The sequence below is a fragment of the Dendrobates tinctorius genome, unplaced genomic scaffold (genome assembly GCF_039654945.1).
Source record: "Dendrobates tinctorius isolate UK_male_01 unplaced genomic scaffold, ASM3965494v1 ptg000231l, whole genome shotgun sequence".
NCBI lineage: Eukaryota > Metazoa > Chordata > Amphibia > Anura > Dendrobatidae > Dendrobates > Dendrobates tinctorius.
In genome coordinates, this window is record NW_027361898.1 from 280,453 (window position 1) to 424,631 (window position 144,179).

A 144,179-nucleotide genomic window follows, 5' to 3' on the forward strand; every position below is an offset into this window, starting at 1 on the left:
CACATTTGTCATCAGTATTCTACAGCGGGATAGGACAGCAATCAGAGTTGCGAGGTTCATCCTAAGAACAGAGCTTCCATATTACACACAGTTGTATCTGATTGAAACAAACTGGACAAGGACATGAGAGGCCGCTTTTCTGTCGCTCCCCTTTTATTTCACTTGCATAGAAGGTAAAAGATGAAGACCCTCATTTCACAATCCTCCCACAGACATCACCAGCCGGGTGCTCGGCTACACGGACAACAGCAGGGCAAGGGTTAGTAAAGCAGAACTTTAGAATTTATTCACCAAAAATAAGAATGAAATGCATCAATTAAAACACTCAGCATTCGGCGGCGGCCTCAGACCTGCGGCTTTAACCCTTCCACCTCTGCAAAGAAAGGAAAATAAACCAACAAAACTCATTACAACCCACACCTAAATCCCACCCGATTTACACCCTCATACCAAAGAACCCCACCGGCCTAAAATGCTTTTAACCCTTTGGTCCATTCATGTCACCACTTAATTTCAATTATTTTTATAAAGTTTAATTTTTGATTAACGAAAAGTTTTGTGATTTTCTAGCCGTCTGGGTCTTAATTCTTCAACATATTCAAATCTCTGCTTGCTGTCAGCGGATGGAGTCTCGCAGCTTTTCAATGTAATCAGTAATGTTTCAATTTCCTGACAGCAAGCAGAGATCCTGAAAATGTACAGTAATTGAATTTATAAAGTTTATTAGAAAGTTGTACAACTTTATCAGCTTAATTTACAGCAAACAGGTAACCCGAGATAAAGAGTAAACTGAAGTTCTGCAGCATCTGAACCCCTCCTATATACAGAGTCAATGTCTAACCTTTGCACCCCCTGGACTACTACATGATAAGTGATTCCTTCAGAAATCAATACTTGCCATATCACAGCATGGAAAAGGTCAAATTGACACTGTATCTATCTGCGCCCTCACCAAACGCCCCAGGCCGTGAAACAAACTCATGAATATTTATGAGTGCCAAGGCTGTGCAGCCCCAGAACAGGTGGAAAATGGAAATCTACATATTCCGCCATGGAAAAAAGTGCTACAGGCGGTGGCAGAGCGAGGGAGAGGCTGAGGCACATCAGACCTGTGGGTGAGGTTGCAGTGCCAGTGTTAACCACCAGACACACAGCTCTTGCTCCGCTACAGCTGTTACTGATCACCCAGCTTTCCCAGGCACAGAAAAGTCTTTTCCAAGTATCACAACAGGCAACATCGGAGGGGATCTCCCGGATCTCACCCCAGTACTGAAAGAGGCCGCAGGGCCCTGGAAGCACGATATACAGCCCTGCCTGCACCCTGGGGACACAGAGCATCACTCCCTCTAGAAACCATAGAGATCTGCTAAAAAAATGAAAATTATATTTACAGGCGCGATTCTGCCACTGCTGCAGGGGAGGAGGGGCAAAACCTGGAAAGGAAGATTCTCTCACAGCAGCCGGGCTCCTATGTACCGTAACTTGCTGGCCCACAGCGTCCTGGACCGCCAGGGGCAAAACTCGGCAGATTTATTGGTTTTTTTTTTTACACTTGTAAATTAATAAATCCTGGATTTGTTGACTTGCTCATCACTAGGCAGTCTGGTACGGGGGTCTCCAAACACCAGGGCTGATTTTTGAAGTGGAAGCTGAATGAGTGGTGCTGATCCTGTATTGGGGAATGATAGGTGTATTTGGTGCAGCGTTTTTCAGTGAACCGCATATCATAGGAGTAAATAAATTAAATTCCAGGTGCTCAGCTGTCCATTCAGGCAGCGTTCTCCCACTCCGAGCGCAGGTCCGACGACCCATTCACGATTTTTTTCACTTTCTTGATGCCCTCTGTGGATCCCGTGGTCGTAACTCTGAAAGAGGCACAAAAGCAGACGCTCATTATTCCGGGCAGAGCAATTACAACCCACAAATCATTTATTGTCTCCAAGATCTCTGCTTGCGTCTATTAAAAAGAAACCAGTTTACTGATCTGCAGTTTCTGTTCGAGCTCTTGGATGGATTTCTCTCTTTATTAGGTCGCATCGTCTGCTTAACTCTGTGCTCACTGATCTAATGACAGAGGAGCTCTGTCTAGTATTATGAGCTGGATAGTATGTGGCTCCCCCCGTTAGATCAGAGGCACCCACTATATCATCACTCTGCAGCAGCAGATGCACCTGCGAGAAGCACACAGTCATCTGCTCATCTGGTGCTACCATTACTTATAAGGGAGACGGTCACCTTAAACGTTTTGACATGTTCTCATGTGGCGATCCCCACCGTTCACTAAAACAAAGGGGTAGAAGCGCAGACTCCTTATTTTTGTTAAAAAAGCCTCCATAGCATATCTACGAATCCACACTCCACACCAACGAGCGAGTTGGTGACGTCTGGGGCTCTGACAGTAAAGGTGGCGATGCACAGTGCTCCGAGAGAAGAGGCCTACCATTCAATTGAACAAAGTCTGTTCCTTTTTTTTGCTATTGATTAGACCCAACTGATAAAAACTTAACACGTCCTTAAGAGATAATGATAGTTTCATAAAAGTTATAAGTGCCCCTTAAAAGCTTTTGAACAGATTTAGGAGTAAGATTAAAAAATAATTTGTGACCTTTTTCACCAGATAATTGGTACAAAGCCACGAAAACAGTTATGTGCAAAATAATAGCAGCGTGTTTAAAACAACTGAGAAAAATCTCAATCCTCATAATAGCTTTCATTTATTTCCATATACACAAAGGCGCTGAGAACTGCACATTCAATTCCAAATTAAAACGAACAAAATATCAATTATTAAACTGAAAATAAAGAAAAAGTAATAATAGGCTGCTGGAAACAATATCAGTGTCTGCATTTTCATTTATAAACTGGAATATTTAGGCTGTGTGCACACGTTGCGTTATTTTAGCGTTTTCGCAGTGGTTTTCCGCTGCGGAATCGCCGCAAAAACGCGTCCCATGCAATCCTATGGGATATGCATGCTGTGCTAATGCTGCAGATTTTTTCGCTGCGGAATCGCATAGTGGAAAAATCAGCAGCATGCCCATTCTTTTTGTAGAATCGCGGCGATTCCGCTCCCATAGGAGTGTATTGATCCGCTTACTTTCGGCATGTGGCTATGCCCACCATGCACAAAGTAAGCGGATCAAGTGCGGATGGTACCTACGGTCTGGAGGAGAGGAGACTCTCCTCCAGGCCCTGGGTACCATAATCCTGTAAAAAATAGAATAAAAACAAAAAATAGAGATATAATCACCCTCCGGCGGCCACCGGAGTCCTTCCCGCCTCTCACCACGCTCCTGGCATCTTCCGGTCCCAGTAATGCTTTGCTCGAATGACCGTGATGACGTCACGCTCAGCATTATTGGGATGCCGGGATCGCCGCAGAGCAGATCGGGGGCCGTTGGAAGGCGAGAATTACAATTTTTAATTTTTTTTTATTATTTTAACATCCGACCTATCACATTCCAAGCGATGCAAAACGCTTGTTCTCCGCGGGAAAAACGCATGCGAATTCGCATGCGTTTTACCCGCGGCGGGAGTGCGGAAATGTTGCGGAAATTTCAGCAGCATTTCTGCAACGTGGGTATATAGCCTTAAGGCCCTTTTACATTTAGCGATGCACCAGCGATCCAACCAGCGATCCGACCCGGTCAGGATCGCTGGTGCATCGCTAAATGATCGCTAGTGAGCTTTCATACAGAAAGATCTCACAGCGATGCAGCAGCGACGCAGCGCACGATACTTACCATTCACACACAGCGATCCTGCGTCCTCCCGCCCGCCTCCACGCGTCGCTGGACGTCACAGCAGGAAGTCTCAGCAGGAAGCAGACGACGAGAAATGGAGCCGGACATTCTCGCGCGATCAGCGATGGACAGCGGGGGAGCCGGTCGCTGGTAAGTATCACACATAGCGATATCGCTAGCAATATCGCTATAACGTCACAAAACCAGTGACGTTTTAGCGATATTGCTAGCGATATCGCTTAGTGTAAAACCCCCTTTACAGTATAAACTTAGATATGCTTCCAGACTTGGCTTTTCTGTTGATCACTGAATATTTACACTTGTGGAAAAAAGTATTTACTCAGCCACCAATTGTGCAAGTTCTCCCACTTGAAAAGATTAGAGAGGCCTGTAATTGACATCATAGGTAGACCACAACTATGTGAGTCAAACTGAGAATGCAAATCCAGAAAATCACCCTGTCTGATTTGGCAATATTCATTTTGCAAATTATGGTGGAAAGTAAGTATTTGGTCACCTAAAAACATGCAGGATTTCTGGCTCTCACAGACCTGTAACAACTTCTTTAACCCCTTAACGACCAATGACAGATCTATCCGTCTTTGGACGCCTCTCCTGTTTGGTGCGGGCTCCAGCGATGAGCCCGCACCTTTCCCGGCACAGGTCAGCTGTTTTGAACAGCTGACATGTTCCGCTAACAGCTGCGGGAGGAATCGCGATCCTCCCGATGTCAAAAGCAGACGGGGACAATTAACATGCATTTCCGGCCATCGCGCCGGAAATCCGCCCACCGGTGACCACCGTGACGTGATCATAGGTCACCGATGGGTTGACATGACAACCAGAGGTCTCCTGGAGACCTCTATGGTTGTCACTGCCGGATTGCTATGAGCGCCACCCGGTGGTCGGTGCTCATAGCAAGTAAGCAATTCTGCTACACGCAGGCGATCTAATCATTGCCTGTATGCAGCAGAGCCGATCGGGTAGTGGCAGCTTCTAGTCTCCCATGGAGACTATTAAAGCATACAAAAGTGAAAAAAATTGTTTTTAAAAATATATAAAAACAAAAAATATAAAAAGTTCAAATTCCCCCCCCCTTTTGCCCCATTCAAAATAAAATAAAAAAAAATCAAACATACACATATTTGGTATCGCCGAGTTCAGAATCGTCCGATCTATCAATAAAAAAAAGGATTAACCTGATCGCCAAACGTCGTAGTGACAAAAAAAAAGTCAAAAACACCAGACGGGCGATCAAAAGATCGTATCTGCACCAAAATGGTATCACTAAAAACGTTAGCTCGGTGCGCAAATTATTAGTCTTCACCCAACCCGAGATCATGAAAAATGGAGATCCTACGGGTATCGTAAAATGGTGCAATTTTTTTTTTTTTTACAAAGTTTGGATTTTTTTTTCACCCACTTAGATAAAAAAGAACCTAGACATGTTTGGTGTCTAAGAACTCGTAATGACCTGGAGAATTGTAATGGTAGTTCAGTTTTAGCATTTAGTGAACCTAGTAAAAAAGCAAAACAAAAATTAACTGTGGGGTTGCACTTTTTTTTGCAATTTCACTGTACTTGGATTTTTTTTTCCTGTTTTTGAGTACCCAATATGGTAAAACCAATGGTGTCTTTCAAAAGTACAACTCGTCCCGCAATAACAAGCCCCCACATGGCCATATTGACGGAAAAATTAAAAAATGATGGCTCTGGAAAGAAGGGTAGCGAAAAACGCAAAACCAAAAATACCTCCGTAAAAATACCTCCGTCATGAAGGGGTTAAAAGACTCCTCTGTCCTCCACTCATTACCTATAGTAATGGCACCTGTTTGAACTTATTATCAGTATAAAAGACACCAGTCCACAACCTCAAACAGTCACACTCCCAAACTCCACTATGGTGAAGACCAAAGAGCTGTCGAAGGACACCAGAAACAAAATTGTAGCCCTGCACCAGGCTGGGAAGGCTGAATGTGCAATAGGCAAGCAACTTGATGTCATGAAATCAACTTTCTTAAGCCAGTACATGTCCGGCCTGTCTGAAGTTTGCTAAAGAGCATTTGGATTATCCAGTATTGGGAGAATGTCATATGGTCTGACGAAACCAAAGTAGAACTGTTAGGTACAAACAAAAGTTGCATCCAAAGAACACCATACCTACTGTGAAGCATGGGGGTGGCAACATCATGCTTTGGGGCTGTTTCTCTACAAAGGGACCAGGATGACTGATCTGTGTACATGAAAGAATGAATGGGGCCATGTATCTTGAGATTTTGAGTGCAAACCTCCTTCCATCAGCAAGGGCACTGAAGATGAAACGTGGATGAGCCTCTCAGCAGGATAATGATCCCAAGCACACTGCCAGGGCAACAAAGGAGTGGCTTCATAAGAAGCAAATGAAGGTCCTGGAGTGGCCTAGCCAGTCTCTAGATCTCAACCCCATAGAAACCTTTGGAGGGATTTGAAAGTCCGTGTTGCCCAGCGACAGGCCCAAAACATCACTGCTCTAGAGGAATTGGCCAACAGTGTGTGCCAACCTTGTGAAGACTTACTGAAAAAGTTTGATTTCTTTAGTTAATGACCAAATGTTCATTTTCCACCATAATTTGCAAAATAAATCTTGCCAAATAAGACAGGGTGATTTTCTGGATTTGCTTTCTCCTGTTGACTCTCATAGTTGTGGTCTACCTATGATGCCAAGTACAGGCCTCTCATCATTTTAAGTGGGAGAACTTGCACAATTGGTGGCTGACTAAATACTTTTTTCCCCACTGTAGCTGTACAGCCTTTATTTCTGATAACTGCTTTACATCGGTGTGGCATGGAGTCACCTACCATCTGACACCTAAGAACAGATACAGGTGCATTTCACAAAATTAGAATATCATCAAAAATTAATTTATTTCAGTTCTTCATTACAAAAACATGGATTTTTGTGATAACTCACCGTAAAATCCTTTTCTCCGAGACGCTCATTGGGGGACACAGGTACTGCGGGTGTATGCTACTGCCGCCTGGAGGCTGACACTAAGTGAAAAAAAGAGGTTAGCTCCTCCTCCGCCGTATACACCCTCGCCCCGAATGGGACGGAAACCAGTTTGGTGCAAAATTAACCACCCTAATATCATACAGAAAGCATATTAATTAAACAAACAGAAGCCAACTTGGCTATCAGGGTGGGTGCTGTGTCCCCCAATGAGAGTCTCTGAGAAAAGGATTTCACGGTGAGTTATCACAAAAATCCATGTTTCTCTTTCGCCTCATTGGGGGACAGAGATGCTGTGGGACGTCCTAAAGCAGTCCATGGGTGGGACGTTGACTCACCGATCCAAGCAACATGCACCTCCTATCTAAAGGTGCACCACCGCTGCTTGGAGAATCCTTCTACCCAGGCTCGCATCCGCTGAAGCCTGAGTATGGATATTGTAATGTTTAGTAAACGTGTGCAGGCTGGACCAGGTTGCTGCCTTGCAAACCTGTTCCGTCAAAGCCTGGTGCTGAAGCGCCCAAGAGGCGCGCCCACTGCCCGAGTAGAGTGTGCTCTGATCCCTGCTGGAATCAGCGCGCCTCTGATGCGGTAGGACTCCTGAATAGCCAAACTAATCCATCTGGCTATGGTCGATTTTGAGGCAGCGAGTCCCTTCCTGCGACCTTCAGGGAGCACGAACAGCGCGTCTGACTTACGAAAGGGTCACGACACGTAGCTCCTGAGTGCTCTCACCAGATCTAACGTATGCAGGGCCTTTTCCACACGGTGTACCGATGCTGGATAAAAAGAGGACAAGACAATATCCTCATTAATGTAAAACGAGGAAACGACTTTTGGCAAAAAGGGAGGCGCTGGTCTTAGAACCACCTTGTTTTTGTGAAAAGCCGGAAACGGGTCTCGACAAGATAGGGCTGCCAGCTCAGAGACCCGCCTGACTGATGTTATAGCAACAAGGAACACCACCTTCCAGGAAAGATATGACAGAGCGACATCTTGAAGCGGCTCAAATAGAGCTTCCTGCAGAACGCTTAGGACCAGGTTAAGGTCCCAGGTGTCCATAGGCGCCCTATAGGGAGGTACCAAGTGGGAGACCCCCTGAATGAAAGACTTTACCTGCAAGTTAGTAGCAATCCTGCGCTGAAAAAGGAAGGATAAAGCCGGTATCTGTCTCCTGAGAGAACTGGGGGCCAAGCCTTAGTCTAGGCCAGACTGGAGAAAAGCCAAGATGTTAGGGACAGAGAATCTCAGTGGAGAACAACCGCGGCCTCGACATCATGCAAAGAAAACCTTCCAGGTGTGGTGGTAAATTCGTGCCGAGGCAGGCTTCCGGGCGCTAACCATTGTAGCAACCACTTTACGCCCAAACCCCGCCTGAGTCAGAGTCCAAGATTCAATGGCCAAGCTGTCAAACACAGGGCCCCTGAGTTCGGGTGGCAGTTCGGCCCCTGAGAAAGTAGATCTGGGCGCTCTGGTAGTCGCCATGGCACGTCGGTGAGCAGCCCGATGAGGCCAGTCTGGGGCCGGCAGAATCGCTAGCGCCCCTTCTGCCTTGATCTTCTTGATGACCCTCGGGAGTAGTGGCAGTGGGGGAAATAGGTATGGGAGGCGAAACTGGTTCCATGGCAGAACCAGCAAATTCACGGCGATTGCCTGCAGGTCCCGGGACCGGGCGACAAATACGGACACCTTGGCGTTCACCCTGGAAGCCATAAGATCCACATCCGGTGTTCCCCACCGTTGGCAAATCTGCTGAAAGACCTCGGGGTGTAACGACCATTCCCCGGACGCAAGCCCCTGTCGGCTGAGGAACTCTGCCGCCCAGTTTTCTGCACCCAGGATGTGGACCGCCGATATCACTGTGCAGTTCCTCTCGGCCCAGTGAAGAACGTGCCCTACCTCACACACGGTTGCCCTGCTGCGGGTGCCCCCTTGGTGATTTATGTAAGTCAACGCCGTGGCCTTGTCTGACTGGATCCGGACTGGGCGGCCTGCTAGAAGGCGATGAAAACGTTGCAGAGTAAGCCGGATCGCCCGTATCTCCCAACAAGTTGATCGTGAGGCGTGCCTCCTGCGGCGACCACCGTCCCTGGGTTGTGTGGTGGCGAAAAACCGCTCCCCAGCCGAGGAGGCTGGCGTCGGTTGTGACCACCAGCCACTGATCTGGGGGAACTGACTGTCCACCACTCTAGTGACTGTCTGACCTGAGAGGACAACTGGCATCGGTGATCGAGCGTGAACGGGTTCTTGTCCCAGGATGCCAAGAAAGCGTGCTGCAGGGAGCGAAGATGGAACTGGGCAAGCGGGATCGCTTCCATCGCCGCCACCATTTTTCCTAGAATCCTCATGCAGAAGCGGATGGTGTGAGGGACTGGTTGGCGCAGTACCGCACTCCCTGCCGGAGGGCTAGAGCCTTGTCTCGAGGGAGAATTACCAACCCTCGGAAAGTGTCGAAGATCATACCTAAAAAGGAAATCCACTGAGCTGGAACCAGGGATGACTTCTTTACATTGACAAACCAACCTAAGCGGGCAAGAGTATCTAGCGTGGTGCTGACACTTTCCTTGCATGCCCGCCTTGAAGGGCCCTTGACCAAGAGGTCGTCTAAGTAGGGAAATACGGCTATGCCCCGGGAGTGCAGGATGGTTATGGGGACTGCTATGACCTTTGTGAACACTCTGGGGGCAGTGGCTAGCCCGAAGGGCAGCGCTGCAAACTGAAAATGTAGACCGTTGATGGCGATGCGTAGAAACCTTTGATGCGAAGGGAAAATGGGGATATGTAGATAGGCGTCCTGGATATCGATAGAGGCCAAGCACTCTCCCTGCCCTATTGCCGATATGACTGAACGGAGAGACTCCATCCGGAAATGTCTGATTCTGATAAATTTGTTCAGGAGCTTTAGGTCCAACGGGCCTGACAGTCCCGTCCTTTTTGAGGACTGCAGACAGGTTGGAATAGAAGCCCTGAGTCTTCACGTTTTCCCGTTGTGGCTGAGCGAATTGATGGCTCCTAGTAGAGCCTTTGCCCGGGTATCCACTTTGGGAAGACGGGAAAGAAAAAATAGTCTTGGGGGGTACCTGACAAATTCGATCTTGTACCCTGTGGACACCAGCTCTCTCACCCAAGTGTTGTATGCGACTGAGCCAGACGTGGTGAAACCAGAGTAGGCGGCCGCCTACCTTGTTGGTGTTGCCTGGCAGATGCCCCGAGTCATTTGGCTGCAGATCTTTGGGACCTGGATTCTTTCGACTTGGACTGGTTAGCCCGCATCCTGCCCAATGGGTTGGCTCTATATGAGACCTGTCGGTCCCTATTCTGGGTGGGGTGCCCTGAAGCGGCGGAATTAGCCGCTGTCATCCACACGGGGTTGCGAATGGCCCGAAAACGCGCCTGAAACTGGTGACAAAACGGCGGTTTGACCTTTTGTTGAGGAAGAAAACCGCTCTTACCTCCTGTGGAGTCGGAGATGAGCTGATCTAACTTCTCCCCGAACAGGCGGCCACACTGGTAAGGTAGTGCTGTCAAGGACTTTTTTGAGGCTGAATCGGCCTGCATGTCCTTAACCATAGAGCTCTCCTAATGGAGATTGCATTTGCAGCCTCAAGTGCTGCGCAGTTGGCCGCATCTAAAGATGCATTGATCAAGTAGTCCCCCGCCATAGCTATCTGATTTGCGATTTCTGATACTTCAGCTGGTAGGTCTATGTCTTGCAAGGCTCTATTCAATGATTCTGACCAAGAAATCATGGCCTTGCCTACCCATGTTGCTGCGAACGAGGGAGAGAGTGCTGATCCCGATGCCTCAAACACTGAGCGAGCCAAGTTCTCTATGAGACTATCAGTGGGATCCTTAATAGAAGACCCACTAGGGACAGATAGTAGCATTTTTGTAGCCAAGCGCGATACAGGTGGTTCCACCATTGGGGATTCCGTCCACTTTTTACGGAGATCCGGGGCAAAAGGATACCTCGCCTCGAGTGCCTTCTGGCCCGAGAAACGCCTGTCCGGCCGTTCTCTGTGTCGTTGCACTATATCCTCAAATTAAGGGTGAGTGCAAAATACTCTATGGGGACGCTCGATTCGCTTAAATGACACCTTATGGCCCAAAGCCAGGGTGGAATCATCCTCAATCCCCAGAGTCTGGTTGACGGCTTCTATGAGACTGTCAACCGTTTCCTGACCACCCGGCGTATCTAGGTCAAGGGGTTCGTCCGAGTCGTAGTCCGAGCCTTGCTCGCTATCAACTGCTGGTGACGGGGAGCGAGAAGCAGAGCTCACGGATGCCTAGGCACCGGATGGACCAGGAGACGCCGTGTGGGTTCGTTTTCCCCGGGTCTGCCTGGAGTTAGAGCGGCCCATGCAGGCCGGAGGCTCCTGTGGGGTAGAGGACCCCTCTAAGACAGGCGAACCACTGTCCCTGCCCCTATCTGGGGCACGAAGGGACTCGATTGCTCTTGTAAGTGACGCCATGGATTGCGATAGCGATAACGCCTATTCCGGGGGACTTTGTACACTGGGCTCGGTCGCAGGGGATGGTTCCTGGGCGCGTTCGGACTTGCAGGCTTTGCATACTCGCTTGGTCTGCACGGACTGCACTTTTGCCTCTGCAGCCTAGGGTTTCAATACCTTAGGGTGATCAGGGCCAAGTCTGGCATCATTCCCACGTTGCGGGAGAGGATACGTGGAGGCGACACTCGCACGTGCTTGCCCGTTGTTGGTTTGGGGAGATCGGACCCTTTCAATAGGATCCGTCGCCCCTATCTCATCTTCATGTAAAAAAGGAAAAAACATCCCCGTTGCGGGAGAAGAAACATGGAGGCGACACTCACACGTGCTCGCCCGTTGTTGGTTTTTGGAGATCGGACCCTTTCAATAGGGGCGACAGATCCTATCTCATCTTCATGTAAAAAAGGAACGTCCGGAAAAAAAAATCCCCGTTGCGGGAGAGGAAACATGGAGGCGACACTCACACGTGCTCGCCCGTTGTTGGTTTGGGGAGATCGGACCCTTTCAATAGGGTCCGTCGCCCCTGTCTTATCTTCATGGGGAAAAAAGAAAAAGGGGAAAAAAAAAATCAGTCTGGAAACAGACAGACGTGTGCCTCCAACAGACGCTATGCAAAAAACTGTTTTCCGCCCGCGATCGGGGCGAGGGTGTATACGGCGGAGGAGGAGCTAACCTCTTTTTTCCACTTAGTGTCAGCCTCCAGGAGGCAGTAGCATATACCCACAATACCCGTGTCCCCCAATGAGGCGAAGGAGAAAGTGAAATTCATACATTACCATATTTTTCGGATTGTAAGACGTACCCCACATTTTGAGGAGAAAAATAGGGAAAAAAAAACTTTTTTTTTTTTTTTTTTTTTTAAATAAAATGGTAGTGCTTCTTATAATCCATGCGTCTTATTGCTTACTGTGGGTGGTGGCTGCGGTGAAGTATGGTCCCAGGGTTGCTGCTGGAGGAGGCAAGAGTGGAGCGTTGCTGCAGGTCGAAGGATGGGATGAGGGGGTGTTCTGATGTGCGGCACACCGCTGCAGGTGTCCCGTGCAACCGCTGCCCTGCGTCCAACGGTCCTGCGGAGGGCTCTGCCGACATTTTGTGATAGGCCAGAGCCCCCAGCAGTTCCATGGTTTCCTCCTGTGCAGTGGACTCGAGGAAAATGGCCGCCGGGGGGCAGCGCAAGCACATATGGAGATCTCGGCACCAAGATTTCGGGAGATGAGATTTCAGCACTACTGTTATTGTCTGCCATGGTATGTTTGACTTACTATTAAAAGGTTGTATTCTCATTTTGAATACTAGATATTTTCTATAATTCTATAATATAGAATAATATATTTTTTGTTTGTAAAATGTTTGGTAAAATAGATTGAACATAAAAACAACAGTATCACTATGCTTGATTGGCCAGCAAACTCGCCTGACCTAAACCACATAGAGAATCTATGGGGTATTGTCAAGAGAAAGATGAGAGACACCAGACCCAACAATGCAGACGAGCTGAAGGCTGCTATCAAAGCAACCTGGGCTTCCATAACATCTCAGCAGTGCCACAGGCTGATCGCCTCCATGCCGCACTGATGCAGTAATTGATGCAAAAGGAGCCCCGACCAAGTATTGAGTGCATTTACTGAACATACATTTCAGTAGGCCAACATTTCGGATTTTAGAATCATTTTTCAAGCTGGTGTTATAAAGTATTCTAATTTACTGAAATACTGAGTTTTGGGTTTCCATTGGCTGTAAGCCATAATCTTCAACATTAACAGAAATAAACACTTGAAATACATCACTCTGTTTGTAATGACTATATGAGTTTCACTTTTTGTATTGAAGAACTGATACAAAGTAACTTTTTGATGATATTCTAATTTTGTGAGATGCACCAGTATTCCAGCCCATGCTGACCGCTCTACATTCTAGACTTCTTTTGCATTCTTAGGTTTTGTATCAAAAACAGCATTTTTGATGCCACTCCACAAATTCTCCATCGGACTGAGGTCTGGGGATTGGGATGGCCACTTCATAACATCAATCTTGTTGGTCTGGAACTACGATCTCGTCCACTTGCTGATGTATTTGGGGTCGTTGTCAGGTGATACACCAGTTTAAAGGGTATTTCTTCTTCAGCATAAGGCAATATATCCTTTTGCAGTATTTTGATGTATTCAAACTGGTCCATGGTGCCCAATATGTGATAAATGGGCTGAAGATCCTTAGTATGAGAAACATTTCCAAACCATTATGCTTGCACCTCCAATCTTTACAGTCTGTACAGAGTGGACACCGCGTCGCAGCACCCATGCATCACAGCGAGACAAGGCATCTCCTCTTTTGGTCACATACACAGGCCATGTTAAACAGGCTGAAATAGCCTTTATGGATAGTGGACAACATTGGCTATCACATATACCAATATTCCACTTTGCAGTCGGTACACTGAGGAAGGTCTGATTGACCAAAACGTTTGTATGTACAGTTAGGTCCATAAATATTTGGACAGAGACAATATTTTTCTAATTTTGGTTCTAGACATTACCACAATGAATTTTAAACAACACAATTCAGATGCAGTTGAAGTTCAGACTTTCAGCTTTCATTTGAGGGTATCCACATTAAAATTGGATGAAGGGTTTAGGAGTTTCAGCTCCTTAACTTGTGCCACCCTGTTTTTAAAGGGACCAAAAGTAATTGGACAATTGACTCCAAGGCTATTTCATGGACAGGTGTGGGCAATCCCTTCATTATGTCATTCTCAATTAAGCAGATAAAAGGCCTGGAGTTGATTTGAGGTGTGGTGCTTGCATTTGGAAGGTTTTGCTGTGAAGGAAACATGCGGTCAAAGGAGCTCTCCATGCAGGTGAAACAAGCCATCCTTAAGCAGCAAAAACAGAAAAAACCCATCCGAGAAATTGCTACAACATTAGGAGTGGAAAAATCTACAGTTTGGTACATCCTGAGAAAGAAAGAAAGCACTGGTGAACTCATCAATGCAAAAAGACCTGGGCGCCCACGGAAGACAACAGTGGTGGATGATCGCAGAATAGTCTCCATGGTGAAGAGAAACCCCTTCACAACAGCCAACCACGTGAACAACAATCTCCAGGTGGTAGGCGTATCAATATCCAAATCTACCAAAAAGAAAAGACTGCATGAAAGTAAATACAGAGGGTTCACTGCACGGTGCAAGCCACTCATAAGCATCAAGAATCAAAAGGCTAGACTGGACTTTGCTAAAAAACATCTAAAAAAGCCAGCACAGTTCTGGAAGAACATTCTTTGAACAGATGAAACCAAGATCAACCTCTACCAGAATGATGGAAAGAGAAAAGTATGGCGAAGGCGTGGTACAGCTTATGATCCAAAGCATACCACATCATCTGTAAAACACGGCGGAGGCAGTGTGATGGCTTGGGCATGCATGGCTGCCAGTGGCAGTGGGTCACTAGTGTTTATTGATGATGTGACACAGGACAGAAGCAGCTGAATGAATTCTGAGGTATTCAGAGCCATACTGTGTGCTCAGATCCAGCCAAATGCAGCCAAACTGATTGGTCGTCGTTTCATACTACAGATGGACAATGATCCAAAACATAAAGCCAAAGCAACCCAGGAGTTTATTAAAGCAAAGAAGTGGAATATTCTTGAATGGCCAAGTCAGTCACCTGATCTCAACCCAATTGAGCAGGCATTTCACTTGTTAAAGACTAAACTTCAGACAGAAAGGCCCACAATCAAACAGCAACTGAAAACCACCGCAGTGAAGGCCTGGCTGGCAGAGCATCAAAAAGGAGGAAACACAGCGTCTGGTGATGTCCATGAGTTCAAGACTTCAGGCAGTCATTGCCAACAAAGGGTTTTCAACCAAGTACTAGAAATGAACATTTTATTTACAATTATTTAATCTGTCCAATTACTTTTGGTCCCTTTAAAAACAGGGTGGCACATGTTAAAGGGAATCTGTCACCCTTTTTTTGGCTTGCAGCTGCTGGCATAGACATCGGGGGCTTATCTACAGCATTCTGTAATGCTGTAGATAAGCCTCCGATGTAACCTGAAAGATAAGAAAAACACGTTATATTATACTCACCGGGGTGGGCGGTCCGGTCCAGTGGGTGTTGCGGTTCGGTCCGACGCCTCCCTTCTTCATGTGATGACGTCCTCTTCTCCCGTCCTGTAATAGCTGCGGCGCAAGCGCACTGCTCTGCCCTCTTGAGAGCAGAGCAGAGTCCTGCAGTGCGCAGGCGTTGCGAGAGGTCCGGCGCTTGCGCACTGCAGAATTCTGCTCTGCCCTCAACAGGGCAGAGCAGTGCGCTTGCGTCGCAGCCATTACAGGACGGGAGAAGAGGACATCATCGCATGAAGAAGGGAGGCGTCAGACCGGACCGCCACACCCACTGGACCGACCACCCCGGTGAGTATAATCTAACGTGTTTTTCTTATCTTTCAGGTTACATCGGAGGCTTATCTACAGCAGGGTTTCCCAACTCCAGTCCTCAAGGTACACCAACAGATCATGTTTTCAGGATTTCCTTTGTATTGCACAGGTGAAGCAATTATCACCTGAGCAATACTAAGGAAATCCTGAAAACATGATCTGTTGGTGTGCCTTGAGGACTGGAGTTGGGAAACCCTGATCTACAGCATTACAGAATGCTGTAGTTAAGCCCCCGATGTCTATGCCAGCAGCTGCAAGCCAAAAAAAAGGGTGACAGATTCCCTTTAAGGAGCTGAAACTCCTAAACCCTTCATCCAATTTTAATGTGGATACCCTCAAATGAAAGCTGAAAGTCTGAACTTCAACTGCATCTGAATTGTTTCATTTCATTCATTGTGGTAATGCCTAGAACCAAAATAAGAAAAATGTTGTCTCTGTCCAAATATATATGGACCTGACTGCATATCTTTTACTACAACACGTGGATTGCATTCAATTTTCACCTGGGCAATTTCTTGTGTGCCACGTTTATTCTACGTTCAAAATATTTATTTGCACAGAGTTCTGAGGCCTGAATTCAGTGTTTATGGGTCTTCTCACAAACAGTCTGCAGCCTTTAGACCCAAGAACAACCATCTTGCTCTCATCTATCCATAGAATGATGCACCACTTCTCTTTAGGCCAGTCGCTGTGTTTTTTTTTTTTCAGCAATGGTACTTCACAAGGGTTTCTGACAAATACTTTGGCTTCATGTAGGCATCTTCTGATGGCTACAGGACTCACAGGTAACTGAAGATCTTCTTTGATCTCCCTGGATCTGATCACTGGATCTTCTTTGCCATTCTTGTGAATTTATGATCCATACAGATGGTAGTATATATTTTACTACCACGTGTTTAGTTCGCCATTTTAAAGCATTGGAGATCTTTTTAGCTGAGCAGAAAATTGTTTTCTGAACGCCTTTATGTTTTCCCTCTCCAATAAAACAGGATTTTTGGGTTGCTTACCGTAAAATCCGTTTCTTGGAGCCTTCATTGGGGGACACAGAGACCATGGGTGTATGCTGCTGCCACTAGGAGGCTGACACTATGCACAAAAAAAGGTTAGCTCCTCCTCCGCAGTGTACACCCCACCGACCGGCAGGGAATTCCTTAGTTAGTGAGAAAGCAGTAGGAGAAGTAACAGAATAGATTGAAAACAGAACAAACAACTCAACTGTAACCAAATCAACCAAAGTAAGAACAGGAGTTGTAGAACATGGGAGGGTGCTGTGTCCCCCAATGAAGGCTCCGAAAAACAGATTTTACGGTAAGCAACCCAAAAATCCTGTTTTCTCGTTCGCCTTATTGGGCGACACAGAGACCATGGGACGTCCCAAAGCAGTCCCTGGGGTGGGAAACAAACTTCCATCAGGCCAGTGGACTCACCACCGCTGCCTGCAGAATCCTTCTACCTAGGCTGGCGTCCGCCGAAGCGCAGGTGTGGACCCTGTAGAATTTCACAAACGTGTGAACCGAAGACCAGGTTGCAGCTTTGCAAAGCTGCAGCGCGGAGGCTCTGTGGCGTACCGCCCAGGAAGCACCCACTGCCCAGGTAGAGTGCGCTCTGATCCCCGGAGGGGCCACTCGATGCTTAACCCGGTAGGCCTCCAAAATTGCCGATCTGATCCAGCGAGCAATAGTGGCTTTGGAAGCCGGGTGGCCTTTCCGCGCCCCATCTGGAATGACGAAAAGAGAGTCTGTCTTTCGCAAGGAAGACGTCCTAGACAGACTCTCATCGCCCTGACCAGATCCACCGAGGGTGAGTTGGACTCGGACAGAAGGACGGCAGAACAATATCCTCATTGAGGTGAAAGGAGGACACCACCTTCGGAAGAAAAGAGGGCGGAGGCCGCAGAACTACCTTGTCCTGGTGAAGTACCAGGAAAGGAGAGCGGCAAGAAAGAGCCGCCAATTCCGACACGCGCCTGATGGAGGTGATGGCCACCAGAAAGGCTACCTTCCAGGAGAGAAGGGAAAGGGAGACTTCTCTGAGAGGTTCAAAGGGAGAACCTTGCAGAACGTCAAGAACCAGATTAAGATCCCATGGATCCACGGGCGCTCGATACAGAGGAGCTGTGTGAGCCACGCCCTGAAGAAAGGTTTTGACCTGAGGGCGGGAGGCCAAAGTCTTCTGAAATAAAATGGACAGCGCCGAAACTTGACCCTTCAAGGAACTGAGAGCAAGCCCCGCATCCAGCCCTGCCTGAAGAAACGCCAGAACGGAAGGGAGCGAAAAGCACATAGGCGCGATATTATTGGCCTCACACCAAGTGAAATAGGCCTTCCAAGTACGGTAGTAAATTTTGGAAGATGATGGCTTCCTGGCTCGGATCATGGTATGAATTACTCGACCGGAGAATCCTGCTCGTTTCAAAACCTCGGTCTCAACAGCCACGCTGTTAAATTGAGCGGCCGAGAATTGGGGTGGCAAATCGGACCTTGAGACAGCAGATCTGTCCTGTCTGGAAGCTTCCAGGGGGCGTCCGCGAGAAGGTTGACAATGTCCGCGAACCAAGACCTTCTGGGCCAATTCGGGGCGATGAGAATGACTGGAATTCCTTCTGCTTTGATCTTCAACAGCTTGGGAAGAAGAGGCAGGGGAGGAAACAGGTAGGGGAGCTCGAACTGTGACCAAGGAATGTCCAGAGCGTCGGCGCCCACTGCGAGAGGATCTCGAGCTCTGGATCCAAACTGTGGGACCTTCCTGTTGAGGCGAGAAGCTAGCAGATCTACGTCCGGGGTTCCCCAACGACTGCAGAGCTGAAGAAAAACCTCCGGATGTAGGGACCACTCTCCTGCCGCGAGACCCTCGCGGCTGAGAAAGTCAGAGGCCCAGTTGTCTATGCCGGGAATGTGTACCGCGGAGATTGTCGGTACCGAAATCTCTGCCCACTGAAGGATCTTGGACACTTCTGCCAGGGCTGAGACACTCCGTGTCCCTCCTTGGCGGTTGACATATGCCACCGCTGTGGCATTGTCTGTCTGAATCCGGACCGGCAGGCCCCTGAGGAGCCTTTCCCAGTGGACGAGAGCCAGATGGATCGCTCGTATCTCTAGGACGTTGATCGGCAGATGCTGATTCCTGAGTCGACCAACGACCCTGAACAGTGTGATGGCGGAACACTGCACCCCAGCCGAGGAGGCTGGCATCCGTTGTTACAATCTGCCAGTGAATGGGAAGAAAAGACCGACCCAAGTGGATAAGAGGTGACGTCAACCACCAGTTGAGTGACCGCTTGACCCGGCATGAAAGACGTACAGGGCGATCCAGGGACAGAGCCGACCTATTCCACCTCGACAGAATGGCGTGCTGGAGAGGTCTGGCGTGAAATTGGGCAAAGGGAACTGCCTCTATCGCCGCCACCATCTTTCCCAGGACCCTCATAGCTGTTCGGAGGGACGGAAATCGTGTGGTCTGCAGCAATCGTACATCCTGCTGCAGGGAAAGAATCTTCTCTCGTGGGAGAAAGACCCTTGACCGACGAGTGTCGAACAGTAGGCCCAGAAACACAAGATGTTGAGAAGGAATCAGACAAGACTATTTCCTGTTGACGTTCCACCCGAAATTGGAAAGGGTGTCAAGGACGATTGTCAAACTTAGGCGAGCCTGTTGAAAAGAGGAAGCTTTGATCAGAATATCGTCGAGGTATGGAAAAAGAACGAGACCTCTGATCCTCAACAAGGCCATCAGCGCAACCATGATCTTCATGAAGACTCTGGGAGCGGTGGCGAGACCGAAGGGGAGCGCGACGAACTGGTAATGTTCCTGGCGTATCGCAAAACGCAGGAACTTCTGATGTCTGGAGAATATGGGCACGTGTAGATAGGCATCTTGGATGTCTATTGAACACATGAATTCCTGCTCCTCCATGGAAGCGATTACCGAACGAACCGACTCCATCAGGAAGTGGCGAAGGCGTACTCTCTTGTTGAGAAGCTTGAGATCCAAGACGGGTCGGACCGCCCCGCCATTTTTCGGCACCACAAAAAGGTTCGAATAAAATCCTGTGAACCGCTCCGAGACGGGAACGGGCACAATCACTCCGGAACTGAGGAGAGAGGTGATGGCCGTAAAGAACCCCGGGATCAAGGCTGGATCCTTTGGAGGACGGGATTCGAAGAAACGATTCGGTGGAAGAGAAACGAACTCTATCTTGTATCCTGACGATACAACCTCCCTGACCCAAGCGTCCTCTACTGAGGCCAGCCAAACGTCCCTGAAGAAGAGAAGTCGACCTCCCAATCGGAAGGGACCCTCGGGTGTCCGACGATAGTCATGCAGATGTAGACCGTCCAGACCTGGATCTGGATGGTCTGCTCTGGGAAGAGTGGGATCGCCAGGAAGGAGTGGGTCTGAAGGAAACTTTCTATCTTGGCGCGCCTGCGGTCTTTGTTGGTTGGATGGGTTCTTCGCCGTATTGAAACGGCGGAAAACCCGAAAGGGTCGAAACTGACGTCTTAGTGGAGGTCTGCGAGGCTTAGACTGAGGGAGAAGGGAACTCGTGCCTCCGGTGGCGTCCTTAATAATCTGGTCCAATTGGAATCCAAAGAGGCGTACTCCCTGAAAAGGCAGATTAGTAAGAGACTTCTTAGAAGACAAGTCCGCCTGCCAGGCCTTGAGCCAAATTGTACGTCGGATTGCCACAACGTTGCTTGACGCCTGAACCGCGCAGGATGCGGCATCCAAAGAAGCAGAAAGCAGATAATCCCCCGCATGGGAAATCTGATTGGCGAGATCGGCCAATCGCTCTGGTTGTGCTTTATCTAGGATGCCCTGACGAAGATCCTCTGCCCAAGTAGCTATGGCTTTTGCTGCCCAAGATGAAGCAAAGCTTGGACATACCGCCGCTGAAGCCGCTTCGAAGGCGGACTTAGCTAGGGATTCTATAATCCTATCATTAGAATCCTTTAGAGCCGCCACGCCTGAAAGCGGGAGAACCGTGTTATTAGAATGTCTGGACACGGGCGGGTCCACCGAGGGAGAAGCAGCCCAGTTGTCCGTGAGCTCTTTAGCAAACGGGTACAGTACGCCGAGACGCTTTCCTCTTTGAAAGCGTCTGGTCGGATCTTCTCTTTCCCTGGTAAAAATCTTTCCAAACTCGGAATGGAAAGGAAATACCCTGGAGGGTGTTTCCGCCCGTCTGAACGAAACCTCCTGATCTGAGGATTTCGCAGGGGGGTCAGCAATCTCGAAGGTCTGGTGAATCGCTGCAATGAGGTTCTGCACCGTAACCTTCATGTTCGCATCCTGGTCCGAATCCAGCTCTAAAATCCCTTCAGAAGACCTGTCCGAGAACGCTTCACCTGACTCGGGAGAGGAGGCCCGGGAAGGAGGTTGCTGAGACGGACTATGCGGTGAGATGGGACGAGGAGAGGATTCCGGCTGGAGATCCTGCCTGGGTCTTTTGCGACTAACGCTGGCTGACTCAGAAGGAATCTCTTGAAACCTTCTGGACCCTGCAGAAGTGTCCAGGGGCAACTTATCCAGAGCAGCTACTAGGGACTGAGAGACCCTGGTGAGTTCTGCCACTGATTGAGAAAGAGATGAAGCCCAGCCAGGCATGGGGGGTTCACTCTCACCTGGGGCCATAGATGGCTCATGGGCGGCGTCAGGCTGAATTGGATTGCTACAGTCCAGGCAGAGGGGAGTGGACTGACCTGAGGGAAGTTTGCGATTGCAAGAAGAGCACGCAAAGTACTTAACTAGAGTGCAGGGGGGAGCCGTAGAGCGGGTACGATCAGATTTAGAGTTAGACATAGTGATAACTGAGGTAGTGCAGGAAGGTTGGGGGACAGAAGGCAGAGGAGGGTGTCAGTCTGCAGATGCAGCGCTACTCACAGTCCGGTGTCCCCAGAGACAATGCTATCCGGCTTGTCTGCAGCTGCAGGTCAGAGCGAAATCCGGCTGACAGGCCCAGAGAGCGATATCCGGCTGACAGAACGGCGTCCAGCTGACAGGCTGGGAAGATGGCGACCCCCTGAGGGGAATGGGAAAAACGCGCGCTTCCAGGGGAAGAAGAAGAAGGGCGGCGCTAACTGCCAGGCTGAAAGAGGCACCGCCCGCTGGCCAAGAATAGGCTGGGGTGCGAGAAGGAGGCGGTGGGAGGACCTGGAACGGGCGGGAGAGAAGCCCGCTTAGAAGAAAGGGGCGGGGGGCGTGGCCGCGACGCAGAGGAAGGCCCGAAATGAAGCCGGGGCCTAAATTAATAGCGGCGGCCGCCTGTCAGCGGGGGCGGCGCGGAGGTCCCTCAGCGTTACCGCGGCAACCGCTCTGCAGAACGGGGGGAGGGAGGGAAATGCCGGGCAAGGGATGAGGAGGACGTGACTCGGCCCCCATACTTACCTCCGTCTGGCATTCAATAAAGGTACCTCAATATCCCACGCTGTCTGTCTTCTGTAGTGTCCGCGTCTCATCCAGACCGACAGGCTCTGGTGGGCGAGTGGGTGGGAGACGGGGAGCGAGGATCATCTGGATCGCTGGCACGCATCTGTGCTGAGCTCTTGGTCCTGCTGTAGAGACCTATGAGGATACGGGGTGGCAGTACACGCCGTACTCATAGTCTCTTTGAGGGAGTACAGCTGTGACTCTTCACACTGTATCCCTCCGGAACCTGAAAAGGAACGACGCACCTTGAGGTAGATAAGGGTCTAATGAAAGACCTGTGTCCACCTCCTACTGACACTAAGCTAAACTGAGGAATTCCCTGCCGGTCGGTGGGGTGTACACTGCGGAGGAGGAGCTAACCTTTTTTTGTGCATAGTGTCAGCCTCCTAGTGGCAGCAGCATACACCCATGGTCTCTGTGTCCCCCAATAAGGCGAACGAAAAATTTCTTTATCAAAGTTCTTTCTCATTCCGTACAATGTCAGAAACCACCCATTTTACTCACTGAGCAAGAGCTAAAACCAGGGGGTACAACATTTGCTGCCCTCCTGCTTTAAATAAGGGCCATAATTGACACCTGCTTCTTCACAGAATGAATGACCTCACTGACTGAACTTTGCACTACTATTAATCAGAACATCCCGCTTTCATTAAATGAGTCAATTATATACCCAATTAGCAGCGTGCATGTCATGACTGTTGATTCTGCCCATTACTCGCCTACATCTAGTCATGAATTTTTTTCCCATGTTGTATGATCTTCTCTGTCAAAAACAGTCATTAAAACACATTATTGATGTTAGACTGCTATTATTTTGCACACATCTGTGAATCTCAATTCAAGATCTCTGCTTGCTGTGGGAATCGGAACTGAAAAGCTAACCAAACTAAACAGAGTTAATTGCACCACGTTTTTAAACCTGGAATTGCTTGCTGTCAACGAATTGGAACATCCCTCTATACAATCTCCTCAGAGATGAACACACTGACTGTGCAAATCAGGCTGAAAACTGCACCCAACCTCACAGCTGAGGGTTTGTGTCAATGGTATCCAGTCTGGCCTATCTTGTGTACGGTAAACTTTGCATGTCCACATTGAACTTTTCTTGCAGAGGAATGTGAAGACCAGACACAACAGTAACAGACCCTCAGCTATGAGCAGCATAAGGTCAGGATGGGTCTTTAGCCTCTGGATACAAGAAATAAAGCTCATATTCATAGACAGCATGTAGAGATGCTGGAAACTGTGCAGCACGTTCGTTGTTTGACCCCGGCTCATGACTGCAGGAAGACGGAAAGAACTATGCAGAGCGTCACCTCAGGAGGAACTTGGTCTGCAGCCACAGTGTGTGTATATATGTATACAGAGCGGCTGCAGACATCCAGGCACATATGACGCTTTGATGTTAGGAGGAACAGGACCAAGCTGCCTAAACTAGGACATCTGACCAGGGGGGACACTAAACAGACACGAGCAAAGGGGTGGGGAGACCACGAGGAGAAAATCTCCATCCATAGACATGAGAGAGGCCACACCCTGAAGATAAGGGTCATCTAATGTCCTCATCACTGGCCTGCTCTGAAGGAATGCTGAAATACTCTGCACTGTTGAGACTCTGCTATACTACTTAACTTCCTGATCTCCAGCAAGAGGGGTACAATAGTTTACTGAAACACTCAGTGCTGCTGGGGACCCTGCTCCAACAACAGTATAACTGTGACCCCCCTGGGAGATCAGCACAATAGTTTCCTGAAATACTCTGTGCTGCTAGTAATTCCTGCTCCTGTTTTTTTTTTCCATCATGATGTTGCTGCTCCTGCCTTACCCTCTTCATCGCAATCCTTAAACCCTCAGTGCTGTTGGGGACTCTGCTCCACTACAACTGTGATCACCACAATCTTTGCCTGAAATACTCTGTGCAGCTGGAGATTCCGGATCCTCTCATTTACGCTCATCCCATCCCTTCACATCATGTCCCCGCACAAGATGCATGCAATGGTTTACTCACTGAAAGCACACCCTCCCCTGTAATACCCTGTGCTGCTAGGACTCCTGTTCTAAGCTTGTGACCCCCACCCAACGACTTCAGGGGGCTGCTAAGTCAATGATTAATAGATGTAAAAATTTCAAAAACAGACCGTCACATCCAAGCATAAACTAAGTGTGAACAGGTGATTAACCTAGAGTCACCAACTCAAATACATGCAAGCAAAAAAGGAAGCACACTGTAGCGCCATAGCATGCAAACATGAAATATGAATTGCATTACTGCATCAGAAATATGAAAAATTGAGGAAGCTTAGCGCATAAAATGGCCAATTTATGTGTACCTGGAAGCCACGTTAAGGCGTTTCTCGTTTTCCAGGACCCTAACCTAATGCCAATCCTCACTTAGACTAAAGTCTTCATCTGTAAGGGAACCTATGTAAATCCTCTCCTTAGACAGAAATCTATACCTCTGTGGAGGGGTGGTGGCTCTGCTGTGATTAAAAATGCACATAAAAATGGCCATTTTATGAGCTAAGCTCTCTCAGTTTTTTATATTTCTAATGCAGTAATGCAATTCATATTTCATGTTTGCATGCTATGGCGCTACAGTGTGCTTACTTTTTTGTTTGAATGTATATGAGTTGGTGACTCTAGGTTAAGCACCTGTTCACAGTTTAAGCTTGGGTCAGTTTTTTGAAATTTGTATTCATTAACCTTCTGACTGAGCACTCCACCTGTTAGCCGCAGGCGGTTTTAATCACAGCAGGGCCACCACCCCTCCACAAAGATGTAGATTATAGTCTAAGGAGAGGATTTACATAGGTTCCCATACAGATGAAGACTTTAGTCTAAGTGAGGATTGGCATTAGGTTAGAGTCCTGTAAAACGGGAAATGCCTTAACGTGGCTTCCCGGTACACATAAATTGGCTATTTTATGCACAAAGCTTTCTCAATTTGTCATATTTCTAATGCAGTAATGCAATTCATTTTTCATATTTCATGTTTGCATGCTATGGCGCTACAGTGTTCCTCCTTTTTTGTTTGAATGACTAATAGATGGTCTGTAGAAGATGCATTTGTCTCCCACAGGAATAATTGTCACAGCGAGTCTGGCAGCTGCATATCCCTCCTGTACTCACACTGCCTCCATCTCTAGATCATCCGTGTCCTCGTCCTGGGGAAGCTGCAGGTACGGGTTGTCCGATGCCGGCCGGAACTTGTACCCGGTCAACACGAAGAAGACGAAGGTGGCGAGTTCATCCAGAAGCTGTGGAAAGTCAGAAGATATCTAGAACGGACCATCAGGGTGGAAATTAAATAGTCACCATTTTTAAATATTTCTGCTTGCTATCACTAAATAGGAACATTTTTGCTTACAGTCGGAATCTAAAAACCTGTCCTAAAACTTCACAGCTGAGGGTTTATTACAGTGTATCAGTGCAGGTAACAATTAGTCCAGATTAGATACAAATGTAACCAACCCTCAGCTGTGAGAACGTCCCAACATCTGGATGAAGAGAAGATGGTTTATTTTAACTCACAGATAGAGATCTTAAAAAAGGCGATGAATTTCACTACGTCATAAACTAGGAAGATGCAGAATGCATGCTTAAGGATTTTTGGAGTGTAGATATAAACCCGGGTACTCGTGTTCGGATTCGCAGTGTGGATCGGGCACCAGTGGGGGGCACCTACCTACCTGGTACATCCACTTCCACTGGAAAGGCACTGCCAGCTTGATGAGAAAGGCGATAATCCGGGTGAAGTATATGAAACAGACGATCTACGGAAAAACAAAGAGTTAAAATTAAGACATGTAAAAGGCTTCGTCTGCGGTGAGGATCCCACCATCCCCGCAAAGTCGAGCCTGTGCCCCCCCCAGCCACCAGTCTACGCTGCCATTGCTGAGAAGCACATGTCAGGCTACAGAGCTGGGATTAATCTCGCTAAGAGGAATTTATGCCACACACTTAATAGATTGCCCCTGGTGCTGCAAGTTTTTATGTCTGTATCTCAGGCACCGCGGAGAGATCACCTAATGCAATTACTGCAGGAGCCGACTATCAGCCCATCCAGTAACCTCAATGTCAGCGGCGCAAAGGGCAACAGTATGGAGACGGAAAATGGGGAGAGCCGGGTATGAGAGAACACACTAATAATATGAACAGCATTATAATTCTTTTACATAGGGTACAGTATTATAGTAGTTATATTCTTGTACATAGGAGAAGTACTATAGTAGTTATATTCTTGTACATAGGGGGCAGTATTATAGTAGTTATATTCTTGTACATAGGGGGTAGTATTATAGTAGTTATATTCGTACATAGGGGCAGTATTATAGTAGTTATATTCTTGTATATAGGGGGGCAGTATTATAGCAGTTATATTCTTGCAAATAGGAGCAGCATTATAGTAGTTATATTCTTGTACATAGGGGCAGTATTATAGTAAAAGAAACTAGAAAATCCAGTGCATAACCTTCAAGGAAATACCTCTATTGGATCACGGTGAGTAGAGCAGAATAAAAAAAACATCTAGATAGTCGCAGCTATCCGAGAAAAATCATTAAAAACGTCTACAGACGCATTTCAGTTAACAAGTAGCCTTAGTCAATACTAAGGCTACTTGTTAGCTGAAACGCGTCTGAAGACGTTTTTAATGATTTTTCTCGGATAGATGCGACTATCTAGATGTTTTTTATTCTGCTCTACTCACCGTGATCCAATAAAGGTATTTCCTTGAAGCTTATGCGCTGGATTTTCTAGTTTCTTTCACTTGGATTTCTCCAGTGCACCTGAAGTTCCCGTGCACTGCTTCATCCAGGTGAGCTGAATTTATTTGCTTTATTGTCAGTATTATAGTAGTTATATTCTTGTACATAGGAGGCTGTATTATAGTAGTTGTATTCTTGTACATAGGGGCAGTATTATAGTAGTTATATTCTTGTACATGTGGATAATATTATAGTATAGTATAGTCTTGTACGTAGGGGAAGTATTATAGTAGTTATATTCTTGTACATAGGCGGCTGTATTATAGTAGTTATATTCTTGTACATAGTGAGGAGTATTATAGTAGTTATATTCTTGTACATAGGAGGCAGTATTATAGTAGTTATATTCTTGTACATGGGGGCAGTATTATAGTAGTTATATTCTTGTACATAGGGGGCTGTATTATAGTAGTTATATTCTTGTACATAGGGGGCTGTATTATAGTAGTTATATTCTTGTACATAGGGGCAGTATTATAGTGGTTATATTCTTGTACATAGGAGCAGTATTAGAGTAGTTATATTCTTGTACATAGGAGCAGTATTATAGTAGTTATATTCTTGGACATAGTGGCAGTATTATAGTAGTTATATTCTTGTACATAGTGAGCAGTATTATAGTAGTTATATTCTTGTACATAGGGAGAAGTATTATAGTAGCTATACTCTTGTACATAGGTGTGGATAAGACATTGCTGTACGTCTCATCCTTGCTTCCCGACTCACCATGACGTAGTAATGTCTGAAAAGCTTCAGTTTCGCTAAGTTGATTGCAGCTGACAAAAAAGAATAAATAAGATTAATAATGAGTGTGAGGTAATGTCAGGGCTGGGTCACTCCTTGCAATCCACTGGATAAAATTACAGACTTTCTTGAGCAGTCTCTTGTCCTGTGGTATGGTGGATCTGTGCATCGCACCGCTCCTTATTTCTTAGCATCTTTAATGTTATACGAGTCTGACATGACCGAGATATGAGGGCTGCATATGGAGCTATGATATGGAGGTTCACCCTAATATGGATGAAGGGTCACTGATGAGGGTACATGTCACTCGTTAGTAGGGACTGTGATCTTCTCAGTACAGCAGATTACTATCTGGGTCTGGATGAGACTGGAGCACATAGATCCCAAAATTTAAATGTGTGAACACAGGACTGGTGATGCTGCTCCTTGTAAGGTGGAGATCTCCTTTAAGGATTCTGTCTATGAGCAGAAATTATGTGAATTCTCCATGGAGCTGATCATCCATACCTGGCACATTTTGCTCCGCTAATTGAATGGCTCATAGTGAACGTGGCCAAGAATTGGTTTAGGAAAACAGTGAGCTGAGAAGGGGCAGCTGTGAGATCTCCGGCCTCGGGGCCATGTGGAGATTGTCTCCTGGTGATGTCCCAGTGCTCCATGCCTCTCGTACAGAGTATTGCACTTTAGAGCAGAACAGCCAGAGACAAATGATTTATTGTGCGGGTCCTCGTTAGCAGCCACCACCAGGAATTCCGGATTTTAGGGGAGGATTGTCAGTGTTCTTATGTGCTCATAAGAGGTCAAATGAAATGAGAAGGAGAAAAATGAAGTATATGAATGCCATGGGATCACCATATAGAAGTGAGAGACTATGATAAGACTAACACCCATCAGATGCTAATCAGATAATAACAGCAGCCAAGGTATCCAACAACAGTAAGGAAAATAAAACACAGTAATAAATGCACAAGATGCAGAGATGAACAACGCTCATAAAGAGGAATATATACATACACAAAAAAGGACAAAATTGTAAGGAATGTCCATTGTTTGGCCATATGGGATCAGTATAATAAATGGAGAAATAAGCATACCAGTCAAACATGATAAGCGAGCAACGCTCATGATATAGAATATAGAAGTATAACCCTCAGGAAAAGCAATGTATGAGAGAGGAATGTCCAATATTAAGCTGAAGTAGGATCATTAAAATAAGAGTAAAAAAAGGCAGACTTAATATTGGACTTTCCTCTCTCATACATTGCTTTTCCTGAAGGGTTATAAAAAATATATTATTTATTATCATGAGTATTGCTCACTTACTTTCTTATCAGGTTAGTCTGCTATGCTTCAGTTCTACATTTGTTATAATAATATCAAGATTTGAGAGTCCTCAGTGGTTGATACATTTATTATACATTACGTTCCTTATACTGATCCCATATGGCCAAACATTGGTCATTCCTTCCAATTCTATCTTTTTTGTGTATGTATACAGTGCCTTGCGAAAGTCTTCAGCCCCTTGGAACTTTTCAACCTTTTCCCACATATCATGCTTCAAACATAAAGATACCAATTGTAAATTTTTGGTGAAGAATCAACAAGTGGGACACAATTGTGAAGTTGAACGAAATTTATTGGTTATTTTAAATTTTTGTGGAAATTCAAAATCCGAAAAGTGGGGCATGCAATATTATTTGGCCCCTTTACTTTCAGTGCAGCAAACTCACTCCAGAAGTTCATTGTGGATCTCTGAATGATCAAATGTTGTCCTAGATGACTAATGATGATAAATATAATCCACCTGTGTGTAATCAAGTCTCCATATAAATGCACCTGCTCTGTGATAGTCTCAGGATTCTGTTTGAAGCCCAGAGAGCATCATGAAGACCAAGGAACCCAACAGGCAGGTCAGTGATACTGTTGTGGAGAAGTTTAAAGCCGGATTTGGATACAAAATGATTTCCAAAACTTTAAACATCCCAAGGAGCACTGTGCAAGCGATCATATTGAAATGGAAGGAGTATCATACCACTGCAAATCTACCAAGACTCGGTCGTCCTGCTAAACTTTCATCTCAAACAAGGAGAAGACTGATCACAGATGCAGCCAAGAGGCCCATGATCACTCTGGATGAACTGCAGAGATCTACAGCTGAGGTGGGACAGTCTGTCCATAGGACAACAATCAGTCGTACAGTGCACAAATCTGGCCTTTATGGAAGAGTGGCAAGAAGAAAGTCATTTCTCAAAGATATCCATAAAAAGTGTCGCTTAAAGTTTGCAACAAGCCACTTGGGACACATACCAAACATGTGGAAGAAGGTGCTCTGGTCAGAGGAAACCAAAATCGAACTTTTTGGCAACAATGCGAAACGATATGTTTGGTGTAAAGGCAACACAGCTCATCACCCTGAACACACTCATCCCCACTGACAAACATGGTGGTGGCCGCATCATGGTTTGGGCCTGCTTTTCTTCAGCAGGGACAGGGAAGATGGTTAAAATTGATGGGAAGATGGATGGAGCCAAATACAGGACCATTCTTGAAGAAAACCTGTTGGAGTCTGCAAAAGACCTGAGACTGGGATGGAGATTTGTTTTCCAACAAGACAATGATCCCAAACATAAAGCAAAATCTACAATGGAATGGTTCACAAATAAACGTATCCAGGTGTTAGAATGGCCAAGTCAAAGTCAAGACCTGAATCCAATTGAGAATCTGTGGAAAGAGCTGAAAACTGCTGTTCACAAACGATCTCCATCAAACCTCACTGAGCTCGAGCTGTTTGCCAAGGAAGAATGGGCGAGAAAAACACGCCACATATACGTCCTACTCTAGGGGTGTAGTAATCATGATTCATAAATCCTTGCGATGGTCGGCACAAGTAGTGAAAAGAGATCCGGAAGGTAGATCTTCATTCATGCATTCATAGATATGGTGCCTTATGTACTGCTTAATATTTATAATCTGCCACCAGCTAAGATGGATATACTCCCAACAGGCTGCGATTTTTGTTGCACAATACCCTGAGGCTAAAATGGTATGCACGGGAGATTTTAATATTATTCTTAAAGCCCATTTAGATAGACTAAGTCCTACAGGGTCTAGGTCTTGTAACCAAAATACTACTATACTGGAGGCCTTTATAACAGAGATGAGGTGGGTGGATTTGTGGCGGCAACCACATCCCTTTAAGAAAGAATTTTCCTGCTTCACGCCGGCTGCCCGCTGTTTGTCCAGAATTGATCACGCATTTGGAAACAATGCTATATTATTGGATTTAAGTGAAATGGAGTACCTCCCCAAGGTTATATCTGATCATGCTCCACTAGTGATCTGCTTCTGTTTGGGTAGCCCTGATAGACCCAAGAGATTCTGCATACACCCATTTTGGCTTTCCCTCATAGAACAGGACATAATAGCAGACCAGCTGGAGGTGCTTATAACGGACCACGATGACTTCCCTGATAGATTGGTGGTATGGGATACACTCAAGGCATATCTGAGGGGGTGTGTTAGATCCACGATCTCATATTTTAAAAGAGAATCCTGTATCAGGGAGCAGAGACTTGCTGGGGAGTGTAGACTTTTGGAGGGTGAATATATCACTAACCCCTCTGACGATTCTTTACATAGATGGCTTGGGAAAGGAAGGGAATCTCTGTTGCATCTGCAGGAAAAAGCCCAGAGAAAACTTTTTTCTCTAAACAGACTTACTTCAAATTGGGTAACCAGTCGAGTAAATTCTTAGCATATATAATCCAGCAAAATCAATTGTCCCCACCTGTACTAGTCATTAATACTAAGGAAGGAACCCCGCTACTTAAATCTGACCAAATTGCAAATAGATTTGAAGAATATTTTAAAGATCTGTATGATTCGCAATTGAATCATATTATAGAAGAAATTGATGAATATTTAGACCATATAATATTCCCCACACTGTCGGATGAGGATCGGACGTTTTTGGATAAAGATGACATGCTGGAGGAGATCCGGGAGGCTGCTATGTCCCTCTCTAATGGGAAAACCTCAGGCCCTGATGGAATGCCCACAGAACTCTATAAAAGATATATTGATCAGATAGGTCCGGTTTTGTTGCAGACTCTTTCCGAGGCATTGGCTGGGCACTCGCTCCCCCAATCTTTTTATGATGCCACTATAGTGGTAATTCCAAAACCAGATAAACCTGATGAGGAGTGTGACTACTACCATGCCATATCTCTACTTAATACTGACTATAAAATACTCACCAAGCTTATCGCCAATAGACTTAAAGCAGTAATTCTTAACATAATACATGAAGATCAATCCGGCTTTATGCCAGGAAGATCCACCTCCTCTAATATCCGAAGGGTGCAGGTTTTAACACAAATAGGAAATAAATATGAGAAACCTTGGGCGATAGCCTCTTTGGACACTGCAAAGGCTTTTGATTCAATGGAGTGGGATTTCCTACAGCGAGTGCTTCGGAAATTTGGCCTCTCGGATAAGTTTCGTGGGTGGATTAAATTACTCTACCATAGACCTAGAGCTAATATCCTTGTTAATGGCCTATTATCGGATTATTTTGAGTTGAGCAGGGGAACTAGACAGGCCTGACCACTGTCCTCAATGCTCTTTGCTCTTGCAATTGAGCCGATTGCATTGAGGATCAGACAGGATTCTGGGGTGGAAGGAATTAATATAAACTCCAGGATGGATAAGGTGGGATTATATGCTGATGATCTAGTACTTTTTCTGGATAAAATAGACCAATCCTTGCCAAGGGCAATTGACCTCAATCGATTTGGGGAACTATCCGGTCTTAAAATTAACTGGAGCAATTCGGTGATTATGCCGCTGGTGGATAACATAACTAGCCTATGCTATGTGGCTTACAAGTAGTACAAAAATTTAAATACTTAGGTATCATAATAAATCAAAACACAATCAACGACCTTAAAGATAATATCTACCCCCTGGAAGATATGATGAGGAAAAAATTTGAGACATGGTCGCGACTTCCCATATCTGTTCCATGTAGAATTGGATTGATTAAAATGATAATCCTTCCCAAATGTCTATATATGCTGGAGCCTCATTTAAGAGTCTCAAACACTTGCATATTTGCATATTCGTATTTCCCAGGGAGCAATGCACCTAAGATTTCACTGTGATTGAGCGCCTTTGCCGGCTGCCGCAGTGTTTTCTTTGACTGGTCTCCCTGAGGTCAGTGATTGTTTCGTGATGTTGGTCTACTAGGCATTGCTCCCACCTAGCCAGAATCCTACTCCACACTGATAAGGGGCAACACCCCGAAACAGCTGTCTGTGGATGGATACCTGGCCTTGGTATTTCCCTTGTCATATCTGTAAACTCGTAAAGAGCTGGATATTGACTTAAAGGGCCACTTAATATGGTGGTAATGGTGGTTTCCGAAAGGAGCCACTCCTTGGCCTTTAAATGAGGCTCCACGGACTTTATTTGCATATTCGTATTTCCCTGGGAGCAATGCACCTATGACTTCACTGTGATTGAGCGCCCTTGCCGGCTGCCGCAGTCTTTTTCTTGACTGGTCTCCCTGAGGTCAGTGATTGTTTCGAGATATATATGCTGGAGCACATATCAATAAGGGTCTCTAAGGGTTTCTTTAAAAAAATAAATAATATGATGGCAACGTTTGTCGGGGATCGTCTAGATCTAGATTGAGCATTGGATCCCTACAGAGGCCAAAAAATCAGGGTGGTTATGCTCTCCCGGACCTGTATTTATACTATTTAGCTGGTCAATTGCGTCATTTAAAACACTGGTTAATTGGAGTGGGACTCAGTAATGCAAAGGCACATCTAATGCACTGTCTAGATGGACATACACCATGGGCAATATTGGAAGGGTCATATAGACCCCCCCCAGGGATTGTTATTTGCAGATAAATTAGCGATACAAATCTGGCAAGAAAGTAAGCATATTGTGAAATTCACTGATCAGATTGGGGATGTTCAGATATGGGATAATCCTGAGTACCCACACCTTCAGAACTTACAAGATCCTATTTTTTGGAAACAGAATGGAATAATAACACTTAGATATTTGAAAATGAAATTTTATTATTGTTTGAACAAATTCATGTAAGATTTGGAGTTTCCTATAGAGAATTTTATAGCTATCTGCAGCTGAGGCATGCCCTAATATATCAATTCTCATTTCCTAGAATGAGAATATCTAAATACCCATTGATAGGAATATTATCAACTCAGGGACCTACGGGGATGATTTCCTCTCTCTACACCTTTTTATTGAACTCTAAGTTTGCATCAGCTCAGCTCGTTGTAGAGAGTAAAAGGCGCCGCTTGATACCTTCTATCACTGATGAACAGTGGAATGACGCCCTGGAGACACATACGATGGTGTCACCAGCTGCAAACAATAACTTGATCCAATCGTATATCCTTCACCAGTCGTACTTGACCCCAAGTAAATTTCATAAATTCGGTATAAGGGCAATGGATGAATGCCATAGATGTGGGGAATCAGGGGTGGATTTTTGGCATCTTATCTAGAGCTGTGGTAGTATAAGAGGGTATTGGAGTGAAGTCATATATACGTTGGAACGAATATCGGGAATATCGATTGAATGCACTCCTGAATTATGTCTCCTGGGTGTTGTGGATGAAGAGATGTGGGTTCATTATGATAGAATATTTCTTCGAGAGGTTTTATTTATGGCTAGGAAGGCAGTGGTTTTGAGATGGATGGGAGGGAGATCCCCTTCAATTAATCAATGGAAGAAATTGTTGAATGACATACTTCCTTATGAGAACATATTATATAAAAACAGAAAATGTCCCCAAAAGTTCCATAGGATTTGGGAAAGGTGGTGTGACTCCCCTTTGACACACTTGGCTCCTAATGATATGGGTCTCTTCGATTTCGAGATATGGTCTGTGATGTGTGTCACTTCTAGACCATGCAAGCTTTAATTTGTGAATTTTAGAATGTGTATCTTCTATAATCTGACCTGATCCTAAATAGACCCTGTAAGCTAAAAGATGCAACGAATGGTATAATGTGCTGTGTAAGAATATTGCGTTGTAATTGTTTTGTTTGTTTCTTATTATTGGACATATGATATCATGGTTATGTCACTATGAATAACTCTGACTCTATAATGTAATGTTTTATGCTTGATATACTATGTTGTGGAACCCTTCAATAAAAAGTTTAGAAAAAAAAAAAACACAGGCAAGAATTTCAGTCTCTCAATGTACAAAACTGATAGCGACATACCCCAAGCGACTTGCAGCTGTAATCGCAGCAAAAGGTGGAGCAACAAAGTATTAAGTTAAAGGGGCTGAATAATATTGCACGCCCCACTTTTCAGTTTTTGAATTTCCAAAAAAATTTAAAATAACCAATAAAATTTGTTCAACTTCACAACTGTGTCCCACTTGTTGTTGATTCTTCACCAAAAATTTACATTTGGTATCTTTATGTTTGAAGCATGATATGTGGGAAAAGGTTGAAAAGTTCCAGGGGGCCGAATACTTTCGCAAGGCACTGTATATTCCTCTTTATGAGTGTTGTTCATCTCTGCATCTTGTGCATTTATTACTGTGATTTATATTCCTTACTGTTCTTGAAATACCTTGGCTGTTATTATCGGATTGGCATCTGATAGCTATTAGCTGTATCACAGTCTCTCACCTCTGTATATATGTATGGCACTTTGGCTTTTTAATGTTTTTAGCCTTCTGTGTTTTGTATCACTAGTTTAATCATTTCAAATTCAAATGATGATGTTTATATGGTGATCCCATGGCATTTGCATACTTGTTTTTTCTCCTTTTCGTGTCATTTGCCCTGTACGTGCTAGGCAGATCCCTATAATTTTTGGCACCATAAAAATTTCTCTTTAATGTGCACATAAGAGGTCATCACATTCCCTCTGTAGCCATGCAATGCACGGTGCCCCTATTAACAGCTAGACGTGTTATCCATCACAGACCCCTGATCGCCTTTTCCATCACATGACCCAATTGGAACCAGCCATTTGGATCCCACATAATACCCACTGCCGTAATCACCCGCCCCTCAGAGCTCTCCCAAAAAAAAACCCAAAGGTTAATCTACACCTCTACATGTCACTACGTCTATACATAAAACTTCAATATCTCCAGACAATCATGGCAGACGCGGCAGCATAATAAATGGCACTGAGGAAGGGGCAGCAGTATTTTTAGGGAGGAGGGAATGCTAGAAATAGTGCTAATCTTTAACTTTGGGGGTGGACCCCACCATCACCCGTCTCCAGAAGAGAAACATGAGGCAGAGGGATATCTGGTCACTACTGATAAACCCAGATTGCATCCTCCTTCATGTGTAGTTACCGGCTCCTCCCCCATAATCCATGTACACTGGAAAATAGACGAGGACCTCTATCTCCATAGCCAAAAAGGAAAAGGGCAAATGATGCTGCAGCGACAGGTGAAGGCAGGTATCCTGCCTCTATTCATTACCTGCAGGCCATACATGAGACCCATCATCAGCTGTGGCAGAAGTGGAAAGCGCCCGGCTCATTCCCACCTAAAAGGCTCAGACACCAGACCCTCGTTCTGCATCAGACTGGGCCAATACAGTGACCCCAGGAAAGATCATCACGCCCATCACTGCTAAAACCCGGCTGTAAGTGTCTTAACCCGAGTTGAGGCAGGCGGACATCCAGCCACTGCGTCCTTCTTAACTAACTCGCACTATTGGAAAACTTTGTGGTATGATGCGCTGCCAGATGACAGCAAATAAAACGCAGCAGCTGATAACTGCGGGCCAATGTCAGTAATGGAGGTTTTGTTTACATGTGTAAACATGCTGTGTTCCTGGGGTCACAGCATCAGGCGGGGTCACAGCAAGCAGCCATATATGGACAGGTCAGGGGAGAGGTATGTGACGGAGGAGATCTGCTACCTAAACCAAGATGATTACTAACACAGCCTGAACGTGGTGAAAGAGGGCAACGGGGAGGACAGGGACCCACACACATTGCTCATCCACACCATACCCAATGCTACAGCTGCTGGACTGTCCAACCATTCATGGGGCCGCAGGGAAATGGGACAATTGCAAAATATAAACTGCACCCACCCCGGCTAAATCTATCATTTTTACCCAAATTCTACATCTCTGCTTGCTGCCTGTGAATAATAAAATTATTATGTATTAAACTAAGACATCTAACAAATCAGGGTTTTCTACAAGTCGTATTCAGCCTGATACACTGTACCTAACTAGCAGAGGTTCTGAGCAGTGTGGACTACATACAATGTAAGACATGCTAGGCCAGCGAGTCTGTACTGTTCCCATTCACTGAAAGTAAGAAGAGAGCTTGAATTTTGGGTTCCTGACCAAAGAGCAAGTGTACATGCTTCCCCTACAGGAGACATGAAGTGTTACAGAGCTATGGAAGCTGCAGGATCCTCCATCGAGAAGCACTTTATAGCTGCGTTGTGGATGAGGGTCATAGATGGGACCCATCCACTAACACTTAATACTCAAATACGTTATTTAGGCTTTATAAGGCTTCATAAACTCCAAAATAAACCTTCATGGTCAAGGTCAATGTCACATTTTCATATTCATTTTTTTACTGCCCTTCCTCCGAAAACTATAACATTTTTATCCGTCCCCATCGCTGTATGACAGCTTTTATTTTTATTTTTTTTGTGTGACAAGTTGCAGTTTTGAATGATGACATTCACTTTACAGTAGAAGGTACTGAAAAAAAACAATCAAAAAAAAAAAAAAAGTCTATGTGCCATGAAATTAAAAAAGAAACTCAAAGCAATTCCTATATTGCTTTTTGGGTTTTATTTTTATAGCACTCATCAATAGCATGAATCTCCAGGTCAGTATGATTTTGGCGATACCAAATTTGTTATTTTTTTCTTATACTTTAGTAGGTTAAAAATTTTGTGAAATAAACTAGAAATCAATATTCTTTGCGTCAGCATTTTCTGATACATTATTCAGTTGTTGGAGCAGTTTGTTCTTTGTGCTCAGAGCAAGAGTTCATATTGATTCCATTTTGGGAAACACAACATTTTTATTGATTTTTATTGTCGTTTTCTGGGGAAGTGCGGCAACCAAAGTAAGAAAAATTAAATATACTGTATATAGTTTTACGGACAGATTTTTCTTTCTTCACGGCGTTTACCCTACAGGTTTCATATTTCTGCTTTGGAATAAGGTCCTCTATTCCCATCAGGCCCCTTATCTTTCACTCTACATAATTTATCTCTTCAATCTTTGGCTTCCCAGCTATTGCAAAACTACAACAGCCTGAATGGCTGTTGTAGAACTACAACTCCCAGCAGTGCTTAAGGTTGGAGTGTACTCATTTTTAGCAGAAGCCTACCTTCCTGCAAGCTATGATGCATGCTATGATGCTGCTGTGATAGGTCTCCGCTATTTCCTCCCTTCAACACGTTCCTGGCATGTCATCAAACCCATCACTTTGCGAAGAGTAAACATGTCTGACTTCACCCCCCCCCTTTCGGGAGTCGCCTACACTCCCACCCACGCCCTCCACAATTATCTGGGGTGCCATTAACTACCGGCAAAGACCATTAAATTGGGGATCGATAGCTGGCAGCCGGCAGGGGAAGGGTGGGGTAGATAATGCAGGATGTTGGATGCGGGTGATGGGTGTTTGGGCACAAGAAGGGTCATGTCTGTACAGGAGAGACTTAGGAGCAGAAGAGACATACGGTCATATGGAAGGTGGACTGGCGCCTTGTAAAAAGCAATGGAAACACTTAATATGCATGGCTATATACTGGGCACAGCTGGGAATGGATACAGACCACCCATCATGGCGAAGTATCAGAGAACGATCTGCAGCGAAGAGTAGGAACATTGCCTCCTAAACTCCACGAGATGCCATCGGGTGGTGCAGACTACAGGGGGAACTACAGTATGTGCAGATGACTATGTTAGTGCATGTGATCACCGACGGAAACTTTCTATTACTATAATGCAGGTAAAATAAAAATAACTATGCAAATAATCCAGAGTACAAATATCCTACCGTTACGTGTACACAGCTTCTATGCAGATGTACGTGTGCCCATGGTTGCAGAGCTACTAATAGATCTGCCTAAGTGCTACATACAAGATAAAGGTGACTTTATTCTTAGAGCTGGGCTGAGATGGGCACCTGAACTGTTAGGGGGCTTCAGAAGGCTCAACAGCGGATGATCCTGAACGATGCAATGATTGCAGACATTTCTATGCATATTTGAAGACTGTGAGCCTTCGCGGGCAGGGTCCCCTCTCCTGTACCTGTCCGTGACTTGGATTGTTCAGCATTTTTCTACTAATTATTATGTAAGCCCTTTTCACATGTAAAGCTCCATGGAATAAATGGCGCTATAATAATAAGTGCTGTGGTAACAATCACACATGCTGGGAGATTTACTATCAACAATGATGCCTGGTGATGAAGGCGATTCCTCTGACTCCCATCATTTCTAATCAAAGCCAAACATTGTGCAGATTAGGTGCCATCGTGTTTGCCTTGTCCTGACACGGATCCTGCAGGGGTGACGTATTCTGCTAGCGCTTACTACACTTGCTATACACTATGATGTATACAAGCTGGGGCGCACAGAGACTGTCCTTGTGTGTGACGAGCTGCGATAAAGTGGCAGCGTGAAGATTTATATCGCCACCTGCTGGAGAACAACGGCTTTACATTTGCAATGCAGCAGCCCAGCGAGGTGCCTCTGAGATTGAAGGCAGCTGTGATTTATGGGCCCCAGCTCCGACTACAATAACTGAGCATAGTACTCAACACTAAGAATATGCAAAAAAAAAAAAAAAAAAAAAAAATTTACCTTTTCCATCCGTTGCTGAAGCTTCCTGAAGATGTCGGATGGACCTGGGTGGAGATAGAGAATATAAGAGCTCATGGGGATGGTCAGCACACAAGGCGTGTAACGGGACAGGATGAGGAGAAATCACAAACTCTACTCTACAACCGGAATGGTATAACCATAGTTTAGAGTATGAGGAAGAAGATGGATGGCTCCAAAATCTGCCTTATTACCTGCAAAAATGCAAAAAGATCAACCACACAGAGGAAGATTAACCCTTGTAGTTCACAGACGGATGCAGGATAATATATACAGAGGGCGAAAAAAGTATTTAACACGTCAACAATTTTCTAAGTAAACATATTTCTAAAGGTGCTATCGCCATGAAATTCTCACCAGATGTCAGGAACAACCCATCCAATCCACACAGGCAAAGAAATCAAACCATAGATGTCCATAGATTAAGTTATATATAATAATGAGAAATGACACAGGAAAAAAAGTACTGAACACAAGAAGAAAGGTGCAAATTGCCATGGAAAGTCCTGACACCAGCTGAAATCCATCAAAAATTAGAAAGCAATCCTGCCACTTAGGGAAAAATAATATCAGCTGGTTCAACTGATGCCTATAAAAGGTGTCTCATTACCAAGGTGTCAAAGAAGAAACATCTAATGATGGGTAAAACCAGTGAGCTGTCTCAAGACCTGCACAACCTTATATTTACAAAACATAATGATGGTATTGGTTACAATAGAATTTCAAAATTACTGGATGTTCCAGTGAGCACTGCTGGGGCCATAATCCGGAAGGCAAAAGAACATAATTTCACCATAAACCGGCTACGACCAGGTGGTCCCTACAGGATTTCAGACTGATGAGTGCACAGAATTATCACAAGAGTTTTCCCAAGAGCCAATGACCCCCCCGTGGAGATCCACAGAAAGACCTTGAATCAGCAGGTACAATTTTCAAAGAAAGCTATAAGTAATACACTCAGCCTCCACGGCCTGTATGCGCACTCACCAGTCACGACTCCATTGCTTGAAAAAAGAAAAAGCATGCTCAAATCGAGTTTATAGTTTGCTCAACAACAATTAGACAAGCCTGTGAAATACTGGGAGAATATAGTCTGGTCAGAGGAGATTATAATTGAATTCTTTGGATGCTATAATACACACCATGTTTGGAGGCCAAAGGTCACTGCATATCACCCCAAAGACAGCATACCAACAGTGAAAACTGGAAGTGGGAACATTAAAGTGTGGGGCTGTTTTTCAGTATACAGCACTGGCAAACTTCATGTATTTAAAGGACGTATGGACAAATGTACCAAGACATTCTGATAAAAATCGGCTACTATTTACCAGGAGGAAGAAGATGAAACAAGACAATTTTCCCAGACACCCAGCCAAGCAAACTCAATTCGTTTCATAGAGGGAAAATAAAGCTGCTAGAATGGCCGAGCAATCACCGGACCTTAATACAATAGGTAATGTATGGAAGGAACTAAAGCTCGGAGTCCACAGAAGGAGCCTAAGGGACCTTCAGTATGTGAAGAGCTTTTGTGTGGAAGAATGGGCCAAATTCACACCTGAGCAATGAATGCGACTAGTTTCTCCATACAGGAGGTGTCTTGAAGCTTCATCGCCAACAAAGGCTTGCGCACGAAGTATTACCAGATATACTCGATTATAAGCAGACCCGAGTATAAGCCAACCCCCCTAATTTTGCCAAAAAAACTGGGAAAACTTATTGACTCGAGTATAAGCCTAGGGTGGGAAATGCAGCAGCTACTGGTAAATTTCAAAAATAAAAATAGATACCAATAAAAGTAAAATTAATTGAGACATCAGTAGGTTAAATGTTTTTGAATATCCATATTGAATCAGGAGCCCCATATAATGCTCCATACAGTTCATGATGGGCCCATAGATTATGCCCTCATATGCTGCCCCATAAGATGCTCCATAGATTATGCCCCCATATGCTGCCCCATAAGATGCTCCATAGATTATGCCCCTATATGCTGGAAAAAAAAAAAAAAAGACACACCTCTCGTCACTGGGGGTCAGGTGCCGGTGTCCTGAGCAGGCAGGGACACTAGAGCACTATGGGGGCCAGGTGCCAGGTGCCGGTGTCGCCGCTGGCTCAGGACCTGGGGCACCTGTCCCCGTTCCACCGCTGCACGCCGCTCTGTCTGCCGGGTCCTCTGACAGTGACGTTCAGGCAGCAGAGGGTGCGGCGCGCAGTAGTCAGGTCATCGCGCCCACTGTTGCCTGAATGTCACTGACAGAGGACGCGGAGGACAGAACGTCGCGCAGTGGTGGAACAGGGACAGGTGAATATTGCATATACTTACCCCCTCCTGGCGCGGTCTCTGCAGCCCCCTGCTTCTCCCACGGTCTCCGGCAGCTATTCCTTCCTTCAGTGGTCACGTGGTACCGCTCATTAAAGTCATGAATATGCGCATATTCAGGACTTTACTGAGTGGTACCACGTGACCGCTGAAGGAAGGCATGGGAGATCGTGGGAGAAGCGGGGGGCTGCAGAGACAAGTCAGGGAGGGGGTAAGTATGATCTGACACCCCCGCTCCCCCTCCGACCCCCTGGCGTATATGACTCGAGTATAAGCCGAGAGGGGGACTTTCAGCCAAAAAAATGGGCTCAAAATCTCGGCTTATACACGAGTATATACGGTAATATTTTTCAGCAAGCATGTATAAGACCTTTTCCCTGTGTCATTTCTCATTATTGCATATAACAATTTATGGACGTCTATGGTTTTATTTTTTTACCTCTGTGGATTGGATGTGTTGTTACCAACATCTGGTGAGAAATTTCATGTAAATAGCACCGTTAGAAATATATTTAGTGTGTGTTTGTATATATAATATATGACAGAGAAACATTTACCGTATATACTCGAGTATAAGTCGATCCGAGTATAAGTCGACCCCCCTAATTTTGCCACAAAAAACTGGGAGAACTTATTGACTCGAGTATAAGTCTAGGGTGGGAAATGCTCCATAGATTATTCCCCCATACGGTGTCCCCAGAAGAAGCTCCATAGATTATTCCCCCATATGCTGCCCCCATAAGAAGCTCCTTAGATTATGCCCCCCATAAGAAGCTCCTTAGATTATGCCCCCCATATGCTGCCCCCATAAGAAGCTCCATAGATGATTCCCCCATATGCTGCCCCCATGCTGCTGCTGCATGTAAAAATAAAAAAATGACATACTCACCTCTCCGTCGCTGGGTGTCAGATTCTCACCTGTCCTGCGTCCATGGCTGCTCACCGCTATCTGCCACGTCATCAGTCAGTGACGTTCAGACTGCAGGGGGCGCGGCGCGCACTAATCACGTCACCGCGCCCTCTGCTGTCTGAAGTCCCTGACCGATGACAGACACAGACAGCAGCAAGCAGCCATGGACGCAGGACAGGTGAGTATCGCTATACTTACCCGTCCTGACGCTGTGTCTTGAGCCCCCAGCTTCTCCTCGCTCTCTCTTCCTGCCTTCAGCGGTCATGTGGTACCGCTCATTAAAACTCATGAATATGCGCATATTCATGAGTTTTAATGAGCGGCACCACGTGACCGCTGAAGGCAGGAAGAGAGAGCACGGGGAGAAGCTGGGGGCTCAAGACACAGCGTCAGGACGGGTAAGTATGACCTGACACCCCCGCTCCCCCTCCCCCTCCGGTGTATATGACTCGAATATAAGACGAGAGGTGGACTTTCAGCCCAATTTTTTGGGCTGAAAATCTCGACTTATATTCGAGTATATACGGTAAATACATTGAACATCTGGAATTAATTATAACTGGGAAAGTGAAAAAGCGCTGACACTTCAAATAAGTACATCAGCAGTGACCAGGTAATTACAACAGGAGAGCTACTCAGAGCCAGACACTAGGCTACTTTCACACTTCAGTTTTTTGACACCAGTCACAATCCCTCGGCTCAAAGGATCAATGGATCCGTCGCAGATTGTGAAAAACTGATGCGACGGATCCGTTTTTTCAACAGATCCGACTACCCTACCTGGCAGGTTTATATACATTTGGGACTGTGGATATTGGAGCATGCTCAGTTAAAAAAAACAGAATCAGTCGCTGGATTCCATAATTTGATGGACACGATTCTCGTGCGACTCTCTCGCATGAAAACCTGGCACTGCTGCCGTCACTGGGACAGGAGCGTGTGGCTGCATAGAAATACATGAAGCCACACGCTCCAGTCAGAGTGTCGGTGGCAGTGCCAGGTTTTCATGTGAGAGACGCACACGAGAATTGTGGGAGTCTCTCGCAAGCGAGTATGAGCCCTAAGCCTGAGATTCGTGTATTCAGAGGAGGAGAAGTACACTTCAAAGGCAAGAGTGTCCTCTGTTCAAATAACAGGTTCCCGACTTTTTGGAGCCAGTGGTGAGTGATAAATATTGGGGTTTGCCTTGTTCTGATAATTATGGGAGATATACCGTATATACTCGAGTATAAGCTGACCCGAGTCGAGTATAAGACGAAGTACCTAATTTTACCACAAAAAAATGGGAACACTTATTGACGCGAGTATAAGCCAGATATGCATTGTCCCCTCATCCCTATCCTGGTATGCATGGCCCCCTCATTCCTATCCTGGTATGCACGACTCCTCATCCCCATCCTGGTCTACATGGCTCCTTATCCCTATCCTGTTATGCATGGCTCCTCATCCCCATCCTGGTCTGCATGGCTCCTCATCCCCATCCTGGTCTGCATGGCTCCTCATCCCCACCCTGGTCTGCATGGCTCCTCATCCCCACCCTGGTCTGCATGGCTCCTCATCCCCATCCTGGTCTGCATGGCCCCCATCAAAAAACATAAAAAAAAAAAAAAAAAAAAAATTAAACCATCCCTCGCATCGTCTTGTTCCGGTGCAAGCAGACGATTTATGCTTGTAAACAGCGCATGGCAAAGACGGCATGCTCTGCTTACAGCTGCCGGAATACTCACTGCTCGCCACGTTGGGATTATGCGTGGAGAGCAGTGAGTAATCATTGCTATTAAGTAGCGCGCACAGCGTCAGTCACTGTGTGGTCATGTGTGCCTGCCACTTAAGAGAAATGAATATTCACTTCTCTTCACTCCCATGGTGGTTACGACTACTGTGACCGCTATTACAGAGAAATGAATATTCACTGCCAGCGCTGTGAATATTCATTTCTCTTTAGCTGCTGGCACAGGTTTAGCCGCAGCAACCGGCTCCTGCGACCCGCTGCTCCGCCACTGCAGCTCCCCCTCTATCTACTGAGACCCTCACTTGAGCATAAGGCGAGGGGGGGGGTGTCTTCAGCACAAATAAATGCACTGAAAAACTCTGCTTATACTCGAGTATATACGGTACTTTTGGCGTCGTAGCGAAGGGACGAACATAACGCATTCACTCATATCACAGTAAGACCATTCTAAACCTTCCAACTTCATATCGTTCCGATGAATGATGCTATCTATGCCATGTTTCATCTCTATAGATAGGCAACATTGCGGTAGGAGCCATGGCAATAATATCCATCACCCGGGACCTCCAAGGTCAAAGATATCCTGAAAGTTGGGGTTCACAAACCTCTAAAAGACCTAGCACATCCCACAACCAGCCCCAATGAGCTCACCAATGGGAGGCATGTGGGAGTAATACTGATCTAATAAAAAGCAGAGTTTTGGTCATTTGTCAGTACAGTACAGTTGCTTGTCCATTTTCCTGAGGAGTACCTCCCTCTGCTAAGCTCTGAACCATTTCTGTGACAGAGGTTTAGTACTTTTCTTTTGTTTTCCCATTTATGCTGTTGCATATACCATATTGTTTTTTCTCATTTTGTATCATCTTTTCATGTTTATTATAAACACTGCCTACCTTTCCAGATTAGTTATATATATTTAATAAAAATATAATATCAAATTTAATAGCTCCATTCCTCCTGCTCTCTGAGCCAAACCCCTGAATCAATATGCTACCTGTAATGGTGTCCAATCGGCACACTAATCACATAGTTAGGGATACTTGGCTTTTGGGTGAAATTTCGGGATGAAACTAAGCTGAACTTAATGTAACGTCTCAAAACCTTTTGCTGCACATGTCCGAATGTTTAATGTTCCAGGACTTTTTGCACAACTTGCTGTTCTCTAATAAGGAGTTTAATGGTAAAATTCACTAGGGTACTTCAAATGGAGCTACCTGCACTTTCTCCAGATCTGAATCCCATACAAAACCTATGGGATCAGCTGAGTCGCCATGTAGAGGCTCGTAACTCTGTACCACAGAACCTCAATGACTTGAGGGCCGCCCTTCAAGAGTGGGATGCCTCAGCACACAATAACTGCACTTGTGAGGAGCAGGAGACGTCGTTGTCAAGATGCAATTGATGCTCAGGGCCACACGACAAGTTATTGAGAGACATTGACATTTTGAGGGGTATACCACCCCTGTTATTGGCTTTTGTTTCAATAAATAGTTTGAGATGAGGAAATCACTTCCATTAATCTACTTAAATGCCTATCATGATGAAATATCAACGTAGCATGAAATTTTTACGTTTTCCATAAATTTCACCCGAAAGCCAAATATCCCTAACATTTTGTGAGTAATGTACAGTATATACAGTGGGTCTAGAAAGTATTCAGACCCCTTTAAATTTTTCACACTGTTTCATTGCAGCCATTTGGTAAATTAAAAAAAATATATATTTTCTCATTAATGTACACTAACACTGCACCCCATCTTGATTGAAAAAAAAAAAAAAACAAATGTAGAAATTTTTGCAAATTTATTAAAAAAAAGAAAATAGGGATTTTTGTGTACTCACCGTAAAATCCTTTTCTCCGAGCCAATCATTGGGGGACACAGAGACAGTGGGTGTTATGCTGGTGGCCATTTGGAGGACACTAAGTAAACTAGGAAAAAAGTTAGCTCCTCCCCTGTAGTATACACCCTCTCGCTGGCTGGGATTTCTCCAGTTCGGTGAAAAAAGCAGTAGGAGCATAAACAGTCAACTATAACCATAACTATGTCAAAACCTAAGAATGCTACAGTGAGCCAATAGGCTAAACAGGGTGGGTGCTGTGTCCCCCCAATGATTGGCTTGGAGAAAAGGATTTTACGGTGAGTACACAAAAATCCCTATTTCTCCTCCGCATCATTGGGGGACACAGAGACAGTGGGACGTCCTAAAGCAGTCCCTGGGTGGGGAGCATACATCTGCTAATACCCCATGTACCAGTGAGTCAACACTGAGGTACTGCCGATTGCAGGCTGCGTCTGCTGAGAGCTGCATCCGCAGAGACCTGAGAATGAATTAGGCAATGTTTGTAAAGGTATGCAGGCTGGACCAAGTCGCAGCCTTGCGGACAGGCCTGAGAATGAATTTGATAATGTTTTGTAAAAGTATGCAGACTGGACCAAGTTGCAGCCTTGCAGACCTGTTCTGCCGAGGCCTGGTGCCGAATGGCCCAAGAGGTGCCCGCTGAACGGGTAGCGTGCACCTTAATCCCCGCTGGGACAGGCGCATTCCTGACATGGTAGGATTCCTGAATCGCTATGCGAATCCACCTGGCTAGCATTGCTTTTGACGCGGCTAGACCCTTCCTATGCCCCTCTGGAAGCATGAACAGGGCATCTAACTTGTGGAAGGGAGCCGTCCACGAGATGTATCGTCTCAGCGCCCTAACCACATCCAGGGTGTGGAGGGCCTTCTCAATGCGATGGACTGGCGCCAGACAAAAGGAAGGCAAAACAATTTCCTCGCTGAGATGGAAAGAGGAGACGACCTTGGGCAGGAAGGACGGGGACGTCCTGAGAACTACCTTGTCCTGATGAAAATTCAGGAACGGAGAACAGCAGGACAGGGCTGCCAATTCCGAAACTCGTCTGATTAACGTAATTGCCACTAGAAAGACCACCTTCCAAGAGAGGACGGTCAGTGACACGTCCTGCAGCAGTTCGAAAGGAGCCTCCTGTAAGGCCCCGAGAACCAGGTTAAGGTCCCATGATTCCAATGGCCTTCTATAAGGAGGCGCCACATGGGAAACTCCCTGAATGAACGTCTTGACCTGAAGTTTGGTGACAATTTAGCGTTGGAAAAGCACTGACAAGGCCGAAATTTGGCCCTTGAGCGAGCTAAGCGCGAGGCCTGATTTTAATCCGGATTGAAGGAATTCCAACATGGCTAGAATGGAAAACACCAGAGGTGATCGACCATGATCCTTGCACCATGAAAAGAAGGTTTTCCAGGTGCGGTGACTGATGGGCATGGACACAGGCTTCCTAGCACTAATCATGGTGGAAATCAGGTCGTGAGAGAACCCAGCCTGTGCTAAAATCGAGGATTCAACTGCCACGCTGTCAAAGACAGGGCCCCGAAGTTCTGGTCGTATATCGGGCCCTGCAAGAGTAGCTCCATGCGATCTGGAAGTAGCCAGGGGATGTCGGCGACTAGTTGTATTAGTTCTGCATACCATGCTCGGCGCGGCCAATCTGGCGCAACTAGGATCACTGGTACTCCCTCCGCTCTGATCTTCTTTATGACCCTTGGAAGCAAGGGAAGAGGAGGAAGATGTACGGGAGCCGGAACCGGTGCTGTGGCAGAACTAGGGTGTCCGCTCCGATGGCGCATGGATTGCGCGATCGGGCAATGAACCAAGGAACCTTGTTGTTTAGTCTTGAGGCCATGAGATTCGCATCCAGAGTCCCCCAACGATGACAAATCTGCTGAAAGACTTCCGGAAGAAGAGACCACTCTCCCGAGGCAATGCCTTGGCGACTGAGAAAATCTGCTGCCCAATTTTCTACGCCAGGGATGTGGATTGCTGAGATGGGCGAATGGTTGGTCTCGGCCCAATGGAGGATGTGACTCACTTCGTGCATGGCCATCCTGCTCCGGGGGTACCTCCCTGGCAGTTGATATACGCTACAGCCTTGTCGTTGTCGGATTGGATCCTGATGGGGTGACCTGCGAGGAGATGGTGGAAACTCCGTAGAGCTAATCTGACGTGACTCTCGGGTTGACCAATGACCCTGTGCCGTGTGGTGACAAAAGACCGCACCCCAGCCGAGAAGACTTGCGTTGGTGGTTACTACCAACCATCTAGCTGGGAGAAAAGACCTCCCTTGATTCAGGGAGGACCTCAGTGTCCACCACCTGAGGGCTTGCCTGACCCGCAGGAACAGAAGGATCCGACAGTCCAGGGAGAACGGGTTCTTGTCCCAAGCTAACAGCAACGCATGTTGTAAGGGACGGAGGTGGAACTGTGAAAATGGAACTGCTTCCATCGCTCCCACCATCTTTCCGAGAACTCTCATGCTGAAACCAATGGAGTGAGAAACCGGTCAGGGTATAGTCTGCGCTGCCTGTTTTAAGGCTTGGGTCTTTTCTGGAGGGAGAATGACCAACCCGCGGGAAGTGTCCAAGATCATTCCTAACAAGGAAAACTTCTGAGCCGGTTTTGGGAAAGACTTTTCGAAGATTATCTTCCACCCCAGGCGAGAAAGTGTATTTACTGTTATATCCACGGATTCCTCGCAGGCTGGAAGGGATGGACCCTTGATGAGCAGGTCGTCCAGATACGGCAACACCACCACTCCCCGATAGTGGAGAATGGCCATGACAGCCGCCATGACCTTGGTAAAGACCCTGGGGGGCGGTGGCGAGTCCGAAGGGCAAGGCAACGAACTGGAAGTGTTCCTCGTGAATTGCAAAACGCAGGAACTGCTGGTGGGACGGGCAGATCAGAATGTGAAGGTAAGCGTCCTTGATGTCGACGGATGCTAGGAACTCTCCTTTTTCCATGGAAGCGACAACTGATCGGAGAGATTCCATTCGGAATCGCCGTTCCTTGACAAACTGATTTATCAGTTTGAGATCCAGAATGGGTCACATCGTCCCGTCCTTTTTTGGAACCACAAAAAGGTTTGAATAAAATCCCCTGAACCTCTCGTGATGAGGGACCGGAATGATGACTCCGTCCCTCAGCAGAGCCTGTACAGCCCGAAGGAAGGCTCATCTTTTTCTTGGCGGGAGAGGAAAGGAGAAACCGAGTTGTATCCGGAGGACACCAGCTCCCTGACCCACTTGTCGTGGACGATCGCGAGCCAGGTGTGGCTGAAGGAAAGTAGGCAACCGCCAACTTTGTCGGTGTCCGCCGGATACCGCAACAAGTCATTGGGTAGATCTATGAGATCTGGCTCCCCTAGATCCAGAAACCCTAGGCCTGGGTTTCCAAGAGCGGTTAGGTCTGTATGAGACCTGGGAGTCTCTGTCTCCGCACGGGGACTGACCTGATCCGGAAAAGAAGGTAGAGGAGGACCAACCGAAATGGTTGTGAAAAGATCGAAAACGCGTCGGCTGTTGGTAGAATCAGAAATGAGCTGGTCCAGTTTCTCTCCAAAAAGACGACCCATTTGAAAGGGGAGAGAAGTCAACGATCTTTTAGATGTGGCATCCGCCCGCCAGCCGCAGAGCCATAGGGCTCTTCTAATGGAGATTTGCGCCGCGCAATTGGCGGCATCAAAAGAAGCGCCTACTACAAAGTCCGCTGCGTGAATTATCTGCCTGGTGACAGTGGTTGCCTCCGGAGGAAGATTGGTGCCCTGGAGAAAGTAATCAAGACTTCTGCCCAAGCGGCAATTGCCTTAGTGACCCAAATTGCCACGAAAGATGGAAAAGGCGCTGCTCCTGAAGCTTCAAAAAACTGAACGGGCAAGGTAGTCAATTTGATGATCGGAGGGGTTTCTGACTGAGGAACCCTCAGAAACAGATAGGAGCATTTTAGAAGCAAGACGCGATACAGGAGGGTCCACCGAAGGGGACTGTAACCAATCCTTCATTAGGTCTGGAGCAAAAGGGTATTTAGCCTCAGAAGACTTTTGCCCTGTGAATCGCTTATGTGGCCGATCCCTATGTTTCTGGACAATTTCCTGAAACACCGGATGGCTGGTAAATAACCTGTGCACACGCTTGGTCTTCTTAAATGAGATAAGGTGTGCTGGAGCGGGAATATTTTCCTCATCCACCTTCAGAATCCTGTTGACTGATTCTATAAGAGAATCAAGCAACTCTTTCTTGATCAGTTGGGGGATTCTGAGGGGCTGACGTGTCAGATTCGAATTCAGAGTCGTGCTCGCTGTGAACCTCAGGAGAGGGAGAGCGAGAGATAGGAGTCGCCGATGCTGAGGCGCGAACGTGACTAGGGAACGCGTCATGAGTCCGCTTTCTAGAGACCTGAACATCCCTTGAACGAGTACGGCCCCCGCTGGTGGACAGTTCCCGGCCGACGCCAGAGCCCTCCTCGGGAGGGAAGGGCGCATAGAGTCCTCCCGGAGGGAGAATATAGCCTGGGTCAGAAACTCCACTGACCGTGACAGGGACGCAGCCCACTCAGGGGTACTAAATGCAGGAGGCCCGCAATCAGCGGCGGCGAGGGGCATTGGAGCGCAGGCCGGGTCGCAGTCCGTGCATAACGGATTAGTGTGTGCACTGGGTAAGGCAGACTTGCAAGTGGCACACACGGTAAAAAATGCAGTGTGCTTCTTAGCAGCCCGTTTAGCCTCCTTAGATTGAGACATAGCGTTCCTGAAAAGGGTTAACGGCAGAGTCTGTCTGCAGCTGCAGGGAATGTGCCAGGAAGGGGTTAAGCTTTAAACTGAGGGTAGATGCAGCTTACCCACGATCCTGTGCTATGTCCCCCCGGGAGGAAAGCGGTGGCCCTGTGTTGTCACCCGGTATCTGGCTGTCCAGAGCAGGCATAGCGCTCCTGAAAGGGTTAACGGCAGCTGAGGCAAAAGACATGGCCCCCGAGATTAGAATTGCGCGTCTTGTAAGGAATGAGAGGCGCCAAGAGGGGGCGACGACGTTAGCGCAGGTGTCGCCAGTCAAATTGCGGCCTAGTAGGCCGTAGAAGACGGGGCCTAAATTTCTGGCCTCCCTGCGGTAAGCGCCGGGCGGGGGGGTCCTCGACCGGGCGCCAGTGTACCGCCTCTGACGCTAAGTCAGCGCTTCTCCCGGGGACAAGGACCCGACCCCATACCTCCACTCCTGTGCTCAGGCAAGTCGCACTGTCCGGGGTTTTCCAGCTGCAGGTGTCTCATCCTCTGGGCGATGTAGCAGAGCTAGAGGAGGTCTTAAAGGGGTATTGCTCAATCGATCCACCCTGTGGCATGGGGATGTAGAGCTCTGGGGCTGATTCAGGGCATCCGAAAAGCGCTGCTCAAGTCCTCTCCATGCACTCCTGTTTTTCGTCCTGTTGCGCTTGCCCTTGTATCTGTGGAATACCGACCGTAAGGGAACCATCGTCAGAGGAATCGGCCCCATTCATCGTAGGAAAGTGTACGGGGAGGTAATACTCCGCGTGCTTGCCTGTTGATGGTTCGGGGGAGAGCGGGCCGTAGAAAGGAACCGTCGCCCCCTTCACTCCGTTAATTAAAAAAAAAAAAAAAACAGACCCAATTGCCTCCTATAGACACTAAGCAAGAACTGGAGAAATCTCAGCCAGTGAGAGGGTGTATACTGCAGGGGAGGAGCTAACTTTTTTCTGGTTTACTTAGTGTCCTTCCTCCTAGTGGCCAGCAGCATAATACCCACTGTCTCTGTGTCACCCAATGAGGCGTAGGAGAAAACTGAAATATCACATGGTTATAAGTATTCAGACCCTTTGCTCAGTATTGAGTAGAAACACCCTTTTGAGCTAGTACAGCCATGAGTCTTCTTGGGAATGATGCAACAAGTTTTTCACACCTGGATTTGGGGATCCTCTGCCATGCCTCCTTGCTGATCCTCTCCAGTTCCATCAGGTTGGATAGTGAACGTTGGTGGACAGCCATTTTCAGGTCTCTCCAGAGATGCTCAGTTTGGTTTATGTCAGGACTCTGGCTGGGCCAGTCAAGAATGGTCACAGAGTTGTTCTGAAGCCACTCCTTTGTTATTTTAGCTGTGTACTCAGGGTTATTGTCTTGATGGAAGGTGAACCTTTGGCCAAGTCTGAGGTCCAGAGCACTCTGGAAGAGGTTTTCATTCACGATATCTCTGAACTTGCCTGAATTCATTTTTCCTTCAATGGCCACCAGTAGTCCTGTCCCTGCAGCTGAAAAACACTCCCATAGCATGATGCTGACACCACCATGTTTCACCATTAGAATTATCAACAAAAAGTTCCATCATCGTCTCATTAGACCAAAGAATCTTATTTCTCAGTCTGGAAGTCTTTCATGTGTTTTTTTAGCAAACTTTATGCAGGGTTTCATAAGTCTTGCAGTGAGGAGAGGCTTCAGTCGGGCCACTTTTCCATAACGGCCTGACTGGTGGAGGGCTGCAGTGATAGTTGAACTTTCTCCCATCTCCCTACTGCATCTGTGGAGCTCAGCCACAGTGATCTTGGGGATCTTCTTTACCTCTCTTACCAAGACTCTTCTCCCACGATTGCTCAGTTTGGCTGGACAGCCAGATCTAGGAAGACTTCTGGTGGTCCAAAACTTCTTTCATTTAAGGATTATGGAGGCCACTGCGCTCTTAGGAACCTTGAGCTCTGCAGAAATTCTTTTGTAACCTTGGCCAGATCCGTGCCTTGCCACAATTCGCCAGTTCCTTTGACCTCATGATTCTCATTTGGTCTGACATGCACTGTGAGGTGTGTGTGTGTAATAGATAGATAGATAGATATATCTATATATATATATATATATATATATATATATATTTTGTGAGGTAGCGCTGTTATTCAAGTAGGGGGATACTCGCTTGCAGCCACAAAAAAACAGATCCGGCACGGGTTTTCCACAAAACAATCATAGTCCCAACGGTTTATTCAGCATCCATAAACCCTCACAGCAACAGAAAACAGCATATAATCAGCATACCGTCCATTACAGAGTTTCCCTCTGTTATCCTGTAGTCATATAAGTTATGCACTGTTCAATGCGCAGGCTTCCTAGCCCCAAGTTATCTCACCCTGTCAGGGTTTCCTCATGTTGCTTCACCAAGCTGCACACGTCGCCATTACTCACAGCCACTTCACAGGCTGTTAGCCAGGAAGCTCCATCTCAGCGGGACCTTCCACACTGGACCAACCGGGTCCCAGCATTCACCACGTGACCTACCCTGGCCACGATATATGGTCCGTAGCCACGCCCACCGGGTCACATGGCTATAACCTCATCACAGGTCCTTGACCCATTCACACACTCTTTGCAATAGCGTCCTTAAACACACTAGGCTAGGGCCGGCCCGATACATTACCACCCTTGACCTCACAAAAGGGTATGGGCAAATTCCCATGTCCCAAGACGCCAAGGACAAGACTGCCTTCTCAACGCCAGACACATGCTTCCAGTACACAAGGATGCCATTCGGGTTACAAGGATCTCCAGCTACCTTCCAGAGAGCCAAGGACCGGATCCTAACTCCCCTCAAGAGGTACAAAGCGGCCTACCTGGATGACATTGTGATCTTCAGCCAGGATTGGGGAAGCCATCGGAGCAAAGTCCAGGCGATACTTGATGCTCTACGGAAGGTGGAGTTTTCCATAAAACCGGAGCAGTGTGCCATGGGAATGGAGGAAGCTAGATATTTGGGCTACGTTGTAGGCAAGGGCGAAATAAAGCCCAAAATAAATAAAGTTGAGGCGATTCAGAATTGGCCACAACCCCTATCAAAGAAGCAGGTCAGAGCGTTCCTGGGCATTATGGGCTATTACCACGGGTTTATCCCTACCTTAGCCATGATAGCTGCCTCTCTGACAGACTTCCTTAAATGGACAGTCTACTATGGCTAAGTGGTCTCCAAAAGCTGATACGGCCTTTCAAGAACTGAAGCAGGCTCTGTGCAAACAGCCGGTGGCTGGTAGCACCCGAATTTCTCCAAGTAGTTTGTGACCCAAATGGGCGCGTCATGTCGGGCTGGGGGCTGCCTTATCACAAGAGATGAACGGGGAACAGCATCCACGGATGTATCGGAGTCGGAAGATGTCATTCTGCAAGAAGAATTATTCCATAGTGGAGAAGGAATGTTTGGCCATCAAGTGGGAGTTGGACACGCTATGATACTACCTCTTATGCAAGATATTCAGGCTAGTGTCAAGACATGCCCCACTGAAATAGATGTTGGAGAACAAGGGCAACAATGCCTGAGTGACCAGGTGGTTCCTAGCATTTCAGGGTTTTAACTTCCATGTAAAGCATAGGCCAGGGAAACTGCATGGCAATGCTGACGCTCTGTCGAGAGTCCACTGTTTGATGGCAGTTCTTTTAAGGTGCCAAGCCCCCCGGCTTTGGGCAGAGGAAGGGGGGGGGGGGGGTATGCCAGATGGCCACCACCGGACAGGTCCTTGAGGGGAGATATGTATCATCGCAATTGGTAGCTTCGGTGACGTGAGCCCTTAAATCATGCTCCAGCACATATAGTGCTGAGTTATTAGGCCATTCCAAGGCCGGGTTTTACAAGCAGTCAAAAGAGATGGGTGGGAATGACTACTCACTAGGGTTGATCAAATAACTTTGGATAAGTGTTTATCCAAATAGCTATAGCGCTTACCCAATAGCTGCCTCGGGAACCCGGATACCTGGAGCGCTCCCGATAATCAGCTGTTTGGCGCCGCAGCTGTGTGTGTCACGGCTATGTGACAGTCACAACACATACATGGAGAGCCAGGGGTGTGGTTTGGCAGATAAAATGGAGACTGTCTCATTCAGTGCCTGACTATGGAGATGTATGGATCTCCTGTGTGTTGGTCTGTCCTAAAGTCTAAAGAACCGGACACTATCCTTAGCAGGTGAACCCGCAATAGGGTATGGACATTTTCATTTTGTGCCGGAAAAGGCCATATTGTGTTTGCTTATACTTATTATGCAAATTGTCTCTTCAGAGAGGAAGAGGACTAGAACTCTAGTGCCACCTACTGGAAGTAGCAATCCTAAAAGTCAATGACGACCCTTTAACGAGCCTTGTTACATGACTTAGGATAAAAGCCAAGCCAGAATCTCAATTTGCAGACACTGTGTTTCAGGGTACTGCCCCTCGTCAGTGCGTATTTCCTAGAGGAGCATAGCGGCTTTAAGTCTCCTCATCTCGACATGCTTAGCATGTCATTCTCGACAAGGAGAAATGATACTTCTTGGATATTGCTTATACTTAAGCACGTTTATGGAGTTCGTTTATGGAGTTTTAATAAACCTGCCGGGACATTTTAAGGAAACCGCTTCCTATGCCTACCTCAACCACAGCTGAGTGAATACGAACCTCTACAATTTCTATCTATTACACACACTGCGCAAAAAATAAAAGGGAACAATTAAACAACACAATGCAACTCCAAGTGAATCACACTTCTGTGAAATCAACCTGTCCATTTATAAAGTAACACTGATTGTAAATCAATTTCTCCTGCTGTTGTGCAAATGAACAGACAACAAGTAATTAGCAACCCCTATAAAGGAGTGATTCTGCAGGAGGTGACAACAGAGGAGTTCTCTGTTCTCATCCTTTTTGGCTGTTGTTTTGGTCACTTTTGCATTTTGTCATTGCTCTCACCCCTGAGGCGTTGTCTACAAAGCACAGAAGTTCCTCAGTTATTGCAGCTCATCCAGGATGGCACATCAATGCGACATATGGCAACAAGGGTAGTTGTGTGTCAGCACAGTGTAAATAGCGTGGAGCAGATACCAGGAGACCGACTAGGAGACATGGAGGAGGCCGTAGGAGGGCAACAACCCAACAGCAGGACCGCTACCTCCTCCTTTGTGCAAGGAAGAACAGGAGGAGCACTGCCGGAGCCCTGCAAAAAGGACTTCAGCAGGCCACGAACATTCATGTGTCTGCACAAACTGTCAGAAACAGACTCCGCGATGGTGGTTTGATTGCCTGACATCCACAAATGGGTGTTGAGATACACAAATAGGTGCTGTGCTTACAGCACCAACACCGTGCAGGGCGATTGGCATTTGTCAGAGAACACCAAGATTGGCAGATTTGTCATTGGCGCCCTGTGCTCTTCACGGATGAGAGCAGGTTCACACTGAGCACATGTGACAGATATGAAAGTGTCTGGAGACACCGTGGAGAACGTTCTGCTGCCTGCAACATCCTCCAGCATGACCAGTTTGGCAGTGGGTCAACAATGACATGGGGAGGCATTTCTTTGCAAGGCCGCACAGCCCTCAATGTGCTCGCCAGAGGTGCCCTGACTGCCATTAGGTACCTGGATGAGATCCTGAGACCCTTGTGAGACCATATGATGGTGCAGTGGACCCTGGGTTCCTTTTGATGCTACCTCATGTGGCTGAAGTGTGTCAGCAGTTCTTACATGATGAAGGCATTGATGTTATAGACTTACCTGCCTGTTCCCCAAACCTAAGTCCAATCGAGCACATCTGGGACATCATGTCTTGTTCCATCCACCAACGCCACGTTGCACCACAGATCATCCAGGATTGACTGATGCTTTAATACATGTCTGGGAGGAGATCATCCGCCACCCCAGGTGTTGTAGGGAGGTCATACAGGCACATGGAGGCCACACACACTACTGAGCAGGGCTGTGGAGTCGGAGTCGGAGTCGTGGAGTCGGAGTCGGTGCTCATTTTGGTAGAGTCGGAGTTGGAGTCGGTATAAAATGGACCGACTCCGACTCCTAAAATATATAATAAATTGGGTACAGTAATTCAATGCAGAATGTGCTGAATATTTTTTCATAGGAATTTGGGAAAGTTATGAAATGTCCTATAAATGGCTGTTCTATTCCTGATCTAAGGCTACATTCACACACAGCGTTTTTCCTGTGTTTTTTGAGGATACTTTTTTCAGCTGCAAAAGCTGATCATCTTTTTAAAAAACCACATCACCTGAAAGGTTTTTGAGCTCATAGATAATGTTTTCAATAGCAAAAGCAGATTAGAAATCTGCTCTATCTATCCATTTATCCATATCTGTCTATCCATATCGTATCTGTACCAAAAAGAATGAAAACCGGGTAGTACACCAATATATATTCTGTTCTATCTAAATATCTTGATTATGGGATCATAAAAATGATTAAATGTCTGAGGTTCACATTGTACTACAATAAATTTTTCACTTAAATATAAGCAATATGTGTGGGAGTCGGAGTCGTGGAGTCGGAGTTGGAGTCGGTGTAAGGGAAATTGAGGAGTCGGAGTCGCAGGTTTGGCTTACCGACTACACAGCCCTGCTACTGAACATCATTTCCTTGTCTTGAGGCATTTACCCTGATGTTGGATCAGTCTTTAATTTGATTTTCCACTTTGATTTTGAGTATCATTCAAAATCAAGACCTCCGTGGGATATTTATTTTTGTTTATATTGATCATTTTTATGTTTTACTGTTCATAACACATCCCACTATGTAAGGAATAAAGATTTGCAACTGGAATATTTCAATGATATCTAGGCTGTGGAATTTTAGTGCTCCCCTTATTTTTTGAGCAGTAGGCATATGAGTATATGTGTGTATATAAATTATAAATGATCTCTAACAATCCTTTCAATCCACTACGAATCCATACATTACTGGCTGCGGGACACAGAGGCACCGTCCATTGCGGTCATGGCAGGGAAAAGGATACCTTCTATAGCTGCAGGCGATATGACCACCACTGACTTCCAGTATATATTGCTCTTGTACAAAGCCAGATATAACGGCAAAGTGCATCTTCCTCAAAACATCCCCCCCATAGAGCAGATAAGCAATGCTGCAAATGTTCGGTTAGGTGTCGGCCCAAAACGTGAAGTAAATAGGAGGAGACCCCCAGATTAATATTAACTGTGGCTTGGTAAATAAAATAATATGGAGACTGTTCACATATATTACCATATAACAGGGAACAAGATGGCACCACAACACATGAGGTCCACAAGGAACAGGATCTCTTTCCACAGCCCAGAATCCGTGGTGCCCTCCTCTGTCGACTCGATGATGATATAAGCCACATTGGCCAAAACCTAAGAGTAAAAGCAAGACGTTAACCCTGAAATCACACAAAAGACACAATATATGTAGAAAGGTATGTGCCCCCACATCCACCTCCAGGAGCTTCTCTTTCTTCCATATACAGCCAAATACACAAGTATAGAGTCATCCCCTCTTCAAATAAAACAGCTTCCGCTCTTCTGGGAAGGATTTCTTCAATTTGTGTGGTCAGACCCTGGTGTTGGGGAGAGACTGAGCTCACAATCTCAGTTCTAGGATGGGGCCGAGATCCAAGCTCTGTGCGGCCTGTCATGTTCATCCCCCTCCATGTCTGAATGGACTGGGCTTGTGCATTAGGGAACTGAGAAAGAGCTGAAACTTCAGTCTCCATTGAAGTAGGGACCTCCTGCAATGACCAGGTGCACTGTGCTTGGTGATTTACCGCTGTATGCAGCTGCTCGGCCATGAAGCTCCCGGAGGGGGAGCAGTGTTTATGCTGCACCACCAGCCCTTCTGTTACATGTGTGTAAAGGCAGATGACATGGCAGGGGGCTGGATGTTACACCAGGGTTGAGGGGACTAAATGAGAAAGTGGAATTCAATGAGTAAAATGTGTGGCCCAGGACTTCTCTATAGAGCATGTGATCAACACCTGTCACTAATATGAAGTCATGGCACTATTACTAGGATAGATTACTGCTGCACCGTTATAAATTCTGGATGTAATGTCGGGGCACAGTTAATCCTCTACTTCCTGCAGCCATTTTTTTCATTCCGTTTTTTCAGCACAATACCTATTCCCCTTTTCCATTGATATTGATTTATGAGCCATTGTCTAACCACTTAGATGCCGCAGCCCATCCCAACTAGGTATGTAGAGAGTGACTCATATGGTTATGTTGCTGAATACTTGAAAAACAACAACTAGAGCGAGCTGCAATCACTACGGCTACAGGCGTTATGTATGGACATCCTCCCTATAAAGACACAGGATGTGCATGACACAAGGGTGAAGGCGGCAGAAATGTGCACAACATCTCATCCCTACCTGCAGGGGAATCACAATCATGAAGATCTTCTTATCCTTATCGGACAGAATGTGCTTGACGAAGGCCCAGCCGGTTCCAATAAGAGCGATGGTAATGAAGAGTAGCGCGCCTTTCAGCCTGTCAGGTAACAATCCCAGTGTTAGTACCAGAGCGGGTAGGAAATTTTACCACACACTATCCAGCAGCAAGCTATCTGCTTCACATCATTCAGCTGCAAATCACTGAAGGACACAAACAATGGGAAGAAAGGTCCTGTGTGAATGCTTGGGATATTAGAGGATGTGCACATGATCAGTAAACACATACGTGTGCAGCGTCCAACCTGCAGTAGCCATATGTTACAGCATACTGGATGAGATTTCAAAAAAATTCCATGTCCACTATTCATCAAGAGACGCCCGTGACTCACCTGCAGAGACGGACATGCGGCGGCATCGCTCCAGACCGCAGCATGTGAAATTCTTTTGCTGAGACGCGAGTCTCCACATGAGAAATTTCATCCACAGAATGTACTGGACGTGGTGAATCCACACGGTTCAGTGAACACATACAGATTCACCTGCGTTCAATAAAATGCAACACTTTGGACGCAGGGAACAATTGCTGCATCCAAAGAGCTGGTACTTCTGGATCGTCTGCACATACCCTTAAAGGGAACCCGTTACCTGTTTTGGCCGCTATAAGATGCGGTCAAAGCCTTTCAGGGCTTATCTAAAGCATTCTATAATGCTGTAGATAAGCCCCTGATCCGGCCAGAAAGATAAGAAAAATAAAGTATATTATACTCAACCGGGTAGGCGGTCAGGTCCGATGGGTGTCGCAGGTCCGGGTCTGGTGCCTCCGATCTTCTTACGCGGCCGCTCTGCTGCTTGCTTCATCACTCCCCGGCATCGCGCTCCTGCGGAGGCGTACTTCTTTGCTTTGTTGAGGGCAGAGCAAAGTACTGCAGTGCACAAGTACTGGGTCTCTCTGACTTTTCCCAGCGCCTGCACACTGCAGTACTTTGCTTTGCCCTCAACAGAGCAGAGAAGTACGCCTCCGCAGGAGATGGGATGCGTCGAACCCGGACCTGCAATACCCAACAGACCGGACCGGACCGCCTTCCCGCTGTAGATAAGCCTTGAAAAGCAGTGGCCGCATCTTATAGCGGCCAAAACAGGTGACAGGTTCGCTTTAATGTATAATCACTGTCTGGATCAGCCAGAAGAATGGTGAATGCAGCTCTGGAAACTGTAAAAATACACTATATCTGCACATTGAAGGGAACAATGTCTGTTACTCGCCTGTCCTGGCTCCAGTGCTGGGCCACGTTTCCTTCGCCTATGGCTGGCTCCTTCTGTACTAGGCTGTCCCAGGTAACTCTGGTAACCCAGAAAGCATCTCAGATGTCATCACCCAAAACCTTTTAAGGCTGGCTCAGGCAGCTATGAGTTATCTCAGTATTCAGGAAGTATAGCAAGCTCCAAGCTAACATGTTTTTGTAGGCTTTAGTTTCATTTTCCTCAGAACTCTGCTCCAACCAGATGGATAATTATCCTCCTTACATCTCCTGTCTGCTCCTTCTACCTCAAATTCCCCGACTCATAAATCCCCTTTCAGCTTTGCGGAGTTAAACGACAAGTAACAAGCTGATCTCTGCCATCATGGTACTGACTGCATATATGTCTCTGCTATTAACCTCATCCCTGCTGAAAGTTCTTGATTACATTAACATCTCTAATAGAATTAATGCAAATCAATTCACTGGGCAGTAATCTCTGGCTGCTGTACTGAAGCTCTGAGAGCCGCCCCTACCTCCTGGCATCTAAGGCTCTTTTGAGCTGCCACCCTAGAACAACATCACCTGTGCGTCACGTCATGCCAGACTAATAAAAAAAAAAGCTGTGGAGGCCGGGGAGATAGGAGGCGCTTCTCCCACTCCTGTCTAGGGGCTTCAGATTATCGACGTGGTCGCTGGTAATAGAAATCAATTCAGACCAACTTCTGTCTCTGCTATTAACCTAACCTCTGCTGTAAGTTCTTGATTGCATATATAGAATTGCGCAAAAGCTCTAGGCAGGTGTGGAAAAAATACTGCAGAGTAAGCTTTCATATATAGAAGTGTTAATAGATAACTGCATCACTTCTTGTCATCACTTGCACACAGGTTATGAAGGAACTCGGCAGGAAGTTGTGCTAACATCTTGGAGGACTGACCCCAGATCTTCTGTGTATGAGGCTTGTGCAGATCCTTCGGTCTCTTCCTGTGATCCCAGACTGACTGGATCATGTGAGATCAGGAATCTGTGGGGCCCGATCATCACTTCCAGAACTCTTATTTCTTTATGATGAAAGAAGCCATGGAAGTGAGTCTGGTATCACATAAAAGACAGAAGGATCTGCACAAGCCTAAGGCTAGTTTCACATTAGCGTTTACGGCCGCAGCGTCGGGCTGCGCACGGCGCCGCTAAGCCCCCACCCCTGCCGCGCCGGTAGCTCCGCCTACGGACTCAAGACGCTGCATGCGTCCCCTATCTTTAGCACTGGGGACGCAGGCCGTGCGCATTATGCGTTTGGCAGGGCATGCGTCCTTTTGACGCTGCGCCGAGTGCACCAAATTGCAACCTGTTGCAATTGGCGCTGGTCGGCGCAGAGTCAAAAGGACGCATGCGCCGCCAAACGCATACTGCGCACGGCCTGCGTCCCCAGTGCTAAAGATAGGGGACGCAGGTTGCATGCAGCGTCATGCGTCCGTAGGCGGAGCTACCGGTGGAGGCGCGGCAGGGGGCGGGGCTTAGCGGCGTCCGTAAACGCTAATGTGAAACTAGCCTTACACACAGAAGAAATCTGTTTTTCTCAAAAATAGACAAATCTTTATTACACACAAACATCATTTAAAAACAGAAGGGTTATGAGGTAGTACAAGATAAAACAACACGTGGTGCAGCCATACAATATAAGCAGTGGGGGTACAAATGTGATTTATTTATGCAGATAAAGTTTTATTATATCACACAAAATGTTTTGAAGACTGTATCTAGTTGCCCAGAGAATAAATGTACATATACCGTATATACTCGCGTATAAGCCGAGATTTTCAGCCCATTTTTTTGGGCTGAAAGTCCGTCCCCCACCCCTCTCGGCTTATACTCGAGTCATATACTCCAGGGGGTCAGCGGGGGAGGTGGAGCAGGGGTGTCCGATAATACTTGCCCCCCCCCCCCGGCGCGTCTCTGCAGCCCCCCTGCTTCTCCCGGTCTCAGGCGCCTTCCTTCAGCGGTCACGTGGTACCACTCATTAAAGTCAAGAATATGTGCATATTCATGACTTGAATGAGTGATACCACGTGACCGCTGAAGGAAGGAAGAGCTGCCGGAGACGCAGGGGCTGCAGAGACCGTGCAAGGAGGGGGTAAGTATATGCGATATTCACCTGTCCCCAGGCCATCGCTGCGCGCCGCTCTGTCCTCCGCGTCCTCTGTCAGTGACGTTCAGGTCAGAGGGTGCGATGACGTGGTTAGTACGCGCCCTCTGCCTGAACGTCACTGACAGAGGACCCGGAAGACAGAGCGGCACACAGCTGGACCGGGGACAGGTGAATATCTCAGGTGCCAGGTCCTGAGCCAGCGGTGATACCGGCACCTTTCCCCCCATAGCGTGCCGGTGTCCCCGCCTGCTTAGAACACCGGCACCTGGCCCCCAGCGACGAGAGGTGAGTATGTCATTTTTTTTTTTTATTTGCGGCAGCATATGGGCCTATTCTATGGAACATCTTATGGGGCATAATCTATGGAGCATCTTATGGGGGCATAATCTATGGAACATTTATGGGGCATAATCTATGGAGCATCTTATGGGGCAGCATAATTTATGGAGCATTTAATGGGGCAGCATATGGGGACATGATCTATGGAGCATAATCTATGGAGCATTTTATGGGGCTATAACCTTTATGGAGCAGCATATGGGGCATAATCTATGGAGCACCTTATGGGGCCATTATTAACCTTGGTGCAGCATTATATGGGGCATATTTTGTATGGAGCATCTTATGGGGCAATCATGAACTGTATGGAGCATTACATGGGGCTCCTGATTCAATCTGGATATTCAAAAACATTCAACCTACTGATGTCTCAATTAATTTTACTTTTATTGGTATCTATTTTTATTTTAGAAATTTACCAGTAGCTGCTGCATTTCCCACCCTAGGCTTATACGCAAGTCAATAAGTTTTCTCAGTTTTTTGCGTCAAAATTAGAGGGGTCGGCTTATACTCGGGTCGGCTTATGCACAAGTATATACGGTACATAGGCAGATAAAAGTAACTTGATATAGAAAAAGGGAAAAAATAACCAGCAAATAAATTTACTATGAACTAATTAAGACATAGTTGTCATCAAAATAATGATGGATATTACCATAAACACTTTTATATGGTTTCTTCCTTTAGCAGCCCAAAAGTAAATACTGGGCTGTCACATACATCAAGCAATACAAATGGCTAATAGCTATGGACTGAAAAACAATTTTTTCCCCTCTAAATTTCTGACTTCCCAAGGAGCTGGCTATAGGCACTTGGCTAAATACCAATGCATATAGGGGGAATTTGCACCAATATATGCTTAGCACTCACACAAACACTGTATCGCCATCTAGTGACGTGTGCCAAGAAGTGCAGATTTAAGTGCAAATATTTAACTCCCCTTAAATATTTAAAGTAATTTCTAGATATGCAAGATATGGGAGGTGACAAACACTTTTACAATATTGGATCAAATTGTTTTACCACAATGTGTTTATGGTAATATCATTATTTTGATGACAACTATGTCTGTCTAAATTAGCTCATAGTAAATTTATTTGCTGGATATTTTTTCCCTTTTTCTATATCAAGTTCATTTTATCTGTCTATGTATATTGCCATTTATTCTCTGGGCACTAGATGCAGTCTGTATAAATAAAACCCACATTTGTACCCCACTGCTTATATTGTATATTTGGACCACGTGTTTTATCTTGTACCTCAATAACCTTTATGTTTTTAAATGATGTTTGTGTAATAAAAAGATTTTTTGTCTAATAGTTCTCTTATTTTTATTGGTAGGAAAATTCAGTAATAATTTAGGAGATACTGGATGAATTAAATTGGCACAACTATCAGATATTTTGTCTCATACACAGAAGATCTGAGGTCAGTGCTCCAAGACGTTTCGAACAACCTCCTGCAGAGTTCCTTATAACCTGTGGATGAATACCTGATGCAGTTATCTATTAAAGCTTATATTTCTGGCAGCCTCTTACACTGCAGCATTCTTTCCACACCTGCCTAAAACTTTTACACAGTTCCGTACGCTCTGCTACTAACCATATTTCTGCTGCAAATTCTGGACTGCACATCCTTCACTGCTGTTCTTGTATGTGACTTCTCTTCAGCTGCATTTAGTTCTTCCAGCTTCGCATCCCATCTCTTGTTCTGCATAACTTTTGTACTGGTCCTCACTAATCCACTTGCGGTGCTTTTCTGCCATGTTGCCCTCTCTGCTCCGAGCTTCTCAACCTGTCCTACAGCTTAAAGGGAATGTGCCTCCATTTTTCGTTTTGTATTGATAAATATTAATCATATAATCAATTATTTTTAATACAAAAATGAAAATGTCATGCTTTCAATGATTTTTAATCATTAATCATTTTCAATCTGCCATTGATCATTTTCAATCTGCTGGGGGCTGCCATTTTTATTTGCTGGTGTGTAAGTGTCTGATCACCAGACTTACACACCTGAAACATGGCAGCCCCTGAGCATAAGAGATTGCAGTTGCTGTCCGATCACATCTCCTACACTGTGGCTGAACTGGGCACACCCCTTGGGTTGTCAGGGGAGCGAGGCGCCATTTTGTTGTAGTCCACAGCAGAGCTCTTAACTATGATTTCCCCATGTCATTGCTCCCAATGTTCAGCGCGATGGGTGACACGAGCTTCAGGAATGTGGCAAACACTGAGCGGAAGGGTCTTGGGTTGTGGTGAGGATCAGGGCGGTGATTGACAGCCTTGACATTGTACTACTAATCCCAGTCTACCGAGCTGTTCTCACCCCTGGAGAAGTCCCCACCGCAGAGCTGCTCTGAGCAGCGAGAAGAGTATTGCAGAGGTGACTTCTTCCAGCGTTGAGAACAGCTCGGTAGACTGGGATTAGTAGTACAATGTCAGGCTGCCAACCATGTGTGATACAGACTGCAGTGCCACATATCTAATGCCATCATGTGTGACACATCCTGCAGTACCACGTATCTAATGTCATGTGTGAAAGAGCCTGCAGCACCATGTATCTAATGCCATCATGTGTGATACAACCCGCAGTACCATGTATCTAATGCCATCATGTGTGATACACCCTGCAGTACCATGTATCTAATCCCATTATGTGTAACAGAGCCTGCAGTGCCACATATCTAATGCTATCATGTGTGATACAGTCTGCAGTACCATGCATCTAATCCCATTATGTGTGATACAGCCTGAAGTACCATGTACACACGTGGTCAAAATTGTTGGTACCCCTCATTTAATGACAGAAAAACCCACAATGGTGACAGAAATAACTTGAATCTGACAGAAGTAATAATAAATCAAAAATCTATGAAAATGAACTAATGGAGAGTCAGATACATGGATTTTTGTGATAAACTCACCGTAAAATCCTTTTCTCCGAGAAGCTCATTGTGGGACACAGGTACTGTGGGTGTATGCTACTGCCACCTGGAGGCTGACACTAAGTGAAAAAAAGAGGTTAGCTCCTCCTCCGCCGTATACACCCTTGCCCCGGTTGCGGGCGGAATCAGTTTGGTGTAAAAGCAGTAGGTGGATCAAACGAAAATCAGACTATCAACCTTAATGAAAACAACATGTCTAGAAAAGACACCACCCTAATATCAAAAAAGGTACAGTGCCTTGCAAAAGTATTCCGCCCCCTGGAACTTTTCAACCTTTTCCCACAGATCATGCTTCAAACAAAGATACCAAAAGTAAATTTTTGGTGAAGAATCAACAACAAGTGGAACACAATTGTGAAGTTGAAAGAAATTTATTGGTTATTTTAAATTTTTGTGGAAAGTCAAAAACTGAAAAGTGGGGCGTGCAATATTATTCGGCCCCTTTAACTTAATACTTTGTTGCGCCAACTTTTGCTGCGATTACAGCTGGAAGTCGCTTGGGGTATGTCTCTAACAGTTTTGTACATCGAGAGACTGAAATTCTTGCCCATTCTTCCTTGGCAAACAGCTCGAACTCAGTGAGGTTTGATGGAGATCGTTTGTTAACACAAGTTTTCAGCTCTTTCCAGAGATTCTCGATTGGATTCAGGTCTGGACTTTGACTTGGCCATTCTAACACCTGGATACGTTTATTTGTGAACCATTCCATTGTAGATTTTGCTTTATGTTTGGGATCAATGTCTTGTTGGAAGACAAATCTCTGTCCCAGTCTCAGGTCTTTTGCACACTCCAACAGGTTTTCTTTAGGAATGGTCCTGTATTTGGCTCAATCCATCTTCCCATCAATTTTAACCATCTTTCCTGTCCCTGCTGAAGAAAAGCAGCCCCAAACCATGATACTGCCACCACCATGTTTGACAGTGGGGATGGTGTGTTCAGGGTGACGAGCTGTGTTGCCTTTACGCCAAACATATCGTTTTGCATTGTTGCCAAAAAGTTCGATTTTGGTTTCATCTGACCAGAGAACCTTCTTCCACATGTTTGGTGTGTCTCTCAGGTGGCTTGTGGCAAACTTTAAACACTTTTTATGGATATCTTTGAGAAAGGGCTTTCTTCTTGCCACTCTTCCATAAAGGCCAGATTTGTGCAGTGTACGACTGATTGTTGTCCACCTCAGCTGTAGATCTCTGCAGTTCATCCAGAGTGATAATGGGCCTCTTGGCTGCATCTCTGATCAGTCTTCTCCTTGTTTGAGATGAAAGTTTAGAGGGATGGCCGGGTCTTGGTAGATTTGCATTGGTATGATACTCCATCCATTTCAATATAATCACCTGCACAGTGTTCCTTGGGAAGTTTAAAGTTTTGGAAATCATTTTGTATCCAAATCCAGTTTAAGCTTCTCTACAACAGTATCAAGGACCTGCCTGTTGTGTTCCTTGGTCTTCATGATGCTCTCTGTGCTTCAAACAGAACCCTGATTACACACAGGTGGATTATATTTATCATCATTAGTCATTTAGGACAACATTGGATCATTCAGAGATCCACAATGAACTTCTGTAGTGAGTTTGCTGCACTGAAAGTAAAGGGGCCGAATAATATTGCACGCCCCACTTTTCAGTTTTTGACTTTCCACAAAAATTTAAAATAACCAATAAATTTCGTTCAACTTCACAATTGTTTTCCACTTGTTCTTCACCAAAAATTTACATTTGGTATCTTTATGTTTGAAGCATGATATATGGGAAAAGGTTGAAAAGTTCCACGGGGCCGAATACTTTCGCAAGGCACTGTAGTTTAAACAAAACAGAAGCCAACTTGGCCAACAGGGTGGGTGCTGTGTCCCCCAATGAGCGTCTCAGAGAAAAGGATTTTACGGTGAGTTTATCATAAAAATCCATGTTTCTCCTTTGCCTCATTGGGTGACACAGGTACTGTGGGACGTCCTAAAGCAGTCCCTGGGTGGGAAGTTGACTCACCGATCCAAGCTACCTGCACCTCCTGTCTAAAGGTGCGCCACTGCTGCTTGGAGAATCCTTCTACCCAGACTCGCATCTGATGAAGCCGGAGTATGGATATTGTAGTGCTTTGCGAATGTACGCAAGCTGGACCAGGTTACAGCCTTGCAAACCTGTTCCGCCAATGCCTGGTGCCGAAGTGCCCAAGAGGCGCCCACTGCCCGAGTAGAGTGCGCTCTGATCCCTGCTGGAACTGATGTGCCTCTGATACGGTAAGACTCCTGAATAGTCAAACGAATCCATCTGGATATGGTCGATTTTGAGGCAGCAAGTCCCTTCCTGCGCCCCTTGGGAAGCACGAACAGCGTGTCCGTCTGATGAAAGGGTGCCGTCAGCGACACGTACCTCCTGAGAGCTCTCACCAGGTCCAACGTATGAAGAGCCTTTTCCACACAGTGTACCGGTGCTGGACAAAAAGAGGGCAGGACAATATCCTCATTAATGTGAAACGAAGAAACGACCTTCGGCAGAAAAGGAGGGGCTGGTCTGAGAACCACCTTATCTTTGTGGAAGACCAGAAACGGAGCTCAGCAGGATAGAGCTGCCAGCTATGAGACCCGCCTGATTGACGTTATCGCCACAAGAAATACTACCTTCCAAGAAAGGTAGGTTAAAAGAGACCTCATGTAACGGTTCAAATGGAGCCTCCTGTAGAACACTTAGGACCAGGTTAAGGTCCCAAGCGTCCAGGGGTGCCCTATAAGGAGGTACCAAGTGGGAGACTCCCTGAATGAAAGTCTTCACCTGCAGATTGGTAGCAATCCTGCGCTGGAACAGAACGGATAAGGCCGATATTTGTCTCCTGAGGGAACTTGGGGCCAAGCCTGAGTCTAGGCCAGACTGGAGAAAAGCCAAGATGTTGGGAATAAAAAAATCTCAGTGGAGAACAACCATGGCTCCGACACCATGTGAAGAAATCCTTCCAGGTGTGGTGATTAATACGTGCTGAAGCCAGCTTCCGGGCGCTAACCATTGTAGCGACCACATTGCGGCCGAACCCAGCCTGGGTTAGATTCCAGGATTCAACAGCCAAGCCATCAAACACAGGGCCCCTGAGTTCGGGTGCTAGATCGGGCCCTGGGACAGTAGGTCTGGGCGCTCTGGCAGGCGCCAAGGAACATCGGCGAGTAGTTGTACTAGGTCTGCGTACCATGCCCGACGAGGCCAATCTGGGGCCAGCAGAATCACTGGCAACCCTTCCGCCTTGATCTTCTTGATGACCCTTGGAAGTAGTGGCAACTGGGGAAATAGATATGGGAGGCGAAACTGGTTCCATGGCAGAACCAGCTTATCCACGGCAATTGTCTGCGGATCCCGGGATCGAGCGACAAACGCTGATACCTTGGTGTTCACTCTGGAGGCCATTAGGTCAACATCCGACGTCCCCGATCGTTGACAAATCTGCTGGAAGATCTCGGGGTGAAGTGACCGTTCCCCGGAAGCGAGACCCTGCTGGCTGAGGAAGTCTGCCGCCCAGTTCTCCACGCCCGGGATGTGGACTCCCGATACCGCCAAGTTTTTTCTCTCGGCCCAATGAAGCACATGCCCTACCTCGCGCATGGCTGCACCGCTGCAGGTGCCCCCCTGATGATTTATGTAAGCCACAGCCGTGGCGTTGTCTGACTGAATCCGGACGGGCCGGCCTGCTAGAAGGGATGAAACTGTCACAGAGCTAGCTGGATTGCCCGTATTTCCAACAAGTTGATTGGGAGGCGTGCCTCCTGCGGCGACCACTGTCCCTTGGTCGTGTGGTGGCGAAAAACCGCTCCCCAGTCGACTAGGCTGGCGTGGGTTGTCACCACCAACCAATGGTCTAGGTGATAAGGCATGCCCTGGAGAAGTGAGGGACTGGCTGTCCACCACCCGAGTGCCTGTGTGACCTGCGTGGGCAACCGGCTCCGGCGATCGAGAAAAAAATAGTTTTTTTTTCCCAGGCTGACAAGAGGGCGTGCTGCAGGGGGCGAAGATGGAGCTGGGCAAACGGAATTGCCTCCATTGCTGGCACCAGCTTTCCTAGAATCCTCATGCAGAAGCGGATGGTATGAGGGATCAGTTGGCGCAGCTTCCAGACTCCCTGCCAGAGAGCTAAGGCCATGTCCCGAGGGAGAATTACCAACCCTCGGGAAGAGTCGAAGATCATCCCTAAGAAGGAGATCCTCTGAGCTGGCACAGGAGATGACTTTTTCAGATTGACCAACCATCCTAAGCGGGAAAGAGTATCTAGTGTGACCAAGAGGTAGTCTAAAAAAGGAAAGACAACTATGCCCCGGGAGTGCAGCGTGGCCATGACGACTGCCGTGACTTTTGTGAATATCCTGGGAGCGGAGGCCAACCTGAAGGGTAGTGCTGCGAACTGAAAGTGTAGGCCGCTGATGGCGAAGTGCAGGAACCTTTGGTGCGGGGGAAAAATGGGGATGTTTAAGTAGGCGTCTTGGATATAGATAGAGGCCAAGTATTCTCCCCACCCCGTGGCAGATATGACTGAACGGAGAGACTCCATCCGGAAATGTCTGATACTGATAAAGCTCCTGAACAAGTTTAGGTCCAGAATGGGCCTGACCGCCCCATCCTTTTTGGACACCGTGAACAGGTTGGAGTAGATATTTTTCGTTCTCCGGTATGGGAACAATGACTCCGTTGTGCTGGAGTAATTTTATGGCCTTGAGTAAAGCCCTTGCTCGGGCGATTACTTTTGGAGGACAGGAAAGAAAAAACCGTCTTGGGAGGGTATTTGATGAATTCAATCTTGTACCCCGAGGACACCAGCTCTGTTACCCACGTGATGTGTGAGACGGAGAGCCAGGCGTGACGAAACCAAAGCAGGCGGCCGCCTACCTTGCTGAAGTCGCCTTGAGATTGCCTCGAGTCATTTGGCTGCAGATCTCTGGGACCAAGGACCTCTTCATCTGGGCTGGTGGGTACGCATTCTCCCCAACGGGTTGACTCTATATGAGACCCGCCGATCCCTGTCCTGGCTGGGACGACCTGAAGCGGCGGAAATGGTCGCTGCAGCCCACCAGGGGTTGCGAAATGACCGAAACCGTGTCTGAGGTTGGTGGCGAAACGGCTGTTTAACCCCTTGTTGAGGGTGGAAACTGCTCTTTCCACCTGTGGAATCAAAGATGAGCTGATCCAACTTCTCCCCAAATAGGTGACCGCTCTGATAAGGCAAGGAAGTCAGGGATTTCTTGGAAGTTGTGTCTGCCCGCCATGTCCTCAACTATAAAGCCCTCCTAATGGAGATCGCATTTGCCGCAGCGAGAGCCACGCAGTTGGCCGCATCCAAAGACGCATTAATTAGATAGTCCCCGGCCAAAGTGATCCGATTTGCGATCTCTGATACCTCTGCTGGTAGGTCCATACCCTGCAGGGCTCTGTTCAATGATTCTGACCAAGCCATCATGGCCTTTGCTACCCAGGTTGCCGCAAGTGAGGGGGAGAGTGCTGAAACTGATGCCTCAAATACTGAGCGAGCTAGGCTATGAGGCGTTCAGTGGGATCCTTGATAGAGGACCCACTAGGTATTGATAACAGGGTCCTAGAGGCCAAGCGTGACATGGCTGGATCTACCTTTGGGGACTCTGCCCACTTCTTACGGAGATCAGGGGCGAACGGATACATCGCCTCGAGCGCCTTTTGCCCTGAGAACCGTTTGTCGGGCCGCTCCCTGTGTTGTTGTACTATGTCCTCAAACTCTGGGTGAGAACTAAACACTATGCGGCCACTTTGCTCGCTTAAATGAGACCTTGTGACCTGAGGCCAAGGTGGAATCATCTTCAATCCCAAGCGTCTGGTTGACGGCCTCAATGAGACAATTGATTCCCGGTATTCTGGAGTACCCAATCAAGCGGCTCATCCGAGTCGTAATCTGAGCTGCCGTTAACGACCCTTGGTGAAGGTAAGCGAGAGGCCGAACTTATGGATGCCGAAGCACCAGACGGACTGGGAGACACTGTTTGGGTTTGTTTCCCCCGCGTCTGCCTGGAGTGAGAGCGGCCCCTGCAGGCCAGAGGCTCCTGTGAGGTGGAGGACCCCTCTAACACAGGCGTGCCGCTATCCCTGCCCCTATCTGAGGCCCGAAGGGACTCGATTGCTCTCGTAAGTGATGCCATGGACTGCGACAGGGACAGAGCCCATTCCGGGGGGCTCAGTACTCTGGTCTCGGTCGCAGGGGAGGGCTCCTGGGCACGTTCGGAATCGCAGGCTTCGCAAATCTGCTTGGCTTGCCCCGTGGGAAGGCGGACTGACAGGAGGTGCACGCAACATATAAGAATGTGTGTGCCTTTACTTTCCTGAACATCATGGTTGCTAAGTGATATGCCAAGGCCCAAAAAGCTGCTTAGCCTCTGGAAAACACAGAGGGTAGCCTTCCTCCAGGGGTAGCACTTACCCCAGTCCTGTGTCCCCCGTCCTGGACCTGTCAGATGTCCAGTCCGCCGCCCAGCTGTTCCTTCTTTTAAAAAACAGCGCTCTCCGGCGTGTGGGCAGGCCTCTGGTCGAAGAGGCGGCCCCGGGGACATAATGGAGCGGAACTTCCATCCGCGGCCTGGTCCCTGGCAGAAGCCGGGGACTAAATTTTGCCATCCGCCCGAGGCCCTGATGGGCGGATCTGCTGGAAGTGGCCACGTCACGGGGGGGCGGGTCTTCCGCCCGCAGCCTAGCTCCGGGAAAAGCCGGGGCACTAAATTTCCGGTGTGCGCCCGGAGTTGGGGCGGCACCGCCAGACACCGGGCCAGGAGCCTGGGCCACCGGCTGCCACGCTATGTGGTGCACCCAGGGAGCCCGGGGATGCATAAGAATGGCGCTAGGAGCGCCGACCACGGAGGTCAGCAGGAGCCCTCCCAGCAAACCTCCTTCCATACCTCACCCCTCGACGTCCATCTTCATCCTCAGGTTAGGGGGGGAAAGGGGGCCGAAAAAAAAGTTTAAGGACGGTGCAGGCACCCTAGCTCCATCTTCCCTTATAGGGGGATGAGGAGAGGGACCGTCCGCCACCTTCCATCACCGCTGTCTGGCATTGGTGATGCAGTGGGGGCCGCACGGACTGTTCGCAGGCCTCTGTACAGCCTAGGGTTTCTCTACCTTAGGGTGGTCAGGGCTCAGTCCGGCATCATGTCCCACGTAGCGGGAAAGGATACGTGGAGGCGACACTCACACGTGCTCGCCCATTGTTGGTTTGGGGAAATTGGACCCTTTCAGTAGGATCCGTTGCCACTGTCTTATCTTCATGGAAAAAATGACAGAGTCTGGAAAAAAAGACCAGACGTGTGCCTCCAATGGACACTAAGCAAAAACTGATTCCGCCCGCAACCGGGGAGAGGGAGGCGCTAACCTCTTTTTTTCACTTAGTGTCAGCCTGCAGGCGGCAGTAGCATACACCCACAGTACCTGTGTCCCCCAATGAGGCGAAGGAGAAATTGCTTTTCAACCATGCTTCCACAGCATTTAAAAAAAAATAAAAGTCATGAAATAGACCTGGACAGAAATGATGGTACCCCTGAAAATAATGTGACAAAAGGGACATGTTAAATCAAGGTATGCCCACTAATTAGCATCACAGGTGTCTACAATCTTGGAATCAGTGAGTGGGCCTGTACAGAGGGCTACAGATACTCACTGTTCTGTTTGGTGACATGGTGTGTATCACACTCAACATGGACCTGAGGAAGCGAAGGAAAAAGTTGTCTCAGGAGATTAGAAAGAAAATTATAGACAAACGTGTTAAAGATAAAAGTTATAAGACCATCTCCAAGCAGCTTGATGTTCCTGTGACTACAGTTACACATATTATTCAGAAATTTAAGCTCCATGGGACTGTAGCCAACCTCCCTGGACGTGGCTGTAGGAGGAAAAATCAAAGAGATGGATAATACGAATGGTAACAAAAGAGCCCAGAAAAACCTCTTAACAGATTAAAGGTGAACCTCAAGCTCAAGGAACATCAGTGTCAGATCGCACCATCTGTTGTTGCATGAGCCAAAGTGGACTTCATGGGAGACGACCAAGAAGGACACCATTGTTGAAATAAAATCATATAAAAGCGAGACTGGAATTTGCCAAACTACATGTTGACAAGCCACAAAGCTTCTGGGAGAATGTCCTATGGACAGATGAGACAAAAATGGAACTTTTTGGCAAAGCACATAAGCTGTATGTTCACAGATGGAAAAATGAAGCATATCAAGAAAAGAACACTGTCCCTACTATGAAACATGGAGGAGGCTCTGTTATGTTCTGGGGCTGCTTTGCTGCATCTGGCACAGGGAGTCTAGAATCTGTGCAGGGTACAATGAAATCTCAAGACTATCAAGGGATTCTAGAGAAAAATGTGCTGCCCAGTGTCAGAAAGCTTGGTGTCAGTCGCAGGTCATGGGTCTTGCAATGACCCAAAACACACAGCTAAAAACACCCACGAATGGCTAAGAGGAAAACATCTGACTATTCTGAAGAGGCCTTCTATGAGCCCTGACCTAAATCCTATTGAGCATCTTTGGAAAGAGCTGAAACATGCCATCTGTAAAAGACAACCTTCAAACACGAGACAACTGGAGCAGTTTGCTCTTGAGGAGTGGGCCAAAATACCTGTCGAGAGGAGCAGAAGTCTCCTTGACAGTTACAGGAGTTGTTTGATTGCAGTGATTGCCTCAAAAGGTTGTGCAACAAAATTTTAAGTTAAGGGTACCATTACTTCTGTCCAGTCCTATTTCATGAGTTTTATTTATTTTTTTTTAATTTTGTGGAAGCATGGTTGAAAAGCAATGTCTGACTTTCATTTGTTCATTTTCATAGATTTTTGATTTATTATTACATTTGTAAGATTCAAGTTATTTCTGTGACCATTGTGGGTTTTTCTGTCCTTAAACGAGTGGTTCCAACAATTTTGACCACGTGTGTATCTAATACCATCAAATGTGATAGAGCCTGAAGTACCATGTACCTAATACGATAATGAGTGATACACCCTGCAGTGTCATGTATCTAATCCATTATGTGTGATGAACTAGAATGAGCCCTGTATCTAATCCCAGCAAGTAGCACAAACTAATCAGAGCTGCCTGCCGTCCTCAGTGAAACCTTCCATGTCAATTATCTCTCCGCACTATGAGCCTAAACTTCGTCCTTACTTACCCTTTAGCAAATGCCCAGAAGGGGAGGAGAAAAGTGACAACATACAAACACGCGAGCAAACTCTGCCCAACTTTACTACAGTCATAATATGAGCTAGCATTACACTAGGTTTTCATGGCAAATATCAGAAGCTGCTCCCCACTAGCGTTTAAAAGTGGAAAATATCAAACCTTTATATATTAACGGTGACTGTTTTTCCAAAAATAAACATTAATACTTAACATTTTTTCAATTGTTTAATTTTGTTTGTTTTGTTTTTTTTTGGGGAGGGGGGATGACATTCCCTTTAAAAGAAACCACCTCCCCAGCAGCTTGTGCCTAGAAAGCTCCCGGCTTGTACATCTATATGATTGGACCCACATTCACAGTACAAAGGCCAATAGTGTCTTTTAAGCCCAACCGTCGGTCTCTTGTATAACAACATTCCTTTATCCTGCACAATGTGCTGCCTTATTCCATAGCGAGGTCTGCGGACCTGTAGAGAGCAAACATCACATCTCCATGTGCCATCGGAGACATATATCACCCGCTATTTAGATATGTGATGGAAACTTATATGTGTGCTACCCAGTTACTTACAGGTGGGTGATATAGTACACCACGGCCCAGCCCTCGATCGGATAGCCCTGAGTTGCGATATAGTGATAATCGATCTGGAGGTACAAGAAGCAGAATTAGTGAGTGTCCTAATATTCTTCTATATAGCCGCCCAGCACCGGGCCCTGGTATACCAGGGTGTCAGGTACCTACCGTGTGGAACACCAATGAAAGCGACTTGGTGAAGGGCAGCGCGGCCATCAACCAGTGGATCTTGAATACGTCACTTCTAGAATAGAGGGGCAGCATTATTAAACCTTTCCACACTGGAGCCATCGCTGTGCATTTATCAACACCCACAAATACAGCAAGGGGCAAGTAAAGCCGAACCCTGAAGTCAGATCCTCACCACAGAGACTGCAGGACCCGATGTTAAGGGAGTTGGACATTATGTGCCTCTTCTGATATACACAGCTCCTTACACTGTCATTATCGTGGGCCTCATGCAGCAGCAGCCATATTTGCTGTGCACGGACGGCTGAATGTCCCATATCTGGTAAATGACACAGTGCAGTAATCAGATGGAACCTGAGAAGTCTCAGTGGATTACTGGACATGTCAGTCATTTCACTACACGTTTATGTGAACAGAAAATAATCAGAGAAGTGTCCGGCACACAGTCAGATGGACGCAAGCACAGAAGATGTTGTAAGATGATCAAAGCGAGGAAGAGGCAATGCTGCACCTGCGCTTCCGGAGGACGTGAACCCAGACGAGGCCGGAGATAAAGAAGAACAGAGCCATGGAGATGTAGAGTTTTGGCAGAGGGATCTCATCTGCAGACAAGAAGCTCTCAGGATTTCTCTCTGTGATGGAGATCTGGAAGACAAGCAAACAGAAGTAACGGGAAGACAATTAACCCCTTCCAGTGCAGACTATCATTCTTTATTTTTGTTCTTGTCTTTATATTTCCCCCCTCCTTCTTGCAAGAGCTGTAACCATTTTTTTCCCCATCTGTAGGAAGGCTTGTTATTTTTTGCGGGACCAGTTCACTGTTCAATTTACCATATAATGTGCTGAAAAATGGGGAAATAAATTCCAAAGTGCAGTGAAATAAAAATTAAAATTGCATTACTACTATCTTTTTGGGTTTTTGGTGTTCATTGCATGGTCAAAGTGACCCGGCACAATCTTGATTCATCCAATCAGCGCGATTACGGCGTTATTAACTTTTTTTTTCTTTTTCATATTAATGGTAAAAAAAAAAAGAAAAGAGAAATCACAACTTTGTAAAAAAAAAAAAAAGTGGTTTGTTTTTTTCATTTTCTGAAAGCCGTATTTTTTTAAATGTTGTGTAGACAGTTGTGTGAGGGCTTGGTTTTAGTGTGGTAAGATATAGTCTTTATTCATACCATTTTGGGGACCGTCCTTCATTCTGGGCTGTTTATTTCATGTTTTGGGGATGTGAGATGTGCAAAATATGACATTCAAGACCGTTCTATTATTTTTTTTTTTCTTTCTTTACCGCATTCGCACTATGGCTTTATTAATGTTATCATTTTAGCGGACTTTTACATAATAAAGTTTGTTTTTTTTTACTTATTTTTAAAATGGAAACAGTGGTGAATCAACTCTCTTTTTCCATTTCTATATTATTTCTTGTTATTTTCATTTTACTGACTTTATTATTTTAGTTCTGAGGGGACTGGAACCTGCGATCATTTGTTCTCTTGGACTGTATACTGTAATACCCAAGCATTGCAAAATATAGCAAAAATGACAATATCCTATTATTGGGCTTTGTGGGAGCAAGAAGATAGCGTTGATTGGGTCCTTCAGTAAGCCTGGATTCACACCAGTGTATTTCATGGTTCCCACATGGACTCCAATGCCCAATGGGTCTCCTGACTCAAACTTGCAGGACATACATGAGGCTGCAATTTCGGCTTGGGAGATACATGGACAAATTGGGTATTGCAGTCCCTATGTGGACCATGAAATATGCTGGTGTGAACCGGCCAGACCGATTGGCACCCCACATTCTTGTTACAGGTTGATCGCAACAGTTTACTTGACAGTAACATCTAAGTAGTCAATAGGCCGTAATCGGAGCTGCTGATAGCGGCAGGTGCTGGCTGTATAACACATGTTGGTGAAAGACCGGATGTAAGATTATGGCACATCCTTACGTCTGACCACAGGGGCCCAGAGACGACACGAGGGTGCACTTACATCCAGACTGAAGGGGTTCTGCTGCCGGTTGTCTTTGCTGCAGCTGTGGAAATAAAGGCTGTACTGCCCCTCCATCTCCGGCTTGGTCACATTAAATGAGAACTAAGGAAGGAAGAGACGGATGAATAGAAGATGCTGAGATTGAATTGGTGTCGGGTAATTATAGCAGTGAGCGCACATCACATTCATAACTTACCTGAAATGAGGCCACCCCATCCTTCACCAGCATCGGATAACACTGCAATGACAGGTGACATTAGTAAAGGGAATGGCCCTATACCCCCATCATACAACACAGTCTAAATCAGAGACTACTTCCTTCCTCACTGACATCTCCCCTGACTACAGCCCCATCATGCCTTGTATTTCTAATTGTTAGAACAGTTTCCAGACAATGTGAAGGAGCTGCAGTACCTGACAGGGCCATAACTCAACATGCAGCGCTGTGCCTCGTGGATAAGAAGCAAATCCTATAGAAATGGATCATGTATCAATGATGTAACAGTCTCACCCAGCCACTATATAGCATGTAACCTTCAGGATTGTAATTCTGGTCTGAACGACACATTTCAAAACGAAAATACACATTGGGCCGCTGACAGATCAGATTTTACAAGGAGAGATTCAGTCTGGCGTCACTACACCATGTGAGGATAGGCAGACAAATGACTGACTGCCAGGCAGAACTGAAGTGGGGGGACAAGGAAATTACCAACATAAAGACCAATATGGCTGTGAGGGATCAGGAGGGAATGTAAATCTCTCAATAGCACCACTTCATGCACTGGACCTGTAAATTCAAGTATTCCTTAAAAGGCAAAATTTAGAAATATCCTCACAGCCACTATAGTTTTCTATCACAAGAAACTTACTGGGGGTTTTTTCTGCTCTTTGTTGTCATTTTTCACAACCTTGGGGTCCACTTCAGAGACGGCTTTGAAGTTCACCTTGCCTTTGGCCTTGCCGTCCGTCTTAGTGTCCCCCTGATCTCCCGGGTTGCTCTCTTCCTTTGTTTTGGGATTAGTCTTTTCCTCCGTATTTTTCTTTTGTTCTTTTTCTTCTGTATCAAAAGAAATTGATGTAATCGGATTAGGGGGATTTTCCAGAACCTTCCAATATCTGGATGAGCGTTACAATATTCAGAAAAAACAGGAGGTTACCACTTAAAGGGGTTTACAAAAAAAACCAAACTGTTTTTCCTCCTCAGTCCCCAGAAGCACAAAAACAACAGAAGGAGCCCCTGCTCTCATGTCACAGTGGTTAACACTTGCTCACTATCTCCATGGTGAAAAAATAGGAACTTTTGTGTACTCACCGTAAAATCCTTTTCTCCAAGCCAATCATTGGGGGACACAGAGACAGTGGGTGTTATGCTGCTGGCCACTAGGAGGACACTAAGTAAACTAGAAAAAAGTTAGTTCCTCCCCTGCAGTATACACCCTCTCGCTGGCTGAGATTTATCCAGTTCGGTGAAAAAAGCAGTAGGCGCATAAACAGTCAACAATAACCATACCTATGTCAAAACCTAAGAATGCTATAGTGAGCCAATAGGCTAAACAGGGTGGGTGCTGTGTCCCCCAATGATTGGCTCAGAGAAAAGGGTTTTATGGTGAGTACACAAAAATCCCTATTTCTCCTACGCCTCATTGGAGGACAAAGAGACAGTGGGACGTCCTAAAGCAGTCCCTGGGTGGGAGCATACATCTGCTAATACCCCAACACTGAGGTACTGGCGATTGCAGGCTGCGTCTGCCGAGAGCTGCATACGCAGAGGCCTGAGAATGAATTTGGTAACGTCTTGCAAAAGTATGCAGACTGGACAAAGTCGCAGCCTTGCAGACCTGTTCTGCCGAGGCCTGGGGCCGAATGGCCCACGAGGCGCCCACTGAGCGGGTAGAGTGCGCCTTAATCCCTGCTGGGACAGGCACGCTCCTGACACGGTAGGATTCCTGAATCGCCCAGCGAATCCACCTGGCAAGCATTGCTTTGAAGCGGCTAGACCCTTCTTCTCCACCTCTGGAAGCATGAACAGGGCATCTGACTTGCGGAATAGAGCCGTCCGTGAGATGTACCGATTCAGAGCCCTAACCACTTTCAGGGTGTGGAGGGCCTTCTCAATGCGATGGATTGGTGCCGGACAAAAAGGATGCAAAACAATTTCCTCATTGAGATGGAACAAGGAGACGACTTTGGACAGGAAGGACGGGGACGTCCTGAGAACTGCCTTGTCCCGATGAAGATTCAGGAACGGAGGACGGTAGGACAGGACCGCCAATTCCAAAACTCGTCTAATTGACGTACCGTATTTTTCGGACCATAAGACACACTTTTTTTCCCCAAAAATGTGGGGGGGTGCGTCTTATGGTCGCAATGTACTAACCTGTGAGGCTGGTGCAGGTGCCGCGGGGGCTCTGTAGTGCGCTGGTGGCAGCGGGCTGTGCTCCGGTGCACGGGTAGCGGCTCTCTGTGCTCCGGTGCAGGGGCGGCGGCTCCGCCGGCATTTCCTCCAAGCCCGGAGGCCCCCGCACATCCCTTGCTGGCCGCCGCTATGTTGCGGTGGCCTCCGGGAACATGGCCGCCGGGAACATGGCGCATTCGCAGGTTCAGATCTCGTCCAGAGATCTCGGGGGATGAGATTCAAACCTCGGCAACGAGTTCTCGTCCCCTGCTGCCCCAGCACAGCCCAGCTGCCCCAGCCCAGCTGCCCCAGCACAGCACAGCTGGCCCAGCCCAGCTGCCCCAGCACAGCACAGCTGGCCCAGCCCAGCTGCCCCAGCACAGCACAGCTGGCCCAGCCCAGCTGCCCCAGCACAGCACAGCTGGCCCAGCCCAGCTGCCCCAGCACAGCACAGCTGGCCCAGCCCAGCTGCCCCAGCACAGCACAGCTGGCCCAGCCCAGCTGCCCCAGCACAGCACAGCTGGCCCAGCCCAGCTGCCCCAGCACAGCACAGCTGGCCCAGCCCAGCTGGCCGAGCCCAGCTGCGCCCCAGTACAGCCCAGCTGCTCCAGCACAACCAACCTGCCGCCACCGCACGAGCCTGGACCACTGAATGACCCCTGTGACCACTCCTCCACCTGTGCCGGATCCCTTCCCAGGTAAGCTGAATTCGGACTGTAAGTCGGACCCCCATTTGACACATTATCTTTTTCCCCATTTTCCTTCTGAAAATTGGGGTGCGTCTTATTGGTCCGGTGCGTCTTATAGTCCGAAAAATAAGGTAATTGCCACTAGAGAGACCACCTTCAAAGAGAGACCGGTCAGTGGCATGTCCTGCAGCGGTTCAAAAGGAGCCTCCTGTAAGGCCCCAAGAACCAGGTTAAGGACCCATGATTCCAATGGCCTTCAATAAGGAGGCGCCACATAGGAGACTCCCTGAATGAACGCCTTGACCTGAATTTTGGTGGCAATTTTGCGTTGGAATAGCACTGACAAGGCCGAAATTTGGCCCTTGAGAGAGCTAAGTGCGAGGCCTGACTTTAATCCGGATTGAAGGAATTCCAATATGGTCGGAAAGGAAATATACCAGAGGGGATCGATCATGATCCTTGCACCACGAAAAGAAAGTCTTCCAGGCGTGGTGATAGATGCGCATGGACACAGGCTTCCTAGCACTAATCATGGTCCAGGATTCAATGGCCACACCGTCAGAGACAAGGCCCCAGATTTCTGGTGTTAAATCGGGCCCTGAGAGAGTAGATATCATGCGATCTGGAAGTTGCCAGGGGACGTCGGCGACTAGTTGTATTAGTTCTGCGTACCATGCTTGGTGCGGCTAATCCGGCGCGACTAGGATCACTGGTACTCCCTCCACTCTGATCATCGTGATGACCCTCGGAAGCAAGGGAAGAGGGGGAAAGATGTACGGGAGCCGGACCCGGTGCCATGGCAGAAACTAGGGCGTCCGCTCTGATGGCGCATGGATCGCGCGATCGGCAATGAACAGAGGAACCTTGTTGTTTAGTCTTGAGGCCATGAGATCCACATCCGGAGTCCCACAACGATGACAAATCTGCTGAAAGACTTCCGGATGAAGAAACCACTCTCCCGAGGCAAGGCCTTGGCGACTGAGAAAATCTGCCGCCCAATTTTCTACGCCCGGGATGTGGATTGCTGAGATGGGCGAATGGTTGATCTTGGCCCAATGGAGGACGTGACTCACTTCGTGCATGGCCATCCTGCTCCGAGTACCTCCCTGGAGGTTGATATACGCTACAGCCGTGGCGTTGTCGGATTGGATCCTGATGGGGTGACCTGCGAGGAGATGGGAAACTCCGTAGAGCTAATCTGATCGCTCGTATCCAAAACGTTGATGGGGAGACGTGACTCTCGAGATGACCAACGACCCTGTGTCGTGTGGTGACGAAAGACCGCACCCAAGCCCAGAAGACTTGCGTCGGTGGTTACAACCAACCATCTTACTGGGAGGAAAAGACCTCCCTTGATTCAGGGAGGACCTCAGTGTCCACCACTTGAGGACTTGTCTGACCCACAGGGACAGAAGGAACTGACGGTCCAGGGAGAACGGGCTCTTGTCCCAAGCTAATAGCAACGCATATCGTAAGGGACGGGGATGGAACAGTGCGAATGGGACTGCTGCCATTGCTGCCACCATCTTTCCAAAAATTCACATGCTGAAACGAATGGAGTGAGAAACTGGTCGGGAAGAGTCCGCGCTGCCTGTTGTAAGGCTTGGGTCTTTTCTGGAGGGAGAATGACCAACCTGCGGGAAGTGTCCAAGATCATTCCTAACAAGGAAAACTTCTGAGCCGGTTTTGGGAAAGACTTTTCGAAGATTATCTTCCACCCCAGACGAGAAAGTGTATTAACTGTTATATCCACGGATTCCTCGCAGGCTGGAAGGGATGGACCCTTGATGAGCAGGTCGTCCAGATACGGTAACACCGCTACTCCCCGATAGTGGAGAATGGCCATGACAGCCGCCAAGACCTTGGTAAAGACCCTGGGGGCGGTGGCGAGTCCAAAGGGCAAGGCAACGAACTAGAAAATTCCCTCTTGTATCCGGAGGACACCAGCTCCCTAACTCCACTTGTCGTGGACGACCGCGAGCCAGGTGTGACTGAAGGAAAATAGACGACCGTCTACTTTGTCGGTGCCCGCTGGATACCGCAACAAGTCATTGCGTAGAAGATTTATGAGACCTGGCTCCCCCAGATCCAGATACCCTTGGCCTGAGCTTCCAAGAGCGGCTAGGTCTGTATGAAACCTGGGAGCCTCTGTCTCCGTGCAGGGACCGGCTTGATCCGGAAGAGAAGGTAGAGGAAGACCAACCGGAATTGTGGCGAAAAGATCTAAAACGCGTCGGCTGATGGTTGCGAAACGGCCGAACAGCCTTTTGTTGGGGAATGAATTTACTCTTTCCCCCAGTAGTATCAGAAATGAGCTGGTCCAGATTCTCTCCAAAAAGGCGACCAGTTTGATAGGGCAGAGAAGTCAACAATCTTTTAGATGTGGCATCCGCCCGCCAGTCGCGGAGCCATAGGGCTCTTCTAATGGAGATCGCATTAGCGGCAGTTTGAGCAGTGCAATTGCGGCATCTAAAAGAAGGGTCCACTACAAGGTCCCCTGGGTGAATTATCTGCCTGGTGATGCTGGTTGTCCCCAGAGGAAGATTGCTACCCTAGATGGACTACTTGCTAGAGATGGGCTGCACCTACGAAGACTGGAAAACATGTATTTGGAAGTCACCTAGCTACACTTGTAAGGAAAGCTTTAAACTAGAACAACATGGGAAGGGAAGCAAAAGACCAGAAAAAGCCATACACCTGACAAATGCTATTGAGAACTCTGCTATTACAAGTGGAAAGGAAGAACAAAGACAAAAGAATCTAATTAATAAAAATATTTGAGAAAGAGAAACCAATCACAAACTAAAATGTTTCTATACTAATGCACAAAGCATGGGCAACAAACAAGGAGAATTGGAAATACTAACACAGGAAAATAAATATGTCGTCATTGGAATCACTGAAACTTGGTGGGACAATACACATGATTAGAATACAAGACTAGAAGGATACAACTTATTTGCAAGAAACAGACTTGATTAACGAGGAGGAGGTGTCGCATTGTATGTTAGAAACGCGTATATCTGCACAGAGATTGAAGCTTCAGAGACTGGGAGTTCTGTGGAAACTGTTTGGGTAAGAATACAAGGACAGAACAATGGAAAGGACACCATTGTAGGTATTTACTACAGGCCGCCTGCGCAAGTTGAAGATATGGATGACCTCTTTATGCATCAAATGGCCAAGTTCTCCAAAAAATATGACATAGTTGTCATGGGAGATTTCAACTATCCAGACATTTGTTGGGAATCTCTCAGGCAAAATTAACAGGTCAAGGAAATTCTTATCCTCGCTTGCTGACAACTTTATCTTCCAAAAGGTAGGGGAGAAAACAAGGGGAACTGCTACCTTGGATCTAATCCTTATAAACAGGGAGGAAATGGTTGAGGAGGTAAAAGTGGCTGGGACCCTAGGAGGTAGCGACCATGCTATTTTAGAATTTTGGATAACTAGAGGAGGAAGACCTGTGAAGACTCAGACGTCAATGTTAGATTTCAGAAAGGCAGATTTTAAGGGATTCAGAAAGAGAATTGGAGGGATCCAATGGCTGGATATCCTTAAAGACAAAAATGTCCAGGAAGGATGGGAAATCTTGAAAAATGAAATTCTCAAAGCACAATTGTTAACAATTCCGAAAAGAGGGAAGAATAGGAAGCATTTAAGGAAACCAGGATGGATGAACACAGAACTTAAGCACATGCTAAAAAGGAAGAAAAAATGTTTATAAAATGGAAAGAGGGAGGCATATCTAAAGAAGAATATATTGCTGTCTGCAGAACCTGCAGGGCATAAATCAGATTATCTAAAGCTGACAATGAATTGAGGCATGCAAGAGATGTTGAGAGCAATAATAAAGGATTTTAGGGATATGTCAAAAGTAAAAGAAAAGTCAAAGATGCTATAGGATTTTTACAGGATGAAAATGATGAAATGGTAAGACAGGATGTTGAGAAGGCTGAACTTTTAAATTCCTATTTTGCATCTGTTTTCTCTCAGAAAGGAAATGTAACATCAACTGTTCTTCACTGTCCTATTAAGGGAATAGAAGAATCTAGGATATCTATAAACAGAAAGATAGTGAGGAAACACTTAGCTAACCTAAATGAATTCAAGTCTCCAGGTCCAGATGAATTACTCCCCAGAGTACTGAAGGAGATAGCAGAAGAAATTTTTGAACCCCTCTCCATAATCTTTGAAAATTCTTGGAGAACAGAAGTCCCAGAAGACTGGAGAAGAGCAAATGTTGTTCCTATCTTCAAAAAGGGGAAGAAGGTGGACCCAGGCAACTATAGGCCGGTGAGTCTGATTTCTATACCAGGAAAGATCTTTGAACAAATTATTAAACAACATGTACGTAAGTACCTGGATAAGAATGAAGTGATTAAACAGAGTCAGCATGGGTTTGTAACTAATAAGTCATGTCAGACTAACTTGATTTCCTTCTATGACGGAATCACTCATTGGGTGGATCAAGGAAATGCTGTATAGTATAGCCTGACTTCAGCAAAGCATTTGACAAAGTATCTCACACAATCCTTATTGAAAAAATGACTAAGTATGGAATGGACAAGACAACTGTAAGGAGGATTCATAACTGGCTTAGTGATCGGACCCAAAGAGTGGTCGTAAATGGCTGCACATCCAGTTGGAAGAATGTCTCAAGTGGGGTACCACAGGGCTCTGTCCTGGGCCCTGTATTGTTCAACATATTTATCAACGATTTAGATGAAGGAATTGAGGGTAAACTGATTAAATTTGCTGATGACACAAAGCTAGGAGGGATAGCTAATACTAGAGAAGAGAGAGCGAGGATTCAAAAAGATAAATAAACAGGAGCAGTGGGCAGCAACTAACAGAATGGTTTTTAACAGGGAAAAATGCAAAGTACTACATCTGGGCAATAAAAATGAAAAAAGCATATACAGAATGGGAGGAATAGGGCTAAGCAACAGCACATGTGAAAAAGACTTGGGTATGCTAATAGATCACAGACTGAATATGAGTCAACAGTGTGATGCAGCAGCAAAAAAGGCAAATGCAATTCTAGGATGTATTAACAGAAGAATACAGTCTAGATCACGTGAAGTCATTATTTCCCTCTACTCCTCTTTGGTCAGACCTCATTTGGAATATTGTGTCCAGTTTTGGGCACCACATTTTAAAAAAGACATCAACAAACTGGAGCAAGTTCAGAAAAGAGCGACCAGAATAGTGACCGGTCTGCAAACCCTGTCTTATGAGGAAAGGTTGCAGGATTTGGGAATGTTTAGTTTGCAAAAGAGAAGACTGAGAGGAGACTTAATAGCTGTCTACAAATATCTAAAGGGCTGTCACATTGTAGAAGGATCATCTTTATTCTCATCTGCACAAGGAAAGACTAGAAGCAATGGGATGAAACTGAATGGGAGGAGACACAGATTAGATATTAGAAACTTTTTGACAGTTAGAGTGATCAATGAGTGGAACAGGCTGCCACGAGAAATGGTGAGTTCTCCTTCAATGGAAGTATTCAAACAGAGGCTGGACAGACATCTGACTGGGATGATTTAGCGAATCCTGCTTTGAGCAGGGGGTTGGATCAGATGGCCCAGGAGGTCCCTTCCAACTCTACGATTCTATGATAATTAAGACTTCTTCCCAAGCGGCCATTGCCTTAGAGACCCAAGTCGCCGCGAAAGATGGAAAAAAACGCCGCTCCTGAAGCATCAAAAAAATCTGAGCGGGTCAGATAGTCAATTTGATGGTCGGAGGGGTATCTGACTGAGGAGCCCTCAGAAACGTGTGAAGGGTTAAAACTAAAATCAAAGCTGAAGTTTCGTTTTATCCATTCTCTGAAGGTTTCGTTTCTCCATTTTTGTTGCTGTAAGATAAATTTTTGCAATTGGGATGGGCTGGCATCAGGTGCTAGATAAGGGAGGCGGGGGTGTAGAACTCTGAAGAATATGCCATTATACTATTTTCTATTTGGATACGAACATATACAGTCATGGCCAAAAGTATTGACACCCCTGAAATTCTGTCAGATAATATTCAGTTTCTTCCTGAAAATGATTGCAAACAAATTCTTTGGTATTATTAACTTCATTTAATTTGTCTTAAATGAAAAAACACAAAAGAGAATGAAGCAAAAAACAAAACATTGATCATTTCACACAAAACTCCAAAAATGGGCCGGACAAAAGTATTGGCACCCTCAGCCTAATACTTTGTTGCACAACCTTTAGCCAAAATAACTGCCACCAACCGCTTCCGGTAACCATCAATGAGTTTCTTACAATGCTCTGCTGGAATTTTAGACCATTCTTCTTTGGCAAACTACTCCAGGTCCCTGATATTTGAAGGGTGCCTTCTCCAAAGTGCCATTTTTAGATCTCTCCACAGGTGTTCTATGGGATTCAGGTCTGGACTCATTGCTGGCCACCTTAGAAGTCTCCAGTGCTTTCTCTCAAACCATTTTCTAGTGCTTTTTGAAGTGTGTTTTGGGTTATTGTCCTGCTGGAAGACCCATGACCTCTGAGGTAGACCCAGCTTTCTCACACTGGGCCCTAAATTATGCTGCAAAATTTGTTGGTAGTCTTCTGACTTCATAATGCCATGCACACGGTCAAGCAGTCCAGTGCCAGAGGCAGCAAAGCAACCCCAAAACATCAGGGAACCTCCGCCATGTTTGACTGTAGGGACCGTGTACTTTTCTTTGAATGCCTCTTTTTTCTCCTGTAAACTCTATGTTGATGCTTTTGCCCTAAAAGCTCTACTTTTGTCTCATCTGACCAAAGAACATTCTTCCAAAATGTTTTAGGCTTTTTCAGGTAAGTTTTGGCAAACTCCAGCCTGGCTTTTTTATGTCTCGGGGTAAGAAGTGGAGTCTTCCTGGGTCTCCTACCATACAGTCCCTTTTCATTCAGATGCCGACGGATAGTACGGGTTGACACTGTTGTACCCTCGGACTGCAGGGCAGCTTGAACTTGTTTGGATGTTAGTGGAGGTTCTTTATCCAACATCCGCACAATCTTGCGTTGAAATCTCTTGTCAATTTTTCTTTTCCGTCCACATCTAGGGAGGTTAGCCACAGTGCCAGGGGCTTTAAACTTCTTGATGACACTGCGCACGGTAGACACAGGAACATTCAGGTCTTTGGAGATGGACTTGTAGCCTTGAGATTGCTCATGCTTCCTCACAATTTGGTTTCTCAAGTCCTCAGACAGTTCTTTGGTTTTCTTTCTTTTCTCCATGCTCAATGTGGTACACACAAGGACACAGGACAGAGGTTGAGTCAACTTTAATCCATGTCAACTGGCTGCAAGTGTGATTTAGTTATTGCCAACACCTGTTAGGTGCCACAGGTAAGTTACAGGTGCTGTTAATTACACAAATTAGAGAAGCATCACATGATTTTTCGCACAGTGCCAATACTTTTGTCCACCCTCTTTTTTATGTTTGGTGTGGAATTATATCCAATTTGGCTTTAGGACAATTCTTTTTGTGTTTTTTCATTTAAGACAAATTAAATGAAGATAATAATACCAAAGAATTTGTGTTTGCAATCATTTTCAGGAAGAAACTGAGTATTATCTGACAGAATTGCAGGGGTGTCAATACTTTTGGCCATGACTGTATGTAGTTTCCGGTTTTCTTGCAATATTATTGGCTTATAAAGTGAAATGATGCTATTGGTAGTTGAGAACTTTGCATAATTAAGCAAAAGATTATAAAAGAAGTGACTAAAATAAAGGGGACTAGTGATCTGTCTCGATCCTCCCGTACAGAGATCCCCGTCTTCGTGTGGTCATTTGAGTTGCTAGCAACACTCTGTGGAAAAATTTGGACATCACTGGCTCAACCGTGAAGGGTTAATTAACCCTACCAATCCCAGCTCCCCCGACAGCTGGCAGCCCAACGTGGGGCCCCTGAACAGGGACGCCTCTGCCCCCGGAGGACAACAAGACAAAGGACCCTTGGAGCGTACACAGGTGTGGGAAAATTGGGACTGATCATCCCCCACGACAACCACGGTAAGTTGGCAGTTATACTGTTCAGACTGACCGTTGGTGTGGTTTTCCTGTGCTTGTTGCTGCAAAGAGGATCTGAGGTTTGTCCTTGATGGTGGGGTGATTCGTGGGTGGAATCATATAGAGGTGCAGTCCCGTTGGGGGCCCAGTGCTCGAACCGTACTTCATAAGGGACGGACACCCCGGATTGACCAGTGATTGTGACTCTCTTTATAGTCAAAATATCCTGAAATCCTGAATTCACTGTTAGAGTCAGGCGTGGTGATGTGATCGAAGCCCGGGTAGGATACGTGACTCAGGTATACATAGATAGATATATATAACCAGAGGTGTCCGGAGGGATAGTCTGAGACGCCCTCCTCCTTTCACTGAGTACCGCGTTGAATGTTGGGCTTCCCAGAGGGGGTTGACCCTGTGGAAGAGACTGATACAGATGCTCCAGATCTGTGCACAACTGAAGTAAGGATATTTAGCTCTAAATGAGAGAATCCGTGGAAGGAAAACAAGAATTTTGTGGCTTGGCACACGAATTGTGTGACGAAGGTGTTAGGAAGAACAGAGGAAGTGAATTCTGATTGTTTCTGTTACTGCTATGTTGAAGAAGGAAAAATTGTCTATTATTATGGCAAGGACTGGATGTAATGTGGTTCAAGAAAATGACTGTGGTGTGAGAATTGAGGAAGTGATTAAAGAAGAAACGGATATCGAGACTGATGTGTCAGGCAGATAAATAGTTAAAAGTGATGATTTGAAAGAAGAGGTCTCCCTGCTAGATGACAATTGTACAAGGAGACCGAGAGTCGCAGCCCCCACCTTTTCTTTGTTAAACGCTCACGGTATCTATTATCAGCCACCGCCGCCAGCCTCAATCCCTGTTATGCCTATACACCCCCTTCCAGATCCAGAAAAAAAAGTTTTCAGAAGACTTTAACCAGCTCTGTATCAGCAGGGGAAAAAAAAAAAGAAAAAAAAAGCAAGCTAGCAACTGCAGCTGCTCCAGTTCTCCCTCCAATCCCAGCTTCCCCACCCACATCACCCCCACCGCAGCTCGTTCACACACAGCAAACCCCAGCCCTCCCTGACAATTCTCGTCTGTAATGCTGGCGCTGTGCCCGATTCGGACACTTTCAGAGAGATTGTCATACAGGCCGCTGTTTTAATCGGAGTAGATGGTAGACCCAATTAGTATACTTTTATAAACCCCATCCCTGTGGGACCCTTCCCTGAGGTTACTACTCAGTTTGTAATCTCTCCCACATGTCCAGTAAATTTACTAGGGGCAGATTTATTATCACAGTTCCGCTCCAGAATACAATTCCAAGATGATGGTCAGATGGCTCTTACGTTATATAATCCCTATGTAGATGAAGACAGGGAGGAAATCTGTATTTTGCATGCCTTTCCCACAGATGCCACAAGGGGCCCAAAACAGTCCCAACTAGTTTGCATAAAAAAATATGAGGTGTCTTTTGCCATTGTTGCCATTGTTAGCCTCCTTAAGTATCTGGCAGCACTGAACTTTCGGGTTTCGGCCTCGGGACTTCAGTTCTGCCTTGGTCAAATGATATTCTTGGGTCACTGTCTCTTTCAGGGTGTCAGACACCTCGCAGAAGAAAGAAAAATAGCTGTCAGCTCCCTTCCTTTCCCAAAAGATGAAACTGAACTCCAGCGTTTTTTTGGACTATGCACTTATCTTTGTCAGTGGATACCGGATACATCCCGCAATATGCAACCCCTTTACAATGCCTTGAAAGACGGTATAATGAACTATAAGGAAAGATGGCAGTGATGAGGATTACCTCCAATATGATTGTTCCCAATTTCTGATAGAAGAAACAGCTACTCCACCAAATGTCAGTGAGAATTCACTCCCAAATCCTGATCTGGTGTTATACACGGATGGTTCAAGATATGCTGATGAGTTTGGTAGATTCCACACGGGATACGCTGTTACCACAGAGCACACTGTAGTGCACGCAGCTGCGCTCCCGCCCTCACAGTCAGCACAAGAAGCAGAACTCCAGGCTCTGTCTACTGCATGTACTTTGGCCAAGAACAGACGGGCTAATATATACACATGGTCTCAGGTTATGTATTTGGTATTGCTCACGATTTTGGGGCTCTATGGGCCAATCGAGGGTTTATTACTACTGCCGGAACACCAGTGAAAAATGCTGAAGCTGTTAAAACCCTCATGGACTCAATCAAATTACCTACTCAGGTGGCTATTATCAAAGTTAAGGCGCACGGTCCTAGGAACAGTCCACAGACTGTTGGCAATGCATTTGCGGATATGCAAGCAAAAGCCGTCACTCTTTTACCTGTTGAACCAACCATACCAACTATGGTGACCACACGCTCTCAGCGTAAACAGTTACAAGAAGCACTGACCCTACAAGAACCTGATGATCTACAACAGACTGAAGTTTTCTGTCGGACCCTGCGAGACCGCTTAATGACAACGCAGAGAATGTCTCCAAAGGAAGAGGTGAAGCAATGGAAGACTGATGGGGCACGTATGGATAATGGTCTCTGGAAAAAAAAGGACCAACTCGTGTGTCTCCCTAAGTGGATGTACCCTGATATTGCCACATGGCCCTACATATCGAGGAAAGAATCAGGCCCTCGCACTGGTGCAAAGATTCGACTGGGCACCGGTTCTCCAGTTGGCCGGAAGCATTCCGTTACCAACATGACTGCAAAGACCACAGCGAAGAAACTGGTGATGCAAGTTATATGCACATATGGAGTTCCAGAAGTTGTTGAAAGTGATCAAGGTCCGGCCTTTTCTTCTCATGTGTACCAAAAAGTTCTGACAATACTTGGATCCACTGTAGCCCTCCATACTCCGTACCACCCTACAATCCAGTGGGGAAGTTGAGAGGCTGAACGGCACACTGAAGGGACAATTGACCAAAATGATGCATGATACTACGGCTCCATGGGCAGAGCTCCTACCCATTGTACTATACCACATTCGTACTACCCCTATTTTGCAAAACATGGCTTGTCCCCATATGAGATATTGTTTGGTGCTAGGCCCCCAGTTGCGAATTTCCAGCCTCAGTAGTTATCAGAAGAAACTGACCGTGCTGTTCAATATGTTATTCAGCTTAGTAAAAATCTTGCTAACACCCATGCTCTAGTTTCTTCTTCTTTTCCAGATTCAGCAGAAACCGACACCTGTCATAACCTGAAGCCTGGTGATTTGGTAGTCGTGAAAAAGCATGTCAGGAAGCACGGACTAGAACCCTTGTATGACGGTCCCTATCAAGTTCTCCTCATCACCCAACAAGCCAATAGCAAATGAAGGGGGCATAATGTTTTGGTTTTTTGCATTTTCCATTTTATTATTGGTAGAAGTTAAAGTTAGAAGATATTCAAAGACTCAGAGATCAATACGATAAAGACAATGATCGTCATAAGGACAGTTGGTGGTCAGACACCTTCTCCTTTCTCAATCCAGCCAATTGGTTTAAGGGAATTGGGGGCTGGATAGCTGGGATCTTACAAAGCTTGTTACACACTGTTGCCTGTATCCTTGTTGCATATGTGATACTAAAACTTGTTCTTTGGTGTATTTCTGTATGTATTAGGAAATTCTGCACTTCGACAGCTAATGATGATACCAAAGGCGTCGTTGCCCCTGCTCTTCTCTGCACCGATCTCAAAAGGCTATTTGATGAAGATGTTGAAGCCAAGCACATGGCTACCTACAAAAGATCACCACCGTCATCAAAAATTGTTATTCGTGAACTGCAGTATACAGGGGGGCCGGGTGCGCCGCGACAGCCATGACTGGTAACACGGCATCAGTCATGTGAAGACCAGTACCCCTCAAGCTGTTAGCTTGGGATAGCACCTCTGATTCTGCATCTGTGTTGAAAAAATTTATCTAGGGGGGAATGTGAAAAGTTAAAACTAAAATCAAAGCTGAAGTTTCGTTTTATCCATTCTCTGAAGGTTTAGTTTCTCCATTTTTGTTGCTGTAAGATAAATTTTTGTAATTGGGATGGGCTGTCATGAAACAAGACTGTTCCCATCAGGTGCAAGATAAGGGAGGCGGGGGTGTAGAACTCTGAAGAATATGCCATCATACTATTTTCTATTTGGATACGGACAGAGACCCCATCTCCGTGTGGTCATTTGAGTTGCTAGCAACACTCTGTGGAATAATTTGGACATCACTGGCTCAACCGTGAAGGGTTAATTTAGTCCTCCCAATCCCAGCTCCCCCGACAAATGGATAAGAGCGTTTTAGAAGCATGACGCGATACAGGAGGGTCCATGGAAGGGGACTGTAACCAATCCTTCATTAGGTCTGGAGCAAAAGGGTATTTAGCGTCAGTAGACTCTTACCCTGTGAACCGCTTATGTGGCCAATCCCTATGTTTCTGGACAATGTACTTAAACTCCGGATGGCTGGTAAATAACCTGCGCACACGTTTGGTCCTCTTAAATGAGATAGCATGTTCTGGAGCATGAATATTTTCCTCATACAACTTCCGAATCCTGTTGACTGATTCTATAAGAGAATCGAGCGACTCTTGGTCAGTTGGAGGATTCTGAGGGACTGACGTGTCAGATTCGAATTCAGAGTCGTGCTCGCTGCAAACATTAGGAGAGGGAGAGCGAGAGACAGAACTCGCCAATGCTGAAGCACGAGCGTGAGTAGGGGACGCGTCATGGGTCTGCTTTCTAGAGACCTAACCATCCCTTGAATGAGTACGGACCCTGCTGGTGGACGGTTCCCGGCCGTCGCCAGGGCCCTCCTCAGGCGGTAAAAACGCTTTCTGACTTAAAGAGGATTCCCGGAGGGCGTCTATAGCCTGGGTCAGTGACTCCACAGACCGTGACAGGGACGCAGCACACTCAGGAGGACTAAACGCAGGAGGCCCGTCAGCAGCGGCGGCAAGGGGCGTTGGAGCGCAGGTCGGGGCGCAGGCCGTGCATAACAGATTAGTCTGGGGACTGGGCAAGGCAGTCTTACAAGTGGTACACAAGGTAAAAAAACGCAGTGTGCTTCTTAGCAGCCCGTTTAGCTTCTTAGATTGAGACTCGCTCCCCTGAAAGGGTTAAGGGCAGAGCCTAGGCTGCAGCTGCAGAGAATGTGCAGAGAAGGGGTTAAGCTTTAATCTGAGGGCAGATGCAGCTTACCCATGGTTCTGTGCTGTGTCCCCGGGAGGAATAAGGGTGGCCCTGTGTGACACCAGGTTCTGTCTGTCAGTGTGCATGCTTTGCGGCAGTCCCAGATCAGTCAGAGAAGGGGTTAAGCTTTTGAGGCAAAAGAACATGGGCCCCCGAGACCAACAGGGCGCCTCTCGCACAGAGTGAGGAGCGTCAAAGTCGTGGGCGGTGCTATGCAAACTCCGGCCTAGTAGGCCTAAAAGCCGGGGACTAAATTTCTGCCCCAACCCCCCCCCCCACGCGGTAAGCGCCGGGCGGGGGGGGGGGGGCAGTGTACCTCCACTGACGCCAAGTCAGAGCTTCTCCCGGGGACAAAGACCCGACCCCATACCTCCACTCCTGTGCTCAGGCAGGTCGCGCTGTCCGGGGCCTTCCAGCTGCAGGTGTCTCATCCTCCGGGCGATGTAGTAGCAGAGCTGGAGGAGGTCTTAAAGGGGTATTGCTCAATCGATCCACCCTGTGGCAGGGGGATGGAGAGTTCTGGGGCTGATTCAGGGCATCCGAAAAGCGCTGTGTTATGAATGGGAAACCGAGGAGGAAAAACAAGACAACAAGCTAAGTCTCAGAAAACCAGAGAAGTTGGTAACTATGCAGATTGCAGATCCCTGATCTTAACCGCACAACTAGAAGCAGTCGTGAAGCGTTCCTACGTTGGTCCTAGACGCCTCGTCACAACTGGAGAACTACATAAGCCTAAAGCAGGAAAAGAGGAAAACTAACTGTCCCAGAGCAGACCCCAAAGGAAAGACAGCCCCCCAAATGTATTGACGGTAAAGCAAGATGAAAATACAAACAAAGGCAGGAAAATAGGATGAGCAAACGATGGGGCCCGGCTAACTAAAAAGGACAGAAAAGGAAAGACACTGTCTGCAAACTGCCAAAAGCAACCTACAAAAATATTGTCCAACACTTCTGATAGCAAAATTAACCCTGAAGTCACAAGACTTCTAAACCTATATCAGCACTCTGAAATATTCTGAGACAGAGCAAAAAAGAGGCCAATCCAATAATGAACAAAAAGCAGATTGGCAAATACTGATCAATAGGAGTGGAAATTCAGCATAGCCCCAGCAGGGGCAAGCTGATTACACAAAAAACTGAATTGACCAACAAGCGCAAGTGTGAACATTAGCAAAAAACAAACTTAACTTGATAAGACTGGAAGAGAGCTGAAGTCCAGGACCTGAGAAGCAGACTGAATCACCAGCACCCGGATAGGGCGTTGGCTGTCTTATATCCAGTCTGATACTCCAGAGATCCAATCATTATCTTCCTCATCAGGTGGCAGATCACTACCACTTAAACCAACAGCACTACCTCCTGTCACCACCAGAGGGAGAACGGAAGGGGAACTCTCAACTGGTGGAGCAGAAAATGAGTTCATGACAGCGCTGCTCAAGTCCTCTCCATGCACTCCTGTGCTTTGTTCTGTTGCGCTTGCCCTCGTATCCACGGAGTACCGACCGTAAGGTCAGAGGAATCGGCCTCATTCGTCGCAGGAAAGTGTACGGGGAGGTATACTCCGCGTGCTTGCCTGTTTTTGGTTTGGGGGAGAGCGGGCCATAGAAAGGAACCATCGCCCCCTTCACTCCGTTAATTAGAAAATAAAAATTTCTATAAAATCAAAAATGAAAATAAAAACGGTGGGGTCTGAAGCCAGACCCAAGTGCCTCCTATAGACACTAAGCAAGAACTGGAGAAATCTCAGCCAGCGAGAGGGTGTATACTGCAAGGGAGGAGCTAACTTTTTTTCTGGTTTACTTAGTGTCCTCCTAGTGGCAGCAGCATAACACCCACTGTCTCTGTGTCCCCCAATGAGGCATAGGAGAAAAAAGATTTTTGCTGTGCTTGGAGAGATGACGGGTTTAGGAGTAATAATATATACCGTATATAGTAGAGCATAAGCCAAGTATTCAGCTGAAAAAGCTCCCCTCGGCTTATATTCGAGTGAGGGTCCCAGAAGATGGAGAAGGAGCGGCAGCAACGAACCACAGGAGGCTGGAGACAGATGCTGCGGCTAAAGCTTGTGCCCGTTGCTCAAGAAAAATGAATACTCATTTGCTGCCAGCGCAATATTAATTTCTCTGTAATAGCAGGCGCAGTAGTCGCAGCCGCCGGCTTCCTGCAGTGGCCGGGCAATCATGTGTGCCCGCTACTTGAGGGAATGAATATGCACTACACTCCACGAACATGAGTGGAGAGCAATGAATATTCATTCACTTAAGTAGAAGGCACATGTGATCGCCCCTCCGCGGCAGCTGCTGGCATCGAAACAAGACGCTGCAAGGGAAAGCAGGGACAGTAAGTATGATAAAAACAACTAAACTAAGGTTTTTTTGCTGGCGACAGTGCATTCCAGGACGGGGACGAGGGCGCCGTGCATACCAGGACGGGGACGAGCGTGCCGTGCATACCAGGACGGGGACGAGGGCGCCGTGCATACCAAGACGGGGACGAGGGCGCCATGCATACCAGGACGGGGACGAGGGCGCCGTGCATACCAGGACGGGGACGAGGGCGCCGTGCATACCAGGACGGGGACGAGGGCGCCGTGCATACCAGGACGGGGACGAGGGCGCCGTGCATAGCAGGACGGGGACGAGGGCGCCGTGCATACCAGGATGGGGACGAGGGCGCCGTGCATACCAGGACGGGGACGAGGGCGCCGTGCATACCAGGACGGGGACGAGGGCGCCGTGCATACCAGGACGGGGACGAGGGCGCCGTGCATTCCAGGACGGGGACGAGGGCGCCGTGCATACCAGGACGGGGATGAGGGCGCCGTGCATACCAGGATGGGGATGAAGGGACAATGCATACCAGGCTTCTCTTCGAGTCAATAAATGTTACCATTTATTTGTGGTAAAATTAGGTGCCTCGGCCTATACTCGAGTCTATACGTTATATAAAAACTCGAGTATAAACTGTGTTCCAAATTATTATGCAAAAAGAGTTTAGGAGTGATAAGGTTAGATTTTTTTTGTTTCCAAATTATTATGCAAAAAGAGTTTAGGAGTGATAAAGTTAGATTTTTTTTGTTTGTCATTTAAACTCATTGATGGTGATGTGTGTCAGGGCTCTTTATATCACTGAAAGCAATTGCAGATACCTGTGCAAATTAGTTTGGCAGGTGTGTCCAAATAAAGGCAAGACTACTTAAGAAGGCTGTTCCACATTATTAAGCAGCCTACATTTTTTACCAAAATGGGAAAGAAAAAGGATGTGTCGGCTGCTGAGAAGCAACAAATTGTGGAGTATTTAGGTCAAGGCATGACTACAATCAACATTGCCAAGACACTTCATCGTGATCATCGCACAATCAAGAAGTATGTAGCTGATTCCCAGCACACACATGTGCGTGCTGATAAGGAAAAATTGAGGACTCTATCCAACAGGCAATTGCGTCAGGTTAAAAGAGCAGCTGCAAAAATGCCTTGTCATAGCAGCAGACAAGTTTTTGAAGCTGCTGGTGCCTCCAACGTCCCCTGAACAACAAGATGCAGGGTCCTTCAGAGGTTTGCAGCTGTGCGTAAGCCATCCTGTCGACCACCTCTATCCACTGCACACAAGCAGAAACGGCTCCAGTGGGCCAAACGATACATGAAGACTGACTTCCAAACTGTTTTGTTCACCGATGAGTGCCGTGCAACACTCGATGGTCCAGATGGATGGAGTGGAGGATGGCTGGTTGATGGACACCCCATGAAAACACGGCTAAGGCGCCAACAAGGAGGAGGTGGAGTAATGTTTTGGGATGGAATCATGGGGAGAGAGATTGTCGGCCCCTTTAGGATCCCTGAGGGGGTAAAGATGAACTCCATAATCTATGTGGAGTTTCTAAAACAGCACTTCCTGCCATGGTTCAAGAGGAAGAACCGTGCTTTCCGCAGCAAGATCATTTTCATGCATGATAATGCACCATCTCATGCTGCAAATAACACATCTGCATCTCTGGCTGCTATGGGCATAAAAGAGGACAAACTTATGGTGTGGCCACCATCTTCCCCTGACCTCAACCCCATTGAGAACCTCTGGAGCATCATCACAAGGATTGTCTATGATGGCGGGAGGCAGTTCACATCTAAGCAACAGCTCTGGGAGGGTATTCTGTCCACATGAAAAACAATTGAAGCACAAACCATTCAAAAACTGACAAATTCAATGGACAAGAGAGTTCAGAAGCTTCTTTCGAACAAGGGGTCCTATGTGCAAATGTAACATCACCCAGAATAAAGTTTTGACTTGAAAACTGTTTGATTTCATTTTGTAATAAGCTGATACTGCTTATAATTTCACAATTGACCATTTTTTAGTTCAAAATAAAAAGGTTGAAAACTCTGCTGTGCATAATAATTTGGAACATGCATTTTGAGTGTTTCCTATTTTTAAAAATATACTGTTTTCATAGGTAGTTTGTTCAAAAACATTGCAATTATACTAGAATATTAGATGACTGGAAAAAGGAGATTTTTGTGTACTCACCGTAAAATCTCTTTCTCTTAGCCTCTAATTGGGGGACACAGAACCATGGGTGTTATGCTGCTGTCCACTAGGAGGCGACACTATGCATAATCTGAAAAAGATTAACTATGGCTCCTCCTCTGCAGTATACACCCCTGGACGGCGTCAGCCTTCTCCAGTTTTGTGCAAAAGCATTAGGAGGAACGTAAGAGAATAACATAACCATGCCTGTAAGAAGGCTACTATGCACGAGCTCAAAGAACAATATGAGAAGTCAACCGTAAACAACGGCCCGTAAGGGCAACAGGGTGGGAGCTGTGTCCCCCAATTAGAGGCTAAGAGAAAGAGATTTTACGGTGAATACACAAAAATCTCCTTTACTCTGTCGCCTCATTGGGGGACACAGAACCATGGGACGTCCCAAAGCAGTCCCTGGGTGGGAAGCAATGGACGAATATTGTGCTAGCAGGTCCCTAAACTTGGGGCACTGCCGCCTGCAGAACCCGTCTACCCAGGCTTACATCCGCTGAAGACTGGGTATGAACACTGTAGTGTTTCGCAAACGTGTGTAGGCTAGTCCAAGTGGCCGCCTTACACACTTGTGCCGAAGCCTGGTGCCGAATGGCCCAGGAGGCCCCTACTGCCCGCGTAGAGTGTGCCGTGAGACCGGCCGGAAGAGGGGAACTGTTAAGTCGGTAGGCCTCATGTATGGTGGACTTGATCCACCTGGCAAGGGTAGCCTTGGAAGCCGGCAGGCCCTTGCGACTTCCTTCCGGAAGAATGAAGAGGGAATCAGACTTCTGGAAGGGTGCAGTCCTGGACACGTAAATCCGAAATGCTCTGACGAGGTCAAGTGTATGCAGAGCCTTTTCCACTCTATGAAACGGAACCGGACAAAGGGATGGCTTTTCCTCATTTAGGTGAAAGGTGGAAACCTACGGAAGGAAGGATGGTACAGTACGGAGAACCACCTTGTCCTAGTGAAAAGCTAGGAAAGGCTGTCTGCAGGAAAGTGCTGACAATTCTGACACTCTGCGTAGAGAGGTGATTGCCACTAGAAAAACCACTTTCTGTGACAGAATGCAGAGTGGAACCTGCAATGCTGTCAGGACCAGGTTGAGGTCCCACGTTTCCAGTGGACGTCTGTAGGGGGCAACCAATCGGGAAACTCCCTGGAGGAAAGTCCTTACTTGCGGTTTGGTAGCAATGCGCCTTTGAAAAAGGACTGAAAGCGCTGACACCTGACTCTTAAGCGAGCCTAGGGATAGCTTGGCGTCTAGGCCCGATTGAAGGAAACCTAATACCTTCGGGAGGGAATAAGGGAGTGGGACTTGTCCGTGAGATTCGCACCAGGAAAAGAAAGCTCTCCAGGTACGATAATAAATCTTGGCGGAGGCTGGCTTCCTTGCCCTGATCATGGTCGCAATGACATCCGGTGAGAACCCTGCCTGGGTTAGAATCCAGGTTTCAAGGGCCATGCCGTCAAATTGAGAGCCCCTGAATTCTGATGGTAGAACGGACCTTGTGACAGAAGGTCGTGACGGTCGGGGATACGCCAGGGGGCGTCTGCTGTAAGTTGTACGATGTCAGTGTACCATGTACGTCTGGGCCAGTCCGACGCGATCAGAATGGTTGGAACTCCCTCTTGTTTGATCTTCCTCACGACCCTGGAGATCAGGGGAGGGGTGGAAAATGTAAAGGAGCTGGAACTGGGTCCAGTCCTGGACCAGGGCATCCGCTCCGAGCGACCGCGGGTCTTCCGCCCAGGGGAGAATATGTGCCACTTCTCTCATCGCCTGAGCGCTGCGGGTCCCGCCTTGGTGGTTCACATATGCCACCGCCGTGGCATTGTCCGACTGTATCCGTATGTGCTAGGCTGCAAGCAAGTGATGAAAGGCTCTCAGTGCCAGGAAGATGGCCCGGATTTCCAGGATATTGATGGGCAAGGTCGCTTCCATTGGTGACCACTTGCCTTGTACCCTGTGATGTAGGTGCACCGCACCCCAACCTGTCAGGCTTGCATCGGTGGTCAGGACCTTCCATTGACCTGAGAGAAAGAGTTTTTCTCGTGCAAGCGAAGTTGGCTTGAGCCACCAATGTAGGGACCTCCTGGTTGACGATGTCAACCGGAACTCCCTGTCGAGGGAGAAGGGATTCCTGTCCCAAGATCTGACGATGGCTAGTTGAAGAGGCCTGAGGTGAAACTGGGCAAATGGCACTGCCTCCATTGCTGCTGCCATCTTGCCGAGGACTCTCATGGCAAACTGGAGAGATCGGGGAGGATTGCGGAGAAGCGTGCGAACTCCCAGACGGAGGGCCAGTGTCTTGTCCTTGGGAAGGAGCACCAGACCCCTGGAGGTGTCGAATAACATTCCCAGGAAGGTTAGAGTCTGACTCGGGGTAGTCGACGATTTCTGTAGGTTGACTAACCATCCCAGACGACTCAGTGTGTCTATTGTGATTGAGACACTGACCTCGCAGTCCTTGAAGGTGGAAGACTTGATGAGGTCGTCCAGGTACGGAACGACTAGAATGCCTCTGGAGTGTAGAACGTCCATGGTGGCTGCCATGACCTTGGTAAACGTTCTTGGAGCCTTGGCGAGTCCGAACGGGAGGGCGACAAACTGATAGTGGTTTTGGCTGACCGCAAACCTGAGAAACCTTTGATGGGCGGGAGCAATTGGTATGTGCAGATATGCGTCTTGTATGTCTATGGATGCAAGGTATTCTCCCTGCTCCATAGATGTTATGATGGACCGGAGGGACTCCATGCGGAAATGACGGACCTGTACATATTTGTTGAGCTGTTTTAGGTCTAGTATGGGCCGGACGCTGCCTCCTTTCTTGGGAACTACAAATAGATTGGAGTAGAACCCTCGGAATCTTTCGTTCGCGGGAACCGGCACCACGACTCCTGCTTGAAGGAGAGAGGAGACCGCTTGGTGGAAGGCACGAGCCTTGTCTGATGGTGTTGGTGGAACAGAGAGGAAGAACCGGTTCTGTGGACTGGAAGTGAACTCTATCTTGTATCCGGAAGACACTATTTCCCTGACCCACCTGTCTTCTGTAATAGGCAGCCAGACTTGCTGAAAGAGTAAAAGTCGCCCGCCTACTAGTGGGATGTCTTCCGGAGTTCGTGAGTCATGATGAAGCGAAGTTCTGAGGTTTTCCTCCCTTGGCCTGCTTTCGACTGCCAAGTTCTGTCCGTAGGATGTCCCTGCGTGGAGAGCGGATACGATTTTGCGCTGGGTGTGAGACGGTCCAGCCCGAAGAGTTCCGAAAGGATCGGAATCGTGTCTGGTTTCTCCGTTTAAACGTGCGTTTAGGTTTCAGTTGAGGGAGAGAGGTACTCTTACCCCCAGTGGCATTGGATATCATTGTGTCCAACTTTTCGCCGAAAAGCCTTCCACTAGGGTACGGAAGATGCGTGAGGGACTTCTTTGAGGCCGCATCTGCTTTCCATTCTCGCAGCCAGAGGATACGCCGAATCGTAATGACGTTTGCCGCTATCCCCGCTAGACCTCTTGCTGAGTCTAGGGCTGCATGAAGCATGTAGTCTGCTACCACTGCTATCTGAACCGCTTGGTCCGAGAGCCCGGTATTTGAAGCTTGAAGACCCTCCTGCAGTTTTTGGCCCAAGCAAGGATGGCCTTGGCCGCCCAAACTGAAGCGAACGCAGGGGCCAGAGAGGACCCTGCCGCTTCGAAAATGGAACGAGCCATGCGTTCTACTTGCCGGTCTGTGCGTCCCTGAGGGTTGAGCTATCTGGCAGAGAGAGTAGTGTCTGTGCTGCTAGTCTAGAAACCGGGGGGTCCACTTCAGGTGGATCTGTCCACTGTTTGGTGTCCTTCTGTGAGAAGGGGTACTTCGCTTCCAAATATTTGCGATTGGCAATTTTTTTCTCAGGCTGCAAAAACTGCTTAGTATCTTCTGAAACTCATGGTGATTAAGGAATACCTTAGGTGGTTTCAGAACACTTTCGAAGCAAATCTTATGTTCTGGGGCTTCCGGGGCTGGCTCCGAAATTTCCAGCACCTGATGGATGGCAGAGATTATGTCCTCAACTAGCGCTGTATTGCTAGGGGGAGAAGGTACCACGGACCTCTCCGTTTCGTTGTCTGAGTTGGAGTCACAGATGCCTTCCGAATCTCCTGTGTATCGCTAAGGTGTTCCCTGGTGGGCGATCTGGGGCGGAGGTCTTCTGTGGTGTGGGATCTGTGTGGTGAACTGCATTGCGTGCCTCTGACAGGGGACTGCCTAGGAGACCTGGAATGACGGTGTCTCTCCCAGGGGGGGAATAACCTTGTGCTATAGGACGACTCAGGTGATCGAGACTTGTGGGTCCGCTTACGTCTGTGCGAGTCGGAAGCAGCATGTTCCTGAGACAAGCTGTCCGTTTGCTGGGTAACGTTCATAGCTGGGACACGACCCTGCAGAGCTTGCAGCAATGTAGCGGTTAAGTTATCTATGGACTGTGTCATAGACTGCGACATCTGAGTAGCCCATTCCGGCGTAGTATCCGACACTGAAGCGTTGGTAGGGGCTCCCTGGGGTTCTGACCCAGAGTTCTGGATGCAATCCCGGCAGTGCGGATACGTGCTGCCACTGGGGAGCGTGGCTTTGCAGGCTGTGCAGAATGCATAGAAACATTCCTGCTTGGTTCTCTTTCTTGAGCCCGGCATAGTGCACAGAGGCTGGCTATCAGGGATCCTACAGGGGTGGCTACGCAGAGGGAACCCACAGAGAGCCTTATAGGTAGTATGGATTCACAGCTGAGTAAAGAGAACCCAGCTGTGAACTTACCCCACCGGAGTGCCCGTAGGTCCAGCGCCGACAAATCCCAGTTCTGTGCCCCCCCTTCTTGCTGGAGGCGTCCGTTGTCAGGATGTCTACAGCCAAAAAAATTGCCACCGGGACGCTGAGGAGAGGGAGGAGGGGGCGGAGAGCTGAAAAGGGCGCGCTGGGCTATGTAGAAACGCGCCCTTTCTGCCTCGATCCGCCCCTCTATGACACTATAGAGTGTCATTTTAGTCATCCGGAGGGTGGGCCGGGGGGGCGGAGAAAAGGCGGCGGCTTCAGCAACGCCGAAGCCGCAGTCTCAAGTAGAGGTCTGATGCCCAGGAGGGCTCCAGAGCGGCACGGTAGTCCGGGAGGGGGTCGGATTTGTACCAGACTCCCCCGGAATGGGTGACTGGCTAGCGGTGGCGGCAGCAGGGGTAGCGGTTCCTGTTTGGGGGTCCCTCTGGAGCGCTTTGAAGCCGCTGCTGCTGCAGAGACAGGGGCGCAGAAAGCCCTGTCTCTGCTGTGCCATGTCTGCCTGCACCCTCCCCCGGCCCCAGCAGGATCCCACAGCTGGTCTGGGGTCCCTGGTGCAGAGTGACATCTATTCACCGACCCTACCTGAGGTGTCTCAACCTAATGCCCCCTGAGGGGGATTAGGGAGGGTGCGTCTGTCACTGCCAGGGGGTCTTCATCCTCGCCTCGACCTCAACCCAGACCCCAACGGGGTTGGGGAAGGAGGGGGGTCTCAACTTCGGACCAGTACCCGAGGGACTGGGGAAGGAGCGACTTGGGGAATAGCCGTCTCCACTTCAACTGGGCACCCCTAAAAAGGGGGCCAAGGAAGGAGCCATGCCAGGAGTCTCTCTGGAGACACACTTTTCTCCATCTGTATTCCGGACGAAAAAGGAAAAAAACCGACGAAAAAAAGGTGTGCCTCCTTGCGACACTAAGCAAAAACTGGAGAAGGATGACGCCGTCCAGGTGTGTATACTGCAGAGGAGGAGCCATAGTTAATCTTTTTCAGATTATGCATAGTGTCGCCTCCTAGTGGACCGCAGCATAACACCCATGGTTCTGTGTCCCCCAATAAGGCGACAGAGTAATAACAATGACTCCAATTCATATAGGTAATTTAGAGAAAATATGAGGAAATATTTTTTGCATAATAATTTGGAACACAGTGTATACGATAGATATATCTCCTCTATAAAAAGTGAACACATGGCAGTGGCAGGTGGAGAAACGGCACTGAAGACATGACAATCTGTAGCTGAGTGGCTGGGCGGGTAGTATTCTAACAGTTGAAAATGTTTCAGATGAAGACCCCTTTAATCCCTCACTACTCTGATGGTTTCCATCGGGACTGGAAGTAATGACGTCTTGTAGAGCAATCAGCTCCCCAACCACTGAGCAACTGAAGGGCTGGATGACTGATGAACAGGACATTATCAGTCACCTAACCCTGCAGCTGCCCAGTGGTCTGGGCGATCACTATCCCACTATCTGTAAGGGTGCGTTGTGGGAGATGTAGTCTGTATTTGTTAGGAACGGCGGAACGCACAAAATAAAAAACTAATAAAGTGCGTTCGCCGCTCGGGGTCCACCGTGCAGGTGGTGATATAACCGCTGCTAAGTGGTGGCAGAAGCAATATGGCAGTATTGTGCACAGGGTTAACCGTCACCCAAGTGCACAGAGCAATCTCTGTTAAGTCACAGGGATGCCTATGAACATAAACAAAAGAGCTGAGCCTGTTAAGGTCACAAGTACTCAGAGTAGTTACACACACGGTATAAGGTCAGAGGAATAGCCAAAGATGGCGGTACTAAGTCCTTCTAGACCTACCATGTGTGTAGCATCGCAGCCGCAAAAGCTTAAGTGGGCTGCTACTGCAGCGCGGCGTAGGACACTGCCGCTAAACGACAATGCTAGACGCAAGCGCAATGTCGGACGCTAGCAGCTGTGGACAATGAAGCAGAGGCGCGCTGGCGCTGGTACTGAACTCAATCCCTCACACAAGCGTAATATCAAAGGGTAGAGGTTTCAAATGAGTCATTCACCAGAATTATGCATTCATCGTCATTCACACAGCAGCAAGTATAGTCTATACTAGTGTCAGGAACACCGCACTGCACTTGCTCACTGAGCCAGGGCGCGTGTCCTGAGTACAAAGACTGTGCACAAAGATACCTGCGGAGCGAGCAGCAGTGGTGACAATGCATGCTCCAGGACCTGAATCACGTGACTGCTGGGGGCGTGGCCTAAGCTCCACAGAGCTAGGAGCTGCAGGGAAACTCCTAGAAGGGTAACTACAGGACAATGTTACCAAGGAGCATAGACAGAGACAGACACCAGATCAAGCCGGGTCAAAGCACGAGATAGCAGGACAGTACCAAAGGGCTTAGACAGAAAGAATAGTCAGGATGTAGCAATAGATCAGAAAACCAGAACAGGTATTAGACGGTACAATAGGGGTAAACTGTAACGGAGTAACGATAGCCAAGCCAGGAGGTCAGAACCAGAAAAGACAATGGTACCAAAAACGAGAGACGGAGTACAGAGTGAAGGAACAAGCCGGGTCATACACGGGAAGCAAACAAACAATGCAGAGTACACACACACCAGGGGTCAGACACACCAGAATAGCAGTATAACTGACAGAGAATGCCAGTATGGAGTGAGCATAAATACCCCTCCCAGATCCATAGAGAGGCCGGCAATGTTAACCCTGTCAGAACAGGACATTAACCATGTCCTAACCATGACAACTAGTGCATGATGGAACAGCCATGCGCGCCTTTTATAGCAGCCGGGACCTTCCGCACGCCTCCAGATCTCTGAGATGGACAAATGAGATTTGGAGCAGGACCTAAGCACATGACTCCCGATCTCCAATGGGATATCGTCCCATGAGCATGCTCAGTAAGAGGAGAGAAGGACTTAGCCTCAGGAGAGATTTGCTGCAAGGCAATCTCCTCAGAAATCTCTTCTGCAGTGGATAAAGAGCAGGAGACTGCAGAATGTGAGGGTCTGGATTCCTGCATAGCGACCGCAGAAACCTGACTCCTAACAGTATTACACTGCCTGTTGTGGTGCAGTGTGGGAAACGTGATGTTTACAACAACCATGAGTGATCCACTACATCTCTATCAATGCAGCACATTGACCTTTACCCCATACAGACCCTGAACATGCAGATCTGAAGCCTGAAAGCTCACAGATAAGCAGTAGAGTTTTACAAACAGCTCAGGCTCTGGTTTACCTGTGTCTCTGCGCGCCTTCTTTCCACCTGGGGGTTTGGGCTCCGGATTCTCTGAGGAACTTTGAGTGGCAGAACTTTTATCATCCTCCTTCGGAATGGTGAAGACGAGGTCGGGTAGAAGGTTGTCATCAGCGGTGCTCACACAAACGCTGTGAAGGAGGGAAGAGGAAGACGAGGGGAAGCGGCAGAGATAACGACGATTGTTTAAGAGGTATAATAACAGAAGATTGCAGAAAAAAGCGAAAAAGTACACCTTCTAGCAGAGAAGTTGAGCTGCAGGAGGGCAGCATCTTTGGGGAGACTGTCCATGTTCTTTAGGATGCAGTCATGGATGTCCTGGTCCTGGTCGAGAAAAGTCACAAATCATCTATAAAAACTAACTAAGCTGGAGAAAGTGAACAAGGCTGTAGTGTAAAGCAGGGGAAGTGGTAGAACCAGAACTAATGGGCTAGGAAGGGGAATTTATGCTTCAATATGGAACCTGTCTAAGGCGATCACAACATAAAGACACAAATAGGGATTGGGCAACAGCAGGCGAACCAGACTGTACACGGAGAAGGGGGACAGGTTTTATGTAAATGACCCCCACTGCATGTCCATCATGGCACAAGCCAAGCTTCTTACCAGATACGTGGAGAAACCGTCATTCTTGGTTCGGTCCAAGCTGAATCCGAACTGCAAGAGAAGATCAGAGTAATTTTCTTTTTTTTCCAACATGTTTTATTGATTTAAAGAGCATTACAATAAAAAATAAGCATACAAGTTTTGAAGTAACAAGCTATTTGACAGGTGTAAAACTCACAATATTGGTGTAAATAGCATTACCAGAAAGTAAATCATACCGGTTTGAAGAAGTCAGCTTATTTAGTGCTTATGCGACAGGCATAATACTCATAAATGCCCCCCACCGATCAGAGTAAATTTGACAAGAAGAAAGGGAGAGACGTCACAAAAAAATAAAAACCATCAGGAAAACAATGCAGAGCCCAAAGGGGCGATTATCCAGATTTACCGCAGTGTGGACTGGAAAACTAGCTCAGTAAGGCTACTTTCACACTAGCGCTTCCTGGAGTTGTGGAGGGATGCGCACGGCCGCCGTGAAGCTCCGTCCACGGCCGCACTTCCTCCGGTCAGCTCCGCCTATGGGCGCATGACACTGCATGCGACCTGCGTACCCTATCTTTAGCATTGGGTACGTAGGATGTGCGCAGGTATGCGTTTGCTGCCGCATGCGTCCTTTTGACGGCACGCCAAGCGCACCAAAATGCAACATAGTGCGTTTGGCGCAGGTAGGCACACCGTCAAAAGGACACATGCGCCGGCAAACGCATACCTGCGCACGGCCTGCGTACCCAACGCTAAAGATAGGGTACGCAGGACGCATGCAGCGTCATGCGCCCATAGGCGGAGCTGACCGGAGGAGGTACGGCCGTGGGCGGAGCTTCACGGCGGCCGTATGCATCCCTCTGCAGCTCCAGGAAAAGCTATTGTGAAAGTAGCCTAAGAAGGATAAACAGTTTAAAATTCCTGGGCAACAACCTCCATCCATAAAAACAAATGAACAATGGCCACATCGGTTGTCACCCCGTGTCCAGTGCGACACCCCCACAACACGCCCGCCACGTACCAGCCGGTTGTCCACTTCTGGGAGGTTGTTGAAGCCCTTTATAGAGAGGTTGGTGACTGTAACATTCATGTAGCCATTACTGAAGAAGCCGAATGTGTTCAGACGAACCTTCTGCCGCGGGTCGTCCTGTGCGAAGGTGAGAAACACAGAGTCAGGGGTCTGGCCACCACAGCCCCAATGTGGCCCTACATCACCTCATGCCCCTGCACTTCTGTCACCACAAACTACTCTCCTCATCCTTCCATCACCCCTCATCACCCTTCACATGGTCCTCTCTCCTCCAGCCAATCGTCCTCACCTGCTAATAACTTCCTCCAGTCGCCACCTACTTTATTCCATCTCTTTGCCTCATCCTCCCGTCACTGTTCTCACCCATCTTCTTCTCTATAGCACTTTTTCCTATCAAATGGTCCTGTTCCCTCACAACCTGACAACTCACGTTTCCCCATTTTATTTTCATAGCCAACCAGACGCCCTCCTCTCACTCATGTATTTCTCATCCCCCTCATGTCACCCCCTCTCGTCCTCTTGTCGCTCTTCTTCCCCTACTGTCACTGTCCTACGCTTCACCCTCCTGTCACTACCCCCCTCTCTTCTGTCACTCTCTCTTTCTTCTTCCTTTTTTCCTACCCCTGTTGTCCCCTCTAGTCTCCCTCCTTCCACTCTACTACTACTCTCAGTCTTTTTTTCCATCTTGTCACGCTCTCCCCCTCTCTTCTTCCTCCGGTCACAGTTTTCCACCTCCTGTATCTGTCTTTACTCTCCTCCTACTACTACCTACTATCACTCTCGACCTGCCCTTCACTCTTCACCATTCCTCTCCGTCCACCCATCACTCTTCTCCTTCATGTCCCTCTCCCCCTTCTTTCATGTCACTCATCTCCTTCCTGGCCCTCTCCTCCGTCTCTCTCTTCTCATTCCTTTCCCTCTCCTCTCGATCCTGTCATGCTCACCTCCTCCTGTACCTCTCTTCTCGTCACTCTCTCCCCCTCCTGTCACTCCCTTGCCCCTCACTCTCCTTCCCCTCCCAGTCACGCTCCTGACACTCTCTCCCTCCCCGTCACACTCTCCTCCCCCTTCCCTCTCCTCCCCTCCCTCTCCTGACACTCTCTCCTCCCCCTCCCTCTCTCCTCCCCCTCCCTCCTGACACTCCCTCCTCCCCCTCCTGACACTCTCCCCTCCCCCTCCTGACACTCTCCCCTCCCCCTCCTGACACTCTCTCCTCCCCCTCCCTCTCCTGACACTCTCTCCTCCCCCTCCCTCTCCTGACACTCTCTCCTCCCCCTTCCTCTCCTGACACTCTCTCCTCCCCCTCCTGACACTCTCTCCTCCCCTCCCTCTCCTGACACTCTCTCCTCCCCCTCCCTCTCTCCTCCCCCTCCCTCCTCCCCCTCCCTCTCCCTCCTCCCCCTCCCTCCTCCCCCTCCCTCCCCCTCCTCCCCCTCCCTCCTCCCCCTCCCTCCTCCCCCTCCCTCCTCCCCCTCCCTCTCCCTCCTCCCCCTCCCTCCTCCCCCTCCTGACACTCTCCCCTCCCTCTCCTGACACTCTCCCCTCCCCCTCCCTCTCCTGACACTCTCCCCTCCCCCTCCCTCTCCTGACACTCTCCCCTCCCCCTCCCTCTCCTGACACTCTCTCCTCCCCCTTCCTCCTCCCTCTCCTGACACTCTCTCCACCCCTCCATCTCCTGACACTCTCTCCTCCCCTCCCTCTCCTGACACTCTCTCCTCCCCTTCGTGTCACTCCCTTCTACTTCCTGTCACTCTCCATCCCCTCACTGTCACACTCCTGCTCGTCACTCCCTTCTCCTTCGTGTCACTCTCCTCCACCTCCCTCTCTCCTCCCCCTCTCTATAATGACACTCTCTCCTCCCCCTCCCTCTCCTGACACTCTCTCCTCCCCCTCCTGACACTCTCTCCTCCCCCTCCTGACACTCTCTCCTCCCCCTCCTGACACTCTCTCCTCCCTCTCCTGACACTCTCTCCTCCCTCTCCTGACACTCTCCCCTCCCTCTCCTGACACTCTCTCCTCCCCCTCCCTCTCCTGACACTCTCTCCTCCCCCTCCCTCTCCTGACACTCTCTCCTCCCCCTCCCTCTCCTGACACTCTCTCCTCCCCCTCCCTCTCCTGACACTCTCTCCTCCCCCTCCCTCTCCTGACACTCTCTCCTCCCCCTCCCTCTCCTGACACTCTCTCCTCCCCCTCCCTCTCCTGACACTCTCTCCTCCCCCTCCCTCTCCTGACACTCTCTCCTCCCCCTCCCTCTCCTGACACTCTCTCCTCCCCCTCCCTCTCCTGACACTCTCTCCTCCCCCTCCCTCTCCTGACACTCTCGCCACCCCCTCCCTCTCCTGACACTCTCCTCCCCCTCCCTCTCCTGACACTCTCTCCTCCCCCTCCCTCTCCTGACACTCTCTCCTCCCCCTCCCTCTCCTGACACTCTCTCCTCCCCCTCCCTCTCCTGACACTCTCGCCACCCCCTCTCTCTCCTGACACTCTCCTCCCCCTCCTGACACTCTCTCCTCCCCTCCTGACACTCTCTCCTCCCCCTCCTGACACTCTCTCCTCCCCCTCCTGACACTCTCTCCTCCCCCTCCTGACACTCTCTCCTCCCCTTCGTGTCACTCCCTTCTACTTCCTGTCACTCTCCATTCCCTCACTGTCACACTCCTGCTCGTCACTCCTTTCTCCTTCGTGTCACTCTCCTCCCCCTTTCTGTCACTCTCCTCCCCCTCCATATCACTCTTCTTCCACTCCCTGTCAGCCTCTTCCCCCTTCCTGTCACTCTCCTCCCCCTCTGTCATTCTCCTCCCACTACCTGTCAGTCTCTTCCCCCTTCCTGTCACTCTCCTCCACCTCCTGTCACTCCCTTCTCCTTCCTGTCACTCCCTTCCTCTTTCACTTTCTGCCCTTCTTTCTACCCCGTCCTCGCCCTTGTCCCCCGGGTCAGCGCTCCGGGCGTAGTCCTCACTACCTTCAGGACGAGGTGATGGACCCGCGCCGAGCACAGCGGCAGCAGCAGGAGGCTCAGGACCAGCAGCGCCATGTTTATTCCAGCATCAGCATCCTCTCACTTCCGGGAATTGGCCCCGCCCATGTCACGTGTCCAGCTGCTTCCTCCTGAATGAGACTAACCCGGAAAGTGACGTCAGCAGCGTGCGCCGGGGCAGGCAGACCCGGAATGCATGCTGGGATTTGTAGTGCAGATTGGTATAGCGATGGCCTCATGGAGGTGGCTTCCTGTCTGTCTCTCCAATTACCTCATGTGACCTGGGGACTTATACAACCTGCAGCCATGAGATAGGGCACAATATAAACGTGACCGCGGCTGAGAGCAGAACGGCGTGAAACATGTCGACTGCCTCTCAGTCCTTACATGCTTCTTTTTCTAACATGTCTACTTGCTGTCAGTGAATGCAATCATTCTTCTTTACATTCAAAAGCAGAGGCGTACATAGAAGTCATAGGGCCCACATAACAGAAGCCCTGATGGACCCCCACAAAAAAAAATATAAAGTATAAAGGCCCCATACAGTATAATGGCACCCACCTAGCCCTCCATACGGTATAATGGCCCACACAATGCCATCCATACAGTATAATGGCCCCCACACAGCTCTAAATACAGCATAATGGCCCCCACACAGCTCTAAATACAGCATAATGGCCCCCACACAGACTTTCATACAGTATAATGGCCCTTACACAGCCCTCCACACTGCATAATAGCACCTCACAGCCCTTCATACAGTATAACAGTCCTCACACAGCCCTCCACACTGCATAATAGCACCTCACAGCCCTTCATACAGTATAATGCCACCCACACAGCCCCCATACAGAATAATGAACCCCGCACAGCCCTCCATACAATATAATTGCCACCACACAGCCCTCCATACAGTATAATGGCCCCCACGCTGCCCTCTACAGTATAATGACCCCGCACAGCTCCCAAATAATATAATAACCCCCACCCAGTCCTCCATACAATATAATGGCCCACACACAGCCCTCCATACAGTATAATGGCCCCCACACAGACCACCTTCATACAGTATAATGGCCCTTACACAGCCCTCCACACTGCATAATGGCACCTCACAGCTCTTCATACAGTATAGTGCCACCCACACAGCCCCCATACAGAATAATGAACCCCGCACAGCCCTCCATACAATATAATTGCCACCACACAGCCCTCCATACAGTATAATGGCACCCACGCCGTCCCCGTACAGTATAATGACCCCCGCACAGCTCCCATACAATATAATAACCCCCACCCAGCCCTCCATACAATATAATGCCCCCCACACAGACCTTCATACAGTATAATGGCCCTTACACAGCCCTCCACACTACATAATGGCACCTCACAACCCTTCATACAGTATAGTGTCACCCACACAGCCCCTATACAGAATAATGAGCCCCGCACAGCCCTCCATACAATATAATTGCCACCACACAGCCCTCCATACAGTATAATGGCACCCACGCCGCCCCCGTACAGTATAATGACCCCCTGTATTGTAAGGGTTCCAATGGATTGTAATGAATAAGAAAATGCTCACACAAGAATTGAATTTACTAAATTGATTTACTATACAAATGGTAAGATTAAAATATAAAACTATAAATACATATGCATTAATCAGAAACAGGCATTATTCATACATTACATTATTCAGATAGTCTCATCTCAGTGTCCTCCTTTGTCCGTCGTTTTTATACCTTGTTGAAGAAATAAAGAAAAGCATCATTTTACTCCAACCCTGGTTTGCTGAGTTCTTGCTGGATTTCCTTTTTGTTCTCATATATATATATATATATATATATATATATATATATGATTGAAACTATATCAATAGTTGGTATTAATTAATTGGAGTGTTGAAACCATTAAAAATAAATCATAGTATATGTTATGCCGCGCTCACCAGGAGGCGGGGCTTCGGCCCCGACGTCACTCCCTCCGGTACGGCGGTCCCTCAGGGGTCCCCGTCGGGTGCGCACGCGCAACTCTCGTCCCCGGGTCTCCTCCTCCATGCCACGTTTACGCTTGCGCGCTCCTGTCAGTGCTGTATAGGGCTCGGTCCTCTCTATGGTATTGGAGGACCTGACCCGGAACCACTAGTGGTCATGTGCTTTCTGGCTAGGTCCTGACCTGGAACCAGTAGTAGTCATGTGCTATATCAGACGACCTCCCCCTAGGGGAGGTGCCTGATTATTGTTGTGCTTCCTGGCTGGGTCAGCTGTGTCCCAGCCTGGCTGTGCGCTGGTCTCAGGTCCTCTGCTCTGTCTGCTATTCTGTGGTGCTCCTAGCACTTGCTCTGAACCCTTGTTGCTTCATGCTCAGTTGTGCCTCCTGGCACATCCTCTCGTATCCTGTCCCTTGTTTCTTGCTCCGCCGTGCCTCCTGGCATTCACTCTATTCCTGTGTTCTGTTACTTGCTACACGCCTTATGTGCCCACGTGTACCCGTCTAGCACTACCCTGTACTCAGCGCACTCCCGTGTACTCGCCTGTGTTCCCTAGTATCCTGCACCCTCCAGTCACACAGTCTCGTATCTCCTGTGAGCCGGCCGCCTGGTGCCAGCAGTCGTGGTATCGTATCCCCTGGGGCTTGCTCCTGACACTCCCTGTATAGGGGGTGGTCCTCACTAGGCTAGCTCGCCCTGGGAGGGTTGGTGCCGCGACCCAGAGGGTCCACTCCAGGAGTCGCTACACTCTAACACTCTAACAGTATAATCAGGCCATGGACCCCGCTGGTACTGCGGCTTCCGTCCAAAAGGAGCTGACGTTCCTCCGGGAAAACCAGATTAGGATTATGGCATTTCTCAAGTCCATGGAGTCCGGTTTATCTGCCTCTCAGTCCTCTGAGCCTGGGAATGCTGCCCAGTTGGCTAGTCTCCAGCAGGAACTTGCGCAGCAACGCGACTCCCAGGCTCAGATTCTCAACTATATAGCGTCGGTAGATAATCGGCTCCTTTCCATACAATCTGCCCAGGCCAAGCTTCCACATTCGCTTCCGCGCCTATGCAAGCCACCCCGGTATAGTGGTGACCCTGTGTTGTGTCGCGGATTCTTGAACCAGTGTCGTTTGCATTTTGAGTTTTTGCCGCAGCATTACCCCACCGATCGTGCTAAAATAGCATTTATTGTTTCTCACTTAGAGGGTAAGGCGCTTGCGTGGGTGAATCCCCTCTGGGAGCGTGATGACCCGCTCGTCGCTCAGCTTTCCATCTTTTTGGACACTTTCCGTAAGGTGTTCGACGAGCCGGGTCGCCTTGCTTCCACCACCGAGTCCCTCTTTAATCTTCGTCAAGGTTCTCTATCGGTTGGACAATACGCGATATGTTTTCGCACTTTGTCCTCTGAGCTAGGTTGGAATAATGATGCCCTCGTAGGGGCCTTTTGGCGTGGTCTGTCCGGTCGGATCAAAGACGAACTGGCGGGCCGAGATACCCCTACCAATTTGGAGGATCTTATCTCTCTCGCGACACGCATTGATTTGCGCTTCCAGGAGCGCACCCGCGAGTCAGCCAGAGAGAGAGGGTCCTCTCGCCTCTCTTCGTCCACTCGCAGTTTTTCTCATCCGTTACCCGAGTTATCTGCGGCAGATCCGGTACCTGAGCCTATGCAGGTGGATCGCCTCCAGATAGCTCAACGGCGTCGTGTGAAAAGGCAGGCACAAGGGCTCTGTTTCTATTGTGGGGATGCCTCCCACTTTCAACGCTCATGTCCCAAGAGACCGGGGAAGTCTCTCCGCCTGGGACTGTTAAGTGAGGTCTCCCCAAGTGTATGTGATTCCTCTCTACCCCTGACCGTGCCTGTCTCCCTGAATTTTGGTTTCGAGACTTTTACTGTGAAAGCTATTGTGGACTCTGGCGCAGTGGGTAACTTTATTAGTCTCGAGGCAGTTAAGAAGTTTTGCATCCCTGTCAGATCCCTGGAGTCTCCTAGGTCAGTAGTTCCGGTCGACGATAAGCCCTTGCAGGACACCGTTAACCAGGTCACTGAGGAAGTTGAGTTGCAGATTGGCACATGTCATCGGGAGCGGATCTCCTACGTATTGCCGACTTCGCCTCATACCCTTCTTCTTGGCCTTCCTTGGTTACGTATTCATGGGCCGACCCTGGACTGGCAATCTGGTGATATACTCCGTTGGGGACCGTCCTGTCAAAAGAGTTGCCTGCTGTTCATTCATCCAAAGAACCCTGCTTGCTCGTCTTCGACGGTTATAGGTCCGCCGTCCACCATCCCGTCTGTGACTTGTGACATTGTCGAGAAGGAGGCTGAGAGTCAGTTTCCACATCCGTCAAGCATCCCGTCTGTGACTTGTGACATTGTCGAGAAGGAGGCTGAGAGTCAGTCTCCACATCCGTCAAGCATCCCGTCTGTGACTTGTGACATTGTCGAGAAGGAGGCTGAGAGTCAGTCTCCACATCCTTCAAGCAACCGGTCTGTGACTTGTGACATTATCAACAGGGGGGCTGAGAGTCAGTCTCCACCTCCGTCAAGTGACCGTCCCAAGGTAATTACCGTGGCTTCCGTCAAGTTGACGCCCCAGGGTCCAGGGGAGACCTTTGTGTCTAAAGGTAACCGTAAAGGTGTGTTATCCTGGGGACATTCTTCTCCGGCTGCCGGTCATGTTGGTGCCAAGAGGACACTCTCCCGTTTATCCCACGATTACTGGTGGCCGTCTATTGCTCAGGACGTCAAAGACTTTGTGGCTGCTTGCCCATCGTGTGCCAAGAAGAGACTTCCCAAGCAACCATCCTCCGACAGCTCGCCTCCTAAGGATGAATTGACTTCCAATGACTGCACCACCACTTCGGCCTCCAAGCATGTCTGTGTGCCTCTGCCGGTTCGACCTGTCTCGGGGATACCTGCCTCCGACTCTCTGTCCGTGGAGTTCTCCAGGGTATGGCAGGAGACCGAATTTTCTCGTATTGAGACTCTGGATCTCATTGGTCCTCATGCAGTTAGGAAGTGTCTGGATCCCGCTCCTAGTGTCAAGGTGCTATTTTCCAGTTCTAGAGAGAGGGGGCTTAAAGGAGGGGGTACTGTTATGCCGCGCTCACCAGGAGGCGGGGCTTCGGCCCCGACGTCACTCCCTCCGGTACGGCGGTCCCTCAGGGGTCCCCGTCGGGTGCGCACGCGCAACTCTCGTCCCCGGGTCTCCTCCTCCATGCCACGTTTGCGCTTGCGCGCTCCTGTCAGTGCTGTATAGGGCTCGGTCCTCTCTATGGTATTGGAGGACCTGACCCGGAACCACTAGTGGTCATGTGCTTTCTGGCTAGGTCCTGACCCGGAACCAGTAGTAGTCATGTGCTATATCAGACGACCTCCCCCTAGGGGAGGTGCCTGATTATTGTTGTGCTTCCTGGCTGGGTCAGCTGTGTCCCAGCCTGGCTGTGCGCTGTTCTCAGGTCCTCTGCTCTGTCAGCTATTCTGTGGTGCTCCTAGCACTTGCTCTGAACCCTTGTTGCTTCATGCTCAGTTGTGCCTCCTGGCACATCCTCTCGTATCCTGTCCCTTGTTTCTTGCTCCGCCGTGCCTCCTGGCATTCACTCTATTCCTGTGTTCTGTTACTTGCTACACGCCTTATGTGCCCACGTGTACCCGTCTAGCACTACCCTGTACTCAGCGCACGCCCGTGTACTCTCCTGTGTTCCCTAGTATCCTGCACCCTCCAGTCACACAGTCTCGTATCTCCTGTGAGCCGGCCGCCTGGTGCCAGCAGTCGTGGTATTGTATCCCCTGGGGCTTGCTCCTGACACTCCCTGTATAGGGGGTGGTCCTCACTAGGCTAGCTCGCCCTGGGAGGGTTGGTGCCGCGACCCAGAGGGTCCACTCCAGGAGTCGCTACACTCTAACACTCTAACAGTATACATTCCACCCCTTGGTTTCAATCACTTTAATTAATTAGCCTGCCATTAAACTATACCATTTATCATTATTTGCATTGTTCATTTATATATTTATTTATTTGCTACCAATAGAAAACCGCTTGGTAAAAAATAACATCCTGGGCTTAAAACGGAACAAAAACAACATTGGACCAACAGGTAATGAAATATCAAATGTCGGTAGAAATCTTCTTTCTTCGGATCTTCTTGACTGCAATTTTTAAATGGGTCTCTGTTGCAGGGAAGCACGGGGATTATTATGCCCTCATCACTTTGGGGTGACTTCACTACTTTCCCTGGTTAGCAAAAGAACAGACTCTAAAGAGCAATCTGTCCCTGCCCTTCATGACATTAACCCCTCGGTGCAGGTGTCCAATGACTGAGCATAAGAGTCCTTTCATCTTCTATTGCTGCAGCTGTTCAGGGCCGCACTTTATATGCCATTTGCATCAGCTGACAGTCATGAGGATTCACCCTGGTTGATGGTTCAGCATCATCTGGGCTCAGTCTCAGCGCTCAATTGGACATCTTCAGTCTACACACAAGACACAGCCTCCACTGAAGGAAAGTGAAATTCACAACATTCATACTTGAAAGTTCCAAAGTCTTGGCAGAGCTAACTCAGTCCAAAGCAACAGTCCAAAATAACTCAGTCCATGATATATTCACAGTCCAAGATAGATTAACTTGTTCAATATAACTCAGTCCTGGTGGCTTGTTTTCCACCCCTTGATCAAATGAATCAAACAAAATTACTGCAAGTTTGTTGGTCCAAATTGTGCCCAGAATGACCTTTGAAATTTTCTACTGTAGCAAATATTTCTACTCTAGATAATAATGCTACATAAAATATATATCATATGTGTATGGACTTATACACTGATCAAACACATCAAATTCATGTCAATCACATTTGCATAAGAACGATGATCATAATTACCAGTACAATCATGTTCATGGAGATCACAAAATAATGTTACTACTAATCAGAATCAGTACAATTACATGTTAAGGAAAACCGAACCCAAGCCAATTTGCTATTAACCCAATTCTAGCAAATTATTATTTTTACATAATAATATACACATTACATCAACACACACTCTGGCTAAACCTAATGCACTCATTCAGTAAGCAGGAGAGATTCTCATTTATATATAGACAAACACACACTTTGGGTACCCACACATTTGCATTGCATGACTCAGGTGTAGGTGAACAAAGCTATATCAAGACATTAACAGACTAGCATTCATTGAAATCATTTAATATATATATTCTTCAAAACCCAATTTGCACGGGATCTCCCAAAAAATAAAAAAATGTTAAAACTCAAAAATAAGTCATAAAATATAATCTTATACTAGGTAGATGGACTCCTTTTTCACTACTGCAGGAATGAACTATTTACTGTGCACTGTATTTACATGTTAATTAAATGGCCAAGGTTTCTTCTTTCACTCCTGCAAACAAACAAAAGGTTAATTACACCCCCCACCCCCCAATCCAACATGTAGTGGACTGAAAAGAGAAAAAACAATTCCTTTAAAAACCAAGAATGCTAAACACAGTACAATTAAAATTCAGAAAATGAGCTCATAAAAAATAAAAATATACCAAATAAAAAGTAAAAATAAAAATACCACGTGGATTTTTCTTTGGCTGTGAACCAATTTTAATCAAGGGATATCCATGACAAATACACAAAGCATATACAGTGACAAAGACAAACACTTAGTACAAATAAGTCATCTATTTATCTTGTCAACCCCCCAGTATATTATCAGTCATCTAACTTTAGGTCAGTCTTAAATTCATTGTCTGTACTGTCACTCCCTCTTTGCCTTGTATGTTTCTCTCACATGGCTCCCACATACAGAATCATCTTATATCTGCTGTGGTCTTTTGCCTTTTAAAACATCAAGGTCTATTACAAACCCTCAGGTGAGGAATGCACATTTATGCATCACCAAGACCAAACCCAATTCATCATATATCAGCCAGCGAATACATCACAGTATGCTCACAGGAGTATTTCTCATCATATATCAGCCAGTGCATACGTCACAGTATGCTCACAGGAATATTTCTCTAAGAAACTCTAGAATGAAAACAAACATCATTAGACATCAAAAAATGGCAAAACTGTTCAAACAACAATTTTCAGGGATATTCAAGAACTTTTATCTAAAATCTGCATTTATAATTAGTCCATGAGGGAATCTTGGCAGGGGGTGTAGTATGCCATGGTATTGGAAGAGTGCAAGGGGCGGTTACAGTGGGGGCTTTGCATGCCTCCATCAGGTGTCCCAACTCTATCTTTCCAACCCCCCATCTCATTTGTCACCACCCTCTTGGGTCTGGCGAGTTGCAATTTACCTTTTCTCCTCAGATCTTGCCATCTCCTCAACAGGTCACTTGTAGAGATCCCATCTATCTCCTGGAATGGAACTCCACTAACTATCAGGTCACAAAACAACTCCGTCCTGCTCTTTCTAATTTCGGTATCATCCTCTTTTCTCCTTCCTTGATCTACTCTCTTTACTGTACTATTTTTTGATACTTTTGCTCTCTCTAGAGCAGATAGCCGGGAGATTAAATTGCATGCTGTGTAGACAGTAGTGGAATTTCCCATAAGTGCACTGAATATAGTGAACAATGGGGCTTTGTATGACGCTGGGGCACCTTCTATGAGCTTATTCTTCATCAATACTGTCAATATTGCAGCATCTGGTCCCTTTCAATCCTCAACAACAGCAAAATGATCATTCAGATGAGGCAAAGAATTGTGAGTTATGCCACCTATGCCTGCGATTTCTCTCAATCTCTGAACTCCATCTGCAAGAGTCTCCCATGGTGCCTGTGGTATTAATTCCATGGGAGAGTCATACACTTGTGCCACAGAATCCCTCACCAAATGCAGCAAAGAGAAAGTCTCTGTAGTGTCCCTTGCACGCCTCATTTTTAGACGCACCATAGGATCAATACAAATACTACAAAGTCCTACTGCCTCAAGACGGTTCAAGATTATAGTATCGGCTCCCTGATCCCATAATCTGAGAATCCATGCTAACAAAGGTTCTCCTGCTTGCTGCCTGCACCTGGTAGCTAATTCTGATAATTATCCGGCTGTATAATTCCTAGTTTCCTCGGTCATTGAAGCTTCTGCTCCTGTAGCTGCGTTTCCTGCATCCATCCTATCTCCACTACGCTGTGTGACTTCTCTCCTAGTTTTAGTAGTCACAATCGGTCTGGCTTGCTTTTCTTCCTCATCTGTTTCACTGTCACAGCCTTCCCATTCTAGCAAATCTGACCATTTCTCATGTGCAATCATGGTTCTAATCTGTGCAGTACAAATATCTGACACTGGCAGCTGTCTCCTCCTGCGCCTATTCTTATTCACATTTTTCATTACATAAGCTTCAAAATTCCTTTGCATATTGTCATGCTGTTTCATTTGGTCTCTCAAGGCTGATTGCAAGCTAATCCTTTGCTCTATAGCTGTATGCAGCTCTAAACGCAAGTTATCTATCTCCTCCTGTAATCTTTGGGACACTTGCACACAGATCCATCCAACGGCTGCTGCAGCTTTCTGCTCTTTTGCATCATACCTTGAGAGATCAAATTTGCCAGCCACATCCTGGGGATTTGATAAGAGCTGTTCCTCCATATATTTGTTACATTCCTGTGCCATTGGGGACCACTTTCCTGGTAATACCCATTCTGGCAAAGATCTGACACTACTCTCAACGGCTTTCCTACTCTTAACAAACATTCAATTTTGCAAACATTTTTATTCAAAACAATCCCACTTCTGACACCAATTTGTATTGTAAGGGTTCCAATGGATTGTAATGAATAAAGCCCCCGTTACACACTGCGATATCGCTAGCAATATCGCTGTAAAGTCACAGATTTTGTGACGTTACAGCGATATTACTAGCGATATCGCTACATGTGATACTTACCTCCGACCGGCTCCCCCGCTGGTTATCGCTGATCGCGCAAGAAGCTCCTGGACCATTTCTTGTCGGTCACTTCCTGCGGCGCTTCCTGCTGTGACGACGAGCGACGCGTGGAGCCGGGCGGGAGGACGCAGGATCGCCACGTCTGACAGGTAAGTAGCGATCCCCGTCCCCAGCGATGTCGCTGGTGAGATCTGCCTGTGTGGCAGCTCACTAGCGACCACCTAGCGATGTACCAGCGATCCTGACCGCGTCATATCGCTAGTCGGGATCGCTGGTACATCGCAAGGTGTAACGGTACCCTTAGAAAATGCTCACACAAGAATTGAATTTACTAAATTGATTTACTATATAAATGATAAGATTAAAATATAAAACTATAAATACATATGCATTAATCAGAAACAGGCATTATTCATACATTACATTATTCAGATAGTCTCATCTCAGTGTCCTCTCTGGTCTTTCACATCTCTTTCTCTGTGTCTCTCTCCCTCTGCTAATCAGTACCCTCCTTTTATATGTAAAAACTTCTCTAAAGCCTTTGATGTCCCAAAGTAAGTGTGAGACTTAAACAGTATCTATCCTTGGATGCCAGTGAGACGACCCCCTGAGGTCAAATAGATGAGATTTCACCAGTTGACAATCCATGGGGAAAGTTAACACACCCAATCTAATTATGGCAACGACGGTCCTTTGTTGGTAGATAAGTGTAAGCCAGTTATTTGCTCTGCTTGGACAATTTGACCATCTGGTTGAAACAAGTTTCAATGACCTTCTAGGAAGGTTCAAAGAGCTGAATATATATATATATATATATATATATATATCTGACTGAAACTATATCATTAGTTGGTATTAATTAATTGGAGTGTTGAAACCATTAAATATAAATCATAGTATACATCCCCGCACAGCTCCCATACACTATAATAACCCCCAACAGCCCTCCATACAATATAATAGCCCACACATAGCCCTCAATACAGTATAACGGCCCCCCACACAACTATAAATACAGTATAATGGCCCCCACACAGCCCTTCATACAGTATAATGGCACTTCCACAGCCTTCCACACTGCATAATGGCACCTCACAGCCCTTCATACAGTATAGTGCCACCCACACAGCCCCCATACAGAATAATGAACCCCACACAGCCCTCCATATAATATAATTGCCACCACACAACCCTCCATACAGTATAATGGCTTCAACACAGCCCTCCATACAGTATAATGGTCCCCACACAGCCCTCCATACAGTATCATGCCCCCCACGCAGCCCTAGATATAGTATAATGCCTCCCATACAGCCCTCCATATAGTGTAATGGTCCCCATATAGCCCTAAATACAGTATATTGGTCCCCACAAAGCGCTCCATACAGGATAACGGCACTCACACAGCCCTAAATACAGTATAATAGCCCACACACAGCCCTAAATGCAGTACAATGGCCCACCCACAGCCCTCCATATAGAATAATGACCCTTACACAGCCCTACACACTGCATAATGGCACCTCACAGCCCTCCATATAGTGTAATGGTCCCCATATAGCCCTAAATACAGTATATTGGTCCCCACAAAGCGCTCCATACAGGATAATGGCACTCACACAGCCCTCCATACAGAAAAATGGCACTCACACAGCCCTCTATACAGTATAATGATCCCCACTCAGCCCTCCATATAGAATAATGACCCTTACACAGCCCTACACACTGCATAATGGCACCTCACAGCCCTCCATACAGTATAATGGCCCCCATACAGTATACAGCCCCCACACAGTATAATCACGCAGTGTGGGGTGCAGCACGCAAGCATCCCATAAGCAAAGCATCACAGAAGCTAAGCATCATGAAAACGGCAGTTATACTGTACATGGCAGTTAATCAGGGCAGGAGTGAGGTAACCCACACTTTGCTCTCCCCTTTAACCATGTGCTTTATTTTTATCCTCCTGTGTTCCCTTGCCATCCACATTCACCACCCTATCCCCCCTCCATCACGACTCATACACATCAGCCCCTCTATACTTCCCTCTCCCATGTACAGCTCTCATGCACTGCTCACCTTCCTGAGAAACTTCAGCCCATCTTGCCCAAACACATCGCAGAAAAAAACTACTTACAATTCCAACAGCTATTTGCTCTTTATCTTCCTACTCCTACTGATTTCAGGGGACATCTCCCCCAACCCTGGCCCACCATCCCCCAACCCCTACCTTACCTCATATCAAAACCATAATAATCTTATTAATATTACTTGCACTCCCTCATCTCCATCTTTTAATTGTGCCCTCTGGAATCCACGGTCTGCTTGTAACAAGCTTCCTTTCCTACACAACTACTTTCTGAACAGCTCTCTTAATCTGTTGGCCCTCACTGAAACCTGGATTCAGGATTCTGACACTGCCTCTCCTGCTGCCATTTCCTATGGTGGCTTACAATTCTCCCACTCCCCGAGACCCACAAACAGACATGGTGGTGGAGTCGGCATACTCCTGTCCCCACAATGCACTTTCCAGGTCATCCCCCCAGTTCCATCACTCTTATTCCCTTCTTTTTAGGTCCACACCATGAGGCTCTTTCGTCCCCTTTCCCTCAGAGTAGCGGTCATATACCGGCCCCCAGGCTCACCCACCCACTTCCTTGACCACTTTTCAGCCTGGCTGCCGCACTTCGTGTCCTCAGAACTTCCAACCCTTATCCTGGGAGACTTCAACATCCCCATTAAAAGCCCTATTTCCACATCTGCATCCCAGCTTCTATCACTACCCACCTCTCTAGGCCTCTCGCAGCTTTCAACCTCTGAGACACAAAAGGACGGTAACACCCTTGATCTGGTCTTTGTCCGGCTCTGCTCAATCTCCCACCTAAATAACTCACCGCTTCCACTCTCTGACCACAGCATTCTCTCCTTCACACTCACAAATCCTCGCCCACCCCAGCTCACTCCTACCTACCACACAGTCAGAAATCTACAAGCCATTAACCCTCAGACACTTTCAGACTCCCTACACTCATCACTGTCCCCAATCTCCTCTTTTTCCTGTCCTAATCTGGCTGTTCATCACTACAATGACACTCTTAGAAGCACCCTTGACCAAGTAGTTCCCCTCACCCTCAGAACCTCTAAGCACAGAGTTAAACAGCCCTGGCTCACATCGCAAACTCAACTTCTCCAGCGATGCTCTAGGAGTGCTGAACGCCTATGGCGAAAAACCCACACACCAGAAGACTTCATCCACTTCAAATTTATGTTAAGAACCTATAACGCTGCCCTTCACCTTGCCAAACAGACCTACTTCACCACCCTGATCTCCTCACTAGCCAACAACCCTAAGAAACTTTTTGACACTTTTCACTCCCTCCTCAGGCCAAAAGCACATGCCCCATCACAGACATTTGTGCTGATGACCTGGCCTCCCACTTTACAGAAAAATTAGATAATATCCATCAGGAAATCTGCTCCCAACCACCAAGTGCTGTGACTCCCATCCCTTCCTGCATCTCCCCTGGCTCACTTTCCACATTTGATCCCACCACAGAAGAAGAAGTCTCCAGACTGCTCTCTTCTTCTCGTCCGACTTCATGCACTACCAACCCCATTCCCTCACATCTCCTCCAGTCTCTCTCTCCAGTCGTCACAACCCACTTAACTACAATCTTTAATCTCTCACTCTCCTCGGGCATTTTCCCATCCTCCTTCAAACACGCCATCATTACTCCATTACTAAAGTAACCCGCTCTCGACCCATCCTGCACAAACAACTACAGACCAGTCTCCAATCTCCCCTTCATCTCTAAACTTTTGGAGCGCCTAGTTTACTCCCGCCTTACCCATTACCTCTCCACTCATTCCCTTCTAGACCCTTCACAGTCCGGCTTCCGCCCCCTACATTTGACTGAAACTGCACTCAGCAACGTGACCAATGACCTTCTGACAACAAAACGTAATGGTGACCACTCTCTGCTCATTCTTCTTGACCTATCTGCAGCTTTTGATACTGTTGACCACCATCTCCTACTCTCTAGGCTCCAGTCACTAGGCATTAAGGACACTGCTCACTTCTGGTTCTCTTCCTATATCTCATGTCCACTCTCTATCTGAAACTCAACCTCTCCAAAACTGAACTTCTTCTGCTCCCGCCATCTACTAACCTCCCTAAATCCGACATCTCCCTCTCCGTGGGTGGTACCACAATAACACCCCGGCAGCAGGCACGCTGTCTAGGCGTTATGTTTGACACCAATCTCTCCTTCACTTCCCATATACAATCTCTTGCCCACTCTTGCCGCTTACACCTAAATAACATCTCTAGAATCCGCCCTTTTCTCACCATGGAAACAACAAAAACCCTCACTGTAGCATTGATTCACTCCCGCTTGGATTACTGCAACGCTCTATTAATTGGCCTCCCCGTCACTCGACTATCCCCTCTCCAGTCCATACTTAATGCAGCAGCCAGGGTTGTCCATCTGGCTAATCGGTACTCCGACATGTTCTCTCTTCGTCAGTCATTACACTGGCTGCCCATTCATTATAGGATCCAATTCAAAGTACTTGTTCTCAACCACAAAGCTCTCCACGGTGCGGCACCCCCCTACATCTCCTCCCTCATTTCTGTCTATCGGCCTAGCCGATCGCTGCGCTCTGCAAACGACTTTCGACTAACCTCTGCACTAATCCGTACCTCCCACTCCCGACTCCAAGACTTCTCCCGTGCTGCTCCTATCCTCTGGAATGCCCTACCCCAAGAAATTAGGACTAACCACAATTTGCATAGTTTTAGGCGCTCCCTCAAAACATATTTGTTCAGAGTGGCTTATCACGTTCACTAATCAAAGTCATTCTATGTTTAAAGGGCCTGTCACGCTTAGCGATATCGCTAGCAATATCGCTATAACGTCACTGGTTTTTGTGACGTTATAATGATATTGCTAGCGATATCGCTATGTGTGATACTTGCCTCCGACCGCTCCCCCGCTGGTTATCGCTGATCGCGCGAGAACGTCCTGGACCGTTTCTCGTCATCAGCTTCCTGCTGTGGAGACGAGCGACGCGTGGACGCGGGCGGGAGGACGTCAGAATCGCCTCGTCTGACAGGTAAGTAGCGACTCCCGACCGCTGCTATGTCGCTGGTGAGATCTGCCTGTGTGGCAGCTCACTAGCGACCACTTAACGATGCACCAGCGATCCTGACCGCGTCATATCGCTGGTCGGGATCGCTGGTGCATCGCTAAGTGTGACAGTACCTTTAGTGCGCGTGTGTAGTGTGGCGCCCCCAGGAGTATGGTCGCCACAGTGGCTTTGCCTTCCTCCAGGGGAGGGTAATGCCAGGCTTGGAGGCAATGATGGGTCTCTCTCGCAGTCAATCTATGCATGCAACACAGTTCCACTCCAGGCCAGCAGGGGGAGCTCTGAACTGTAATTAAGGGAGGAATGCTCTCTGAGGGCCAAGAGAAAGGAGTGGTCAGTTAGTCTGCGGAGGGTGAAGTGTGCAGACGTGGAGAGAGAAGCTGGAGGTTGAGCTGGGAAAGGAGAGCTCCCTCACAGTGAGCGCATGAACTGGAGCCTGGTCTCCACGGTTGCACGGATACTATCGGTCCTACAACAGATACCAGAGGAGTAGGAGGCTGTAAATGCCCTACTCCCATCTAAGACTCGAGGGCACAACAGCAGCTTGGATAGAGAGCCGGGACTCAGGAGAAAGGAGCCCCCGAGATAGGCTACAGCCGTCTGCCATGCAAGTAAGGTTCTTGAGGACATCTGACAGGAGGAACTTCAGTGTAACTCGGTACTAGGAGTACTTCATTCAAACAAGCGCTAGGAAGGAGACTGCACAGCCCGTCTGCTGAGAGAGAATCCCTGAGTTGCTTCCAGGCTAGCCTGCTCCGTTACCATCTGTAATCAGGACCCTGGACTGCAGTTATCAAGTAAAGGGACAGAAATTGCACCCCGCTCTGTCTTCTCTGCTTCCTACCCTTACAGCACTGCTACATCCCCGTGCCAACCACCTCTTTTCTGCCCTGGGACTATAGCTTCACTTGTGGGGAGCTTTTACATCTTTGCTGCACCCTACCATCAGTCCCAGCGGAATCGGATCTGCATGCAGCGTCGGCTTAACACCTCCCTTGCCGAGCACCACAGGTGGCGTCACGAACTATTCCATTCCATTAACTACATTCCACCATTACTTCGGCGCCCAGGGCCATGGAACGGGTCACCGCTGCTGTGACACATTCCCCTGACACCGGCCCAGTACGGAGTACCCCACAGCCCTGGGAGGGCAACCCAATTTGGCGTCACGAACAGGATTACGGAGCCCGGTACCCCCCGGGTCCTGTGTGCCATAGACTGTGTTTGTGCAAAAAGACTGTGTGTGTAATTGGCACCAATAGCCGCCATTACCGCGCTGCTTGGCGCGCGGGAAGAAAGAGGCGAGCCTTCATGGGCGGAGCCTGCCGCAGAGCGCGAAGAAGCGAAGTGCCGCGGGAAGAGAGGACAGCGCGCGAGAGAAGGAGGAGCTGAGGCCTATAGCCCGGAGCGCCGGGCCTGTGAAGCGGCCACCGGTGAGCTCACATAACCCATGGCCCTGGCTAACGTTAACTAAGGTGGAAGAGGATGTCTGCGCTAGACGGCAGTGCAGCAGCAGACGCCGTTGCCAACCCCGCAGCACCGCAAGGAGGAGCGCCCGCCGCAGCGGTCTCCATAATGCCACTGTCCATGCCCTACATACCGGGAGCGGCCTGGCTACCGCAGTACTCGGGTGAGTCGCATACCCTGAGTGAATTTAAAGAGAGACTGTGCAGTTTGTTTAAAGTGTACCCTCTGTCTGAAAGCCAGAAAGTGAATATCCTGATTGGACAGCAAACGGGTGCAGCGCAGAGAGAAGTGAAGGCCTGGCATGATACGGATAAAGAGACTGTTGCAAAGATTCTGGCCAAACTGAGAAGCACCTTTGACACCTGTACTGCCGCTGAAATCAAGAAGAGGTTCTTTGGCTGTAAACAGAAGGCGCAGGACAGTATCAAGGACTATGCTCTCAACCTGCAGGAGGCGCTGCGAGCAGTTAAGCAAGTTGATCCTGACAGTGTGAAGGAGGAAGATAAACTGTTAAATGAGCAGATCATTGAAGGACTCCTATCCAGTACCCACAGAGGACAGTTGCATATTATAACACTGCAAAACCCTGATCTGGACTTTGCTGATTTTAAGGACAGGGCTATTCGGGTACTGCAGGAATCCACTGACAGCCGTCCAGCGCCCCCTAGGCGCCCAGCGATCACCTACCATCAGGAAGCAACATCTTTTCCTTCCACCTCTGTGGAGGCTGATGCACAGACTCTGGATAAAGAGCCAACTGAGGAGCTGCGTCTTCAGGTCCAGGAGTTGACCAAAGGGATGGCTACACTTACGAAAACCATGCAGTCCCTGCAAGTGTCCTCCAAAGAAAAGATCCAGCTTGCTTCCAGTCCAGAGGATGTCCCGTGGCTCCGGAGGAGAACCCCACCAATTCGAGGAAGGAACAACGATCGCTATGACCAGGACGGACGTCCCATCTGTCGTCGCTGCTACAAGGCAGGTCATCTTGCAAGATTTTGTCCTTTAAATGAACAACCCCTGGGGCAGAGGGCCAACCCCCAGGAGTAGGATCCCCAGGCCCAAGGAACTGGAGAGCCAAGTATGTGGGAGGGAGACCAATCCTTCCTGTGGTGATTGACGGTATCCCCATGAACGCTTTGCTGGACACTGGCTCCCAGGTGACCACTATGCCGTACATTCTGTACAAGAGGTATTGGGCTGATTCAGAACTTACCCGTGGCCCAACTGATGAACTAACAGTAGTTGCCAGTAATGGTCAGTCTTTGCCGCAGATAGGATGTAAAGAAATTACTGTTAAAGTGGGGCGGATAGAGCTAAAGTCTCAGGGTCTAATAGTTGTTGATATTGATTGACGTGAATGTAATCCCATAATGTCTCTTGGTACAAATCTAATTGAAAACTGTCTGTCCGAGGTTATTGTTTTGTTGCAACAGGTGGCTGAGACTGCTGGTTCCAGTGAACAACGAGTCCTGCAGAACTCTCTGGCGGAGAAATTGGCAGTGTCAGAGTGAGTGACCCCTTCCCCATTGCAATACCCCCCAGATGTGAAATGTTGGTTTGGTGTCGGGCAGCTATAGGTCTTAGAGGGAGAGATTACCAGGCGTTGGTAGAACCAGTATACTCCGAGAGCAGGCCCACTGTCCTGACAGCCAGAGGGGTGGTTGATGTGCGAAAGGGGAGAGTACCTGTACGCCTTTTGAATTGTGGTGAAGAGGAGGCCATGATACCTAGGTACGCCACAGTTGCTAAGCTGCTCACTGTCAATGACAACTTTTTGCAGGCAGCAGAGCCCTTGGTCTCATCCGATCAGGTGGAGGACAATGGCTCTGTGAAGCAGCCGGAGGAGTGGTGCCAGCAACTGCAGGTGGGGACTGATTCTACACCTTCATACCAGAAAAATGGGGTTTACAGAGTGACTCAAGAGAATCAGGAAAATTGGTTAGAGGATGCCACACCTGCAGTGAAGCCAGAGAACCCTCGCCCTGCCAGTGGTGAACCTGTTATGCCCCTGGTGAGTCTAAGAGTTCACAGTCAATCCAGAATCCCTGTGCCATGCAGAACCCCCAGTAGTGTATCCAGTACATTACCCACTACACCAGTCTTATGCAGGTCTACCCGCATTACACAAGGGATACCACCCATTAGATATCGTATATAGATAAATATAAATGTTGAAATTGTATGTGTATATATGTAACTGTTTTTCAAGTTTTGTGCCTACAGGTAACCTGTAAGGGTTTCCTTTAAATTTGCCAGTTTGTTTTATGGACATTGTACCACAGGACTTGTGTGGTCACCAACTTGTAAATAATTAACCATTTGCCCAGGAATGGACCATGGACATTGATGCTTGGACTTGTCATCATAGGACCATTTTTGGAGCTCTTGGTTTTTGTAACTTTTTAATTTTTTACTCTTGTACAATTATTATTGTTTAACTGTTTATATGTTTTATGTTTTGTTCAGCCCAGGAGTGCTGCCTTGCACTAGGGGGGAATGTGGGGCCCTCAGGAGTATGGTCGCCACAGTGCCTTTGCCTTCCTCCAGGCTTGATGGGTGTTATGAATGAGTCACCGAGGAGGAAAAAACAAAAAGCAAGCTAAACCCAGAAAACCGGAGAGGTTGGTAACTAGCGGATTGCAGACCCCTGATCCTATCCACAACAACTAGCAGTAGCTGTGGAGCGCGCCTACGGTGATCCTAGATGCCTCGTCACGGCCGGAAAACTAAATAAGCCTAAAGAAAGAAAGGGAAAATCTAAACTGCCCCAGAGCAGACCCCAAAGCAATAGACAGCCCCCAACATGTATTGTCGGTGAAACAAGATGAAAACACAGACACAGGTAGAAAGATAGGCTGAGCAAACGATGGGGCCCTCGCTAACAGGAAAGAAAAGCTGCTGTCTGCAATCATGCAAAAAACCCTGCCAAAAAGAATGTCCAACACATCTGATAGAAAAAGGCCCTGAAGTCGCTAGACTTCAAATCACAATATCAGCACTCAGGTATATTCTGAACACAGAGCAAAAGAGATCAACTGATCAGAGACAAAATGGGGATTCAGCCCAGTCCCAGCCAGGGCTGGCGGAACACTAAAACTAAGTAAACCAGACAAAAACTCAGGTGAACAATAGCAGAGAAAACTTAACTTTAGGAAGGCAGGAACCGAACTGGAAACCAGGAGCCAGAGTCAGGAAAAATCACCAGCAAGAAACTAGGGAGTTGGCTGCCTTAAATCCAATCAGAAACTCCTGATGTGCAATCGCAGTCCTCCTCCTCAGGTGGCCGGTCTCTGCCATTTAGATCAGCTTCATTACCTCCCTTCACCAACAGAGGGAGTCCAGATAGAGAACTCACTACTCCTCTGTCAGCACAGCCAGCTCCATAACCCTCACCAGAAGCCAGAGGCAAACCCGAAAATGAGCTCACAACAGTACCCCCCCTTGAGGAGGGGTCACCGAACCCTCATCCACGCCACCGGGCCGATCAGGATGGGCCCGATGAAAAGCACGAACCAATCTATCGGCATGAATATCAGAGGCAGAGACCCAAGAATTGTCCTCCTGGCCATAACCCTTCCACTTGACCAAATACTGGAGTCTCCGTCTAGCCAGACGAGAATCCAGTATTTTCTCTACCTCATATTCCATATTACCTTCAACCAATACAGGGTCAGGAGGTGCAGCCATAGGAACTACTGGCTCAACATATCTCTTCAACAGCGACTTATGAAACACGTTATGGATCTTAAACGTAACAGGAAGAGCCAATTGAAAAGAAACCGGATTAACAATCTCCAAAATCTTATAAGGTCCAATAAATCTTGGCTTGAACTTTGGAGAAGCCACCTTCATAGAGATATTCTTTGATGACAACCAAACCATATCACCCACTTTAAACCGGGGACCAATGGTCCTATGCTGGTTAGAAAACCACTGGGCCTTTTCCTGGGAGAGAGACAACTTATCCACTACTTGGTCCCAAATCTGCTGCATTCTCTCTAGCACAGTGTCAACACCTGGACAGGCTGAAGATTCCACTTGCCCTGAAGAAAATCGAGGATGAAACCCAAAGTTACAGAAAAAGGGCGACATCAAGGTGGCAGAACTAGCTCTATTATTTAAAGCGAATTTGGCCAAGGGCAAAAATGAAACCCAATCATCCTGATCAGCAGATATCAAACATCTCAAATAGGACTCCAAAGGTTTGTTCTCTCCGTCTGTCCATTGGTCTGATGGTGAAACGCAGAGGGGAAGGACAACTGAATTCCCAGCTTGGAACAAAAGGCTTTCCAGAATCTGGAAACAAACTGAACTCCTCTGTCCGATACAATGTTCTCAGGAATCCCATGCAACCGAACCACCTGTTGTAAAAACAAGGGTACCAACTCTGAGGAAGATGGCAACTTTGGGAATGGTACAAGATGGACCATCTTAGAGAATCTATCAGAAATCACCCAGATAACAGTCATTCTCTGAGAGACAGAAAGATCAGAAATAAAATCCATTGAAATATGGGTCCATGGCCTCTTAGGCACCAGCAAGGGCATCAACAACCCACTAGAGCGAGAACAGGGTTTAGACCGGGAACAAGTCCCACAAGACTGCACAAAATTCCTGACTTCACGAGATAAGGCGGGCCACCAAAAAGACCGACTCACCAAATCTCTGGTACCAAAAATACCTGGATGACCAGCCAATGCGGAGCAATGAACTTCAGACATCACTCTCTTCCTCCACTGGTTAGGAACATACAATTTTCCCATAGGACAACGCTCAGGTTTGTCCTCCTGGAATTCTTCCAGAGCACGTCTCAAATCGGGCGAGATGGCAGAAAGAACTACCCCCTCACCTAGGATGGTAGTAGGCTTGGTCACAATAGGAGAATCAGCAAAGAAACTCCTAGAAAGGGCGTCTGCCTTAGCATTCTTACTGCCTGGAAGAAAAGAGACCACAAAATCAAAACGCGTAAAAAACAAGGCCCACCTAGCCTGTCTAGGATTCAAGCGTTTGGCCGACTCAAGGTAAATCAAATTCTTGTGGTCAGTGAGGACCACAACTTGATATCTAGCTCCCTACAACCAATGTCTCCACTCCTCAAATGCCCATTTCATGGCTAACAATTCCCGATTCCCCACATCATAGTTGCGTTCAGATGGGGAGAACTTTCGTGAAAAGAAGGCACAGGGATTCATTTTAGACGTCACCGGATCTTTTTGGGACAAAACAGCTCCTGCACCAATCTCTGAAGCGTCTACCTCCACCTGAAAAGGAAGTGAGACATCAGGTTGCCGCAAAACCGGAGCAGAAGTGAACCTCCGCTTCAGCTCCTGAAAGGCCGAAACAGCCTCTGAAGACCAATTCAGCACATCAGCACCCTTCTTAGTTAAATCAGTCAGTGGTTTAGCAATACCAGAAAAATTAGCTATACATTTACGATAAAAATTAGCAAAACCCAAAAACTTCTGGAGAGCCTTCAAAGAAGTGGGTTGAACCCAATCATAAATGGCCTGTACCTTGGCCGGGTCCAATAGTTGACGGAGACAAAATAAATCCCAAAAATGAAATCCTCTGTACACCAAAAAGGCACTTCGATCCCTTAACATACAAGGAATTCTCCCTCAAAATCCGGAACACAGTCCGAACATGTTCCACATGAGAATCCCAATCCCTGGAAAAGATCAAAATATCATCCAGATAGATGATCAAAAACTTATCCACAAAGTCCCGGAAAATATCATTCATGAAGGATTGGAAGACAGAAGGGGCATTAATGAGCCCAAAAGGCATCACCAGGTACTCAAAATGTCCCTCCGGAGTATTAAACGCTGTCTTCCATTCATCCCCATGCTGGATGCAAATAAGATTATACGCCCCCCTGAGGTCAAGCTTAGTAAACCAGCAAGCACCTTTAACTCTGGAGAATAAATTAGAAATCAGGGGTAACGGATACTGAAATTTAACCGTCAACACAATGCCTTAATGAACCATCCTTCTTGGCCACAAAAAAAAACCCAGCACCTAAGGGCGAGGAGGATGGTCTAATATGACCCTTCTCCAACGACTCCTTAATATAAGATTGCATAGCCTCGTGTTCGGGTACAGATAAATTGAAAAGTCGACCCTTGGGAAATTTACACCCAGGTGTCAACTCTATTGCACAGTCATAACTCCTTTGAGGAGGCAAAGACGCAGACTTGCTCTCACTAAATACATCATAAAAATCAGCCAAATAGTCAGGAACATCATGCGACTGGGGAGAGGTGGAGAAAACAGGAGTGTCACCAAGAGCACACTGACAACCCCAACTCACCACAGACACAGATTTCCAATCCAAAACCGGATTATGGATTTGCAACCAGGGAAAACCCAGAACAATGGTATCATGTAAATTATGCAACACCAAAAATCTGCAATTTTCTTGGTGGTCTGGGGCGACCCGCATTATCACCTGGATCCAAAACTGAGGTTTATTCTTCGCCAAAGGAGTAGCATCAATACCCCTCAAAGGAATAGGCGTCCGCAGAGGTGTCATAGGAAAACCACAACGTTTAGCAAAATCCAAGTCCATTAGATTCAAGGCCGCTCCTGAATCCACAAAAGCTTTCGCGGAAAATGTGGATAAGGAGCAGATCAGAGTAATTGCCAAAAGAAACTTAGGTTGTACACCACCCACAGCAAATGTGTGTGCAAAGCGTTTCTCTCATTTAGGGCAGACAGAAATAACATGAGAGGCATCTCCACAGAAAAAAGACAGCTTATTACGCCTTCTAAACTCCTGACGTTGCGCCCTAGACAAAAGTCCATCACATTGCATAGGTTCAGACATTTGTTCAAAATGTGGCAGCACCTCCCGTCTAGTCTTGCGTTCACGTAAACGCCGATCAACTTGAATGACTAATGACATAGAATCGTCAAGACCAGAGGGAACAGGAAATCCCACCATAGTATCTTTTAAAGTCTCAGACAAACCCTTCCGAAAGAGAGCTGCCACTATCATTCCATGTAGTAAAGACCGCCCACTTTCAGAATTTCTGACAGTATAACTCTGCAGGATCCTGACCCTGGTTCAATGCCAATAGGGCTCTCTCAGCTTGATCAATAGCATTAGGTTCATCATATAACAACCCCAAGACTTGAAAAAATGTATCCACATTAGTCAAAACAGGATCTTCAGGTGTCAAAGAAAACGCCCAATCCTGGGGATCGCCGCGCAGCAAGGAGATGACAATTTTAACCTGCTGTGCAGAGCTCCCCGATGAGTTAGGCTTCAAGGCAAGAAATAATTTACAATTATTCTTAAAATTCAAAAATTTAGACCGATCCCCAGAAAACACATCAGGAGCAGGGATCCTTGGTTCAACAGCATGTGAATGAGTGAGATAGGCGGAAATTCCCCGCACTTCAGCAGCGAGCTGCTCCACACGATCAGACAATTGCTTAATCTCCATCAAGGAGAAAAAAAAAAAAAAGAATCCTACGGCCCCAGAGAAAAAGAGGAGAAAATATACATATGAAAAAAAAATTCTGACACTTTTTTTTTTTTTTAATTTACAATTCTCTCCTGCTTTTGAGTACCCTAGAATCTGCAGTATGGCTGGTGATTCTGTTATGAATGAGTCACCGAGGAGGAAAAAACAAAAAGCAAGCTAAGCCCAGAAAACCGGAGAGGCTGGTAACTAGCGGATTGCAGACCCCTGATCCTATCCACAACAACTAGCAGTAGCCGTGGAGCGTGCCTACGGTGATCCTAGACGCCTCGTCACGGCCGGAGAACTAAATAAGCCTCAAGAAAGAAAGGGAAAATCTAAACTGCCCCAGAGCAGACCCCAAAGCAACAGACAGCCCCCAACATGTATTGTCGGTGAAACAAGATGAAAACGCAGACACAGGTAGAAAGATAGGATGAGCAAACGATGGGGCCCTCGCTAACTAGAAAGGACAGGAAAGAAAAGCTGCTGTCTGCAATCACGCAAAAAACCCTGCCAAAAAGAATGTCCAACACATCTGATAGAAAAAGGCCCTGAAGTCGCTAGACTTCAAATCACTATATCAGCACTCAGGTAAATTCTAAAGACAGAGCAAAAGAGATCAACTGATCAGAGACAAAATGGGGATTCAGCCCAGTCCCAGCCAGGGCTGGCGGAACACTAAAACTAAGTAAACCAGACAAAAACTCAGATGAACAATAGCAGAGAAAACTTAGCTTTAGGAAGGCAGGAACCGAACTGGAAAGCAGGAGCCAGAGTCAGGAAAAATCACCAGCAAGAAACTAGGGAGTCGGCTGCCTTAAATCCAATCAGAAACTCCTGATGTCCAATCGCAGTCCTCCTCCTCAGGTGGCCGGTCTCTGCCATTTAGATCAGCTTCATTACCTCCCTTCACCAACAGAGGGAGTCCAGATAGAGAACTCACTACTCCTCTGTCAGCACAGCCAGCTCCATAACCCTCACCAGAAGCCAGAGGCAAACCCGAAAATGAGCTCACAACAGATGGGTCTCTCTCGCAGTCAATCTATGCATGCAACACAGTTCCACTCCAGGCCAGCAGGGGGAGCTCTGAACCGGAATTAAGGGGAGGAGTGCTCTCTGAGGGCCAAGAGGAAGGAGTGGTCAGCAGGGCCGGACTGGGTCTAAAATTCAGCCCTGGCATTTGAAGTTACACAGGCCCACTAGTCATATGGTGACTATATAATATATTTGTACACTTGTAGTTTTCAAGAAGTGAGAGGAGATTTGTCATGGTTTGAACAGGGTTCTTGCCCTGCACTCACAGGGTTAAGTGTTCGTGGCCTCTTTCTGGATCTGGGAGGGGTATTTATACTCACTCTTTACCAGGGCTCTCTGTCAGCTATACTGTTGTTCTGGTGTGTCTGACCCCTGGTGTGCGTGTATGCTGCGTTGCTTGTTTGCTTCCCGTGTATGACCCGGCCTGTTCCCTCACTCTGTACTCCGTCTCTCGCTTTGGTACTACTGTCTTCTCCGGTTCTGACCTCCTGGCTTGGCTATCGTTACTCCGTTACAGTTTGTCCCTATTGTACCGTCTATTGCCCGTTCTGGTTTTCTGACCTATTGCTACGTCCTGACTATCCTTTCTGTCTAAACCCCGTGGTACTGTATTGCTATCTGGTGCTTTGACCCTGGCTTCATCTGGTTTCTGTCTCTGTCTATGCCCCTTGGTAACATTGCCCCATAGTTACCTTTCTAGGAGTTTCCCTGCAGCTCCTAGATCTGTGGAGCTTAGGCCACGCCCCCAGCAGTCATGTGCTTCAGGTCCTGATACTCTGAAGCACGCATCGTCACCGCTGCTGCCCTGCTCCACAGGTATCTGTGAGTACTGTCTTTGTACTCAGGACACCCGCACTGGCACAGTGAGCAAGTGCAGTGCGGTGTTCCTGACAAGATTAACACAACTATATAACATGTAGTCACAGCTGCGCCCAGTATTTCAGCTCAGTCCTATTTATTGCTTTTAGGTACAGTACTCCTCCCAAATCTCTGTCCCCTTTTGTATGTATGACTACAGAATTCCTGGCAGAACTGCTCTCTATTGGGCAACCAGACCCCCTGGTCATAGCCGCCCCTATCATACCTCCCAACTTTTGAAGAAGGGAAAGATGGACAAAGACTGCGGCGCGCATAGCGCGCCGCTGCAAATTTTGGCCATGCCCAGCCACACCCATTTCACAACTAGTCACACCCATGTCCACACCTAATCGCACCCATTTAGCACTGCTGATCACACTGACTGGTACTGAGGGCACAGTGGCTGGCATTATGGGCACACTGACTGGCACTAAGGAAGAGAGAAAACAGAGAGAGAAAAAAGAAAACAGAGAGAGCGAGAAAGAAAGGGGAAAGAAAGAACAGTGAGAGACAAAGAAAGAACAGTGAGAGACAGAGAAAGAACAGAGAGAGAAAGAAAGAGGGGAAAGAAAGAAAGAAAGAACAGAGAAAGAACAGAGAGAGAAAGAAAGAAGTAAAGAAAAGAAAGAAAGAACAGAGAGAAAGAGAGGAAAGAAAAAGAAAGAAAGAGGGGAAGAAAGAACAGAGAGAGAAAAAAGAAAGATTAGAGAGAGAAAGAAAGAACAGAGAGAGAAAGAAAGAACAGAGAAAGAAAGAACAGAGAGAGAAAGAAAATGAGGGAAAGACAGAACAGAGAATGAAAGAACAGAGAAATAAAGAAATAAAGAAAGATTCTACAAAGATACTATAGCAGCCCGGCTCCCATTGTAGTGCCCACCTGAGCCTCCCGGTGCAGGACCTATCATGATCCGCTCACATGGCCGGCATCCCCGATTCCAAGGCGATCCTGCTGTCTGCGCTGTCGGAGGAGGACACGGTGATGGATCTGAAGCATTCCTGGTTCCGTCACAATCTCCTCAAGAAATTCTCATTTCCGGTCAGCTTCCGGCACATCACTTCAGGTGGAACGTCATGTGTGTGTTTTAAAATGCTCCTCGGGGCTCCGCCGTGTACTCCTGGGTCCGTGGGAAAAGCCCGCTTTGTATGCCTTGTACACACTTGGCTCCGCTCCGTACATCCCGTACACATATGGCTCCACTCCATACACACGGCTCCACTCCGTCCACCTCGTACACACGTGGCTCCTCTCCGTACACCTCGTACACGCGCGGCTCCGCTCCGTACACCTCGTACACGCGGCTCCTCTCCGTACACCTCGTACACACACACGGCTCCTCTCCGTACATCTCGTACACACGGCTCCTCTCCGTACACCTCGTACACACGGCTCCGCTCCATACACCTCGTACACGCGCGGCTCCTCTCCGTACACCTCGTACACGCGCGGCTCCGCTCCGTACATGCGTGGCTCCGCTCCGTACACCTCATACACACGGCTCCTCTCCGTACACCTCGTACACACACACACGGCTCCGCTCCGTACACCTCGTACACACGGCTCCTCTCCGTACACCTCGTACACACGGCTCCTCTCCGTACACCTCGTACACACGGCTCCTCTCCATACACCTCGTACACGCGCGGCTCCTCTCCATACACCTCGTACACACGGCTCCGCTCCGTGCACACGTGGCTCCGCTCCGTACACCTCATACACACGGCTCCGCTCCGTACACGCGCGGCTCCACCTCGTACACACACACGGCTCCGCTCCGTACACCTCATGCACACGGCTCCTCTCCGTACACCTCGTACACACACACGGCTCCGCTCCGTACATCTCGTACACACGGCTCCTCTCCGTACACCTCGTACATGCGCGGCTCCGCTCCGTACATCTCGTACACACGGCTCCGCTCCGTACACCTCGTACACGCGCGGCTCCTCTCCGTACACCTCGTACACGCGCGGCTCCACTCCGTACACCTCGTACACACTGCTCCGCTCCGTACACCTCGTACACACTGCTCCGCTCCATACACCTCGTACACACGGCTCCGCTCCGTACACCTTGTACACTCACGGCTCCGCTCTGTACGCCTCGTACACACACAGCTCTGCTACATCCACACTGTAAATCCTGACCCCACACATACATACCTCAACCAGCACCATGACAACAGCAAAGCAGAGTCTTGCAGACGGTAGAGGCAAGGCTGAGCGCACAGGACCTGTGATGAGGTCACAGGAGGGGCGGAGTCAGGGGTGACATGATCGGGGGTCTGGACAAAGGCTCCTGCTGATCATGTGACCCCCTGACTCCTCCCCTCCTGTGACCTCATCACAGGTCCTGCGAACAGAGCGAGCAGGCAAGCGAGTGCGACGCTGTGAGTGGCTGCGGGGGGGAGGGGGTCTCATGCTAAGGCGAGGATGGGGTATGTGGGGGTGCGTGGGGGGGGCGTGGCAGCTTAGCTCCCTGCAGTGCGGGAGGAACTTGAAACTATCACCGCCGTGCCCGCAGAGGGCCGGCGGCAGGAGCAACAGTGGCCGCAGCAGCTGGCAAGCGGCCAGATGATCGGGCGCTGCCGCCCGCGGCCCACGTGACAGCGGCCTAGCGGGAAAATGCCCGGTTAGTTATATTGCCAATCCGGGCCTGGTGGTCAGTTAGTCTGCGGAGGGTGAAGTGTGCAGATGTGGAGACAGAAGCTGGAGGTTGAGCTGGGAAAGGAGAGCTCCCTCACAGTGAGCACATGAACTGGGGCCTGGTCTCCACAGTTGTACGGATACTAACGGTCCTACAACAGATACCAGAGGAGTAGGAGGTTGTAAATGCCCTACTCCCATCTAAGACTTGAGGGCACAACAGCAGTTTGGATAGAGAGCCGGGACTCAGGAGAAAGGAGCCCCCGAGATAGGCTACAGCTGTCTGCCGTGCAAGTAAGGTTCTTGAGGACATCTGACAAGAGGAACTTCAGTGTAACTCGGTACTAGGAGTACTTCATTCAAACAAGCGCTAGGAAGGAGACTGCACAGCCCGTCTGCTGAGAGAGAATCCCTGAGTTGCTTCCAGGCTAGCCTGCTCCGTTACCATCTGTAATCAGGACCCTGGACTGCAGTTATCAAGTAAAGGTACAGAAATTGCAGGAAAAAAAGGATGTAGCTCCAGCTGCTTGGAATTCTTCTTTATTGAATGAAGTAAAATTGACACATCATAAAACTCTCCATATAAGCCACCCCAGGACAGGACGAGATAAGGCTACGCGTTTCGACCTACATGGTCTTTATCAAAGCCATACTCAGTACCCGTCTTAAGTCAGATATATATATGTAATCCACCAATGAAATTACTAGCATAGATCACATGACATACTCGACAGGTCCTTTGCATGAACGAGACATAACATATAAAAATATTATACAACACAGAAATTAAAACTTTTAACAATAGTGCAACATTAGATCATGTATTTTATTTAGGCCATTCGGATATCTAGTATTTAAATGATAAATCCAAAATGCCTCTCGGGTGAGAAGGCAACATTTCACGTCTCCTGCCCGAGATGACAGGTTCACACGCTCAATTCCCTGTACTTTAAAGTTTGTTGTATTTCTGGCATGACAATCAATGAAATGCTTGGAAGCTGTTGAAATATTTCTTTCAAAATTATTTGTATTTACTATATCATGCAAATGCTCCCTAATTCGAATTTTTAATTGTCTAGACGTACACCCGATATAGGACAAATTGCATTGATCACAATTAATTTTATATACTATATTATATGAATTGCAATTAATACAATTTTTAATTTTAAAAACTGAAGTGTGATCACTATTACTGAACTCCTTGCATACCTGCGCATGTTTGCACGTTTTACATATATTTGCGCCAGTTCTGATGAGGCTCTGAAGGAGGAGTTCGGGTATGTCACTAATAAGTTGAAGAATCGTTGAAAGAAATATTTCAGCAGCTTCCAAGCATTTTATTGATTGTCATGCCAGAAATACAACAAACTTTAAGGTACAGGGAATTGATCGTGTGAATCTGTCATCTCGGGGAGGAGACGTGAAACGTTGCCTTCTCACCCGAGAGGCATTTTGGATTTATCATTTAAATACTAGATATCCGAATGGCCTAAATAAAATACATGATTTAATGTTGCACTATTGTTAAAAGTTTTAATTTCTGTGTTGTATAATATTTTTATATGTTATGTCTCGTTCATGCAAAGGACCTGTCGAGTATGTCATGTGATTTATGCTAGTAATTTCATTGGTTGATTACATATATATATCTGACTTACGACGGGTACTGAGTATGGCTTTGATAAAGACCATGTAGGTCGAAACGTGTAGCCTTATCTCGTCCTGTCCTGGTGTGGCTATATGGAGAGTTTTATGATGTGTCAATTTTACTTCATTCAATAAAGAAGAATTCCAAGCAGCTGCAGCTACATCCTTTTTTTAGAATCATAGAATCGTAGAGTTGGAAGGGACCTCCTGGGCCATCTGGTCCAACCCCCTGCTCAAAGCAGGATTCGCTAAATCATCCCAGTCAGATGTCTGTCCAGCCTCTGTTTGAAGACTTCCATTGAAGGAGAACTCACCACTTCTCGTGGCAGCCTGTTCCACTCATTGATCACTCTAACTGTCAAAAAGTTTTTTCTAATATCTAATCTGTGTCTCTTCCCATTCAGTTTCATCCCATTGCTTCTAGTCTTTCCTTGTGCAAATGAGAATAAAGTTGATCCTTCTACAATGTGACAGCCCTTTAGATATTTGTAGACAGCTATTAAGTCTCCTCTCAGTCTTCTCTTTTGCAAACTAAACATTCCCAAATCCTGCAACCTTTCCTCATAAGACAGGGTTTGCAGACCGGTCACCATTCTGGTCGCTCTTTTCTGAACTTGCTCCAGTTTGTTGATGTCTTTTTTAAAATGTGGTGCCCAAAACTGGACACAATATTCCAGATGAGGTCTGACCAAAGAGGAGTAGAGGGAAATAATGACTTCACGTGATCTAGACTGTATGCTTCTGTTAATACATCCTAGAATTGCATTTGCCTTTTTTGCTGCTGCATCACACTGTTGACTCATATTCAGTCTGTGATCTATTAGTATACCCAAGTCTTTTTCACATGTGCTGTCACTTAGCCCTATTCCTCCCATTCTATATATGCTTTTTTCATTTTTATTGCCCAGATGTAGTACTTTGCATTTCTCCCTGTTAAAAACCATTCTGTTAGTTGCTGCCCACTTCTCCAGTTTATTTAAATCTTTTTGAATCCTCTCTCTCTCTTCTCTAGTATTTTCCGACGTTGGTCTGTACTTTTTCCATTATTTCCTATTATTGCATAGAAATTGCACCCCGCTGTGTCTTGTCTGCTTCCTACCCTTACAGCACTGCTACATCCCCGTGCCAACCACATCTACACTGCCCTAGGACTATAGCTTCACCTGTGGGGAGCTTTTACATCCTTGCTGCACCATACCACCAGTCCCAGCGGATCTGCATGCAGCGTCGGCTTAACATCTCCCTTGCCGAGCACCACAGGTGGCGTCACAAACTATTCCATTCCATTAACTACATTCCCCCATTACTTGGGCGCCCAGGGCCACGGTCCGGGTCACCGCTGCTGTGACACATTCCCTGACACCGGCCCGGTACCGAGTACCCCACAGCCCTGGGAGGGCGACCCAGTAGCCCATTCACTATATCCATCCATCCTTCACTCCCTCAAGATGGCTGGACCATGATTGTAAATATACAATTGTAAATACAAACCTGTGCTTTGTATCTCCCTCACCTCATTGTAGATTGTAAGCTCTTACGAGCAGGGTCGTCTTATTTCGTCTTATTTTGCTTTAATTATTGTATTGTTAACGTTGTTACTTATGACTTGTGTTTTGAAACTGTTAAACTGTAAAGCGCTGCGGAATATGTTAGCGCTTTATAAATAAAGATTATTATTATTATTATTATTATTATAATAGCCCCCACACAGCCCCCCCCATACAATATACTAGACACCACACAGCCCTCCATACAGTATAATGGCCCACATACAGCCCTCCATGCAGTATCATGGCCCCCCCACACAACACTAAATACAATATAATGTGTTAGCACCACGCCGGAGTCCTGCTTTGACAGGCAGGGTCCTCGGCATGTGTCTTAACTCACCTGTGCTGCAGTCAGTTCTTCCCTTCCCCATGCTGTGCTGCGGTCAGTTCTTCCCTTCCCCATGCTCTGCATGCTTCCAGCCGGTCCTCTAGCCATGTCCTTAGGGCATGTGCGCAGGCACTCCTGCCCTCTTAAAGGGTCAGCGCGTGCACTTGCTACTTCCTGCCCAGCCAATAGCTGTGGGACATTATGTATATATTGCTTCCTCCCCACTGGGGAGGTGCCTGAGCAACCTTCCTGTTTTGCAGTCTAAGTTGTGTAAGGTTGCATACCAGTCCCCACTGCACTCTAATGCAGACCCTGCCTGCTGCACTCAACTGCAGATCCAGCCTGCTGCACTCTGATACAATCACTGTCTGCTGCACTCTACTGCAGATCCTGCCTGTTGCACTATAATGCAGACCCTGCCTGCTGCACTCAACTGCAGATCCTGCCTGCTGCACTCTGATATAAATACTGCCTGCTGCACTCTGATACAATCACTGCCTGCTGCACTTTCATACAAATCCGGTCCGCAGCACTCAGGTACGAACTCTGTCTGCTGCACTCTGATGTGAACTCTGCTGCACTCGGATGCGAACTGTCTGCTGCATTCTAGTAAAAACCCAGACAGCTGCTTCCTCCAGTCTGTCCTCTGGGTCCAGCTGCTGCGCGTCTGTTCA

The 144,179-nt window shown here is 47.5% G+C and overlaps 1 protein-coding gene across 2 annotated transcripts; it reads right to left on the reverse strand.

The window, feature by feature from the left end:
* Positions 1-264: 264 nt before the first annotated feature.
* On the reverse strand, positions 265-111,584 carry GPR107 (G protein-coupled receptor 107). Of its 2 annotated transcripts, none has more exons than XM_073555910.1 (18): positions 111,446-111,584; positions 108,475-108,600; positions 107,472-107,522; positions 107,101-107,189; positions 106,848-106,996; positions 78,934-79,121; positions 78,258-78,299; positions 78,062-78,163; positions 76,575-76,708; positions 76,043-76,118; positions 75,872-75,945; positions 59,455-59,572; positions 58,308-58,438; positions 39,482-39,525; positions 27,591-27,640; positions 25,788-25,871; positions 25,228-25,355; positions 265-1,865 (listed from the first exon to the last, which is right to left on the reverse strand). In XM_073555910.1, the coding sequence occupies exons 1-18, from the start codon at positions 111,515-111,517 to the stop codon at positions 1,769-1,771; spliced, it is 1,755 nt and encodes a 584-aa protein (XP_073412011.1). In that variant the 5' UTR covers positions 111,518-111,584; the 3' UTR covers positions 265-1,768. The 2 variants fall into 2 exon arrangements, with proteins under 2 accessions (XP_073412011.1, XP_073412012.1); XM_073555911.1 differs by lacking the exon at positions 111,446-111,584 and adding an exon at positions 108,773-109,472.
* Between the last annotated feature and the right edge of the window lie 32,595 nt (positions 111,585-144,179).

Coding starts and splice junctions, on each gene's coding strand:
- GPR107 (XM_073555910.1), bottom strand. CDS start 111,517: ATGGCGCTGCTGGTCCTGAGCCTCCTGCTGCTGCCGCTGTGCTCGGCG. Junction 108,601..111,445: donor TCCATCACCTCGTCCTGAAG/GTAGTGAGGACT, acceptor ACCTTCGCACAG/GACGACCCGCGGCAGAAGGT. Junction 1,866..25,227: donor GATCTAGAGATGGAGGCAGT/GTGAGTACAGGA, acceptor TGCCTCTTTCAG/AGTTACGACCACGGGATCCA.